General features: G+C 38.6%; 1 protein-coding gene, 1 long non-coding RNA gene and 1 pseudogene across 2 annotated transcripts; 1 reads left to right on the forward strand and 2 right to left on the reverse strand.

The window, feature by feature from the left end:
- Positions 1 to 2,515: 2,515 nt before the first annotated feature.
- On the reverse strand, positions 2,516 to 72,748 carry IPCEF1 (interaction protein for cytohesin exchange factors 1). Its single transcript, XM_090280002.1, has 9 exons — positions 72,698 to 72,748; positions 71,908 to 72,077; positions 48,887 to 48,960; positions 47,314 to 47,385; positions 42,330 to 42,388; positions 40,941 to 41,011; positions 28,073 to 28,442; positions 11,572 to 11,765; positions 2,516 to 3,602 (listed from the first exon to the last, which is right to left on the reverse strand). The coding sequence occupies exons 2-9, from the start codon at positions 72,064 to 72,066 to the stop codon at positions 3,396 to 3,398; spliced, it is 1,206 nt and encodes a 401-aa protein (XP_090136128.1). The 5' UTR covers positions 72,067 to 72,077; positions 72,698 to 72,748; the 3' UTR covers positions 2,516 to 3,395.
- LOC150007985 (small nucleolar RNA SNORA40) lies at positions 6,616 to 6,712 on the reverse strand (annotated as a pseudogene).
- Positions 72,749 to 80,990: 8,242 nt separating the features above from the next.
- On the forward strand, positions 80,991 to 106,925 carry LOC150007986 (uncharacterized). The gene is made up of 3 exons (XR_016511663.1): positions 80,991 to 81,103; positions 106,496 to 106,736; positions 106,869 to 106,925. It is a non-coding gene; the product is annotated as an uncharacterized LOC150007986 (long non-coding RNA).
- The last annotated feature ends 37,254 nt before the right edge of the window (positions 106,926 to 144,179 follow it).

The following is a 144,179-nucleotide window of genomic DNA, read 5'->3' on the forward strand; positions in this document are numbered from 1 at the left end:
AGCTCTGTTTCTGACATATTCTGACACTCTGTAAAAGGAAAACAAAATAAACACACTCCATTTCCTTAAGTATCTCTCCTTCCCCAAGGGCCTCACAGCACCTGACAGACAGTAGACTTTTCAGGAGGAAGGAAGGCCCGGAGGGATTAGGCTACACCCCAGTTCACAGTCAGCAGGTCAGGGCAGGGTGGACAATAACCTGTGGGGTCCTGACGAAGAGGCTGTGGCCCCCTCAGAGTTCAAATGGACGGCCTTGCAAAAGCCACCACGGCCATGCGCCCATTTCAGCATGACACGCACACTCCGAGTCAAACTGCTCAGTCCCAAGAGCGACTACACAGGGAAGGGGAGAGGGAGGGGAACAAGTCCTGGTGGTACCACCAGGGGCTCTCCCCAGCACCTCACTTCTCAAGAGTTGGTCTCCTTCTTCCATCAAAAGAAGTAGTAACAACCCACAATCAACCCACAAAGACGGGGTGTGCGAGGGGTAGCCCGAAACACAGTTCATAAACTGTAAGGTGCTACGTAAATAGAAGGCATTGGTTTCACATTGAAATCTGACCCCAAACGTACGTTCTTGCATAGGATTTCTGGAATCTTAGCAAAAGAATGCTTCATGGCTCTCCCAAGCCTTTGGTGCTGTGCTGTGACTGTAGTAGAACTAAGAATTATTTAGAGCAAACGATGGGATCCGATCAGCGTGTACTGCAATGTACCAACAAGTGAGGGTATCATACGAGGCACTAGTTTGGATCTACGGGCTGATAGTGAGTAGTGGTTCTCCCCGCAGCCCCAGAGAGGAGTCTGATCCTAATTCATAGGAGGTTCAAGTTTGGACCTGGTTATGCTCAGAGATTCTCCACTTCCTTCTGAAACAGCCATGGTTCTGGGTCATTCCACAGCCCTCAGGCCCTATGTCTCCAAGAGTGGGTAGAACAGTCTCCCCTTAAGGTGATTTTGGTCTTGGAGAGCAGGGTGCAAAAAGGGGCAGTTCCGTTTAACTTTCATTTGGGGCAATTCTGCAAAGTGCCTGTGTTAACTAACAAAGCAAACACTTCTAGGATAACTTGACTGAAAAATAACTGAAAAGCTTGATTAAGTAATCTCATGGACCGGCTTTGACTAGAGTGGTTCTGAAGAAATTTATAATAAAAGGTCACGGAAATATGTATTAAGGAAAAACCAAAGTAGAACACTGAAGTATATTCCAGGCCCTAGTCAAGTCTTGGAAGCCTTCAACTTAGGAAAACTCTTGAAATGTACAGGCTGGTGTTGGTGGAAGACCCGTATGTCACATGCCATTGTTATTTTGCTCATTCCTCCCATCCCACCTCCTTCCCTCAACACTTGGTTGACATTGTGAATCCTGTACTATCAGCCTTCTAAGAGCTGCGAGATGACCATTCCTAGAGACGAAAGCACTGGCCTCTCAAACCAGAGTCTGAGGGCATGAGTGGATCCTCCTCTCTGGAGTCAGCAGGAACTCACTGCAGGTCAGCTGTCCTCCTCTCTGCGGTCTGGGCCTCACCCAGCACATTTCACTTGGTGTGGGAGCCTTGGAGTGTCTGCCCTGCCAGACTGACTGACATGCCTCCTACTCATAGAAGCTTCTAGCACAACAAGTTGCTTCCTGTTTTCTGTGCTTTTTTTTCTTCTTTCCTATCATGAAGGTGGTTGTTGTTGCAAAGTTGAATACTTCTCAGTAAAGGTTGGGGAAATATTCAACTATTTCCATTTAGTTTGCAGATAAAATTCAGGGGGTTATATCCATTTGAATGTCAAGCCACCTTTGACTGTATACAGAAAAATGTTATGTTGATAAGGTGCTAGGGCTAGGGCCAAAGTGGGCTTTTGGTGGGTTGTGGTAATTTTTACGGTGAGAATTATTCATGATAATTAGTAAGAAAAGACTTTCATGTCGTTTCTCTCATTAAATTAGTTCTTTTAAACAACAGTCCCCTAAATTTTGATTAGTCTTTCAACAAAAGACTATGTTAGATGTGTTTCAATTGGCTGAGGGTTTGTGGACATAAATGGCATAAAACTTAGTTTATTTACCAAAAGGGATAACTTAAGATAAAGTCCATTTCTGGTTCAGGAAGTGACTTAAAACAGAGACCTGGAAGCCCTGTGTGGGGAGGGTGAGAGGGAGGAGGAAAGAGAGGGGGGTGGGGAGATCAGAAAATGAAAGATGATTATTGCCTGCCCCCCTACTTATCCCACAAGGTTTTCTGAGCATTCCTCCGACAGTATAGTACATAATAACGCCAGGGAAGCAGTCATCAATAGTATCCCTATTTTTCTCAAGCAAACTGTTTATCCTTTGAGACTATATACTGAGCAAAACATCGACTAGTATATCATCTTTTAAAACACTAGTAATTTGATCCTCTATAAATATACTTAAATAACAAACATTATAGATAGCTATTCACATAAGACACAAAATGACATAAACATACAAAAATAAAACAATCATGTTTTAACTCTTTTGTTTTTCTTGGTTGAATTTTTTTTTTTTTTTTTTTTTTGAGTAAAGATATTTAAACAATTCAGATCACAGAATCATCTCATTAAAATTTATCCTGGGGAAACTAGATATAAATTTTATACTGTGCATAGGCACCTCACCCAAGAACAAAAGGAGCAAACTTTCCTTGCTGGACTTGCTCCTACCTCCTACAGTGGTTCAGAAAAGCTGGGAGGGAGTGGAGGCCTCCCAGTTAAGAAGACATTTTCCTTAGCTGTTCTGTGGAAAGGAAACACAATCAGATCCCGCCCTACCCGCCCCCAGCTGGGTGGACTGTGAAACTTCCAAGCTGTCCTTTGGGTGAGGGGAATGAATATAGAACATGCCTCCTTCTTGGGTTGTCCCACACTCGACTCATGGAAAAGATACCACCATTCTGGACCATGGGCAGGGGATTTCAGTTCCATAGAAACATTTGTCCTGTTTCAGTTGCTGCGATAGAAAACATTACTTCAGTCAACAAAATGGTTCGGAGCACTCAGCTACTCAACCAGGTAGAATATGTGCAAGTATTTCTATGAATAATTATCCCTAGTAAAAGGCGATCTTTCGTCCACATACTGTTGTAATTGTCTTGAGAGCAAGGAACAGAAGATAAGAGTTCTCAAGTCCCAACTAAAGTCCGGCACAACTGGGGTCTCCCAGCAGGAACACAAGGGCTGCTCAACGGGACCCCATCACTCCTGTCTCCATGGGAACACCACACCCGGAAGGAGTCCTGCTGGTACCGGTCCTCACACAGAGTGCGTCTTTACAGGGAGCTGATGCTTGAGCAACTGGTCTTGGTTTTCCTTTTGAGGAAAAACGTAAGCTCTTCCAACATGAGCTGCTCGGGGAAACAAGGGGAGCGACTTCTGGCGTGTCCTCAAATAGAATTTTCAACAGAGGCAGAGGAAGGTGGTGTCCCGAGTTCCTGGGGGCTGCCTTCAGGGGCAGATGTAGGGTCCCGCTGCTGCTGATAGATGTCCTGAATCAGCAGGGTATTCACGACCTTCCACTCCCTGTATTTTCTGGCTGTCAGCTTCGGATCATCCAGCAACTGGTTAATCATGGCCAGGTCATGTTCTTTACACTGTCGAAGGAGAAAAAAAAAAGAGGGGGCATGTACTGAGTATGTTAATTTCAGTAAGCCATCTTCAGCCCTTTTACAAATAAATGCACATACACATTCATCAAAATTATCAAAGTGTTTGTACCCATAATATTCAGTATCCCTACAACAATCCTAGGAGTTATGCCAGGACATCTGTTCATGTACGCTAGCCACCAATAAGTTATGTACCCTACCCAACGAAGAACAAGACATATAGCCAAGGTTGCCTACACTGCTCTTCCCCGATCAGTCCATTTTTCCACACACCACAGTGATATTTCTTAGTGTGCGGATTATTCCTCCAGAAACTCATAACTGTATAATCATCTCATCAACCATCCAAACTTTGCTAAGTAAAATGGGGCACAGCACCTTCCCTAAGATACAAGACAATACAGAACATATCTTTGTTTTTTATTATCTTACATTTTATTTCATTTACTTAACACATGCAGAATAAATATATAGGCCATCTTTTTATTCAAAGAAAGGATTACTACCCTTTCATGAGAACAGCATATATTGCACTAATGGGAACAGAGCAGAGAATCTATTCACATTGTTTCACCCCGCCTCCTCCGTAACCAGTGACACACAGTTCTGAGATGTCATGCCTTGGTTAGGGGAGTTCGTGGTAGTCAAGAAATGAGGTAAAAATAAGACGCAACAGCCTTCACATTCAGAAAGTTCATTCAGTCCTACCAATTTTATCTCCAATCTTGTTTCCTGCATTCCTATGACCACCACTATCCTGATTTCGGCTATAAAGCCCAATATATTACACTTGGTCTGTTGCTACAGCTTCTTACGTGAGGCCTTGCCTCCCATCTCCACTTCAAATCCACCCTCTGCATGGCAGTTAGTGCAAGAATCCACCTGAAATGCTGAGTCCCTTTAATGGTTCCCCTTCATGTCCCAATTCCATGGGTCTGCGCTCCATTTGGTGCTCACCATGTTACGCTGAGATATTCATGGATCTGTCATACCGCCTCTTCTAAAGCTTCCTAAGGAAGGTGACAATACACATAATACTCTATTCACCCTTGTGTTCTTTATACCCAACACGATGCTAATGGCCAGGTAGACATTCAATGCATGTTTATTGTTGGGCTGGTCTGTCTGCTCACCCCACCACAGCATGTATGTAGCTAAAAACCTACAATATGCTCACTGGTTAGAGCTCAAATTCATGACCACTGCTGTTAAGCGGACTTTCACTGTTATCAGGTCATCATATTTTCTCATCCCTTTCCTCTCTCTCTCTCTCCCCATAATGACTATTTCAAAACTTCTTGTCTCCACTCATACTTTGCTCCCATATTCCCTTGCAGCTGATGACCTTGCTTTTATTCATTTTTTTAAAAAATGGAGACAATCAGAATATTTCTCCCAAGTTTCTATTGCCCACTGCCTACACTTGGCAAGTATATGGCTGCCTTCCCTCCTGCTCACTTGGATGAAACATCTGTGCTCCTAGAAAAGGCCAGTCTCTCCTCTCGCACGTTATTGCTCCTCCTCTCACCCTCAGAAAATCCACTCCGGCATTTCTCCCCCTTCCCGTGACTCACCCAGTCCCCTCTCCTTCTCACCCGCATGCACGTTATGTCTTCCTTCTTCAAAGCCCTCTCAACCTCATATCCCTGGCCCAGCTAATGTTCCACTTTACTTTTTTGTCTCCCTGGTCCCTGTGCCCATTCTTTCACGGACCCACCACCCCCTCCGACTTTTGCCCCCCGCACTCCGACCAAAACTGCTCTTCTTAAGGCCGTCAAGACCTCCATGTTGCTAAATACAATAAAGGATTATTCATTTTCAATTTCTTTACCAACAGCATTTAAATCGTTGACTACTCCTTGAATGTTTTCATCTTGCCACTTCTGCCACACATTCTCCGGGTGCTGCTCATCGGGGAGTGGCCGCATACTCTCAGTCTCCTGTGCTGGGGGCCCCAGAGCTCCAGCTGTCAGCCTCCTCTCTGCTCTGGCTACATTCATGCACTTGGTCATCTCACGTAATCTCCCCGCCCCCCTCTTGTTATACTGACGGCTGCGACTTTACCTGGCCAGCTTTTCCTTCCCCTTGAATTCCACAGTTGTCTAACTTCCTCTTCAGCAGCTTCGCTTAGACATCTACCAGGCATCTCAAATATAACATGTCTAAAGTGTCCAAAACTAAGTTTCCGTTATTTGCTGCATGCCCTCCTCTTCCCCAACTCCCAATACACGCTGAAACCTGCTCCTTGGTCTTCTTCAAAGCGACGAAGGGCACCGCATCTCTCCAGAGGCTCCAAATACTGGACTCACCCTTGACTCCTTCTCTCACTCCCAATCCACCACAGAATCCTGATGGTTCTACCTTCAAGGCACGTCAAACCACAGCGCGCCTCTGTTCAGAACCTGCCACAGGCTTCCCGACTCACTCTAGGCACAAGCCAAGGTGTCTGCGATGATGACAAGGCACTTATGACCCTCATTGCCCCTGTGACCCAATACTGCTTGCCCCACCCCCCAGGCCGTACTGCACTCCAGCCCCACTGACCCCCTTGCTTTTTCTTAAATCTGCTGGACACATGCCCGCCCCAAGGCATTTGCCTTTCTGTTCCTTTTGCCTGGGCCATTCTCCTTCAGATAGCCCCAAGGCTCACTTCCTTTCCTGTTTCAGATTTTACTCAAATTCCACCTTTCAGAGGTTTCCATGCCTATCCTAATTATAATCAATCCCTCAACATTCCTTATCCCCCTTCTCGTATCAAATCTCTCATTATTTTGAATACTATAAAATGACTTATTTTGCTTATTTCTTCCTCCACCTACATATAAGCTTCATGAGGGCAAGCAATTTTGTCTCATATACCCACTGCTATGTCCACAAGTACCTGAAGAAATGACTAACACATGGTAGACATTCAATAAATACTTGCTGAAAAAAAATTAATATATGAAATAAGAGACGAATGAATAAACTACTTTTCCATTTACTTTTTTTTTTTTATCATGTGCCTTCTTATATGTATCAAAACTCATACTGAACAGTGAATTCTGGGTTGCAAAAGAGGATTTATTTTTTGCACCTGTATGTTAGTCTTTGCCCACAATCTATTTACTTTTTAATTTCTTTTACATCATGAGCCCTATTTGGAGCTTGAGAAAACCCTTTCCATAAACAAGCATAATATCTTAATGATGTTATGTATATTATATTATATATGTACATTATATACCTATATATCTATACAGACATTTCCACGTTTTAGGGATTCTAGAATTGTCAGCCTTTACTTATCCAAATGAAATATCTGGTCCCAGATGGTTACAAATATTAGTGGCCCATCAATCCATTGTTTGTACTCTATAATTATTTTTAACTTATGTTTTGTTTGGGAGTGTTTTATTACATTTCTCTTGCATTCTTCTTTTCCTGTTTCTAACTTGGTCAGAAGAATATGGATTTCAAGGAAAGGACCACACAGATAGTACTGTGAGTGATGAGATTTATCACCTTCAATCAAGAAAAAGGATATGGTGATCGATGAAGATCAAAAGATATATTTAGGTTTAAGGAAGGAGGAAAAAATTGTTCAGTAGGAAAGTATTCAAAGGATAGTGAGCAGGGTGCCCAGGCCCCAGAAGCCAAGGAAAGGAGGTGAGGCAGGTGGGGAGCTGGGGAGGAAAGCTGGCGGCAAGTCAAGCAGGGCCAGGAGAGAGAGCCTCCTTTCCTCTCTGAGTTCTCAACGACTATGCTTCAAAAAACAGTATTTAAAAAAAAAGGAAAAAGATCCCCTTTCATCCTCTATCACCATAATGCTATTCATCTGAAATTATTTAAGGATTTTTTATTTTTGCTCTTAAGACATCTGTTCAGAGAAAAATCATAATATTTTATTGAAAAACTAAGTAAGATCTTGGAAGATGAACAGAATTTGGAAAATTAATTTTTCTTAAGGCAAAAATAAACTAACCACGCTCTAAATCTAATAAGAGGTTTTAGAAGAAGGTCCTTCAGCTTTTGACTCCCAATGCACACGGTTTAGAGCTCTAAACAACTCCAATTCCTGAACCATTTGGTTCAAGTCGGTGTTAAGTTTGTTTGTGGATAAAAGAAAACAAACGCAGACAAGAATACAGAAGGAGGGAATGAAAATGAATGAAACAGCAAAACCTCTGAGCTCCCTCCTGGACCCAGCACCCTGGGCTCAGCTGCATCAGGCCCGGCTCTCCCTGCCACGCGGGAAGCTCGTGGACACTGCAAACGACATTTGCATCCTCAGCCTTGCTTTCTGAAAGGCAGGCCAGGCTTGGAAAGGCTTCCCAAAAAATACCATAAAAGATGCTGTACTTTCATTTTTCCCTCCAAATATGCAGTAGGTGGCTTGATTCAAGACCTAAGCAGTGGAACTGTGTTCTACCAGAGCAGCTGGGAGAAAGAGGGGTCAGGCCAGGGGAACCCCGAGAGAAACCCCAAGAGAAACATTCAAGCAGACCCATTAATCATTCCAGCAATCATTCATTATAAAACAAAGGCAGATTTAGCCAAGAGTTAGTGGATGTGAGCTATCGGAAATTCCTAAAGATCTATATTAGAGTATGACATGATAGTTAGTTCAACTTCCTTGAAGACTTTCCATAAAGAGCGTTTGTTCCAATACAAATCCAGTGCAGGGAAGTTTCCTTATTTATGGAATGTGCCTATCACTAATGTAAACACTGTGGTCAGAACAGTTTCCTTTGGTTCTGCATGAAATTGTTGTCTCTGCTTATCCACACTCCAGCTTTGAAGTTTTTTTTTTTGTTGTTGTTTGTTTAATTAACATTGAGATGGCGATGTTACATGTACACAGAAAAGCACACATATATCTTAAGGCTTGTGCCTGATGAATAATCACAGAATGGACCCATCTCTGTATCCACCACCAAGGTCCAAAAAGAACCCTTCCCCAGCATCTCAGAGGCTATATTTGTGACCCCTCCCATCAGATCCTCCCCTCCTCGTCAAAGACAACCACCATTCTGACTGCTTGGAATTTTAAAGACAGTTAAAATTAAAGATAGTTAAAGTAAAATAATTCTTATAGCCTTCTGACATGAATAAATACATATGTACCAAATTGTCTTTCTCCAATGAAGAGTCTGATGTGCTTTATTTTCCACCAAGGTTAAGTCCCACAGAATCATGTTTCCTTCCCTCTTGATGAGGTGCATTGCACCATATAACATGGATGATGGTTCATCAGCCCCAGCATTACCCTCTAGTGAGAGGCCTAAGGGATCTGCAGAAAGGCTTCCCTTCCGGACATGTACAGGGGGAGCAGCCTTCAGCTGAGTGTGGTAGCCCAGGACATGCCCCACAGTGTTCTCTGCCCACTGCCATGCATGCCCTCGTACAATTCCCCTGTGAATACAGACTGACCTAGTGACTTGTTTCTCACGAGCAGAATCCACTCTATAGTGTAAATGTAATGCAATGTCACGACTGAGACTGGGATATGAGCCAACTTGCTCACTCGGTCTCCCTGTCTTCCTTGCTCTCAGGGAAGCTCGTTTTCATTTTGGGAACTGCCTTTGCCTCCAGAGCAAAGAACTCTGTAGCCTCCCACCAACACACAATGAACAACTGAGACCCTCAGGCCAGCAGTGGGTGAGGAAGTGAATTCTGCCAATAACCTCATGAGAGAGCCTGGAAGTGCTTGCCCTCCCCAACCCCCGCCCCCAAGTGGAAGAGTGAATTCAGCCCCAGCGGATGCTTCATCACAGGCCCAGACAGAAGCACCTCACCAAACCGCGCTCAGATTCCTGACCCACAGACACTAGGAAATAATTTGTTTCTTGTTTGTGGTTTCTAACTTTTGAGATATTTTGTTACCTAGCAATAGGTAACAGATGCATGAGGAGAAAAGAAAAAGATGGGCTGATCAACTGCATGGCCACAGTGCATGGAGATCAAGGGGTCATAGAGAACCACATGGGGCTGGTAACACCTTTGAATTCTTTGTACAAACCTGGCCTCCCAGTGGCCAGGCCAGGACATGGTCCTGGGATGGTCTAGAATCCTAAGGCTGATGTTCTATGAAAGGTGAGATCACAGTCCTCTTCCTCCTGGAAAGGACCTGCACCCGTCCACCCTCTCCTTAGCCTCTGTCTCCTATTTCTCCCAACATGGACTCATGCACATGATCCACTGGCATATATTGACCCAGGCCAGTTCCTCCTCCTTCCTTCTCATCTGGATATTCTTCACCTCTTACTCATTGGTCAGTTGTCAGCATCGTCCCTACAGGCCTCTGATAGGCAGTCATTTCCCTCCTCTGCACAATCAAAGCGCCCAAGCTTGTATCTACTACGACATTTATCACACTGCATCTACAGTCGTCCCTCTCTATATCACGGTTCCCGTATCGCGGCCTCACTGTATCGCGGGATTTTTAAAAATAATATATTTAATTATTTATCACGGATTTTTTGCTATATCGTGGGATTTTGCAGTACTGTATACATATGTTGTTAAAGTTACGTAGGTTTAAGAGTGTAGAATATGTTTAAGAACGTAAGTAGTGTTTATCAAAGTGTGGAAAAGGTTAATAAGGGAGTGGGAATGGTTTATAAGTGTGTGGGAAGGGTTTATAAAGCCTTAAAATATATATAAACACTAAAATAAATGTAAGGTTCCTACTTCGCGATTTTCACCTATCGTGGGGGCGGGGGGTCTAGAATGTAATACCTGCGTTAAGTGAGGAAATACTGTAACTGTTTCCTCTCTGTTTCCATTGTCCACTGGGGTCCATTCACTGGTCCCAGGCCTTAGCACAGTGTCCGGTACACAGTAAGATTCAGGAAATATTTGTTCAATGAAAAAAATGTATTCATGTATAGTACTTACCACAAATAACCAAACTTATCACCTCTCTACATATTGTGAAATATAACATGTTGGCCTTTGAAATGAACGCTAGTGACGTTTTTCCTCAATAAACATTAGGGAATTTCTCCTCTGCATTTGGTTTTTATTTGTATGATTAAAATATCCCTTTCACTTTTACTTTTCAGCCTCATTTCTGCAGCCCTGTACGGTGCTTAGTTCTTCTGTTGACTAACTGGGACATCTGACAGTCACTCAGCCATCTCTTTGTAGCCTCGTCCTTTGGTTCTTGATATTGCTTCCTGGAAAGAGACTCAAATTCTTGTTGCAAGAGGACATGTACAAACCAGAATTAAATCGCAAGATCTATCAAGGCTTTTCAGAATCTATAAGTCCTTTGCTAATTCAGGACCATTTGACAAAGTGTCCTGGCCTCCACCTGTTCATGTTATAATCTAAATGTGAAAGCAGGATGCTTTTGTTATGAAGAAACATTTTAGTTACAGGAGACCCCGAAAATAGCTTCAGTACATCCTGTACACGGTCCCTCATTCCCACTGTTTAAACATCTGCTGGTCTATATTTCCTTCTGCCAAGTTCTCATGGCATATGTTAGCTGCAGAGCCTATAGCTGAGAGTCACTTAAGTCTTTGCTGTATTTGAAATCTAGGAAATGTTTTCGGTATGTAGTACAGAACGATGGCACATCTTTGAACAATCAGGTGAAATGGCAAGATCTTATTAATATTACTGCTCATTCTCCCAAGATGACTGTCTTGCGCTCTTGTGCTAGGTACAAGGGTACACAAAACGAATGGCACATGGTCCTTGCCTTCTAGGAGCTTACCCTTGGAAATTTTATACCAGAGTGAAGGTAAAAATCAAGGCCTATGTAGAAAAATGGATTGGTGATACCCTCTGAATATTCTAGTGCTTTAAGAACGCCACGGGCCATCTCTCCCCACAGAGCCTGGATTGCTTTTACTGCTCCCCCCCCCCCCCCCACACACACACAGTGGCTGGCATGAATCTCTGCAGAACCAGCCATTCTTGGCTCCACATCCACGGAGTCCATCCACAATTTGAGACTGCTTACCTTTAATGTGCTATTCAAGGTTCGGATTTTGTGGAGTTTCTCATTTATGGATGGGTTTTTACACCGCTTAACAAAGGACTTTCTCAACTCCTTTCTGGTTGAAGGTCGTCGGTCCCCAAGAGGAGACAGACTGGCTTGCTCTAACGATTTGTATAGCTTCTCCATTTCATCATCTTCAGACACTTTGGTCTCTTCTATTAAAATAAAAAGCAATAGCAGTAAACGCAGTTAAAATCAAAGTGAGAACATTAGACACCGTGGTCCTAAAATAAGGTCTCACTGACACTATGATCATAGACCTCTAGCTTTCAGAACATTGAAACAATAAATTTTTGTTGACTAAGCCACTCAGGTTATGGTACTTCATTATGAAAGAGTCATGTTCCCTTTGAAGGCACCAGGGAAGGATCCATGCCAGGCCTCTCTCTGTGGTTCCTTGACCTATGGCAGGATAACTTCAAAATTCACAGGGTGTTCTCCCTGTGTGCATGTCTCGGAGTCTAAATGTCCCCCTTTTAATAAGGACACTGGTCATACTGATACTGGATTAGGGTTCACCCTACTGACCTCACCTTAACTAATTACATTTGCAACTACTCAACTTCTAATAGGGTAACATTTTGAGGTACTGAGGGTTAGGACTTCAACACAGGAATTTTGAGAAACACAGCTGAACCCATACTAGGCCACCACCTAGCCAGCCAAAATTCATGTCCTTCTGTTCATGCCATCCCAACATCTCCAAAGTCTTAACCCATTCTAAGATCAATGTAACGTTCAAAATCTAATCCAAATAGCACCTAATTCCTGTATTGGTGAGACCTAAGGAAAAATACTCATCCTGTGGCAAAATTCCTCTCTCTCTGTGAACCCATGAAACCAAAAGAGTTGCGTGCTTCTAAAATACAGCGATGGACAGGCAAACTGTAGCAAACAATACATACCCTAAGGCCTCAGAACCACTGCCGCAGATAACTTTTTCATGTCCTTCCTAGAACTGCCCTTTGAGAGAAGGAACCTGCCTATGGTATGTAGCTTTGAGCAAATAACGGCCATCTTTTGTGCTTCCTCCACTCACATTCCTAACCAGGCCTTTCCGGCCTCAGCCCAAATGCTTCTAGTGAAGGAACTCTACCCAAGATCCTGGGGGACCACATGTTCTAGGATAATCCAACAGCCGTTCCATCATGCTGGACACAGTCAGTGGTTTAGGAATGAGCATGGTTTCAGGTCAGGCCAGTTGGGGCCACGGACCTCAGTTCCAAACTTTGGTTTGGGGGGTATCAGAAAATCAATCTCTTTTTTTCCCCATAAACTGAGTGGTAAACTAGAAGATGCCAGGATTCATCCCAGGAATCATGAGACTGGAGCCTTCTATAGGACACAGCTGAGACACGAATCGCAGTGACATCAATGGAGCAGTCTCATCTTATGGCAGCCAACACTGCCTTTGTTAAAACAACTTGGGGTGTGATGTCAGTCACATACAACTGAAAGGACCTCAGATAACACAGAAGGTTACCCAGAAAACTTCCTATCTTGATGTTCCTTTAATTTCTTACTAAGAACTTCAGATCTTTACCCCTTCATTCCCAGGCTATAAATCTTGGGAAAGATACACAATGTGATTTCTTTTCCACTACATACTTCTTAGTGTCTATGCATTTCACTCCCGTCCTCAAGACAAGTTTGATAGAGGGTCACATACAAAGTATGGCATTTGGAAGAAATAAAAAGAGACCTCTCCAAAAGAGAGAACAAAAGCATACAATTGTAATCTAGGACCATCAAAATCAAGCACATTTCATTTACTTTACAGTTTATTCTCATAAGATTAGAGATCTTTGAGCATTAGTTTTCCTTCATTTACTACCAGAAAGTTATGACAAGTGTTCCCCATACTCTTTCATGAAATGGAAAGCAAAGATGTTGGACTTTGTAACTGAAGTTTTGGTCAGTAAACCTCTTCGTTCATTACCAAAACAGTTTCAAAAAAGTGGAAATATCCAAAACTACATTTGAATACAATTATATTTTTGGCTCAGGCTGTGTGCAGATACCAACAGTGAGTTTTTGTCAAGCACATGAAAAAATATTTACCATCATTAGTCATCAGCAAAGGGCAAACCAAAAACCACAATGAGATACTACTTCACACCCACTAGGATGGCTAAAATCAAAAAGACAATAATAAGTGTGGGTGAAGATGTGGAAATACTGGAACCTTTTATACATTGCTGGTGGGAATGTAAAATGAAGCCACCACTTTTACAAAACAGTTTGGCATTTAGAAGCAATTCCATTCCTAGATGTATATGCAAGAAAATTAAAAATATGGTAACATAAAACTTGTACATGACTGTTCATAGGAACATTATTCACATAGACAAAAGGTTGGAACAGCCTAAATATTCATTGACTGATGAACAGATAAACAAAACATGGCCTATACATACCATGGAATATTATTCAGTAATTAAAATAAATGAAGTACTAAACACACCACAGCATGAAAGAACCTTGAAAACATTCTGCTAAGTAAAAGAAGACAATGACAAAAGACCATATATTGTATCAGTCCGTTGACATAAAACACCCAGAATAGACAAACCCACAGTGACAGAAAGCAGATTAGTAGTTGTCTGGGGAGAAAAATGGGGAATGACAGCTACAGCGTACAGGTTTCTTTCTGTGGTACTAAAAATGTTCTCCAATTAGTTTGTGGTGATAGCTGCACAACTCTGTGAATTTTGTATGTGAACATAGCTCTCAATACCACAGTATTTTTGAAGTAATGTATATTTAATAAACTACAAGAAGCAAATCAAACAAGTATATAACAAAGAAGATAAATTAATGGTTTTTTTCAAGTTTCTTCTTGTTCACCAAACTGTTGTTATGCTACTAAAACTTGTGATAGATAATTACCCTTGACTTATACATTAGTTTGTAATCATATCAAGCAAAATGATTATGTTAATGTTATGTATCTAATTGAATAGATATTAAATTGGTAAAAATGAAAATAACTAGAATCTCAGAGTAATGTGGCATAAAGTACATTCCACAAATGAAAAGTAAACAGGACTGCTTTGGGGGTGATTTTATTTTTGTTTAATATACTTGCATGGGTATATATTATCTTTATGTTAAAAATATCAGCGGTATCTCTCTTCCACATACACATATCACTTTCCCTGACTTAAACTTTGGGACATTAGCAACGAGAGCATAGGTGTGTATGTAAGTGTGTGTGTGTGTATGTGTGTGTGTGTAATTTTAAAATTAATACAAAGGTAAAGTGGACCTATTAAGAGTACTGAAAGTTCATAGAAAATTCACCCAAGATATGAACAAATAATATTCAAAAACAGAACACTCTCTATCTGGATTCACTTAGAAATTGGAGATAAGAGTAAGATAAGGTTAAAGCTATTGGAGAAATAAGAAAAAAAAAAAAGGCAGATCACTATTGTGTTCTTGCTTCTCAGCCATTCATTGTCTCTCCTTAGAGGAAACCTTAAACTGAAAGACTATGTGTTTATCTACTAATAACCTGACTCCAGAATTGCCCACAAATGTAAGGACAGTAAAATAACAAGTGGTGATGTGAGTAGTCAATAAAAATACTTTTATTGGCTCTTTTTTGTCATAATCTGAGAGATGTACAATGCATTGCTAATACTCAAAGGGCATACCTGTGATCTAACCATGTCCATACCTAGCCAAGGACTTTATATTATTTTTACTGCTGCTAATGGCTGGTGCTTGGCTCTTCACAGGACCATAAAATGAGTGTTCAATAATAATGGAAACAGATGACAAATGGAATCATACAGGAGGGAAAAAGGACCCAAAGGGTATTAGCACAAAACAAAAGACAGCTTGCACCTGAGCCCGAAGTAGAGGTGAGTCCTTTCACGGTTGCTATGTGAAAGACCTGTCTGCCCACAGGACTCTCCCTGTACCTAAGAGGGGCTTCTCCATAAAGTGATATTGTAAAAAGCTTCATTTGATATTTTTATGTAAATATTTATCTAAATTATAATTACATATTAGAAAGCACTAGATTATTTCTATTTTACCAGATTGTAAGGAAAAAAGAGCTAGAAAAACATTGGCAGAAAAGACCACTGATCTCTCTCTCCCACTGAAACAGAAGCCAAGTTCATTATTTCCACTTGCCTTGTCTTCTGATACGAATTAAATGAATTTTGTCAGACAGTCAAGTGTTTCCAATGCAATTGTTATCCTTCCTCTCAAGAGTATATTTTAGTCTTCCATAAAATAGCAAGACTGTAATCCCCTTCTCTATGTAGGATACTTTATAGTCTATCTCATCTAGCCTCACAAATGCTTTGCCAAAAAAGGTGAAAACTATTTCTTATTTTATGGATGAAAAAAATGGGAGATGCTTGAAAAATAATAGTAATCTTTCCCCCGTGTAAATCAGTGATAGAATTAAGAATAAAAGTTCAATCCCATGCTGTGTAGGTCTATGTGCTTCTAGACCAGTCTTTTCAAATTTTCATGGGCAAAACTCATCTAGGGAGCTTGTTAAAATGCAGATTCTGATGTAGTCAGTCTGGGACGGCACTGGGAGTCTAAATTTTTAGCAAGCTCCTGGGTAATACTGTAAGTGCTGGTCCACAGACCATACTTGAGTTGCAAGGCTAGACTGCATCGATACGTCATGAAACACTGGCCTCAACTCACTGGAAGAGAAAGGGACTGGAGTCAAATGAAAAAGAGGAGACGTGTTCTCTGAGCCACATCCTAATTTAAAAACACATATATTTACAGCTTTGTTCAAAGGAGTATGTCCAGAATCCCTGCTGTAAAGCATCGGTATCCCATATGTTGAATTGGCACGATTTTGAGGCAAATGTTGGTGACACTTTACATCTGTTAGATGAGTTCAGAACATTTCAAGAGGCCAGACTTGTAAACTTTCTACAAACTTAGGTCAGCAATCTAACAATTTAGACTCAAGAAAGACATGGTATTTTTTTTTAACAGGCTCTTTCGGTGATATTAGCAAATGAGACAAAACAAACTTTCTAATTAATGGTTAGAAGTTCACTCCTTTCCAACATTTCGTCAAATGAATGTGCTCCTCGCTCCACTTCCTCCTACTTATTTCAGCCTGTTGTCTGCGTCTGCTGAGGCGGGCGTACCCCTGGAGGCCCAGAATTCAGCTGTCAGGAACAGTGCCTGCAGATTCCCTCTTTGAATGCTGCATTCTCAGCTTTGCCTCCCCCACTGTTTTATTTTTAGTGTTTTCCTGTGCTTTCTAGAATGTGGTTTTCACTTTTTCTTTAGAACATAAGTGCTGGCTTCAAGAAACAAGGGGAATTCATACGCCGTATTTCATATTAAAATTTGAAAGGAGACCTTTTAGAGACTGGAAAATTATAAATGATGCTCTGAAGAAGAGAATGTTACTTCCTAAACATGAAGTACTTGGAAAGACTTGAGTAAAAACAGCATTCCCTGTCTCATGTGCAGTGTTTGTCTGAGAAAATAAAAACCAGAGAAGGCACTGGTTACAGAGAGAAGAAATAACTGGGGTCACTGGGACAGTCTGTGTAGCTTTTAAGACTTCACAAAAGTTACGTGATGCCAGTAGATCAAAAACAATTTACAGGCTTTCTCTAATTAGTGCTTCTGGCAACTGTGAAATGTAACAAAAGAGTAGATCATAATGATGAACAAATTTAAATTATACAACTAAGATAAATCTGGATAACTCATTTTAACAGTAAGGATGCTACTGACCAAGAACATTAGCATAGCATAATTTTGAGGGAGAGACTGCCTGTTTCTGCTGCTGTTAATACTGTGGAGATAGTTACCAGATACGAAGTTTAGACTATGTGTGAAGCACTGTGTTAACTGCGCTGCCAATATTATCTCATTATCTTTGTAACAACCCTATGAGGAAATTATTATTAACCCTGATATAAAGGAGAGAATGTCCACACTTAGAAAGATTAAAAACCTTGACCAAGATCACAAAGAGACAAACCTAGGTTTTGACCCAAAGCTTACCGTCTTAAACACTATGCTACACTATGAATATCATTTGATATACTTTCTTTTCAATAAATTTCCGTGGTGATTATTTCAAATCAGATAATACGTAGTCACTGAGACAGGCCAAATTCAGATCCCTGCTCCAACTATTCTGTCTTCCATGGGAAAAATCCCTACCCAGAGCCTCTGCTTCCAAGGTACCCAGGTATTATTCCTCAGATTCTGTTCTCACAGGACCACAGGGCACCCAATCTTAGAACACGAAATTCACAGCATGGGCGCCAATCAGATAATCAGATTCTCTGCTCAGGCATTTAAACTGGACACCTAGAGATAAAGAACCTGTTTAAATTGGGAGCAGAAGGCGAGACTCAAGGTCATGGTAAATTGTAGCTCTCAATACAACAAAGGTATAAGTGCTTAGAAACAGAGACGGCAAAGTTGGAAGGAAGTTGGGAATGTGGTGATATTTTTTTTTAATGGCAGGTAATGCCCTGGCTGCTGTGGCTCAGTGGATTGAGTGTCGGCCTGTAAACCAAAGGGTCACCGGTTCGATTCCCAGTCAGGGCACAGGCGTGGATTGCGGGCCAGATCCCCAGTTGGGGGTGTGAGAGGCAACCAACCACGCATTGATGTTTCTCTCCCTCTCTTTCTCCATCCCTTCCCCTCTCTCTAAAATAAATATATAAAATCTTTTTTAAAAATGGCAGGTAAAAGAAATTCTACAAGAGAGAAAACTAATTGAAAGTCAGAGAAAGAATTCAAGTATAAAGCTAGTATTTTTACTCATGTTCTTTAAGTCTGAGAGAAAAGTAGTTTAATTTTCCTCATTTTTCTTTCTTTGTTTTACCACCTCTGCTAAGTCATGTACCTATTTGCTCTTGGGTTTTTGATGTTTCTGTTAAGTAAGACAACTCACTCCTCTACTGCTGTTACTGATAAGAACAAACCTAGTCTAGTGGACAGTCTTTAATGTTGTTTTTGTTTTGTTTTGCTTTATTACTATTGACTATTGTGGCGGTAATTTTTGGAAATACTCTAAGGTTCAGTCCATTGCCCAAGCATCTGATATATAGCTTTAAATTCTCAAAACAGATATCCCATTTGTTTTTAAAATATGTTCTTTCAATCAGATGAGTACCCAGGATCTGCTAAAATATGTAATGTAGACATAAAATTTCTGTATTTATCCACGTCTAAGAAAACAAAAAAACAGTGGCACATATATTAAAAGGCATATGGTCAGGTTTTCCTTTTTTAAAAAATATATATATTTATGAGGTAGAATTGAATGGGAAATAAATGGGGGGGGGGGAGCAGAGCTGGAAAATTGCCTAAAACAAGGACACAAATTCAATGCACTGTAGAGACATATGTCAATGTTGGCCCCATAACATGCCAGACCCATCAACCCAGCGGCTCCATGATGGGGACAACTGAGAACAGCAGACAGAAATGGGAGATGCAGGAGGGAAGCGGACAGGGCCGGTGAGGCGAGAGCAAGGAAGAAGTTACCCTGTTTCAGTCTCACAGAGCAGAAACGAAGTCTGCAACATAAAAATGCCCTTCCCATTTTCAGATGTAGCTCTCGTTTTCTTGTTTCTATTATTATAGCCTAGTGTGATCTATAAGTATGTGCATAATATCCTTATTTTTGCCTTATAGAAAATCCTTCATGTACAGTAAGTCCTTACTTACCCTCGCCAATAGGTTCATGAACCACGGTAATACAACGTACACTAAAACCTATTTTACCATAGACTAATTGACATGAACAAGAGCTAAGTTCCTACAATATCTCATCAACATTATAATGAAATAACACTGAATGAAATGACGTCATTCAAGGACCTGCTGTACGTATTTGGAGTTATGTATTTAAATACGACCATTAAATTCCTATTAGGAAACATTTTTCCCAGGAAACAATAACAATTCTACAGAGTTGCTGGAAAACATATGACCCATCCCCGATTCCTCTCCTTTCTCCACACATTTGAGTCATTCATTTATTCAACTCATCCATCAAATATTCTGTGAATGTCCACTGTGTGCTAGGGCAGTATATTTGAGAGCTTAGGGTTGGACTAAAACAGACAAGAATCATTTATAAATCTTACATTCTTACATTTTATCTTTATAAGTCCCAAATGTTTGTAGTTTTCCTTTCCCCACCCCCACTGCTACTACCAGCTTAATCCAACCACCATTATTTCAATGTTGGCCTATTTCAACAATGGCCTATTTCAACAGCTATGTAACGGTCTACATTAGCATCCTAATACCCATTTTCTGTATAATGAAGTGATCTTTTAAAAACATAAATTACACCATAATGCTTTCCAGCTTCAATTTCTCCAAAAAGATCTCATTGCACTTGGAATAAAATCCAAACATCTTACATGACCCAACTAATGCCATATAAGCCAGCTGTTATTGAGATCTCCAATCTCTTCCCATGCCTCCCCTGCCCACTCTGCCTCAGCCTGTACAATTACTCATGTGTTTGTGGTGATGCTAGTGTGAAGAAACCTACAGGGATGCCAGCTGTATAAAAGTACAGCACACACAATTACAGTAGTAGGCTATACCATCTAGGTTTGTGTGAATGCACACTATGGTATACGCACAATAAAATCACTGAATGGCGCGATTCTCAGAGCGAGTCCCCATCGGTAAGTGGTGCATGTCTGTATTTTGATGCTTCTGTTTCTATGAAGTGACATGTACTGCCTCACTGTTAGTTATAAAACAACGTGTAACATAATGATTGTTTCAGGAAGGAAATTTTTCTCGTTATACTTTGCGGTTTGGCTCACATGACATCTAACCCAAACCTGTGTCTTGCTGATTGTTTATGCAAAGTTGTTCTTAATCAGATGGTTAAAATCTCAAGCTCTGTAGTCAAACAGAACTGCAATCCAAACACAACTTTCACTCATACTAGGTGCATGACCACTTCCAGCAATTTACTTAACCATTTTAAGCTCCAGTTTCTTCATCCATAAAATAGAAGTGGCAATAAGTACCTACTTCTAAGTTTGTTGTAGTGAAGAAACAATAAAGGCTTTCCCTTTGAGATCGGGCACACCACAAAAGTGCCTGTAGTCAACTATTTCTATCAGCCTTGTGCTGCAGGGCCAACTCAATGCAAGAAATAAAATACTAGACATGATGAATGGAAAGGAAAAAGCAAGACTGTCATCATTTATGAAGATATGATTGTGCTTGTAAAATAAATTATTAGAATTAAAATGAAAACTTAGCACATTTGCCAATTTTTTAAGTAATACATTTAAAAAATCAATTGCAGTTATTTACACCAGCAATAGTTATAAAATAAAAAGATTTCTACAGAAAAAATACAAATTATATAACTTTACTATGAGATGTAAAAAAGGCAAATAAATACAGAATGGTAAAGAAATCAATTTTATAAATTGGAAGATTTTTTATTGTAACTTTTTACTTTCCCCAGATTAAATCTAAAAATGTAATGCAATCCATGCCAAATCCCACCATGTAATACAACTTGATTCTAAAATGTGTATGGAAATTAAAATGGCCAAGAATATCCCAAACACTCTTTACAAGAACAAGACTGGTCCTATCAGATATTAAGACTCGTTTTCAGAAAGAACGGTATGAGTCAAGGTAGGAAAAAAGTAGACCAATGAGCAGACAGAAATCTAAGGCCCAAACTTACAACAAAGATGGCACTGAACGTCACGTGGACAACTGGGAGAAAGATGATTTTTACAGAAATGATACTAGAAAAATCACACGTGCATGTGGAATAAGATGATATTGTATCTTGTCATGACACATATAAAATCATTCCAATTGGATTAAGGTTTATAAAATTATGGCAGATTATTTTCATGGTATTGGTATAGGGAGAAATTATTTAAAGAAAACACAAAAGCATTAACCATAGTGAAAAAGACTGATATATTTAATCACATTAAGATTGAGTTCTACTCATTAAAAGACACCATTACAAATGAAAAGAGAAATGAAAAGTAGAGAAGATACTAGCAATACATACAACCGACAATGAAAGTGTATCCAATATTAGTTCCAGAATATATAAAATCCATTGGAAAAACAAAAAACTGAAGAAGTATGGGTAAGAGTGAAAATGAACATAAAAATATGCTAATTCATAATCAAGGTTGCCAATTTTGTAAAAAGCTGTCATCCATGTTGGAGAGATAGAACTTAGTGCAACCAGTTTAGAAAACAATTATTGCCCTGGCTGGTGTGGCTCAGTGGACTGAGCACCAGACCGCAAACTGAAGGGTCGCCAGTTTGATTCCTACCCAGGGCACATGCCTGGGTCAAAGGCCAGGTCCCCAGTTGAGGGGGTGGGGAGGGCATGTGAGAGGCAATCAATCTATGTTTCTCTCACACATCGATGTTTCCCTCTTTTTGCCTTCCTTCCCCTCTCTCTAAGAATAAATGAAATCTGAAAAAAGTAAATAATTGTTATCACCTAGTAAAGATGAAGATAGGCATAAATCTTAGCCATTATAGCTAGTAATCCCCTTCCTAGGTATATACCCCTCGAGAAATACAGGCATATGTAGGCCCGGATATATGCATCCAAATTCCCATTTAGAGAATGAAAAGAAAGGCCACAGACTCAGAGAAAATATTTGTAATCACATACCTGATAAAGGTCTTATTTTCAAATATACAAAGAACTCAATGAGAAAACAAAAATCCAAATGAAAAGTGGGTAAGAGATTTCAACAGAAATCTCACCAAAAAAAAAAAAAAAAAAAAAAAAAAACCATAGAGAGAGCAAATAAGCCCATGAAAAAATGCTCAAAATTATATATCATTGGGGAATTATAAATTAAAATGAGATTACCATGAGCCCATCTACTAGCATGGCAAAAATCCAAAACACGGAAAACACCAAATGCTGGTAAGGATGTGAAGCAACAGACACTCTCATTCACTGTTGATGGGAATGCAAAATGGTGCAGACAATTTGGCATTTCTTAAAAAACTCAAATAGTCTTACCATATAATCCAGAAATTGCACTTCTAGGTATTTACCCAAATGAGTTGAAACCGTTACATCCACACTCAAATCTGTACACGCGTGTGTATAGCAGCCTTATTGGTAATTTCAAAAACTTAGAAGCAACTAAGACGTCCTTCAATAATGAATGAATAACAAGGTGTCACACATAAAATGCAATGAGCTATTAACCCACGAAATGGATGGAGAAAATGGAAATGCATGTTGCTACGGGAAGCGAGGCAATCTGAAACTCAGGCCAACTGCACGATTCCAACTAGATTACGTTCGGGAAAAGGTCAAACTAAAGAGTAAAAAGATCAGTGGTTGTCAGGGGCTTGGGAAAAGGGTGGAAGAGATAACAAGATTTTTTGGGCAGTGACACTATTCTGTAGTGGTGGATAGATGACATTATGCACCTGTCAAAACCCACAGAATTATGCAGGACAGAGTGAGTCCTAATGGAAACTATGGGCTTCAGTTAATAAAATATGTCAATATTAGTTGTCCATTGTATCAGGTAAACCACACTAATGCAAGATATTAATAAGAGAGGCAATTGTATGTAGGAAAAGAGCAATTAAATGGAAATTCTCTATAATTTCTGCTCAATTTTTCTGTAAATCTAAAACTGCTCTAAAAAGTTAAATCTATTAATAAAAAAAAGAAAGAAAGAAAAAAGAATGTCACATCAGCATTTTATATAAGAGCCCAAAGCTGGAAAAACATAATGTTCATCAACAGTAGATCAATTTCCTGTGATATATTAAAATTGAGTGCTCTAAAGGAACGAAAATAAACTAATTCCACTTACACAGGGAGAATTCCCTGAAAGCTTGTCATGGAGCAGAGAAAGCAGGTGGCAGGTCTTATGTGCCCTAGACCAATGCCACTGAGGTCAATAACTAGAGATTCAAGTTTTTCCCAATAATCAATATTTATGCCTATTTTAAAATCATAGTTCAAAAAAATACGATCACTAGGAAATTTTCTAGGAACTAAAACAAGTAATAGAGATACAAGGACCAAGGTCAATCTTCACCTTGATAGGCATGCTGTACCTAGGAATCTTTGCTTTCTCTGTTTCCACGGCCACCCCAGCTATTACATTACAGAAGCTTCCCAACTCTTCTAATTTCCTTATTCTTAAGAGAATAAGCTTCCTCTTATTCTCATCTACTCCGTGGTTTAAAGCTGACATAATATTTTATAAAATATAGCTTACTCATATGACTACCCTGGTTAGAAATGGTCATCCATTATCTATTGAAATAAACTAATGATTAGCTCTGTACTCAACATCATCCAAGTTTCTTCTCCACCTCTCTTTCCCAGGTCTTCTACCTCCACTTAGATACATCTCAGACCTTCCATATTTTGAGTCCTCGCTCTCTTTTAAATCCCTCAGGTACTTTGTATCTCTCTGTGGCACTTATTTTACTCTGTTTTCTTTGGTTAAGTGCGTTTTATTCCTCCCTCTCTACCTATTAGATGTTAAAATGTATTAAACCACAAATTGTATCTTGCTCATCTTTGTATTCCCCTTAGCATGAAGTGCTTGGAGAGACAGATGTTAGGTACTCAAAAAAATAATGCTAAAGTGAATGGGGTTCAGTATTCAACTTTTTTCCTTATTATCTTCTTGCTGCCTAAAGAGGCATGCCACAAAATTCCTACAGCAATAACTGAAGCAGTTGGCTAAAATAATGTATCTTCTGTACTGTTCATACTCAAATTGTATAAAATTTTATAGTAAAATCTGCTACATTCTAAAATCTGGCGTATTTATGTCACTTTCCTGTGATGTCATATATGCTCTAGTGTGCTTGTCTTTTCATTAAAAACGCTTTTGATTCAACATGATTCCCAGACAAATTCTGGCTGTACTTGTGCCTGGGAAATGCATTTGCATAAACTGGGTATTAGTCTTATTAGTGACTAATAGCTTTTCAGCATTCACAGTATGGTCACTCTATCCATAGAGGGTAATGAAACCGTCTCCACATTGTTAACATAATGTAAGTAGGGACATGCAACGTGAATCATCATCACCCAAGCAACAGTCATGGGTCAAATAACCTCTCCCAAAATAAAGGTACGGCACAGAATAAAACGGAGCTGAGATGAACATTCCATTAACCCCATCCCCTCCTCTCCCCTAGGCTTTGTAGAAACACTCAGGGAAGAAACTAGAGAGCTCTAGAACCCCGCAGCTCCCAGTGTGGAAAGGCAACAGGATGCAATTAACATCCTGCATTTTTTAATAGCTTACACAGCAGGGGAGAAATGTCCAAAGAGGTATTTAAATTCAGCATAAAATTCTAGCAACGACGATTTTAACTGCATACTAACTGCAAAATATTTCTCTCACTGTCTAAATAAAAAGAAGGCTCTAATACATGCTGTCGGCTTGTTTCAGGACTCAGTTATTGACCTTTAAGAATCTTTTTGTCTAGGGTAAAAAGTGTTTCTCCAACAAATGCCTCTTGAGACTGAGAATTTTAAATTCTAACTTCTATTTTGGATGATGTTGAAACTTCAATCCCTGCCATGAAAATACCCTGAACAATGTTTCAGACACAGGAATTTCAGGGCTTTTATTTTTTAATTGGAAGATAAAAATACATTTTAAAAGTCACAAAAATGGAAAGCTACATTCTCCAACATACAATATACATGTTTTAAAAAATGCAAAATATACAATCCGATTTTTCCATAGCAGGTCCTAGGAAACACAAGCCAAGGCTCGGTTGCTGTTTCCATAGCATGACTTTATGTTGTTTAACTCTTCTGGGAATTTAGCCAAATCCCCAGTAGCAGGAGAAAATCATCAAAAAAAAATTTGAAACATTCTGCATCTGCCAAAAAAATCAGTGAGAGAATACTTTTATCTTCTCTTCCTTTCTATTGATTGGAACACTTTCATGTCAAGCTGTTTGAGGAAGCAGAGACATTTTGTTGGTCACTCTGCGTTTAACTGAAAATTTAAAAATAGAAGGCTTCTGCCCTGGCTGGTGTGGCTCAGTGGATTGAGCACCGGCCTGTAAAACAAAGGGTCACCGGTTCGATTCCCAGTCAGGGCACAGGCCTGGGTTGCGGGTCAGATCCCTTACTGGGAGCACACAAGAGGCAACCACACACTGATGTATCTCTCCCTCTCTTTCTCCATTACTACCCCCTCTCTTAAAATAAATAAATAAAATCTTTTTTAAAAATACAAGGTTTCTTCCTTCTTAGAATAAAAGAGCTGTTGGTAGGTACCCAGCCAGGCTCTGCAGTGTGTGCATTCCAAGAGTGACATTCAGACATGAGTAAAAAACTCACACGTCTTCCCATGACTCTCAGGCTATTATTCACCCTAATGACAATGAATCTGCAGGGTTATCTCTGGGGAAAGAATGCGAATGGAATTTTATCATCTGTTTTGTTTTTGAAACCATCCTCACGCTGCAGTTGTGTGTATGTGTGTAACATTTTAGTTCTACCTTATGGCCCAGTGATTAAAGAAAGAATTTTTAGCAGGAAAAGAATAGATGTGGTACTTTTCATTATTTTCTTTAGTTTTACCACTCCTAATATTTGGAAGGATCTTCTCAGTATCAAGTTAGAGGCCATCGACTTGGAGATACTTAAATTCTCTGTTCAGAACATATTAGTAAAAACAATCACAATGGACAATATGCAATTAATACTTAATGAAAATGGTTATCTGAGAATGAGAGAACACCTCCAATGAGAAAGAATGCGTTCTTTTCCCAGGAGCACATTCTATTTTGAACCTTTTCAATGTTAAAAAAAAGTTTCTTATGCTGAACCTAAAACTGCCTCTTTTTCCCGTGCGCTGCCGACCTCCACTGTGGGCCCCCAAGAAGATAACACACGAAGCCCGCTCTTCTACACGACAGCACCTCACAAACCTGAGGCCAGCCTGGGTCTATGTTTTCCATTCTTCACAGCCCGAACTTGACCTCCCTTTATCTGTCAGTGGCATTACTTTCATTGTCCTCCCTACCCCACTTAATTCACCTCTAGAAGGTTATATTGCCAGTAAATTCACTCACTCTGCCTTTTTGGATGTAAAGTAGACCATTGGCCTAAGTTGAGGGTATCAATTGAAAATGCCAGCAGTGGCCAGGCAGGTAACTCATCTTTGTGAAACATCATAAGAAATGGTAACAATTGTGGTGACTGAAGAATGAGTTCACATTCTCTAAAACACTGCATGCGCGCGCGCACACATGCACACACATACACACACAACTAGGTCTGCAGGTGTGATCCTTGGCCTAAATTACTCTGATAACAAATACGAAATTAATAAGATATATCCGAACATTTGACAACTTCAACTTCCCCTGATTAGGCTAGGGGACAGGAAAGAACAGTCATCTTTGCCATTGGGCCAATCTGGCTAAATATCATGGGAATGGAGCCAGTCAACATCCTCTCAACAGCACTGAAAAAATACAAACAAAACTCATCACTGTGTCATTGTTCAGTATCTTATAGCAGGTAGGCTTGTTCTATGCCCCAATGAATACAGTACAGACCATCAGAAAAGACACATGATGACTGCACCTAATAATAAAAATAGTCTGAATAAAAGGTAAGGACCAACTGTCACAGAGTATCGAGAATGCTCACATTAATTTCTACATTCCATGTACTCTTTCCTTTGCTACGACAAATTTCTTTTCAATTATAACCTGTGTTCTTTTGTGTTTAAAAGTTCTAGTGCTGCCTTCCAAAAAGTATGAAAATTGTCTGTCAGTCTGAATAAAAGGTAAGGACCAACTGTCACAGAGTATCGAGAATGCTCACATTAATTTCTACATTCCATGTACTCTTTCCTTTGCTACGACAAATTTCTTTTCAATTATAACCTGTGTTCTTTTGTGTTTAAAAGTTCTAGTGCTGCCTTCCAAAAAGTATGAAAATTGTCTGTCTTCCTGTTAACCACCTGGGCATCTTCAGGAACCTATTAGCTAGCCCAAATTTTGTCTGCAGTCGTGGCCCAGGAAAGGTGGTTGCTCTGAGTTTGCTTGGATTCATGGAGGTGATGTGATAAATATGAGTCTACCGAACGCTGATCTAATTCCTACAATGTTCAGAATATAGATCATGGGGGGAAAAAAGAGTCAAGCCTTTTCTCCAATTGGTGAAAAAAAATATTATTTTATGATCACCTGCCTCACAGGTGACTGTAAGCTTTTGGTTAGTGACACTAACAGCAGGTAATGAATGTCCCAAAAGCTGAAGTTTTCCACTTGTAAAACTCCTCTACAGCAACAGCCCCTGGGCTTAGCCCCATAAAACTAATTACTGAATCACCATTCATGACTGTAAACATTCTTTTTACAAATTAACATTAGAGTTCCACATCCACACCCAAATATTCATTCTCTAAACATGAGAAATAATTTATTGGTTTACCTCTGTCCATCATCTTTGATCCAGTAGGCTTGTCTGGGACAGTAAGATGGTCCAGGTTGCTATTCAATGAAGACGTGTCATCACTAGATAAAGAGTTCAAAAATTCACTTTCTGACATGGCAGAGCTGGTCTCCAGGGTCTGGTGACTGTTTGCCTCTGAGGGCGCAGGTGAGAGAAATTGCACAGCAAATGCTCTAGATTGTCCCGCATCCTCAGCAGAAGATGAACTGTTTATGTCAATCCAGGACTGTCTTTCTTTAGATAAGGGGGAGGACAAAGTGCTGGTTGTCTTTATGGTATTTTCCAGGGAAGAGAAAGAGCATGATGCTTCATTCAATGAGGGTAACGATGAAGAGGACTTCTGGGCTGCCTATTTTGCACACATAAAATCCAAAAGAATAAAATAAATTATTATTAAACCAGCATTCTCTACTTTTCACATTCAATAAAGGTACCCCAGTGTTTCAAAAAGTGGCCAATAATAAATAATCAAAAGAAAAAAAGTATGATATTTATGTCCATATGACAGGCATTATGATGCCATTTTGCAAAAATTGATCTGTATAATTTTGAATTCACTGTTTTAGGATCTGAAAAAAATCTTCATATCATGATCAACCCCATTCTTCAATATTCTCCAGAAACTTAAAAGGCCTCTTTCGAAAATTCTTTAGAATACTGAAGTACTCTTTGAGGGAAGAAGAAGATTGAAATCTATCACTGAATTCTAACTGATTGAGCAAAAGAAATCTTGAGAAATGTGCTTAAGTAAAAGAAAGCAAAAGCAGGAGCCAGAGGGGAAGCAAAATAATATTAACTGAGTAATGACCAGCAAATGTGGGCAAGCATGTATATTTCAACCTTGAGATATCTTCTACATATTCCTTAGCACATGACTAGTATCAACTCATAACTACAGAGCTAGATGAAATAACTTTAATAATTAACTTACACCAAAGAAGACAAGGATATATTTTCAGGGTCCCAATTCATTCAATAGACAGCAAAAACTGCACCACAGACCGTGAAGTGCATTGATGGCGTAGGATCTCCTGAAAGCTCCTAACATATGTACAATCCAAGGCTGAGTGACAATCTTTGGTAAAACTGTCACCAGTCCATGGAGAAAATATCAATGTAATATTACCAATTGTCCTTTCTTGGGGAAGACTTCATTTATTCTGAGATGTTATCCTTGTTACATTTTGATATTAAAATATATTTGGAAAATGGTGATGGTAGATATTAATTTTTTTTCTTTTTGAAGTGATTTTTTAATATTTTACATAGAAAAATAAATATTTGGCAACTGAATGTTTTTAATTTTATTGGCCAGTAAAGTCCAAAAATCTAGACTATAGTGCTCTACGGATCACCCCACATCACCAATGACAGATAAGACAAAGAAGGCATGTTATGGTTCATTTCATTACATCATCCTCTGGAATACTCCCATCAATTTTAAGCATTCAAAACTCTAAGGAAGTGGGCAGGAGGAAACTGTTAGAAGGAGGAAGCTAAAGAGTAAATTAGGACCTTTACCCCAAAACCTCAGAATCCCTGCAACTAACTCAGAATGGCTGACTTTGTTACAAGCCAATATTCTCCCCCAAAATTTGCAAGTTGTAAGCTCTGCATTATGATGGGAAAAGCCAGTTTTACCCAATGTATTCCCAGTTGGCTGCATACTAGACATGGATCATCAAATAATTAATAAATCCACTTTTCAGGAGCATGACATTAAACTATCTAGTTAAGATATTAATTCATTACACACATCTTCTTAATAATAAATTTTTGAAGACATGAAAATTTTCTATTCAGGAATGTGTCAATAAGCTTGGGAACCAATTGCCTTAAATCACTCCACTCATTTAACAATTAAGAGACCAAAGAGACTTTCAGTCAAGATGGAGGCATAGGGAGACACCCTTTGCCACCCTCCTCTGCAATAAGAAGTACAACAAAGATATAAAAAATCAATAGTCATCTAGACAGGTAGGAGGGGCAGAGAGGACATGATGTGGCGTGGCAGTGGCAGCGGCAGCAACGTAGTGGCTGTGGCTGGCCAGAGGAAAGCAGTCACATTATAAAAGTCGGGAGGGACATCTGGGGAGGGATTCCAGCCCCAGACCAGACTGTGCCACTCATGATTCCAGTGTGGGGAAAAATAAAGCCTCATTGCTCCTGGCTATGAAAACTAGTCAGGGCTGGGGTGGTAAAAGAAACTGCCAATCTCTCAGCAGGGTGCATTTGTTTGGAGGGACCCCACAGTCCTAGAATATCTGCAAATCTACCCACTCTGGGAATCACCACCAAGGCAATAGCTAGAGAGGCACCAGTCCCATATGAGAAGAGGGAGAAGTGCCTGGAAAATCAGTGGGTGCTGAGCAAGTGGCACTGTTCCCTCTCAGACCCCTCCCCACATACAATGCCAAAATGTGGTGAAAGTGGTCACCCTGCTCTGATGAATACCTAAGGCTCTGCCCGTTATAACTTAACAGGTGTGATAGCTCTACCTAGGACACTGGAAAACATAGGAGGCAGTCAAGTTGAGGATGGAGAGAAGCATGGCCCAAAAGAGGGAGCAGATCAAGGTTCCAGTGGGAGAACTAAGTGATGAGGAGATAGCCAGTCTAACAGATACAATGTTCAAAACACTGATGATAATGATGTTCACAGACTTGACAGACAAGATTAAATATGACAAATACATAAGGGAAGAAATGAAGGCTATGCTAAGTTAAATGAAGGAAAATCCACATGAAACCAATGGTGAAGCAAAGGAAGCCAGGGTTCAAATCAATGACTTGGGCCCTGGCTAGTGTGGCTCAGTGGATTGAGTGTCGGCTTGCAAACCAAAGGGTTGCTGGTTTGATTCCCATGCCTGGGTTGCAGGCCAGATCCCCAGTTTGGAGCATTCGAGAGGCAACGCACATTGATGTTTTTGTCCCTCTCTTTCTCCCTCCCTTCCTTTCTCTCTCTAAAAATAAATAGATAAAAATAAATTTTTAAAAATCAATGATTTGGAACATAAGGAAGAAATAAACAGTCAACCAGTGCAGAATAAAGAAATAAGAATTCACAAAAATGAGGAGGTGCTTAGGAACCTCTGGGACAACCTCAAAGGTACCAACCTCCAAATGATAGGGGTTCCAAGAGGAGAAAAGGAAGAGCAAGAAATTGAAAACTTATGTGAAAATATAATGAAGGAAAATTTTCCTAATTTGGCAAAAGAAATAAATATACAAGTCCAGGAAGCACAGAGAGTCCCAAACAAAGTGGACCCAAAGAAGACCACGCCGAGATATATCAAAATTTAAGTGCCAAAGGTTAAAGATAAAGAGAGAATCTTAAAAACAGCCAAAAAGAAGAAGAAGAAGAAGAAGAAGAAGAAGAAGAAGAAGAAGAAGAAGAAGAAGAAGAAGAAGAAGAAGAAGAAGAAGAAGAAGAAGGAGAAGAAGAAGAAGGAGAAGAAGAAGAAGAAGAAGAAGAAGAAGAAGAAGAAGAAGAAGAAGAAGAAGAAGAAGAAGAAGAAGAAGAAGAAGAAGAAGAAGAAGAAGAAGAAGAAGAAGAAGAAGAAGGAGAAGAAGAAGAAGAAGGGAGTTACCTACAAACGGGTTCTTATAAAACAATCAGCTCATTTCTCAAAAGAAACTGTACAGCCAAGAAGGGATTGGCAAGAAGTATTCAAAGTGAAGAAAATCAAGAACCTGCACCCAAAATTACTTAATCCATCAAAGCTATCATTTAAAATGGAAGGGCAGAGAAATTGTTTTCCAGACAAGGTAAAGCTAAAGGAGTTCATCATCACCAAGCCATTATTATATGAAATGTTAAAGGGACTTATTTAAGAAAAAGATCAAAACTATGAACGCTAAAATGACAACAAACTCACAACTATCAACAACTGAATCTAAAAAATAAAAACAAAATCCACCTAAGCAAACCAGAATAGGAACAGAAGCATAGGTATGGGGATCATTTGGAGGGTTATCAGTTGGGAGGTGGAAGGGGAAGAAATGGGGAAATGGTGCAGGGATTAAGAAGCATAACTGGTAGGTACAAAATAGACAGGGGGATGTTAAGAATAATATAGGAAAGAAAGAAGCCAAAGAACATCCAGGCACGACCCATGGATGTGAACAAAGAGGGTGGAACTGCTGGAAGAAAGAAGGGTACTGGCCAAAGAGGAGCAAAGAGAAAAAATGGGATAACTGTAAAAGCATAATCAATAAAATATACTTACTATATAAAATAAAATGCAAAAAAATATAAATTAATTTCTAAAAAAATAAAAAAAGAAAGATCAAAGACAGACCTGTAATTACTAAATAAGACCCCAGTTACCTAGGAGAGCTAATACCTACCCACCAAATTATCCAAATAAATGCCATAAATAATTTACTCATTAGCAGGATTTATAAAATAAATATTAACAAAAATACCAACTCAGGTCCAGTCCTGACGTGTTCCCCTATTGTGAGCTATTTCAGTAAAACTTGGCTTCCATATGAGCAGCTTCCTTTGTGCAGAGACTAAGCTCAAGCATTTCCTATTGCTCCTGCTGACACTACTCTAATTAGACGATAGCAAAAGGGATGTTTGAGCAAAAAAACTGCACACATGCAATTGCTGCAGCACATTCCATAAGCCTCTCTGAACCTCAAAACTCTGTTTAAAGGACGAAGAAAAGATCCATTAAGCAAACAGTATTCCTGTTTGCGGTACTACCCGAACATGGTGCAAATGTTTTCCACCCATTTCCTCTAGCGCCATGTAATGCATATAAATGTGGTTTTAAAATGGAGACAAGAATAAATCAAAGAAGAAGGAAGAGAAGGAGGAGGAAGGACAGAAGAAGGAATAGGAGGGAGGGGGAGGATGAGGAGGAATGAGGAGAAAAAACAGAGATGGAAAGAGAAAATGAGAAAAAGATTGCATGTATTGAGTCAGAAGGAGTTTTCATTAGAAGAACGACTGAAAAAATACAAATCAAAGTGAACCTGGAGCACCATTACAGAGGATTCCATATGGAAATGGATTTTATAGACAGTGTGGTGCTATGCTAAATCATGGGTCATTATTTCTACCATTCCGTTGCTACTAATCGCTGTAAATACATGTCAAACAAAGAACTTATAGCTGCGTCTCTTCTGTAAACAATCAATGTAATATGTTCACAAACTCCCCATTGCAAATCAGAAGAAGGTAGAAAGGAATGACAATTGCACCTCAGTTTTGCCAACAGGAGCCCATCCTACTAGTATCAGTTTAGGAGTCAGATCCTCCGGGTAGCCTTCTCTGGGGACCTCAGGGCAAGGCTGGTATCTCTTCCTGGGGCTCCCAGGCTTACTTCTGTCATACCAGGTAGAACATCATTTTATTGGTCAACTGAAACTGTAATGCTAGTTGACTTGTTAATCTTTGCTGGTGAGGTACTCGAGAGCAGGCTGTTTTTAATCATTTTTGTATCTCAATCTGTTGCATCTGTGCTGACACATAGTTGGTCAAAGACTAATGCTGACAAAGAGCAGACTAGAGAGCCAGCTGTATGAGGAAAAACAGCCCTGAGGCATTTAACCTCTTATTGGAGAGACCCTGAAATTCTGTTATATGGCTAGGATGCTTTATCCTAATCCTCAGATCTAAGCATGACTGGAGTGCAAATACTCTCACAAAATGTTCTCAACAATCTCGGAAAAAATTATTATTTTATTTATTACATTTTAACAATTTCAGAATATTTAGTATTTATAAACATTTTATTTTTAATGAGAGAAAAAGATTTTAACGATTAGACTGTTAATGAAGAGGCTATGTATATGATTAAATTAAAAATTAAATATTACTCTCCCCGATTTTCTGTGTAAGATTGTTTTATTCATTGAAGTAGCATAGTTCACATGTCGATTAGCTCTAAAATCTTTTTCTTTGAACTGTTTTAAAAACACAAGTTTGTCACGGAGAAAAATAGTTTTCAATGGCCACCAAAAGCCTGTGATTAGGAAGTAAGTCAGCATATAAATTTGAAGTAATGTTAGTCAAAGCATATTTTCAAAAGGAAGATACAGGAATAACTTAAAACTAAACATAATACAATCAAATGAGAATAAAAGGAATATATACAGATCTTTTTTACTTTTATTAGCTGTATTAATTAAAAAAAAAAACAGTCAATTGCTGTTTGGCCCTAGAGAGGACTGTTTGCCTTTCTACCATATGCTAGTACATCACCTTAAAACCCAAAGACCTTGGTATAGTACACTCCTTACCCTCTCGCTGACCTTCTGCGTCACCATGGGAAATGAAGTGGCCAAAGACTCCCCCCTCAATCCAACCCTTAGTGTTCACGACCTTGAAGAAGCTACTTGACCTTCGAGTCTTGTTCTACTGCCTTAATGCCTCCACTATCGCTCATACACTCTTCACTTCAGTCCATCCTCTGAACAAGAACTAGAGTATGTTTAAAATAGAACAAATCACAATTATTTCCCTGCTGAAAATCCTCTAGTAACTGCTCATACAGGTGAAAAAATAAAAATAAAAATAGCCCTAGTCTTCATTATAGCTGAAAAGGCCAACATGAAGCCCTACCAGCCCCTCCAGCACCACCTGCTTCCACCTCCCCTCCTCTCTCCTTTCCACCCACCTTGGACTTCTTTCTGCTCCTTGAGAAAATCTCTGGTTCCTTGTACCAGAAAGGCTCTTTCTGTGCTTGTTCATTGGCTGACTCCTTTCCCTGATTTTGGTCACAATTCAAATGCCACTCCCTTGGCAGGCTATTCCCTAGCAGTCATGGACAAAGCAATATCCTCCATTCCCAACCCCGGCCGCTCCCTAGCACCTCGCCCTATTTTTTTCTTCTTCATAGTATTTATCAGCATTTGAAATTATTTTGTTTGAATTACAACTATGTCGTGCTTCCTTCTCAACGTAGAACTCAAGATGCTCAAGGGAAGAGTTACTATTTCAATTCGGCATCCCTTATCTGCAACAGTAGCTGGTGCACGGTCCATACACAAAAATGTTTCTTAGATGCCTGATGGACTGACTCGGATTTATCAAGAAGGACAAGTGAGATAACAGAAAAGAAGACCCTTAATAAAATGTAAGTTTAAGATCGCAAATGATACTTAGGGAAGTTATATTTACGTCTCTGGAACATGGTTTCCTTGCTTGTAAAACTAGTACAGGACTTTTGTGAGAGTCAGCAGGAACCATCCATCTCAAAGCCATATGAAAGCACTAGACAAGTATAAAGTAGTAACTTTCTAATTCTCACAAGGAAATGTCTATAGGGCAACAAATCTGTGGAGGGTGTGGATGAAGTCACAAAAATCACCCACTCATTTATCAGTCCATTAATAAGTATTTATTAGTTTCAAGTATGTGTTAGGCACAGTCAATGTTATGTGTAAAAAAAAAAAAATATATATATATATATATATATTGAACACTGGCTCTGACTTGAAGAACATAATAATTAGAGAAATATACTAGACACACAAAATCTATAATACAAGGCAGATGAAAATATGGAAAGGTGTCAAAAACAATGCACTGAAGGAACAGAAAGAATTCAGAAGGGAGAATGACTATTCTGACTTAAAGGACTAAGGAAGCTTTACTGAAGAAAGTCACATTTGAACTGGTCTTGAAAGATGTTTATTAAGAAGGTGGAATTAGGGTGGGGTGAGCGGTTCATGAAAGTGGAGAAACATTATAGTTCCAGGTACGAGACAGGAAAGTCGGGAAAGGTTTTATAGAAACAGGGGGCAGTTGATTAACAAGACTGTAATGTCAGTTTAAAGTCAACTCCAGTGCCTGAAATATCAAGCCACTGAGTCCAGAATTAATTTGACAAGCAATGAGGATTTACTGAAAGGCCTTGCCAGGTGAATCAATATTATCATACTGCACTTTAGGAAGACTTATTTTGATGTGGTTTTTAAGAGGAGAAAGAGATTAGAGCCTGAGAAAGACAGGTAACCTGCTATTTCAACAACCCAGGCAACAGTGAATGTGGTCTCCAACAGGGCAAGTGGCAGTGGAAATAGAAGATATGGGATGGTTTGAGGGACAGCCAACACATCCTTTGATCGACTGCCAGAGAGCAAGAAACAAAAATATAAGAGCCAATTTTAGCGTAATCTTAAAATCAGTTGAATGTTCAACCACAGAGCTTATAAGACTTTGCATCTTGAGGAGACAGCGTGAAATTTTCTTTCCACGTTTTCCTTCAATGTGTAGTGACTGATCATTTTTCTTACAACTATCTTACTAGCAAGCATTTCTATTATTTTATAGGGTGCACACATCAAAAAATCAAGTGAACTTTAGTAGCTAGCTTGCAAGATTCATCCTTCTAGGATTAAATTTCAATTTTTTAAATTAATTTTACCACTTCCTGTGTTTAAGGACTTCCTCCTCTGCCACTGCCCAGTGGACCACAGTTTACAAGGTTTGATTTTTACTTATCTCTTCTTTGGTTTGCTTTAGCTCATTTTTTTCACCAGTTGGATATAAAAGAATGGTACTCCTGAAAAGCAGCAACATATGTGACTCTTTTGTTAAAATGACCTGCACAAGCTTCTTAGAGCTGGAATTATAGATACTTTCTTCTCATTTCCTCTCGTGTGCACCTATTAGGTGGTCTACTTTCTAACTATATTCAAAATTCAAGCATTCCGTTTCTCAAGCATGCCCTGCTCTGAATCACCACACTCTCTCACTAGACTGCTGCCTACCTTCCCTTAGGTGTCTTTGCTTCTATCTTGGGCACCACACCTCCCCAGGTCTCTCCCACACAGCAGCCTGAATGGTCCTCTCACGATGGAAATTGATCACACCACCTCTCTGCTCAAATTTTACGAAGGTCTCCTGAAGTATCGCAAAGCGGCACAGGCCCCACACGGCATGGCCACTACGACTCCATTCTCGCTTCCGGCAGCTCTCGTCCTTATTCACCCTGTCTGTGCCATGCTGGCGTCCTCACTCAATGGGCCAAGTTGATCTTGGCTTTAACGGCTCCCTATGCTTGGAAAATTCCTTCCTCAACTATCCAGCTGGCTGACTCTCACCTTGCCTCCCAAAACTTTTGCTCAAATCTCAGCTCTCACTCAGGCCTGTCCTGGCTTCCCGAGTCATTACTGACACCTGACCCCAGCACTCCTGCCCCCCCTCACTCACCCTGTTCTACCTTTTCTACGGACCGAGCAGAGAGTTTACTTATTATGTTGACTGTTTATTATCAGTTTCCCTTAACTAAGAAGTTTGGATCCACAAAAAGATCTGTGATTTTTTAATTCACTGATGTGGCCCAAGTATTTAGAACAGTGGCTTTCAGCAAATATTTGTTAAATGAATTAATAAGCATATAAGCATAGATCAAGTTTTCAGACAATGATTTTTAAAAATCACATTTAGAGGAAAAAGACAAAGTAGGGCAAAAGTAAGTTTACAGTTGTAAGTATATGAAAGTTTATTCCTGTAAGATTATTCATTAATTATTGTATTATTTGCCATACGAAGAACTATAAACCTATTTTTGCCACCCACCCTGTATGTAGGACAGCTTTTTAATGATTTTTATACATTTTAAGCCACTCTGTAACTTATAATATTGGGTTTAAAATGTAAATAAAGCTGGTTCCTTTTTTGCTCATTTGTGATTGCAAGGAATCATGGATATTCATTTCTACAAATGATCTTCCAAAGTGAAACCTACTGACACTATTTTGAGCTTTTTACTGGGCTTGTCCAAAAGCTCCCACTTCTAATTTTTCTGCAAATAAATGATTCCTGCCCACTAGCCATCCTGTGAAGCCTTCTCAACAAGAGAGAACAAAACAAAAACCTCTTGCTCACTCATGGGAGACCCTGAAACGTGGAGTGTGATTCTGCTAGTAGAAGCAAAGGTCCGAACTGGTCTGGTGCTGAAGTCTTACTGCTTATCTTTACTCGATAGCCATTGGTAGGACTAGATATTGCATTAAAACTGGAAGTCAAGATTTTTCAAATTTTTGAGAAAAAAATGTCAGAACAGTATGATTTTATACTTTTTGAGTTCATCCTTCCAAAATAAAAGCTTTTTACCTATTTTCTTAAAGCAGGAACTGGGGGTGGGGTGGATTTTTTTCACTTAGGCTTGTATAGTTCAGTCACGGCTGGACTATGCTAAATTGAGCCAAAACAACAACTTAATTCACCCTCTGGATAAAAAGTTGCTATTATTTTTTAAATTTCATGTTGAAATACAAATTTAAATGTTATTTTAACTAAGTGTCTTACATGTCTGTTTTTCAGAAACAAGAAGAAACAAAAACAGCATCTGCCTGGGAAATATGTAAGGAGGAACATAGTCTGTTTCTAAGAAAAATAAAATCTAGCTCTTCAATATCTATCCATTCCTAATATATTGCTTCAGAAAAAAAATGTTAGCCTTAGTGGCTTTCTATAAAATGGTCAGCCTAGAACTTGAAGAAATAACATTTGACTGATAACTCCAAAATTCTGAAGAATCTTCCCACTCCAATGACCTAACTTGCTGGTCTCATAAGCACCCTTTCAAGTATTTGTTTTACAAAAGCATTCCCTGTAAGATCATGTAAGAATGTTACACAATGCAGTTCAGCCATGATGCTTCATCTAAGAAGAAAACTGGTTGCTTTTACTTTCACCAAATAAAGTCTTAGGTACCTGACAATACTTTTAGGAAAGTAATCCATGATACTAATTTGACATCATGAAAATGAAAATTACAGAATTTTAGCACTAAAATAAATCATAAAAAGGTCAGGAGAGGGAAGGACTTTCAGGAAGAGAAGGAGGGAGAACCAACCAAATCCTTGTATGTTACAGGTTAAATAGGAGAGAGAAACACAGAGAAAAGACAGAGAGAGAGAGAGAAAGAGAGAAAGAGGGAGGGAGAGAGAGAAATAAACCGGGAGACAGACACACACACACACAGAAATTAAACTCAAACATATGCTTCTCTATTAAATCAGCAAGGAGCATCTACTGAAGACCTACTGAACCCAACTTGATGAGCAATAAAGGGTAATCCAATAAGAACATTGTTCAAAGCTGGGAGACACATTATGGTCGAGAGATATCACTAAGTTTGATCAACAGAAAAAGAAAGATTTTTCTAAATTCAGGAAGTGATTTTAGAAGAGAAAGACTACATCGATGAAAAGCTATGAATGTGTGAAGAAAAGACAGATCACAAATCTTGTTCAAAAATAGGTCTAAAATGTACCATATTCAAAATTTTATTTTATTTATATCTTGCTTACTTTTGGCTAATCCTATTTCATCAAGATTTAAAAAAACATATTCATTCAAGAAATATTTATTTCTGGTCTTTGCTGCTAGCCAAGTAAATTAGAAAAGTGACCATAATTCTTCACTGACAGAGGGTAAAAACATTAGAGGTCATTATTTAAATTATAGTTAATGTTAAATCCAGGAGCTGGCAAAGCACAAAAATAGATGAAAACTTTATCGCACAAGGTAGAAAATTCTAGCAGAAGTCTGGTATGTGAAGGAGCCCTTCTAACCTACAAGAACTCATAATTATTTAGGTTCATGGACGAGCAGGTGTCATGCTAAAGTGGAGAGAATATATTTTAAAGCTAGATAGCCCGGGCTTCCCCGCTCAGGTGCTCCATTTACTGGGTATGTGACCAGGCCATTCCACCTCTCTGAACTTCAGTTTCTTTATCCATGAAATGAGGAAAGTGATCTCTACTTCCTCTTGTCCTGGGGGTAGGGCACAATTTTATAAACTGGGAACAAAGGCACTTATCACAATGGAAGTGATGGGCAAATTGGGCACATAGATATTATGACTATCTGTTTACAAAAAGAAACCATGTAGTACAGTTTTAAAAAAGTAAAAGCCATGGAGTGGTAAAGATTTGCCTCACTTTTAACTGGCAAAGACCAACGTATAGAATAATAAATAAATAAATTCTATAAGTTCAAAACAACAATAAGACAACTAAGAAATGTACAGAAGACTTAACAGACACTTCACAAAACAGAAAACCCAAATAGCCAATATCCATGGAAAGATGCTGGGCCTCATTAGCAATTCATGAAATGCAGGTTGCTAATATTACTTCTCAGAGTTACATGGGGCGGGGGGGGGGGTCAATGGTTACATAATTAAAGCACCTCCATAAGTCCTGAATACACAGTATGTATAAAAAATCATAAGTCAACTTCCACAAAGTTCTTTGCTGGACTCATTCTAGGGGCCATCACTATAATGCCCGCGAGCATCCCAATATAAAGCAACGCTCCACGGTCTTAGCATCCATTCATAGCCTGAAATTACACTGGATGCTGTCAAAGATTAGAATCAAACTTGGATTTTTTTTATGAGTGGACAGAATCCTTCCATGTGCAGATTTCCTGCATGGATCCTGCTCCGGGTCCCCTGCCATCTTTGACTCTAGTTTTCCCTGTATGCTGTCATCCCCATCCCCTTTATATTCATATTACTTACAGCTGGTATATGCACGATGTAAAATGAGGAAGCAGGGTATAAATAAACATTATAAAACAAGTCTGTGCAAGCACTGGTCTATCACTGAGAAGCCCTTGGTATTAACACGGATCCTCGCAGAACGACACCATCTGCGATCATGCACAAACACTCTTGAGTTTGTCATACCAGAGGGTTGCTATGGAGAAGGCTCAAAATCAGCACCCTGAGAATTGCACTTGCTCTTTGCTAAGTACCTTGATTTAGCCTGTTCTAAAGTTTTATCCGTCAAGGTCATTTCTACCCAATTGAAAAGAATGACACCCATGCCTTTGATCAGTGAACAAATGACGTCATTACGGCGTTACGTACCAGAAGAGACAGAGAAGGTGCTGTCTCCACAGCTACTTCAGGATCATCCTGCTCACTCTCACTGTAGCATTCTATAACAAAAATGAACATGCTTAATGTGCCAACGCCATCCTCACTTATTCCATAATGCATGAGCAGAGGTTTCTCCATCTGGCTATTGCAATTCCACTTCAATTCATAAAGGACTTATCTAGTGAGCTACCAGGTGCAAGGGGATTAGTGAAGAGGGGAAAACGGATGTCCACATCACGGTTTCTGCCCTTGAGGAGCATCCAATACACAGGAAAAGGACTAACTATAACTCCAGCAAAATAAAATAATTCCTCAAGAGGTGTGGGTCATATACTAAGGGAGCATAAAATCAACGGTGATTAATTCTGATCACAGGAATCATAATGCACTGAAATTGGGAGGATAAGGAAAACCATTAATGGCGTCAAGTGACTGTGAGTACCAGGCCGACAGTGCAGGCTAAGCCAAGCATGTGGAGTCTCCTAACAGTGATGGTGGGAAAAGGAACTGCAAGGGTCCTGGAGGCCATAACATGGAAGGCCTTGGACGCCAGGATAAGGAGAGGCTGTATATAGCTACTTCTTTTCTTCACAATCTATAAATGTACCTTCAAACTAGAACAAGTTATTTTATGGAAAATAAGACTAAGGAGACACGGCATTGATTTTCACCGTATTGTAACATAACTCTTAATTGTTTTAAACCAAGTTGCTGTTTTTCTCTTTTTAAATTAAGGGTGTTTTATTTTGTTATCTAAAGTTCCAATTCCCAGATTTTATGTGGTTGGAGCATGTCAGAATAGGATCAGCTCTGGGACCCCGGAGCCTAATGCCTCTTTCTGTTTCATGTTAAAGCGTACTTGTACCATTAAAAAGAATTAGACACCAGTCGCTGTGGACCCTGAAAACTACAGAAGGAGCTAAAAAATTGAGACTGGGCCTGTGTCCCAACCTGACCTTCAGGTTCAATCATACAAACTTACGGAAATTATTCTCAGCACCACATCTGGTGAAAGGAAACAGTGGGATGAAAGTTATCTGTCTAAGGTACTGATGAGATGATGCCTATGAGTAAGACTCCAGTAAGTGGGGCAATGAGACATTTGCATTGGCAATTGTTTGAGACGTCACTGAAGCCCGCAGCTGCTAACGGGTGGGTGAGTGTGAAAAGCTTTCACAGCCAGTATAGGAAGCTCTGCTCCACGCTGGGAAATCTGTGTGATAATGTCTCTACATATTTTCAGAGCATTTTAAATGCCAAGCTCTGTGTGTTTCATTAGGACCGCATTATGCATAGGACTTGACATCGTTTTTTCATTTCATTTCATCCTATTCTGATATTCTTGCTAAATTTTCAGAAGTTTAAAATAGAACATACCTTCATCCTTTGTAGTGGATTCATGATGGATTACAGATAACCCAAGCTTGTTTAACCACCTAAAATTTAAATAAAAAATAAATGTTGGACCACTTAAAATTTAAAGAGAAAATAAATCTTGGACCAAGAGATGAGTCACCTACTTATTGACCTTTCCCTTAGACACCAAAGGAAGGTTTTGTACCAGACATTATAAAAAGTTAAGTCATAATTCTATAGCGAGTCTAAACATTTCCAGAAATAGCATAAGTCTGTGATATCAAAACCTAAGATCTCTGGTTTTACAATATTTCCTTACTCAGGGCATTCTTTGCAAGGAGAAAAAAAAGAAATGACACATGACAAATATACCTTTTGCAATTGTACATTTGAAATATTTTAACAACCACCAAAATATGTCATTAAGTTTATCAACTTGACTATTAAAATTTTACCTCTATAATCCTTAAAATGTCTGTTTATTAAGAAAAAGTGATACATTTTTAAACCAGGGTTTTTATATTAATCAGGAAAAGATCTGACTGCAGCTGGACAGGTATTCCTAACTGAAAAAATTTTTAATTCCTTGAAGACTTTTATGTAAAGTAAAAATTGTCAATGTCATCTCTTCTATTGATTTACCATTTTGTGTATTATTTTTGAGAAACGAGAGCATTAATAGTGGCCTGAGTCTACCAATACCAACAAACCAACAATAACAATGCCGTACATGTAAAGATTCACTTATACTTTTCATCTCCTTTAGTCCTGCAAGGCCTCATGCAGTATTCAGCATGCTGCACTCCCACCGTGGTGAGCTCCAGCCTCATTCTGAAATCCCCTTCAGCACCATGTACTCTCTAATGGTAACTTAAAGTGAGAACAATACCTGGGCCCATATCATGCTATAGGAGCTGGGAAATGTCCATCAAGACCCAACAAAATAATAAACAAAAGAAACAGGAAGTCACAAAAAAATACAAATGGCTAATAAATATCTGGAAAAAGTTCTCAGCTTCAACTGTATTTTGGGTAATGCATATTCCAACACAAGAAAAGATTTTCCACCACTAGATGGGCAAAAGATTTTAAATATTTCTGATTTCTAGCATTTAGGAGAAAACACATTAATCCTTTCTTGAGTTGAACATGAAAACTGATACATCCAATTTTAAGTAGGCAACTCAATGATACTATTCAAAATTTAAATATTCATCCCTTTTGCCCAACAATTCTAATTACAAATATCTAACCTACAAAAACAAAACTTCATTTACACAAATGAAGGTAGAAGAATGTCAATTCAACAAGCCTTGCAATGGCAAGAAGGAAAGAAGAAAAAACATGAATACGATATAACCATCCATCCCTAGGAAAACAGAGAAAAAAAGTGTGGCAGTGATTCCATCAGTAGCATGTCATAATGGAACGAAGAGAAAGACAGGCAGGGTGCCTTCTAACGACCTGGGAAAATCCTACCATAGTGTTAAGTGAGAAAAGCAAATAAAAACAACCTGATTGGCCTGATTGAATGTACTTTTAAAACTCCGTATCTGCATACACAGGAGAATTGGTACACAAAGACAGCATCAGGAAGGACACACAGCATACTGTTAAAAGTGGTTAATCCCAGGGCGAAATTGGAGATACGGGAAGGTTTTCGCTTTACATACTTCTGTATTATATGATTTTTTACAAGAATATGTTTTATGTGTTACTTCACTAAAAGAAGTATTTAAAAGTTCACTCTAAGCATTGACCAGGCAAAACACCATGAATTCAATCGTTCACTTTTAAAATACCAAAATACACCAATTCTTAGTTTCTACCTAATTTCATAGTTATGTAAACTGAATCTCCCCTACGAAAGCAACTAAAAATAAAATAGACAGAAAACATTTTAACATATCAAAACAAAAATAGTTTTAAATGGAGAATGCCTGAAACAAGCAAAGGCATTTCTAAGGTCCTTCCAGAACATGAAAATCCAAAAACATAGCAAAATGGAAGAGTACTGACAATAAAAAAATAACGATTCCTCTCAGCCCTTATCTAAAAACCATGCTCTTTTAATTGCCACTACTAGTGACTTGCTGTGAAAAACTGGTAACTGATTAGAATCTTGTTTGTTTCCTTTCTAGAACCCACTGGATTAGAGTACCTCCTTGGCTAAGAAAAAAAGAGAAAACTTTCTATTTGTGGCTAAATAGATGGATGTACAAAAGACTTATATTTACATAAAAGATGACAGATGTTTCCTGGGAGTTTGTTGCATGTAGACTTAATGTAAATATGTGTGTTAGGGAAACACAAATGTTAAGAAATTGATGTACAAACAAGAACATTCTTCCCACAGACACTGGGAGAAAGAGCCACCACCAAGTCTTTGTCTAGAAACTAGCTCTTTCATTACCTGAGGGACTTACCCCATCCTTGCAAATTAAGGGCCCCTTCAGAATGCACAGCATTTCTATTAAACTTAATTGCCTTTCCCTTCATTGTCCCTGAGAGGAAAGTCACCATCCAAAAATGCAGTTTTCTCAAGGAGAACTTCTAAAACAGGACACAGCTCTCTGAACACCACTCCCTCTCTCCACCCCCAGCATCTCTGCATCTTACTAAGAAACCCCCAGATACGTTATGTGCTGGCTTACAAGGCCCCACCGGTACGACAGGCAGCTCTTCAGCTGCTCCAGCAGAACAGATCCTTCAACGTCACTTGCACAGCCTTGTGGGAGAGAGAGAGAAGTTCCCCTGAAGGCCCAAAGAGATTCTGTGTTGTTGGCTACTAGAAAAAAAAAATCTTCAGAATAATAAAACTTAATAGAAATCATCATACACTGGGCATAGATAGACAAAATGGGCCATTAATCTATGAGCAGCCAGATGGACAATTTTCAACTATAAAGGGCATTCACAACTCGGGTTAGGACACCTTACATTCCAACTTCAATTTACATCTTGTTTGTAAGCTGGGAAGATAAAGGCTAACATAATTTCAAGGAAAATTAACAGATCTTCACAGCACAGACAGGCAATGAGGTCTTGGCTTTGGGAGCTATGAAAGGCTTTGGTTTTGCAGCCGACTAAGCAGACTGTGTATATCATAAGTTCCGCTAATACTCATGCAACTCTACTTGCTCTCCGATCTCACTCAGCAAAAGGAAAACGTGAAAATTGAAGATAAATGGACTAGAAATGTAAATATAAACTGGAGAAGAAGGCAAGCAGGGAGTGAAATAACGCCGATGCGTGATTTTTGAGAACAAAGCTGTCTGAAATATAACCGGTTTCATAACCTCGCAAAGGTCTCACTCTTGGACTGGTTTACAAATGTATTCTGCTCTGCCAGAAGAGAAATTCACTAGGCAACAAAACACTTAGCACTAACTGTTTCTCGGATAAATTCAGTCTCATTCTTCCCTTGTCAGAGAGAACAGAACGACTTTGAAAGAACCAGCCTCAGGATGGGTAGGAAGGATGTAGGCAGGAAGGAAGCTGGAGATACAAGATGCTGTTTGAGAGAAGCCAGGGACAGCGGGGGGTTATAGGGAGGGGGAACGGGGAAGTGGCAGAGACCATTTGGGGTCACTTGGTGGCTCAGCTCCAAACGATCTCAGGGCTCCCAGTACGGCTGGGCAAGACCTTAAACTTTCCACACACCCCTTCCAAACCTAGGGCTTGCTAATCAATAGGATTTAGAGTTACCAATGCAAATAAAAAGTAAAACAGAAAGAGTTTTGACTGTGACATTTTTTTAAATCTTCTCCTTTTGTGTATCTGTTCTTATTTTTTTCAGACGATTGAGAAAGCCAGGCAGGAAAAGCTAAAGCAGAAAAAGGAAGAAACAACCTCTCTCTTTGTCCAAGGAAATAAAAGACGTGTCTGAAAAGACTCAGCCGTCAATTCCTTGCCCTGTTGTTTCCAATACTGGGTTTCTCAATAAGAAGCCATTCTGCCCTCTTAGGAAGGGTTGTGGCAGGAAGATAAGTGTAGGGGACCGATGAGAATGTCCCTCGTCAGACCAGGCTTGCAGAGGAATACCCTGTAAGTTGTGGGTATGTGTGTGCACGTGTGTGCACATGTGTGCTCATGCATATTTGGTGAAAAGCAGCTTCTCTGCTTTTTATGTTTCCAGAGCAAGAAGACAAAGAGAAGTTATATAGGGCAGATAGATAAGAAAATCATTATATATAATAAAAATACATTAAGCCATAAATTCTGTGAGTGGAGGAATTATGTCTGTATGCTTTATTTCTATTGCTTAGGACCTGCTGCCATGGGACATATAGTAGGTGTCCCACAGACATTTTAATTAATTATATACATTAATAAGAGACAGTAAGAATACTGAAAACAGAGCTTAAGTTAAATAGAATGCCCTCTGACACCTCAAATATATACATGTGTACACACACACGTGTGTGTGCGCACACAGCCTCATTCAAATAACAGCCATTGTGACCACATCATGATCTAAGCCAGCAGGGGATGAAGTGGGGCAGGCAGTACTCGATACATATATTCCACTTATTTAAACAGAGTAAAATTTTATATTTGATATATTTTGAGAAAGAATCTTCTGCAAAATATTTGGGACTGAACAAAGAGGTGAATAACACATGAATCATCATGATAATCACTCAGCACATATGAAGTGCTGTAAAGATCAGAATTCTGAAGCAGCGAGGTCAGTTACATAACACTTGCAAGCCTTTCTTTTAACATTTTCTTATAACGACTTTTGTCTTTTTTCTCAATGTAATGGTTCCCTCAGAAGAATCTCATTATTTGTTTCTAAAATAGCCATTTTGATACAGTTTTCCAAATTGCTTCCAAATGCTAAAGAAGCAAGAAGACGTTATAGTTGCTAAAGGGATTAATACTTAAAGCAGCAGAAAGAAATAAAACAATCATTGCTATGAACATGCGCTTAAAATTCAAACTCCTGACCACAGTAGGTCTATTCCCATAAAGACTGGATTTCGTGATTTCCTCTACTTACACGTTCATTTCCTGCATATTCTCAGCTGCAAAATAGAAGGTCTTGATCTGTGGATGGCTGATCTTAAAAGCACTTTAACAGAAAAAAGCAAAGACATGTAAGAGATTAGTGTTTGTAATCATCACTGGGTGTGAAAATAAATCAGTCAAATATAAGTGTGATAAGTTCACCCACTTTCTCTGTAAATTGACAAAAAATAATTTACTCACATTAAATACCTATTGTCTAATATCTCTTTCACTTAAAAAACAGAGGGTTAATTTATTATGTCAGAACATCCAGAACGGGACTGAGTCTTGGCTGATCAACAGTTTCTATTTAAAACATATGAGCATATTCCTTTATTTCCATTTACTACCTATGTTTCTATAAGAGACAATAAATTAAAATTTAGTGATAGAGGTGTCACTTCAACATACTTAGGTTAAACTCCTTCAGGAAAATTAACTTAGATATGTACAGAATTTATTTACAGGAAATACAGAACTTCCACACTGTGATAAGCCACCTAAAATCTTATCCAACCACCCTCTAGTAAAGAAAAAATATAAGGCAGACCTTTAGTATAAAATCAAAGTATAAAACATTAAAGAGAGCAAATAATAAAGTGTTTGCTCCTTTACCATTTAGACCGGAAGTCCTACAGTATGGGCAAAGGTATTTAGAAATAATTTGGTCAAAACCACCAGAATCATCACAAACTCATTTATCACTGGATATGCGCAACCACAGCAGAGTGGCAAAGACTTGAAATTTCCAGTAGCTTATTCATTGTTTTAGAAATGAACTAATCGATTTCTGCTACTAGTAACATAGATGAATCGGAAATGCCCTTTTCTAACAAATCAGGAAAAGATGTCAAAGGAATAAGGAAGAACAAGAGAAAGGTGAAGAGGACACATAGGCAAAACGCAGCTGGACGCTCTCCAGAGCACGTGACCGGGCGTCTGGCTAGCTGATCCAGAGGCAGCCCCCACCCCGCCCCCATGAGTTCTAGCAAGTCCAAACTCTCTGCGCTGTTCCCTTCTCAGTAGAATGAGGACCATGGCTAGTGACTTTTTTGGTTCCTGCTCATTCTCAAATCTTTCGAACTTAAACTATATCAGGGTATAATCCCCAAGTCTAAGACATCTCAAGAGAATTTAATTTCAACGGTGCTACCGACAATTTTATAAACTAAGAAAAAGTAACTGGTCCTGCCATCTTATAGGCAGCTCTGGAGAATTCTGCTTGACTACTTATTCTCTTCAGATAGACACGACATTGACATCTGACCTCCCTGCCAATTCTGGAAGGAGCCTGTTGTTAACTCTATGCCGGGCACAGTTGTCAGCAGCATGCCATGCCAAGACTCCACAGGGTTCTGTAACCCTTCTGCCCCACAAAATGACATTCCTGCAAACAAGAGGTTACAAGCTTCTGTTATTGTTCAGGATGCCAATGCACAAGGCTCAAAGTTCTCAGACACTGAGTGACACCGTCAGTAACTTCCAAACCACCACAGCACATAAGGAACTTTATGAAGGGAGATCGTCCTGGCTCAGAGTTTTGTGAAAAATGATAGACAACTTACTGCTTTTTTTTGCATTCAGATGCTTTCTCCACAGTGAACTCGGACAGTTTGACAAATCCATCAGCTTTTTCTGCCTGAAACACATGCATACAACATATATGAATAAATGCGTTAGCCTGGTAGTTAAGTTTATTGAGATTACATACATTGAATAAAATAGCATAAATGGAATGAAGGGGAATTAAAAGCTCTCTCTCTGCATCAGCATTGGACTTATCCTCGATACACATTTTATTAAGGGATTTAATAGTCACCTCTAAAGTCATCTAGAATCTTTCTGTGAGTAGTGACATGACATGGGTTAGGGATGGCCAGTGAATAGCACCCAAAGGACCTGCCCTTCCCCTTCCTCTCTTCCTAACCCATCGGAGCTCTGCTTCCTGCTGAGCCTATAGGCACCTCCAGCATCATTCACACCCTACTTCTCTAGTAAGCCATGGGACACAAGATGGGACCTAATTAGCACTCTTATATGTGGTGGAGAGAGGCTTGACTTTGGAGTTAGTAAATCAAGGTTCATATCAAGGATCAACCACTAACTGGAGGTTATGAGACTTCAATGAGTTCAGGTAAATAAAACACTTAACAGATACCGAATAAACATTATTTCCTCTCCCAAGACTGTAGGGAGTTCCTTGGGGAATAAATCACATAGTCATATCTGGGAAAATCTCAGTGCCATAACTGAGTCCCAGGAGTTCGTTCTACAAAGGAAAATCTGCAGAAGAAAATGCCACTTTTGAGACATCATATAAATGCCACTTTAAAACATGAATATTTTTATAAGAAATGTAATCATTTTTCCATCCTCTAAAAGTTTGTTAACCTTTACTATGTGGATAAAATTTAACTGAACCACAGGGAGGCTAGATTGCTTATCACAAATAAAACTTAAATCTTCTTTCATCTACACTGGTGTCTGGGTGGAAAAGTGGACCACAAGATTAAACATAAATCAGACAGTGGTTACTGGGAGATAAGCAAAAAATTATTTTAAAAATACAATCTTAATTTTAAAAATCAGCTATATATTAAATTAGCAACATGGATGCTCTTAGTTCACTTCATCGTCTGTCTCTTTCCCTTATTGCCAACTAGAGCACAATTAGCACTCTTTTCTTAAGAAAAATGAAATCGAAGCATCCAACCTTATGCTTGTCTTATATTTCCTCTCCTATATGAGTCAATTTATCCAAAGCATTTCACTTGAAATACTTTGTTCTTATAGGACTCAATTTTAAAGGGCACTTCCTAGATGAGTACTAGACTTATCAGAGCGATCACATCGTTAAGCTATATAAATTTGAATCACTATGTCATACACCTGAAACTAATATAATATTGTATGTCAGCTGTAACTGTAATTGAAAAGTAAATTTCAAAAAATAGATAAAAATAAAGGGTACCTCCTTCTTAAAAATCACGTACATGTACTTTTATAATATATATGTATATTCAATTCAACTTCTCTATTTTCTGATGAACTCTTTATTAATGCGCAATGGTAATTTCACCTATCCTATCTCAAAATGATTGAGAATTACTTAAAAGAACAAAGACTGTATAAACTAATGTTTTCTACAGTTCACAGTGCTTCCTGTGGATTATCAGTTAGTGTTATATAAAAATATAGCTTTGAAAAACTGTGTTAGGCTCCAGCAATTCCACTCTTATACCCAAGAAAGTGAAAAGCAAGTAGTTAAATAAATACAGGTACTGTATGTTCACAGCAGCATTATCTGCAACAGCCAAAAGGTGGAAACACTCCAAATGTTCATCAACATAGAAAGGAAGAGGTAAACAAATTATGGTGTATCCATACAATAGAATATCATTCAGCCATTAAAACAAATGAAGAACTGATACAGGTGACAATGTGGATAAACCTGGAGAGCATTATGCAAAGTGAAAGAAGCCAGAAATAAAATATCACACATTGTATGATTTCATTGATATGAAATATTGAGAATAGGTAAATCCACAGGGAGAGAACACAGATTAGCGGTTGGCAGTCACTTGGGGGCATGGGGGGTGGGGAGGTTCTGCTTCGTGCATACAGGTTTTCCTTTTCGTGTGATGAAAATATTTTGGGACTGGATCGCGGTGATGGCTGCACAACATTGAGAGTGCACTGAACAGCACTGAACTGCTCGCTTCAAAATCATTTATCTTATGTAATGTAAATATCATCTCAAAAAAAAAAAAATACCAAAAACCCATGTCAGGCTAAGGTATTTTTATATAAATTCCTATCATTGTATTAGAATAAAAAACAAAATAATTTGCAGTCACTATTTGTTTCTACTCCCTCCACCCATTCGCCCCTGTGCCACATCCCACAGAAGTGGGGGTTACCATGAGCCCCACTGCCAGCCATGTTGCTCCATCTCATCTGGCTTCATGGGCCCTCACTTAGTTGGACTCTATAACTGATACTATATATAGCCTGCCCTCTCCCCCTTGAAACACCTCGTGCCTTGCTTTTCTGACGACACATTTCTGCTGCTCCCCCTCCCCTCCAAGTCCTCTTCGGTCTCCTTCTATGGCTCTTTTCCTGTCTGTTTTTTTAACGTCAATGTTTCCAGCTTTCAGACCACAGAGCCCTTCTCTTCTCCTTCCAACACTCTCTGTGGCAGATCATACGCACTACCGTGGCTGCGTGTATCACCCTTGTATGCACACATTCGAAAGCTGTACTTCAAACTGGGATTGAACCCAGAGATCCCATCCTCTCAAGGGTCCAGCTGCCTCATGTACCCGGCCACGTGGGTATTCCATGGTCTCCCTGTTATGAACTGAATGTAAACACCCCCCCCACACACACATACAAATTCATATGCTGAAGCCCTAATCCCTAGTAGGATGGTATTTGGAGGTATAGCCTTTGGGAAGTAATTAAGTTTAGATGAGGTCATGAGGATTGAACCCCATGATGAGATTAGTTTTTAAAGATCTTATTCACTTATTTACTTATTTTAAAGAAGGGGGGGCATTGATGTGAGAGAGAAACATTGCATGCCTCCGACCAGGGACCCATCCCACAATGCAGGCATGTGCCCTGGCTGGGAATCAAACCAGCAACCATTCAGTTTACAAGATGATACCCAACCCACTGAAGTCACACCAGTCAAGGCAAGATTAGTACCTTTGTAAGAGAAGTCCAGACCGCCCCCCCCCCCTTGCCTCTATGTGAAGATACAGCAGAAAGGCAACTGTTGGCAAATCAGAAAGGGAGCCCTCACCAGACACAGAATCTGCCAGCACTTAGATCTTGGACTTGCCCATCTCCAGAACAATGAGGAATAAATGCTTGTTGATATTTTGTTATAGCAGCCTGAGCTGACTGAGATATTCCCTAAGAATGACAAACCCCAAACCAAACTCATCATCTTACTCCATAAAATGCCTGTTCCTCTTTCTCCTGAGTTCTCTACTTTAATGAGTAATACCACTTTCTATGCAGTTATCCGAAGAGATACAAGAGACACCTTTGCCTCCTCCATCTCCTTCCCAGCACCCGTGCAAGGTGCATCATTGCTGCCTGTGTCTCAGCTTTTATGCACTTATCCCCTCCCACTTCCTTCAGGTCACCATTAACTTTACCTGAATTAATGAAAAAGTCTCCTACACTGTTCTCCCTCTCCCTAGTTCTGTCCTTCCCTCCAGGTTAGGGTCGAAATCACGCCAATAGCAAATCTTCATGAACATTCTTCATGTCACTTTTTTCATTAAAATCCCGCATGGTTCCCAATTGCCCTTGGATAAAGCCTACATGCCTTAGCAGAGTATAGAAGACCATTCATTATCAAGTACTGCTGAACTGTGCAATTTCATCTTCTCCAGTGTCCCTGCTCCATACTCAACCCAAATAAACAAAGGAAATAAAACACTGAAAATACTAGCCTCTAGATAATTTATTTTCAGTTCAAAAAGCTCACCTCAAACAATAACAATACAAAAACAATCAATCAACAAAAAATGAAACAAATATATGCATTTACTAATATTTTTATCTATTAAAAATAAATCAACATAAAAGATAAATTGCAAATCTTCATCTGGGTGGATTCATTTTCTGCATTACTGAAATGGCTGAGATCCCTTCAACGAAGCCCCTAAATTAATCTGAGCGAAAGATGCCTTTGTGTGTTTTTCCAGTAAATCTTTCCTTTATGAGCAAAGGCATTTTTACACTGTTCTGAAGACATTCAAGATATGCTCAGAATAAGATAACTGTGTCAAAAAATGGTCCTTGCTTATTTGACTTGCAAAAAAAGTGCCTCAAAAACCATCATCACAACAGGCACATCCTAAGGGAATGACAGTTTTCTCCTTTCCCTCCTCCTTCCCCTCCTCCTACCCCTCTCAGATCCTTTGTTCCTTGTTACATTAACCAAAAGAGTGTTCTTGAATGATAGCCCTCCTCTTCAAAAATTAAGTTTCTGAAACATTATTGAAAGTCTGCATTGGTACCTGCAAACTTCCCTCTGTACCCTAATGTCGTAAAAAGTTTGTTTCCTCGTCAGAGTATCACACCGTCCACTGGCCACTGAGGAAACTCGTCTTACCAAGTCTAGTCTGACACTGGGAAACGAGATGGCCTTTCATTTTGTCGTATGACGTTCTACAATCCTCAAAGGTGTTCTTCCTCACCAACCAGTTCATCCACTTCTCCCAGCAACACTGATTTTGTTTATCTCAGGGAAATCTCACCTGCACTTCCTATCAACAGACAGCGTTAAATACACATTTTTATCAAAACTGTTAGGGTTATACATTCACTTATTCAACATACATATTTGAGTAGCCTCTCTGTGGCAGGCACTGTGTGAGATATTTGGAATAGATTAGTGAACAAAACAGACAGAGATCTTTACTCTCAAGGGGAAAAGAGAAAATAATTCAACACATAAGCACATAAATTACATAGTTACAGGCAATAACTGCTACAGAAAACAGTGAAGTGGATCAGGGAAAGGGATCCTTTAAGAGCAGGTTGCCTTCCGCGCCTAGGCTTATAATACCCTTCCTACCTCACTCCCCTGGGTACATCTCTAACAATCAACTTAGGTGTGACCTTCTTTAAAACATGTCTCCTCTTGCTCTGGCTGGTGGCTCAGTTGCTGGGAGTGTCATCCCACACAGCAAAAGGTGACAGGTTTGATCCCTGGTCAAGGCACATACCTAAAGCTACAAGTTCGATCCCTGGTCAGGACAGGTACAAGAAACAACCAATGGATGTTTCTTTCTCACATCAATTGACTGTCTGTCTGTCTGTCTCTCTGTCTCTCTCTCAGGTGAGGATAAAAAAAAAAAAACAAAAAAACACACGTCCTGTCTCTCTGAGCTTGGAATAGGAGCTCTCCTGTTGGCACCCAGCGCCAAAAGTGGGCTTCAGTTACATACTTCTCTTATTATATTTGGTTATATGGTTGTCTATTTCTCCAAGAGACTGTAATACTTGAAGGAAATACTTCTCTCATTTATATTACATCATTACTTGGGACAAGGTAAGTGTTCAATGCCTGTGAAATAAAGAAATGAGTTTTATGACTGAGTGAATGATAAGCAACATTGCCTTTTTCCTCTGATGATAAAGTGCTCAGTGACAACAAATGCTAAAAGGAGATGCAGAAGCCACTTTGGAAAAACAGTTTGGCACAGTTTCTAAAACATATAAACATATCACTATCATACAACCCAGCAATGTTACTCATAGGTATCTACCCAAGAGATAGGCAAGCATGTACCCACACAAAGAAATTATTATGTATTTCATGGTTAAAAATAAAAGTATAATCATCTCTCTACTCTCTGTGAAACAATATGTCCTTGATGCAAAGAAACCTGATTTTTTATATTTCAATAACTCTGAAATCAAGAGGCACCTTACACTCAACGTGGATTTTCATTGTAGCATTTCCCCCTCAAAACCCCTGATTAAACAAATTACAGGTCTTTAAATAAAACCTTCAATTTGAGGGAAAATGGTTATAAAAACAAAATATAAAATTTTAGACTATGCTTTGGTCGTCGACGAATTTAACGTTCTTGGAATTACATTAAATAAAACCTAAGTAAGGTGACCTAATGACTATCAGAATCAGGAGAAGCTGCAAACTCCGTTTCTCCAAACAGATCTGCGGTTTGCTCTGTTCTGCCCGGAAACCCCAGCATGTTGGAAACAGGTCAAGTCTAAACGAAGTAAAACTGCCCACTCTTGCGTCACCTGAAAACAGTTGTCACTAAATTCTAATGGTACACGCAGACTTACAACCACTGGAGAAATCTGAATTACAGTCGCTAAGATACAAGCCTAAAATAAACTGAGATGGAAGAAAAGAAAACGTAAAATGAACTGTGGAAATTCTAGTTGTACCAAGAAGCCGTCTCAGACACTGCTGGTGCTGGTGACGACACAGATGGAACGCAGTGGAAGGAACCTGGGCACGAACTGGCAAAAATGCAGGGCCCCTTCGACCCAGGAATCCCACTTCGGGGATGCGCCTTAAATCTAATGATGTGTAATGGCATGTACATTGCAACATCATCTGCAGCAAAAAAAAGACTGTAAAGAATCCAAATGCCTATCATCAAGGGGTTGGTAAATAAGCTGCGGCATCCACGTGCAAGGAATAACTATTAAAAATGGCATTTTACACACAGAGTAACCTCTAGGACATGGTAAAAGAAAGGGTACAGTGCGGTACAACAGATAGAGCGCTGCTCTTTGTGTAAGAGAAGCGAGCTAGGATATGCCTCCGCATACATCCTTGCCTGTATATACAAAAATAATCAAGGGAAAAATAGAGCAAAAACAGAAAAGCAAGAAGAAAAGAGGGTAGAGGAGTAAGAATGAAAGCAAGACGTATCTGGTTATAACTTGTTATATGGTGTTGACGTTGGGATTGGGGTACATGATATATATTAAAACAAAAACCAACAAAAGAAGCAATTCCTAAAATTTAAAAAACAAATAGAAACCATTGACCCAAAGTGAACATAAGCCTGCTGACATAACCCCATACAAATAATAATGACTCCAAGGCACCACAGAGCACAGAATTTTGACTATGCATAGTTAGTGGAATAGGGCTTAAGGACTTCTAGAGGTGACATTGTTATTATTTTTCACATTACTTTACTTTGGCAGTTCTACCCCACTTCCTCCCCCCAAAAAAATTTCATTTAATCTAAATGTTTCCTGCTCCTCTCCATGTGAGAGGGTCCACAACATTGCTTTGCTCTGATGAGTCCTCTTCCTTTCAGAAAAGAGAAAAGGGAGATTCCACACCAAGGCCACCTACGTTCTGCAAGTGCTGCTGGGCCTGCAGGCGGAGAGCTGAGCCCACGAGTACTGGGCAGGGATAAGCACTGCAAAGGAACCCCCCCAAAAAATGATTTTTTTGTTTTGTTTTTTCTTCTAGGTCACAGAAGCAGTCTTAACTCCTTTCAAGAAATATAATCATCTTGACTAGCACCTTATAACAGTTAACGTTTACTGAGAGCTAAGCACAGTCCACGGTGGCACTAATATCTTAGCCATTAGAGGAAAATTAACCTTATCCACGTGCCAGAATTTGCAAAATGATTGACTTCTAACCTAAGACCAAAGTAGACCAGCATATGGTATTATGGAAGTGACAGAACTCAGCCCAGAACCCAGAAATCAGTTAAATAATTCTAAACATGAGATTGAAAAACTGATGATGTGGCTCAGTTGATTGGGCATCATCCAGCAACATTGTAACAGAACCCTGGGTTGCTCCGATTGAAACAGAACCCACGGGCTGTTTAGTTAGGGGCCCGATTGCCCGCCGCCAGAATCATAACTCTCAATACCAGAGTTTGGTGAAAAGAAAAAGAATTGTTTATTTACACATAGTACTGCCTCCCCCTCCCAGACCTGGCCAGTCTTAGGAAAGTCAGAAACACCGTTTCCCTACTTCCTAGGCACAGTTCAGCTTTACCAGTAGCTGCCAATCACTCAGTTCTGATTGGGGAGGTCCTTTCTGTGCTGTGGTGCCCACCAGCTCTCAATGCAGGATCGCCTGGATTCTCAGCCTCCTTGGAAACCGCCTTCTTCCTGCAAACCGCATGGATCTCCTCTCCTTCTCAAAACCGAATGGCAAGAGCCTCTTCTTAAAGCCGCCTAGAGACCCCTGCTCCAAGCCAGATGGAGGGAGCCCACAAGAGCCAGAGAGTGAGGGCGTGAGGGCCAGAGAGAGCCTGAGAGAGAGAGAGCCTCCTAGAGCCAGAGCCAGCCCAAAATGTCCGCAGCTGCTTCTCTCTTCCTCCCTGCCTCCTCTCTCCCCCTGCGTCCTCTCACGCAGTGGGTGTTGCAAACAGTTCTGACCATTCACACAACCCTCGGTAGGCTCTGTCTGCTTCTTCCGTACCAGCCCACAGTCCAAGATCCCTCACATCTTCCTGAGTTTCAGAAGTAAAGCGGATCTTTGCAACAATGTTTCCAGCCACTAGCTCCAGGCATGCAAGGGCATCCTGAAAGCTGCTTCCTGCTCCCTATTTCCCAGCCGCAAACTCTGGGGTTTGTTTTTGGACTCCCCTGTTTCTGTAACAACATGAGGGGTCGCCAGTTCGATTTCGGTCGGGGCACAAGCTGAGGTTGCAGGTTCGGTCCCCGTCAGGGCACATGCGAGAGGCAACTGGTCAATATTTCTCTCTCACATCCATGACTCTCTCCCTTTCCTTCTCCCTCCCTTCCCCATGCTCTAAAAACAAATTTTAAATTTTTAAATAAAAAGAAAACAAAACTTCAAGCCCTGGCTGCTGTGGCTCAGTGGATTGAGCGTCGGCCTGCAAGCCAAGTGTCGCTGGTTCGATTCCCGGTCAGGGCACATGACTAGGTTGCACATCATGTCCCCAGCTGGGGGCGCGAGTGAGAGGCAACCACACAGTGATGTTTCTCTCCCTCTCTTTCTCCTTTCCCCTCTCTCTGAAAATAAATACATAAACAAACAAACAAGTAAATTATTTTTTTTAAAAGAAAGCAAAACTTCTTCAGTCACAACTAGAAGCTAAAACAGACAAGAATTCACAGTCCTCGATGGATGGTACAAAGAAAGGACCCTGGAGACACACAGCAGGTGACCTGCACTGAGATACTCAATATCAGACCCACACAGCGGAACAGCAGATACAGCCAGCATCTCAACACGAACTAGATTTAACATGGATGCATTGTATGTAACACTGTTACATTGGTACAACTATTAAAAAAATAAGATTTTATTATTTCATTATCTGATAAGAACTGGAAAAAGGAACAAAAAGAAAAGAGAAGGAATATTCCAGAAAGACAGAAGTGAAATAGTATGTGTTTTACTCCGTCCATTGTGAGCTGAGGTCCCTGAAGAGCCGCCTCCACGTCTCAGCCTTGCCTGTCCTTTTTCTATCAGACTAGTCACCGGAAGAAATATTTTAAATTCTTAGGAGAACAAAAATGCTAGCAAACTTACTATACCCTTCATACATTACTTAGGGGGTGTTTTTGTTAAAATATTGTTGCCTTTGGTTTTATCTAACACTACCCTATGACTAGAATGAGGTTTTGATCAAAAGATACTCATATTTTATTCTCACAAATGCCTAGAAACAGAAATTCAACAAAGAAAACGCGTCGTACATGTTTTTGACAAATAAACAGAAAGGCCCAATTTCCTACAGGACCCACAGATTCCTGGCATTAATTATAAAAATGGAATGAAAATGCCAATGGTGATAACTATGCTGGCGCTAAGGATGCTGAGGCCCCAACCAGGGGGAAAGACAAAAGGCCCTGAGGGATTCAGACCCCTCGTAGCAGGTGACCCCACTACATCACTCCGACCTGACCACCCAGGGCCCACTGATGGAACCTGCATCTCTGGGGTTGGGGGTGGGCAGCTGCCCTGGCTGCCACATTCCTTCCCTCCACCTGGTCGGAGTTGCTGAAGAGTCCCTGCTCCCAGGACGAGTCCTCAAGCAATGACCATGGGACGTGCTGTACATGTTCCCCCAGGGCCCCTGCCCTGTGGGATGAAAACTCTGAGGTGCATGTACCTCGCAGGCTCTTATCACCCAGCAGAATTAAGCTCCATTGACCCGCAGTCATCATTCGTTTGGTCAGGAGAGATTTCTCTACTAATTTTCTACAGTTTTTCACTTCCCTTTCCCTTCCCAAGTATTTCTGGTATCACTTCCCAAATCAACTACTGGAACCCAAATTCTCTTTTCGGGGCCTGCTTCTGGGAAACCTGAACCAAAATGCCATTCCTCTCAAAGAAAATCCCTCCCCTCATGGTTCCTACTCCTGAATAGCCCAGCTGCTTGGCACTGTAAGTTCTCTTCATTATTTCCTCCTAAAAATATCCCTCAATGATGACTACCTCATTGGCACATAAGTCATATCTGAGTGGTGGCTGAGTGGTGACTGGCACCCTGTTCTATGATTTGTAAACCAGTTCTCCTAGCTCGCCATTCTTATTTCCATTCTTCCGTTCTCTCCCTATGGAATTATATTTTAAATGAAATTAAGTGAGTCGTGAACTTTCTGGGAGTCTGATAAACAAAGGTTGTCACTGCCTTCTGAAATAGCATTTTCAAAAAAAGTGAAGAGGACCCCAAGGTGTAAAAGAATCTTGTGTTACTGTTGTCTGTAATGTAAAATCCTTAGCATGCAGGCCATTCAGGATCTGACCCTGTCCAACTTTATCTGCCACCTGTCCCTTTAGAAGCCTTAAAACCCTATAGATAATTTTCACCTACATAGGATTGGTCTCTTCAGCAGCATGGTCAAAAAATAAAAATAAAAAAGGAAGAAAGCACTAAATAGAAAGGAAAGTTTTCACTGAAGAAGAAGGAAGTTGGCTGAATTTCACTATTACAGAACAAATGACATCTCTTTCTATCTGATAAATTTACTCTGTCATCCATGGTTAGAGCAGAAATGGAGAAGAGGAAATAAAGGAACCCCGCTTAAGGAAAGTAAAAATCTGGTCCATTCACTTTCACTACTAAAAATTTAGGCGATATGAAGAATAAAGTTGGTTCTCTTACAAATCACATATAAGCTTGCCGTCACACAATATATATTAAACCTTCCCATACTTCAGGAGGGTCCCAATGTCTTTAAACTGTTTTCATGAGTTTCCTATGTGTTATTAAAGTACTGTTCAATCACAACAAAACAAACAGCTTTATTCAAAAATGAAAAAAAGACATTTCTCCAAGGAAGATATGTACATGACAAAAACACACATGAAAAGATGCTCAAGCTCAATAATCATTAAGGAAAGGCACATCAAAACCACAATGAGATACCACTTCACACCCATTAGAATTGCTACTATCAGGGGAAATAAAAAGTAGCAAGTGTTAGTGAGAATGCAGAAGTCAGAACCCCTGTGCAGAGCTGATGGAAAGATAAAATGGAGCAGCCACTGCGGAAAAGAATTAAAAATAGAATTATCATATGATCTGGTGATTCTACTTCTAAATACAGAACCAAAAAAGAAAAATTGAAAGCAGGGGATCAAAGGGATCCCCAGATTCACAGCAGCATTATTCATAACAGCCAAAAGGTGGGCGCAACTCAACAGGTGGGAATGGATAAACAGAATGCAGTGTGTACATACACTGGAATACTATTCAGCATTAAAAAGGAAGGAAATTCTGACACATGCTACAGCATGAATGAAACCTAAAGGCATTATGCTAAGTGAAATAAGTCAGGCACAAAAGGATAAAGACTGTGTGATTCCACTTATATAAACTATCTGGAACCGTCAAATTCATAATACAAAAAGTGGAATGGTAGTTGCCAGGGGCTGAAGGAAGGGAAAATGGAAAGTTCCTGAATGCAGAGTTTTAGTAAGACGAAGAATTCTAGATATGTTTGCACAATAATGTAAATTTATTTAATGCCACCGAACTGCACCCTTAAAAAAGGAATTAACATGGGAAATTTCACAGTATGTGTATTTCACCACAACGTTTTTAAAATAAATTTTAAGAAACGTAAAGCCACTACTCCAAAAATCATTATTTTCCAGTAAAAGCTGAAAATGCATTTGCCACTCTAAGTTTCATGAGCTTCGAAGTATGAAGACAGCGGTTAACGTGCTGTTAATGAGCACCCTCTCGTATGCGTCGCTCTGTTTAGCAAGGAAGGCGGGAGCCCAGAGGGTGTGTGGTTTGCCAAAGGTGTAACGTGGCCACAGCAGCAGCATCATGGTAGAAGCTGTCCTCCTGATTCTGAACCCAGAATCATGCCATTTCCTTGCGTCTTTTTTGAAGACAGTGTTTCAAACAGATTCTCCTAAATTCTGACTCCTTTAAAAATAAATCTTTTTTTTTTTTTTAGAATTTCTACTGCATCGCTTCCTTCTGAAATGTTCCTGAAAAATACACTCTCTGGGAGACTAGACACAGCAGCACAGTGGCAGATGAGTTGATCAGTCAGCTTGTCTGTCGAAGCAGCGGGGCCTTTGGCCCTTCAAGGAGCTCGCTCCAGAGGGACAATAAATCTTCATATAATGACTTTTCAGGGAAATCCTCAAATCTAACCAAAAGCTCAACTCATCCCATGGGCCACTTCTCAGGCTATTGCTTGAGAAACATACAGACAGTCCTCACCACCCAATCATGAATTACCTGAACTCTTGCCCTGGGTTACCCACTACTGTGCTGAAGAACCCCCAGGGCCTTCTAGGGTACTGTCCTGTTTTATGCCTTAAAATCATCCTTTCCTTAGGGTCAGTAGGCATATTTTTAGAATTTCAAGCACAGGATAAGCCAGCGTTGTGAAGAGAAACTATTTCTGGTGTCTGAAAACCATTACCGCAATTCTTCTGTATCCTAAAATCACAATATTATATAAGCACATTTTATCTAAGACATATTCAAACTTGCCTTTCTCTGGAGGTATTCCTTTAATTTGTTCATTTTGTTTTAAGAAGCATGTGATCTTCTCATAGTCACTCTGAATTTTGTGGAATTTTCTTGTCACAGTATACTTGTAAGAAAACGGATGCAGAGTGAGTTATAGTCCTGACCTAGGAATACACAGCCTCATAGGATAATGCAGAACTAGAATCCAGGGAACATTTCTCCCTTATACCATGCTGGCAAAATCTACCTTCCTGCCTGCTAGCTTAAAAGAATGACTAACTTATAAACGCACACACATAATAATCATTATACAAACACAATTATATTTACATGTAACTTAAATGTGTATTGCTTTATGTTTAAGTTAGTATATATGTGCTTGTATATGCTATCTGCTGTCAGCTATTTTTTTTTTAAATTTCAGAATAAAAGGTATTTCTGATTTTACATTCTATGGATTGACAAACTATAATATATCCATATGTAATACAGCCACTAGAAATAATATTATGAATGCACAGTTACTAAGATGGAAATATGTTGATAATGTATTGCTTAGTGAGAAAATCAAGGTACAACATTATGTATACTGTCATTGTATTTTTGGAAAACATAAAAATAAGTTTGGAAATATAATAAAATGTTTACAGTGATCACACCATCATGGGAAGATCGTGATTCATTGAAACAAATAAACGGTTTTAATTCATTTATTTCTTTGTCTGCCTGCCTGTCTTTTTATTTTGCCTAATTATATATTCTAGTTTTTCTAAATGAACACATGTTATTGTATCATGTTTTTAAATATTTTTTAATTAATTTACATTTTCAAGAAGCAAGAAGATGGATTCGACCACAGGAAGATAAAACGGAAACCGAGGCAACGCCACGGAAGGCGCCACGCACCGCCCACCAGAGAAGCGAGGGTAGCGTGGCCTGCCTCGAAGGGGCATTTCGGTCACTGCTGCGCACCAGGAGCTCTGGCCCGCGAAAGAGCCACGCCCACGTCACTAATTCTGGCATCCTGTCCAGAGCAGCAATGTCACTGCCTCCCGAGGACAAGACAGAAGGCATGACGAATTTCTCAACAGCTTTTGAAAAGTTTGGAAAGAATATAAAGGAAAACAATATTGGCAACATAAGCGATAGTTCCCACACTGTATGAATTGTGCAAGTGGAAGTGATTAAAAACTGCCGGCCCCAACTACAGACGGGGCTGATCATAAATCTATGGTGTGAAACCACGATTTTTGGAAGAATGTTAGGAACCTACCAAGGAAAATAAATATTAGGACACAGTGATAGCGTCATAGACAATATATACAGATTAAACCAAATGTCCGTTTTAAAGCTCCTCTCCACATACTTGAAGTTATAAAGAGGGAAGTAACAGAATTGTGAAAGTCCTGAATCACTCCTGTGTCCAGTTTGGAAGCAGTACCTAAAACTCACGTCTGCCCCTTCTATCCATCAGGCAAACTCTCCGAGATAGCTGCAGAAACGTCATATTTTGCCGTCTTTACTGTGTCTTCTCATCCTCCTTTCCAATACAAACTCGAGGGACAGATGGTGATACAGAGTTCAGTAATTTTACCTAATTGGTTAGAATTGTCTTTTCAGAAAAAAATGTAAATATTGGAATTTTGTTTGGGATACACGCACAGGTTTTTTGACTAAAAGGATGACAGAAAAGAAAAAAACTGAAGGAGTTGATCACCAAACCAGTATTACAAGAAATGTTAAAGGGACTTTCTTTAAGAAGAAAAAGAAAATATTTGAATAAGAAAATATAGCAAAGAAAAAAACTGTCACTGATGAAGGTAAACATATAATAAAAACAATGAATCAACCAAAACTAGTACAAAGGTTGAAAGGTAAAATTAGAAAGACCGTGTATAATTATAACAGTAAATAAGGGATACACACAAACATACACACACAAAAGAAATAAAAAATGAGAAACACATAAACGTGGAGAGAGCAAGTAAAAATGACAGCGGTTTTAGAATGTTTCAACTTCAGTGACCATGAACCTGAAACAGACTGCTATAAACACAGATTGGTATATATAAAGGACATGAGAACCACAAATCAAAAATCTGTAAGAGACTGTAAGAAATAAAGAGAAAGGAATCCAGACACAACACAACAGAAAGTCATTAACATACAAGGTAAGAAAGTTAGAGAATAAGAAACAGAGAAGAAACGTAAAACCAGAAAGCAATAGAAATGGCAAAAACTACATACTTGTAAATAATCACTTGAAATGTAAATGAATTAAATACTACAATCAAAAGACAAATGGATAAAGAAATGGTCGTCGGCAGCCGTCCATCTCGAGAGGCGATGGTGTAGCTTCTTAAGAGTCTATCTGCACCGCCGAGAATGGCTGTGCAGTCGACTCAGGAGTGACACGGTATCTGTCTCCTCCCGTGTTGAATCGACATCTTGCGATGACGCTGGAGTGTCCTCTCCAGTGAAGCTGAAGCTACAGAGCCTGGGCAGGGTGATATGGAGGGTCTGCTGTTGCCCATGCAGCAGACCCCCCCCTCTCTTCGCAGCTGAAGGGTCCAAGGGAAAGACGGAGTCAATACAGCTTGGCTTCAGGTGCGCCGCAGGAGTTGCCGGTGTTGACTACAACGTCAAACCGCCTTAGGAACGCCGGCTCCGGATTTTCTGTCGGGGTTTACTCCCTTAGCCTTTCCCCTGAAGAGGTATGCCGCAAGGCAGCGGAGGTTTTTTGGAATCAGAGTTTTCCTTCTCTGATGTGCCCTGACTGGAAGATCGAACCAACGACACTTAGTTCGCAGGCCGACGCTCAATCCACTGAGCCAAACCAGTCAGGGTACAAAGAAATGGTATATTACTTGGCCATAAAAAAAAAAAAAAATGAAATCTTACCTTTTGCAACAACAGAGATGGACCTAGAGGGTACTGTGTTAAGTGAAATAAGTCAGATAGGGAAAGACAAATACCATATAATTTCATTTTCATGTGGAATCTAAAAACATAAAAATAAACAACACAGGAACAGACTCGCATAACAAACTGATGGTTTCCAGATGGGAGAGGGGCTAGGGGAGAGGTGAAAAATATGAAGGGATTGAGAAGTACAAACTGGCAGCCACAAAACAGTCACTGGAAAGTACAGTACAGTTTAGGGAATATAATCAGTGACATCGTAATAACTAAATGTGGTGTCAGCTGGGTGCAAGGCTTATGGGGTGAGACTTTGTTAAGTTATATGAACGTCTAGCCATTCTGCTGTACCCCTGAAGTTAATATAATAGTGAATGTCAACTGTAATTGAAAAATAAGAAATGTTTTTAAATACAGAGTTCAAGCTCATAATTCATAAAGCATCTCAGTTTAGCAGAACTCTGGGAACATGTCAGGTGCTCAATAATGCTTTGATTAATTGATTTATATCGTCGGCAGCCGTCCGTCTCGAGAGGCGATGGTGTAGCTTCTTAAGAGTCTATCTGCACCGCCGAGAATGGTTGTGCAGTCCGACTCGGGAGTGACACGGTATCTGTCTCCTCCCGTGTTGAATCGACATCTTGCGATGATGCTGGAGTGTCCTCTCCAGTGAAGCTGAAGCTACAGAGCCTGGGCAGGGTGATATGGAGGGTCTGCTGTTGCCCATGCAGCAGACCCCCCCTCTCTTCGCAGCTGAAGGGTCCAAGGGAAAGACGGAGTCAATACAGCTTGGCTTCAGGTGCGCCGCAGGAGTTGCCGGTGTTGACTACAACGTCGAACCGCCTTAGGGACTCCGGCTCCGGATTTTCTGTCAGGGTTTACTCCCTTAGCCTTTCCCCTGAAGAGGTATGCCGCAAGGCAGCGGAGGTTTTTTGGAGTCAGAGTTTTCCTTCTCTGATGTGCCCTGACTGGAAGATCGAACCAGCGACACTTAGCTCGCAGGCCGACGCTCAATCCACTGAGCCAAACCAGCCAGGGCGTTTATAATTGATTTATATAACTACTTGATAAGTAATATAATAAGTTAGCTCAAAAAGATTGGTGCCTACTCTATGCCTACTAGTTCTAAACTCTAGAGACACAGTCGAAACCAGAGAATTAAAGAATATTCCCTCAAGTGTAGTGGGTTAAAAAAAAAAAAAAAAAAAGAATTTAATGAGCTCTCATAAATTCCTACAGAAATTTTCTTCTCATCAAACGCTAACCTCACTCAGACATTTTTCAAAATCTATGCTAATAGGGATCACTAATGAAAAGTACAGAAGACAAACACCTCTTTCCAAAGAAGAATTAACCCATCCTTTATTTTTTTTATACCGAAACCTTCAGAACAGTCATCTCATAAAAAGAGAAATTCTGGCTTTCACATATCATTTTCTACAAAGGTAAATTCTGCCTAACCTAAAAACTGATTAGATCTTGGCTGTAGAGCTTCTCAAAAAACTTATTCCAAGAAAAATCCCCGTCAAATCTATAATCTTCTGAAATGCACGTGTAGTGCACAGGCAGCTGAAGGCTGAAAACATGATTGAGGCAGTTACTTTTATCCATATCCACAGATTCATGGAACCATTCAGACAGTGAGAGAGAAATATCACATTTGGGCAGGCAGATTAGATTCTCAGAAAACTGAAGTCTCCATAGTATGTATTAAACCAGGTATTATCCTACAAAACTCATCAGTTGATCAAAAGTTTTTTTATGAAATGAAGAGTTGGGTGATTCACCTTTCCTATACGAAGCCCAGGGTCCCAGGACTTGTTCATACAGCAGCAATTAAGGGTTTACAAAAACAACACAAGTTTCTAGTAATTTTATACACAACTAAAATAAACCAAAAAAAAAAAATAATAATGAATTTAAATGAAATTCCATATTTTTAGCCATAAATTTGTTCCCTCCACTTTCATATTATTTTTCCAGTCTCTCCAGGCTCCAAAACATGGGCTCACTCTTACTTTACCCGCAAAGGCATTGTGACCTCCATTCGAGCTCTCAACACACCTTGCCTTGCCTTTCACGTAATATGCCCCCAATTTCCAGTTGCCACCGTAGAGTCGAGGAGTTTATGGCTCAATACCTGCCTTTTATCACCCTTCCCCAAACGGCCATCAGAAAGCTCCTTCATTCTCCAATACATTCCATTAATCGCTGCAAGGTTAACATTTTCATAGGTCAGTTTCATTAGAACATGCAGCGGGTCCCCGCTCCATGCTGGATCAAACCCACATTCCTGCGCTGTACACATGAGGGCCCCGCCTACTGGCCCTGGCGCCGCTCTACATGGGCACACCTTGCAGCCCTAGGACAGGGTCTGGCTTTGGCATAAGTAGGTGATATTTTTAATCCCAGCTCTGCCATGTTACTTATGGGACCTGAGCAAATTATTTAAATTCCCTGAGCTTTAGTAAACTCCCTTCAAAAATGGGAATAATAAAACCCATCATGTTATGAGAATTCAATATAGTGCCCAGCACCATGGGTTGGCATGGCTCAATAGATTTTCATTCCTTTTTTCACATTTCTCCCCAGACCGGAATGCCCATCCCCCTACTCTCTGCCCCTCCCCCCGCAAAAAAAAAAAAAAAAAGCCTTCCAAGGCTGGTTTAAAGGGAATGTTCTTCCTGAAGCCTTTCTATGGTCACTTCAAAACACAGAAAAACAGCTGTTTGGATAGGTTAAAACTATGGTTATCTAGCAAAGAAGCTTGGCCTCTTTGACCAAGGAAATTGCGCATCTTTGGAAATGACGAAACGGAATCACACACCTTCCGAGGTAGAAAGCAAAGAGAGCCTTCGAGGAATAGAAACTCCTGCGGCAGAACTCCCTCACATTCTACCCAAAATGTTGCTCTTACCCGCAGCACTTACAGAATTCATCGGTGTTACTCAAACTCAGTGCCACTCTTTTCATGAATTTTTCACTGATAATGACATTTACTTAGATTTGTTTTCCCCCTCCACCAGTTCTTAATAGAGAGAAGAAATGTCTTCTCTTATTTTTAAACCTATAATAGTGTTTACCATAGGTACCAAATTATTCTTAATCCTTAATAAATACTGGTGGAAGGACATGGAGGTGTCTGGTGGTGGGTGGATGAATAAATGGATGGATGATAAACTTCTCATTGTGGGCTCACTTAAAAAGAGATTTTTAAAAATCTATAACTAATATTAAACTGCACTTTGTAATTAAAGCCCAAATTGTTTTGGCACTGCCTCCAAGTTGTATACCGGCATGATATGTATGTTCTCATAATGACAGTCCCCACATGCCCCTGGACAATGTAAGAAAACCCACCAGTAAAATGAGTGCATGCTAAGAACCTCACTAATTTTAACTGGGTTATATAATGCACATTTACTTTATGGTCTGTCTTAGATATAAATAAAATCCTCAATATAGTTCCCAAGGAACTAAGCAAGATTTGAATTAAGAATTCTTAGAAAAGAAAAATAAGTTATAGAAAAAGTGGGAAACCTGAAAAATTTTAAGTATCAGCTAGTTTTGATGACTAACTAAAATCTTAAGGACTTACCTTGCCACTATTTCATAGTGACATGCCTGAAGGAAAACAATCATTCGGAACTTTGCTTCTCCTTCACTAGAGAGAAGATACCCACCCCAAACTTGGGTCTCCAGCTATGCCTGGTATCCAGGTGAAATGCTACTGTGGATGGAGTTTCCCTGGGAAACCTTCCATCTCTCTCTCAACATGTCTACCCCAGCCTGGTGGTCAGTTAGAAAGAATCTAATAAAATAGCCCGTGACTAGATGTTAGTAAAATGGGAGTAGTTGTATGGAACCTATTTGAGACCATGGAGTCCTTCTAGCAAACCTCAAATTACACCCCTTCTGTATCTATTTTAAAGAATAGAACTGGAAATCTCTTCACTGGAAAATTATTTTTCATCAAAAGCAGTCCTTATTTCCCATGCCATTTTTCAAAACTCCCAGGGGTAATATAAATGCTGATGATTCCCAAATCTCATTTTTTTATGAAATCAAAAGAGATTCACTTGAAATCAAAAGAGAGTCACTGAGTACCCAGTGAGTGTCAGACTCTGTTCAAGTTGTTAAAGATATGCTTGTGATCCTGTCCCAAAGAGATATCATCCAATGTGGAAAGGAGAAAGTCTAACAAACATGTACAAACGAAGACGATGAGGATAATAATTAAAAAATTACAGAATGCTATGGGAACAGACAAGAGGCAACTTAATTTAGGTCACAGGATATAACGTCAGAGCACCCAGAAGGGCTATGTGGACTCACATTTGACCTACGAAGAGAAGACGCTTGAGGGGATTGGGAGGAAGACAGACCTTAGGACCTGGAAGACAAGAGTCGCCGAGCTGATAATGCAAAGGCTTAAAGAGACAGCCAGCATGTATGATGTTAACAAGGAATTGAAAGAAGTTCTATAGTTGAAGCCTGAGTAAGGAGGGCGGGGAAGTGAGGGAAGCACAGGTCAGGAGATTCTCACAAGCCAGAAAATGACTTTGTACTTTATCCTAGGGGTTAGGAAGAACAACTGTGTGGATTTCAAACCAATGGCGTTAAACAACCTGAATGTTTATGGCTGGTGAACTTTAACCTGCTTTTGTAAGACCTGGCCTGCCTTCCTGTGTGCTGTATCACATTCTTAGCACATAATACGAGGTGTGAAAAAAGGCAGATGAGTGTCTGGACTTGACCTTTCTCAAGGAAGGATGGGTAGTACTCTTTGAAGCAGCAAAGCATCATGAAAGAAGAAGGTACGTTATGAGTCAGTTAGCGGGTAACAGCAATAACAGCAAAAAGTAGCAAAGAGAGGAGAGAAAGAGGTGGTCTCCCCAGCTGCTGTCAGTGACCAACAGCGACCAGCAAAGGGGTCCCATGAGAACACCTGCCTTTCCTCATGAGAATTGCTCTAGATTTCATTGCTAGCGTTGTTCCCTCAGAGCCCTACTGAAGGCAGAGAACAAGGTGATCTAATCATGTCATTTATCCAGGTCCCTGCACACAGTCAGGTCGGTGCACGGGAACCATCCTGGGCCCACGATCCTCCTCTATAACACACTCACAGAATTAAGGAGTTGGAAGCGTCCTTCTGTCAGCTACCACTAGTTAGGTGGCCAGGTAACAGCAAATTTAGTCTCCATTTTGGGGGGAGTGTTTTGGTCTTGTTTCGTTGTATTCACTACGTGGCTAAAGCAACTCCATCCAAGTACATGATTTGCTCCCTGAATATTGCTTCATGCAATTGCGAGAGGAAAGGGGAGCTTGAGAGTGTCTCTTTTTCCTTTTTCTAGTCTAGTCTCAATCAACCCTGCTGCTCCCTGTGGAAGCATGAGATTCCCATCGCCCCAAATAGTAATTCATTGCTCCTCTAAGAGAAGCTTAAGCCAAATGAGTCGACGAAGCTGAACAAACCAAATCTGTAACTATGTGCTGTTCAGAGGGGGCTTCTTTTAAATTCTGCAACAAGGGCAGCACCCAGAACATGCCAGCTGAATGATTTGATGGAATGAGAAAATGAATGCCAACAGCCTCAGAAATTCCCAGGGAGCTATTAAAAGGTAAATCAGTAAGTCCTCCTCTCATTTTATAAAAGATACAGACTCTCACTTGCTACAACTACCCAAAAGCAAGAGCCTAAAATATTATAAAACGAGAGGTTGAAATGTATACTAATCTTAATTCTTCTTAAGAAGGAAGCTGTATTTGTTTAGGAAAATTCCCTGCAGAGAGAAGGTGAGACCCCAGCAGCAGGTTGCCTGAAATTTGGGTAAAACCATTCCATGCTAGGCCAGATGATGAGTGTCCAGGAGGGCAGCAGGAAGAGAGAAAAAGGGGACAGTGGGAGGCTGCATGTTCTTCATGGTGATTCTTTTTCACGAACCTCCCAAATCTTTGATGAAGCTGTTAAAACGCACAAAAGGCTTGATGAAATATATTTTTACTGAACTTGATAAAAGAATTTCATAGCTTGTTTTGCATGGGGTGTAACTAAAGTGGTAAGCTTGGGGACCAGGGTGGGGGAGGGGTGCAGAGCGAGGCACAGGGGAATTGGGTTCGATTTAGTCCGATCTTTACAGGACAGGTGTCAGTGAACTGGTGACCAGCTAAGGTATATTTATCAACTGAAAATTTTGCTCGCAAACTATACCCAACACTTATTTTACAGTTATAAAATTATATTCTCTAATACTCTGTTGCTTGAGCTATGGGCACACACAGCTTACTTTAGAAGGATAGTGCCATATAAAAAAAATTTCCCTGGCTTATTGAATAATTCTTAACCTTCCCTTAATTGATCAAAAACTATCCATTGCTAATCTTCACCCCGCAAACTCAAGTTCTGCTGAGATCAGCAAATTGGCTGCTTGTTCCTATGTGAAAAGTCTCTACTCATTCAATATTCAACAATATCATTATCTGCAAAATGTCTCCAGCCAGGAAAGATCAGTACACCTTCTCACAGTATCTTTATTCCTAGCCCTTTCCAACAGAAAACTAGCCTGTGGAGCAGACCACAAAAGTGACTGCCTCTAAATGACAGATTAGACAGCTCTCTTGTCAAGTGCTCTCCAAGTATCAGTAGTTCAACGCTATCACGGAACACACTAAGGAGCAAGATACAAGAGTCAACAGCACAACACCGGCTCACACATCAGTGATTCCAAAGCCAACCCATCTAATAAAGAAGGATAAAGAAAAGATAATAAAGGAGGAGAAACTGAAATAGCGCCTATGGACCGAATCAACTGACTCCCCTCATAGCTGAGTTCCCTTTACTGTAGAAACCTTAACATGTAAATTTCCCATATCCAGTGCTGTCTACGTAAATCCTGAGATGGTTAGAATCCCTCCTGCAACAGTAACATTAAAAGACACTGAAAGCCTCCATTAGTAAGGTCATACATGTCGGCACTCTTCCCCAACCAAAGATTAGTCAGTCAAGCAGGGTGGTTTTCTCCTCCACAAAATACAGTGGAATAACCTACTTATGTATTAGACCAGAAATGGTTTCCAGAACTTGCCTATTTGCTCTGTTTCAAGTCCCAGAAATAAAAATGAACTTTCCCATAGGGATCGTCTGCTTGACAAGGATCTTTAATCCACCCTTGGTTTGAGAGGCTGGGGTGGGAGGGGGAGAGTGGACTCACCATTTGATTGCTGTACCAGTATAGTGACGATGCCTTCAGTACCACCCAGAACTTTTTCCATTTGTTGCCTAGGAAAGTTCCTTTCTCCTTTTTCTTATACAGCCACCCTTGACAGTCAGCGTGCCCCAGGTCCTTGCATGATATCCTTCTCCGGCTCATTGTGAAAACACCTGCAACAAGGGCATGCAACGGTGGTCACATATGACCCCAATCTATGGGACAGGTAACTTCATTATTTACCTCCTGGGAGTTGGGCTTTTTACCAAGATTTATGTAAACTAAATGCAAAAAAAAAGTAAATTATCTATTTTATTTTTAAACATTTATTTAGTGCTTAGAAGGTATAAGACATGACCAAAAGAAATAGGGAGACTAACAGGCAAGCGTTAGTCTAAGAATATTATTCAACAAGAATTAAGTTGAAAAATTAAAATCCTGAGGCTGTCGGGCACTTTGTTGTACTAGCAAAGCTGTCAGCAATAACAGCAGTAGTTATGCAATAGATGGAGAAAGGGTTAATGTCCACCTAAAACACGGCCCCTTTCCAACCCAGTGGCAGGGATTCCTAAACTCTACTGACATACCACCAGGGATTAATCCAAATGAACGGCACGTCGTCATTTCTTAAAATCCATCCAAAAATAAGCAAAACTTAATCTGCCATCCACCTCCTGATATTAGCAGCAAGACAGACAAAAAGCTGCTCCCGCAGAAGGCATGCGAGAGAAAAACCACACTCCACACCGCACATACAAAAATGGGGATAAACAAACAAAAGAGATCTAATTACCTTGAGTTTTCTTTCTGGGCTTCTCCCGCCAGGGAACCTGCTGAAAACGCAGGAAGGAAAGAAAAGAGGAAATTTCTGATTGTGTTCTAACATTTGTAAAGAGAGCAGGAGGGAGGAGGTGGCGGTGTTTATGAGCAGGATGAAGCTAAAAAAAAACTCTCCAAGCAGAGAGAGCGGAGGGGGAACGATAGCTGAGGCACAAAATGTGCTAATTAAAATCAATAGACGCTGAGCTGAACCTGGGAAAAAAAAAAAAGTCACACAATTTATCACTGATGTTTCCTGTTTCCACCCACAAGCAGCCTTCTCACTACCCCTGTAGTTAGAACACGGTTCCCTGAAGTTCTTTAACAAAAATAAAACATTCTCTTTATCCTTTTGTGAGAGAAGGAAAAGATACATATCCTGCTTCTTTTCTTGTGATATCTAAATGATGATTATTTCAATAAACCTGGAAAGTAATCACTCCAGTCTCACAATACTACAGGTTCACATTGGACTGGTAAGTTCGTGTCCCTGTTACCACATAGGGTTACACCTCAACCACAGGAGTTAAATATCCCAGAAAAAGAAATTACAGTCTCTTTAGGGGAGATCACAGTAGCCATCAAGACTCCTTATCAAGAAATTTTTATTTAAGTTTGAATTGCTTATTCTGTCTTTTAACTATCTGTAAATATTTCTCCCATGTTTTATAAAAGAAATTATTGACTTCTATTGACTTCTTTGAATATTCAAATCAGAGAAGACAAAATATCTGAAATACACATTTTTCATTATACATTTTAAACAATTTGTGTAAAATCAGACTATCAGCAAAAACAGAAAACAAAAAAAAAATGCTTTCACATGGCCCTTTTTGTATATGTGTGGGTGGGTGTGTAGGTGTGAAGGAGAGACATTTTAGGTTAAAGAAGTTTCCATTTTTCTTCCACAACATCTAAGTTGAATTTTACTCAGGTTTAAATGACATATGTTTATGCTAACAAGTAGAGAATCTGAAGAAAATTGTACATCATTGAAGAGCAGTTCTAAAAGTTGGTAGACAATCTTACTACAATGTTTTGTTTTTGCAGATGCACCCGGCTAGTATTCTACATATCTATTTATCCAATAGCTATTGTATATGGTTCTCGTAAATATTTAACAAGTTAGAATCCCTCCTGCAATAGTAACAATAGTGAAAATATTCCAAAAACTAAAAAACATTATTTTACGTAATTACACGACATATTATTAGATATAAACACATACTTCATATATAATAAACAGAAATTTCATAATAACTTTTTCAGCAACAATAATGGCGTTAAAGTGCTTAAATTATATTTTCTGGGAAATCCCAAACTGATTTTTTATTTATACATGTTAGAATAAAATTTGTCACCAAAGAAACTAATCATCTTTGTGAAAAAAGGGCATAACAAAGGCAACAATTGTCCTAAATTTTAGGCAAAAATAAGACATGTTGCAGTCATGACACTTGACTAAAATTTAGGCCTGTCACCACAGCAAGGAACTAGGCTCAGTTCCACTTTACAGAATATGTCCCACACTGACCTGCATCTTGGTCCCAAATCCCCACTATTCTCTCAAAATGGTCTCCTGGGCATTTTTTTATATGCAGTTATCTGAGATCAGTAAAACCAACAGTACCAATTAACAAAATATTTTAGCCTAAATATGTGTGTTATTTGGAGAGCTAAAATTTATCCTAAAGCTAGGACTAAAGACAAAGGAAGAAAGTTCAGTAAATTTAGACAGTGGGAATGCCGCGAGAAGAGCGGCGTCCAGAGGACTCCAGGGGCTGTGCAAGGCAAACTAAAAAGCCGAGCAATAAGGAGAAAAAGGAGTTAGCTGTAGAGACGCATCCCTAGAGCGTTCTGGCTGGAGCCTGAGAAGGTGAAATCACATTACAAATAGTGCTGAAGCTCACAGAAGGCGAGCAGCTGGAGAGACAGAGGGCGGGAGGGAAGGAGTAGGGTACGCGAGGACCCCTCTGGACCTGTGAAGCCCACCCACGATTCTCCTTCACCCACCCACCCCTTATGAACTCCTTAGGGTTGGTTCTCGGAAAAGCCCCAAATCAAATCGGAGTCTTCGTCTCAATTTTGCCCCAGACCAGTCGCTAGTCTACACGGCATTCTTGTGTGTGGGCTGGGTAAGAAGAGGGAGCTTGAAGCAGAAGAACAATACCTCCAACAGGGCGATCATCCAACATCAAGAAAGGATTTTTATTCAGACTTCTTAAAAGAGAGTTAGGGGAGGTTAGTCACTGAGTCATTTCCCCTCCGGTAGCACTTCTTTGAAGGCAAATTATTTTGAAATCTGTTTAACTGTTCAAACTGTTTCCCTGGCCAGAAACAGACGGCATATTGGAGAAACAACAAATGACAGCGTTTATATGAGTTTGAAACCTTCATTCGCAGACATCAGAGAATGAAAACAATCTTGAGAACTTCAGTGAGCTTAAGATACATCTTACTCCTCACAACAGGAAGTGGAACTGGCGAACTAGTCAGTTTCAGAAAGATCTTACATGTGGTTTTTTCACTGAGTATTAAAAAAAAAAGCCAAGTACCTAGCTGAGAATTTTATGAGTTTTTCAAAAGGGGAATTATAACTCTTTCTCATAACAATAATCCAGAACCTAGTCAGATATTTTTCTCATACTATTTTCTTCGCATTGGGATATTATTGGTAAAACTGAAAAATTAGTATAAATTATGATTTTGCCCCACTGATTTCTAAAAGTGGGGGCAAATTTTTCTTTTAACATATATATTTTTCTTTTGATGGTAAAGAGTACTTTTTTTAAAAGTTTTTAAGATGGTTAAAATAATCATTTGGTCACTAAGCACCCTAAAATACATACGAACATAAAAAGAAACGAGTACAAAATACACAGAGGGACCTCCTCTGATGTTGAGTGACAGCACCGACACCTGGGTCCGCATAGTCATTGTTGAAACTTGCAGGCACGATTTACCCTCAGGCTGTATTAAAATTTGCAGTGAGAAAGACTGTCATGACATCAAACTTCATAATGATCCTGGTCTTTAGAAATATTATACATTGATATGTTGCTAAATGGGCTCTGATTTGTAGCATTTACCTAATTTCCATGATATAAAGCCTCACTATGTTGTTGATTTCAAGCTACCAATACTTTGGCCAAGCCCCCAAATTTTCTAAATATTTTAGATCCAGACCAACGGCAGTTGATACAGCTGTTAGGGATGTTCCTCCACAAATATCTTTCCCCAACAAACATCTTTACTCCTTCCTTGAAAATTAAAGGGAATTTTAAAGCTTTTAATTATCAAAATTTCACCTGTGAAAATACATGAAAAACTTCCCTGATTTTTTTTTGAAAACTGCCTACCTTAAATTTACTTAATGAAGTAATACTTTAAAAAACCTCTAGTAGTGAAAAATGGAAATATGTAACAGAATTCTAATAACAGTATACAGTAATAGAAAACAATGACAGCTAAGAAATATATATAAAGCTTATACTCGATAATGTTTGCCCTGTGCCAGGCACTGTTCTGATTCTTTTCTCACAAATTCTGGGACTGAATTTTCACACTGGTGTCTTCAGTGATATTTGTATTCCCATTTTACAGAGGAGGAAATTGAAGGCAATGGAGTTTTAGTATTTAGCCCAGAGTCAAAAAGTCAATGGCAAAATGTAAATATTTATTTTGAGACTAAAAGTCACAAAGTGGTAGCCTGTTAAGGCATTTGCTCTCGCCGTTGATGCTACGTAAAGGAGCAGAACAGAGAAGCAAGGTCTGGAGTTCGAGGGGAAGCTGAGCGCAATGGCACTTCCTACAAAAAAGAGAAATGGAAGAAATATAGAAGGAGGACTGGAAAGAAGAAAGAGAAAGGAGAGAAGGAGCTGTAGGAGAGGAGCAAAGGAACGGAATGGGCACAGGGAGAGGAAGGTGAGGATGAAGAGGAAGAAGTTAGAACGTGGACAGAGAGGGAGAGTCAAGTGCAGAGAAAATCTTGGAGTTGATAGCTTAAACAACTAAATAAATGACAGCCGTACAGAAAGCCTAGTTTTATGCATACACTCAGTAGTAAGCATATGAGTTTGGTGTATGTACATACGAGGCAAACAAGTGGAAATGTTATGTATAGTATTTAAGGGTCTACGGAGAGTAGAAGCCTTGATTTGGATAAGATCACCCAGCTGTGTAGAATGACAAAGGATGGAAGTCAGAATCCAGAGCAAGATCATCGTGTTACACGGAGCAGTAGAAGAGGAAACTACCAAGGAAACTAAGCAGAACAGCCAGTGAGAAAACAAAGAAAATTCAGAAAGTGGCTGTGTCATGGAAGTGAGGGAGAGACTCAAGAGAAAGGTGGGTCCAAACCACCAAATGCTGCCAGGATGAGAGAAAGGAAAAGTTCATTAGAGATCTTGGCAAAAATAGCTTCATAGTCAAGTGAAGACCAATTTCAGTGGGTTGGGAATTAATAGGAACTGAAGAAATAAAAGGAGTATTGAAGACTGTTCTGTCAATAATCTTAATGGTCAGGCTTTTAAAAACTGATTTCACATGCAGTAGTTATCTCTGAATGATTTATTCTATATTCTGTCTTTCTTGGCATTTTGTAAATGTGTTGGAATTTAAAGTTACAGGATTGTGAATGGAAGGGCTCTATCACTGGCGCACTTGCTCTACCCCCTCCCCATCCCCCTCCCTCCATTTCCCTGGCTTCCTCTTTATCAGTTTGGCAGTTCGGAGGCTGCTTCCACTTGGTGTGTTCTCACATCTACAACCACGTCCTGAAGCTGTCATCTGGCATCCGCAGTCCCTGATCTAGCTGGTGACTAGGTTCAGTTCCTGATTTTGAGGCTCTCTATCTTCTCCCTCCCTTGGCCCTCAGGAGGCTAAGTGCGTTACCCTAGGCCGTGGTTGGATAACTCTTTTCCCCTTTAGCCCTTCCACAAGGCAGGGAGCCCCCCTTTACCACTGTCACCAAGAAGTAGCTCTCCTCACATTAGTGGAGCATTTTTTTCCCCCTTACCTTGGGCCAGGAGATAAACGACGTTTTGCCTCTAGTCATGGGCTCATCAAGGCTCACAACTTTGGTCATGTCTGAGTCATTTCTCATTCACAGAGATGATCGCTCTGTTGTTGAGCCTAATTGTGCTTTTTTTGGTTTTCTCTTTCCTTTTGTCTGTCATTACTTTGTGTTTGCAACAGAGTGGGGTATGAAAATGTGAATTCACTGGACCATTACAGAATGGAAGCCAGTCATTCCATTGATAAGGTTCCTTCTTGAACTCAAAATCCCTGCCCAGGATAGCCTCCATGTACCACCAAGATATGAGTTCATTTCCCCCGCTGGCACCTTCAACTTTTTTCTATTCTGAAGAAATGTGAGACTCTTTAACAACTTCATGCTTTTGAATACTTTATTCCTTTCCCCTAGTTCCCCTATTTTGTTTCAGATTAATGCTTACTCATCCTTTTAGACTCAGGTCAAATGCCACCTCAACCATGTGGTCTTCTTGGCCTTTAGAAGGCAGTCAGCTCTTATAATATTCTTACATTCATTCAGTGTTATTTACTTGTAGTCACTGTAATAATTGATTTATATTATCTCCCAAAGATTTTCATGATAGGTACTATTTTTATCCTCCTTTTCACAAATGAGGAACTTCATCTTGGTGTGGTTAGTAACTTCCCCTTGGATCACACATAACTAGTAGCAGAGCCAAGACTGGGACTCAGGCCAATAGACTTCCAGGCTGATTGTTTAACTGTATGTTACTCTGCTTCTTCTGATGTCTGTATTCCCACAAATGCTTTGCTGATATCTCTGAAATGGGTATTATAATTTATTTGTTTATATCTGTGTGGAACATACATGGTAGTACTATTATCCACACAATGGCCCAACCCAGACCTGTGAATGGCCCTTTCCCCAATCTCACACATTTATTCAACCATGTTGCTTCTTAAAGTTTATCAAATATCTTTTATCAACTCTGTAGTTTAGTGATGATAAGTGTTTAGATTCACTAACTGGCCAAGACTTCAAGATAGAATTAATGGTCTTGAATATGTCATTACTTTAAAATCTAGCACCCAGACCAATGCCTGATACACAGGGATCACTCAGTGAATATTTACCCAAGATTAACTTTGTCCTACATTAATTTTTACTTTCTATGATATCTTACTTGTCGTGCATGAGTTGAGATGTAACAAATATCCGAAAAGCCATCTACTACTTGACGATTCAGAGCTGAGAAATGCCTTCACTAGTAAGTAAGATCAGCAGAATTAAGCAACATAAAAGTTAGTCCGACACCTTTTTCATCTCCGAAGTGGCACATACATAGAGAAAAGCCCCTGGGACAGACTGACACTAAATTTGAACCCACCTGGAGAGTCGAACCTTGGTATTTCCTTGAAGGTGAAATGAACTTGTGCTAAACAAATCTCTACTTCTATCTAAAATACTGTTTCCTCAAAAACCACAGTAGCTTACTCCAGCATCCTGTTTTAACCATATCCTCCAACTACGAAGAATCTGGAACCTAAAAATAGGAATGCCTGAGGTGGAGGAGGGGGACTTGGAGGAGGGACAGCAGTTTTCCAGTGGCGGCTAACAAGCCCCTACCCAGTAATCTATTCCCCAGACAGCTGCCATGCACTTCTTTACTTGAAGTCCTACTAGGAACAGTAAGTATGTTCAGTAACCTCCCCGGGTTTGAGTCGTGTGACAAGCTTAGGCAAAGCAATATTGGCTCGGCCATTTCAGCACAAGCATGTGGTGATGTAGCCTAAAAAAAAAAAAAAAAAAAAAAAAAATCAAGCTGCCAAAATTTCAGCTGTTTTGGTTGATCAAAAATGTGAAAATGTATGTTCCTCACTTCACCTCTGAATAGCGCCACATCCCGGAGACACACACCATAGGTGGGGAGATGGAGTGGGGGACAGAGCAGCGCCCCCCTGAGGTGGAAATCGTGTCTGGGCTGCGCACTGCGCACAGTACAAACACCAGGCAATATCCGTTCTGTGAGCACTGAAGGCAGAACTTGCGTGTTAGACTGATCATCCCAGAGACGACAGTCCAGGTACCAGCAGATAACCCAGCCGCGGGGCGAGAAGGAAATGGCCATCCACAGCCAAGGAGCTGGCCCATCTCAGCATGAAAACCGAGCCACCTAACCGTGACTGACGTGCAGAGACTTGTTTCAGGAAAAAGTTTTCCCTAGCCACTTTACTCTCAAGCTGTATTTAATGAAGGAATTGTATTGAAAAGAATTCTTGAGCAAACACTGTCATCAAGTTTTGATCTAAGATAATTCTGACATTTCTTCCCCACAAGAGCCATTTATGAAAGTAAGGTATCTCAAAAGCTTTAGGTAAAAGAACTATGTACAATGGTAAAAGAGATAATGTATCACATTCCTTTTGAGACTTGTCGTCTTTAAATTAAGGCTGTTTTCCTAAATTAAAACACTGTTGCTAAAATCTGAGACTAGAGAACTTTCCTAATCAAGCTTTTATATATGCTAGTTGCTGTTTATTTTTCTCTATTTGTTTGTTTGTTTATTCATTTATGTGAGAAATCATAAAAGAAAACTAAGCAATACTGATTCAGTTTATAATACTTTGTCATCACCAGAGTGCGATATACATAAATCCTTATACATTTCAAGGACTACACAAATGGGTTTTTAGAGATGCTTAGGGATTTTACCAAATCTAACTATGTTTAAGATTTTCCAACAAGCTATGACCAGTTTCTATAGGCAATTATGTTAATTCTTTTTTTCAGGCCACAGCTTGGTAAATTATGCCTTTTGTTTATTCAACCACCAGTTATTGCAAAAATTACTCAGTGTCAAGGATTAGAGATTCAATGGCAAGTAATCGCCCACACAGCTTCCATTCAAACACAGAAGATGCAGAATTAAAGGATAATAAGTTCTGTACTAAGTGCTGTAATATACCTCATTATAGAATTTATCCAAGATTGGGGAGCCAGGAAAGGTACCCCATGAGTTGATAAAAAGCAAAGACCTGAAAGATAAAAACCTGAGCATAACAGGATCTGATAAAGGATGCAGGTACAATCCAGTAGACACCAACCACAGAGTGCGGGGGGTTAACCACATTCAGAGCAGCGAAGTCACATGTTGGAAAGTATAAAGTTTACCCAAAGGCCAATGGGAAGCCATCGACCAAAGGTCTGCAGGGTAGTGGCACACTCGTATTTAGATTTGCATTTAGGAAAATTCACTCTGGCTGTTGTGTGACAAGGGGACTGGAGTGGAGCAGGTGAGAGGCAGAGCCCAGTGGGAAGAGAGGAGGACAAGTGTTGTGTCTGTGAAGATGGAGAAATATATAGGAGGTAAAACCAACAAAGTTGGTGAGTGAATACCTTTGATTCTATTTGAAGTTTTAGCTTTGAAAATTCTGCTGTTTCCCTTCAGAGGAGAGAAAAGAATACTATCAAACAGACAACAGCTCAGTGTAACAAAAAATAGCAGTGCTATTCTACCACACACATAATGACATTTCAAATGCTTAGCATCTAGTTTCTTGAGCAGTTTTATTAGCACTATTTACTATGCCATTCTCAATGATAGCTATTGGATTAAAATCAATGAAAGTGCCTTAAGTGTATTGCCCTTCCCCACTAAGTGGTAAGCTCCTCATCTTCATACCTTAGCACCAAGCAATGCTCAGCATATATAGCTCAATAAATGTAAGTTTGGTGGAAATGAAGTGTAATTTGGGATATGATTAGACAAGCTTACCAAAACTACCTAGCATAAAAATGCATCTCCTGTGCTATATTTTATTTAGGGAACAAACAACAGCAGAAAATTGAACTAATTTTCAGAATGGGAAGATAAAGTAGGATAACCAATGAAAAGCAGCTGTAAGAAATGCTTAAGAGAGACATTAGCAGTAACTCCCAGATGCATCGGCTATGAGACAAAAAGAACAGGTAAATATGCACACAGGGAGAGCTGAGCAGATTGAATCTTGGAGTGAAGGTTGGCTCATGAAATGAGAATGATCCGTAAATAGGCAGAGTTCCCACCAATAAAATCAATCCACTTGGGCCCAGGTTCAAGGGGAAGCAAGTTACATATCACAGTGGTAACAGTTCTAGATTGGGAATTACATGGATGATATGTTAGTTCTTAGGTAAAATCACATCTGCAGTCTCTGTTTCAATACCCAGCATTATGCCTGTTGTTTAAGATGTGGAGATTTTAATTTCACTCTCAATTAAATCCTACCTCGTACAGTGGCTGATACATGATAGAGTCAGGAGAGGTCATCATTGAACATTAAAAGAATGTTTTGATGGATAGGTGGATGAATTTTTTAATTGGAAGTGCTTAGGTGTTCTTTTATTTTCTTTATTTCTATTCCTTCTTAAACATTCTTTCAGTGGAAAAGGAGAAGAAAGGTAAGAACAGAACACTGTATTATCTTTCTCAAGGGTCCAGCAGTCCTAATTCTTCCTTTTCATTTTTTCCCATATAACACACATGCACTTGTAATCATATGCATTTTTTCTTTTTAAAAATTTTTATAAACTTTGAATATACTCTGAACTTTAGTCTTCGTGCCTCTATTTTTTACCGATCTGGGATATTTAGTTGCTCTTGCCCTTAGCCATGGGAGCCTCCTTTAACATCCTGGATGTATGTTTTTATATCTAATTTTAGCAAGTCTCCCATTGCAGCCACATTTATTCTCCTTGTTGTACTTCTCTCTCTTCATTGTGATCATTCACATTTCTATTATCAAACAACATGACCCCTAGGTGTCCAATGGATCACATTTCCTTGCTGCAAGTTTTAGATGGTGCATTTCCTAGGGTACATATCTGACTATAATTCACGTTTTCATTCTTAGTTTTCTGCAATCCTGTCTCCTAAAGTTTCCACCATTGTTGTTTATCACTAGCAAACTATTTCTCCTCATTTAAAATTAGCTTCAGAGTTCAAGGATCCTCATTTCCTTCTCTATTTCTGGGATATGAAATTGTTAAAGTAAGCAGAGAATTTATCTTCTGTCCTGCTTTTCAGGAAGGTATCCCTTGCAGGAGATGTCGAATTCAATTTCCCCGTCACTGTGACCGCAACCTTCCTTGACATCCATTTTCTAGTTTGCAGCAGGAAACCATTGTCCATGTTCTCTATTTGACAGGAAGACGAGGCTATATTCTCTCAACACCCTATTTCTGACTCTGCTTTTGGCTCTGTTCCAAACCCTCTAACCTATGGATCCATCCTGAGGTCGTTAGATTTGCCAGAAGATGCACACATAAAATTCCGCACCTCCCCGAATCCCCTTTCATTAGAAACATCATGTTGCTCGTGTCAAATTTTTTATTTTCCCTGCCCAAGTCGTCTCATCTATTAGAAATAATGTACTTGCTCAGTTGACCTACCTAATTTAGGAAAGTTTATGGTTATAAAATTATTTTAAAGGAAATCTACAATTTCAGTGTCATCATTAACAGGATTATTCCCATAGAGGCTGCATGAGAGGTTGCACCAGTACCATAGTTAACTCAAAACAGAAATAATTCATGTACAGTTCGTTAAAACTATGGTTATGTGTCTTGATCTTTAACAGAAAATAACTAAAAGTCTTAAACAAATGTTTGGTGATCATAAGAAAATCTTGAAACCTAACAAAGGATCATTTAATTCCATTATGGTTAGTGAAGTGGAGAACAATAAATACCTAGCCAAGTTAAAATTGGCCCGTATAGTTTTTTTACCAAGCTAATGATTAGTATCTAAAGTCCAGGGCATTCCAAAGGATACTTACAAGAAAATTGCCATCTGAAGCCATGGATGATACTAAACTGGTAGAAACAAAAGCTAGAAGAGAAAAAAGATTTCAGATAAATATAAGGTTAAAGTATTCATAAAAGTCTGTTATCTCTTGACCTGGGGAAGGGAGTGGGGGGCATTTCTATTTCAATTGATGAATTTCACAGTAAAAGCAATTCATTAAATAGCCTTTCAATGCAGAACTCTACAAACCAACTGTTTAAAACTGAGTTTATAAAATAAACAAGAATTTCATCTGTACATTTGTCAGTATTCCTTCAAGTCTACAAGACATGAATATTATTTATATACTTATTATTGTATTATATATAAACATATACCTTTGAAAAGTAAACATATTTTTCTCTTCATGATAACACAATGTAAGATGTGGAACTATTGGATCCACTACTATTATTCTGATGATATTAACTAGACGATTTCAAAAACACCACTCATTCCTCTACCTCTGAAGTCTCAATTTTAATATGAAGATGAGCCCTTTTTGATGTTCTGCACTTTGTAGTGGATCGCCTGAAAAACAAGACACTCTGTGGTTTCAAGGAAAGCAGATGAAAACAAAAAGAAAAAATATCTCATATTTTCAGATGTTGACAAGCAAGAAACTTGTTAAATACCCTCAAGCCACTGAAACGCCCTCAAAACAGAAAACCTTTCAATTTCTTCCCAGTAACATCACAAATACAGTTCCACAGCCCGTGTCGTGGTTCCCAACTTTTGAAGAATAGCTACGCCCATTTTTAATGTCAAAGATGCCATAGTTATATTACATGACTATGAATAAAAAATTTATTTGTAAAATGCCAAAGAGAAAAACCATAAGTTAAACAAATGATAAATTTAATTATTTAATTAGTTTTACTTAATTTAATTTGTCTGTTTAAAAAATACACTAAAACCTAAATAAAAAATTAAATCACCAATTAGTGAAAATAGCTGCATATATATTTAATATATAGAAATCATAATATAAAGAGTTCTTTCACATCAATAAGAAAATAACAGGCAAATTAATAGACTAAGTAAGGGATAATCCCAAAAATAAAATACATATGGCTAATGTTTAACTTCATTAGTAATAAAATGAGAGCTATATAAAACATCATGATTCCATTTTCAGTCTTCAAGATTGACATACACGCAAAATTAAGTGATGGATGCCACATTTGGTGCAGGTGCATTGTAAAGAATAATTTCTTGTTGACATGTCAAATTATTATAGCTTTGCTAGAGAGCAATTTGTCAAGATGATGACGACAGTCACAATGGCTGTTCTTTGCTATGTGCCATCAACTATGCTAATCACTGCCATATCAGATATGCGAAGAGTTCTACAGTATACCCTTAATGAAAAAGTAGTGTGACACCACTGATTTGTTTATCATAAAAATATAGGTTTATATACATACAGCTCATACATCAATGCACTGGAAGAAAAAGTCTGAAGGTATTTACGGCAAAATGTGTACGGTAATTATCTACAAAAGTTGGAACAAAAACTGATTTATTTTTATTCCCCTATGTATTTATTGTTTTAAATAAGTATTTATTTATAAAATTAATATGTTTTGATAAAATGATATAAATATTTTGACTTTATAGCAATGTACTTTTAGTATAGTATTTCCTCACTTATCGTGGGTATTACGTTCCAGACCCCCCAGCGAAGTAGGAACCTTACATTTATTCTACACTTTTTAATCTACATAATTTTAACAACATACGTATACAGTCAGAGAAGGAAAACTCTGACTCCAAAAAACCTCCGCTGCCTTGCGGCATACCTCTTTAGGGGAAAGGCTAAGGGAGTAAACCCCGACAGAAAATCCGGAGCCGGAGTCCCTAAGGCGGTTTGATGTTGTGGTCAACACCGGCAACTCCTGCGGCGCACCTGAACCCAAGCTGTATCGACTCCGTCTTTCCCTTGGACCCTTCAGCTGCGAAGAGAGGGGGGGTCTGCTGCATGGGCAACAGCAGACCCTCCATATCACCCTGCCCAGGCTCTGTAGCTTCAGCTTCACTGGAGAGGACACTCCAGCGTCATCGCAAGATGTCGATTCAACACGGGAGGAGACAGATACCGTGTCACTCCCGAGTCGGACTGCACAGCCATTCTCGGCGGTGCAGATGGACTCTTGAGAAGCTACACCATTGTCTCTCGAGACGGACGGCTGCCGACGACGACGACGACGTATACAGTACCACAAAATCCCATGATATAGCAAAAATCCATGATAAATAATTAAAATATAATATTTTTAAAAATCCCACAATACAGTGAGGCCGCAATAAGTGAACTGCGATATAGAGAGGGACTACTATACATTGAATGAGCAAAAACAGTAAAAGTCAGTGTGAATTCAGCAGCACTTTTAGGTAAAGAAGCCTAGAGAACACATAGAAGTTAAGAGTAAAGCATTGGATTGGTCTGGGCTGGATTTAAATCCCAGCTTGGAAATTATTTTGTTATCTTGAGTAAGTATCTGATATTTTGGAGCCTCAGGACTCCTATCTAAAAAGTGGGGATAATAATAGTATTTCCTTCTTAGTGTCAGATGAGAATTAAGTGAGAAAATATCTTTAGAATGCTCATGGAAGGGCTTAACATGTAATAAGTGCTCACTAAATTATTTTATTTTTATAAAACATATTTATTCCTTAAGCAAGCATTTATTAGAGGTCAACTATCTATGCACTTTTAAATAAACTGCCACTATGTAACTTTTCCTGACTCTACCCAGATGGCTGATCAGCCTCTCCCCTGTAATAATATAATAGCTCAATTTACTACATTTTTAAAGGAGTTACTAAGTGCCCAGCCAATCAATGATTTTTATGTATCAGGCCATATGTTTGTTAGGAGCACATTACGAGTAATTACTATATTAATCCTATATCTTAGATGAGACAATTTAGGCAATTTAGAGCAGGAAGTTAGTAAATGAATATTTCCAAATTCAAACCTAGACTCTTGAGCCTATTCTCCTAGCCATCACAGTACCATCCTGGCTCCCTTGAAATCTCCCACAGAACATTGTCCATAACTAACTCCTCAATGTCTCCAGTATTGCACCATGATGCTGTGGACAGGTGTCCCTGGTTAGACAATGAGAATGTCAAAGGTAGAAGTCAAGACCTAGTCTTTGTGCCCCAGGGCCAAGCCCAGTGAAGGCCACATCTTAGGCAAGAGTTGTCCAAATGACTTTTTAAACTAATAGATTGCACCTTCAGACAACTGTATTAATAGTAAAACAAGCACAGAATTCACAGGAGGTAATGAAAGAGAAAGGTAAAAAAATTATCTTTAAGTCTGCCTGTACGCATTGGGATTTGTTGACAATATGCTGCTTTGGTCATCGATATTAGCCTTCATTGGATGTTGAAGAATATTCCTCTTGTGTATATTCTATCTCTTTACCTCCTTATCTCTTAAGTGTGTCCATTCTGTCTACACCCATTGCTACCATCCTAGTCCAATGCCCCAGCACCTCCCTCTTGGACCAACCACTCTGTGAACGTTCTATCTGATGCCCCAGCTTTCAGAGTGGTGTTTTTTTCAATGCACGTGACTATTCTTCTCTGTCTTTTAATCTCTACAATGGCCATTGAGTCTTGAGATAAAAAACAAAAACATTAAAATCCACAAGAAAGGCTTTGTCCTGCCTGGACTGTCTCCTCTCCAGACCCATCTTGGGTCATTTCCATGTTTCTGTCTATTTCCCTGATTCACTGGCTTTTAAAAAAATTCCTTAAACATGGTTCTACCCATCTTAGAGCCTCTGTGCATACTCTTCTTCAACAGCCCTCACCCAAGATAGCTTATATCCTCTAATCTTTCAGCCCTCACACCAAATATCATTTAGTCAAGAAAGTGCTTCTTGATCCTATCAGCAATCCCCTTTTATATGCACTATTAGCATCTTATTTTTTATTCATAAATGTTCTCACTATTGTATTGAGTTATTAATTTTGCAATTGCTTTTTTTAACATATGACTCCCCACTATAGTATGACTTACCTAAGGGCAGTCACTATGCCTTGTCTTTATTATTGTTGTATCCCCATTTTATACACAGAATAATTCAATAGATTCTTGTTGAGTAAATGAGTTCAAAATACAAATAATAAAAGCATTAACCTTTAGATAAGTTTGCATACAGAAAAACTATGAATTTTGTTTGTTCGTTTAGTGGAATATTGCTACCATTAATATCCCATTAGAAATCTTTTCCAGGAAACGGAAATGAAACTGTGTTTACCATAGACTGTCCTCAACGAGCAAATGGGTAGAAATAAGATGCAATTAGTGGTACAGGGCAAGGAGAAATAATGACCTAAGGATGGATGTGCCCTTGGGGAGGCTATCTATGAGTGTTTACTCATAGATACTTATTTCTTGTAGTTGGCATACATGAAATCTAAAATATCACCAAAATGATTCATAGATAATTGGGGTTGAAGAATTATCAAAACAATTTAAGCTCAATTCTCACTTCTCCTCTTCAGTACAAAGCATATAGCCATTATCCAGAAGAATTAGGAAGTGAAATGGTGATCATAGAGATTCATGTAAATACATTTACTTATTGTTTGGAAAATAAGAATCAGCTCAACTAACCATGTTATTAGGCACATGGTATCAACTAAATATGTAGTTCTAAGATTTTGACCAAAATATGTATAAAGCACACAATAAAAGCAATTTATGAAAAATAATAAAGCTAAAAAAAGGTGTTTTGAAAGTAATAATTTTTCCATAGTCCCAACCCTTTCTGAGAATATCAGTTTAAGCAAGGTGCCTATAAGTGGAAGACTTATAGGAAGAAATATTTATTTGATATGTCTTGATAAAAAAGAAATCTGTATAATTCCCAGAAAATAAAAATGTATGAAAGTCTAATGAAAGGATAACAAATAACTTTTGTAAATTAAAAGGTTTGTGGTTCTTTGTTTTCAACAAAAGAAGGATCTATTTTAAATATTTGTTAGTCATTAAAAGTAGTTGTGATAGATCACCATGTGGTATTTGGCATATATTTAGAAGAATTCAAAAAATGCTTCGTTCCCATCTATTTGTTTATGTGAAAAATAGTTTTAGGTACTTACATATATAAAAGTCAATAGTAGGAATAGAATTGGTTCTCAACTCCTCATTCTAGCAATAGATAATATTCACCCATGGGTATGTTCCAAAACTAGGGAAAAGCCTCAACTATCTTATTACACAATGCAATATTGAAAAACAATATATACCTCTGTATTAATCATTATTGTCAAAATGTGTAACATGTTCACATTGTTTGTTAAATTATATACCAATAATATTTGTAATGATAACTCACTCCAAATAAAATCTTTTATGGCTCAAAGAATCATGTAACCAAAAAAAAATTAAAATTTAAATATGCATTCATTCGCTGGAATATAAGATAGAATTATCAGTAAAATATTTTCAAGCATAAAGATATTATATAATTGGATAAAAACCCATGGGATAGTGAAATGGAAATATGAGTTCCTAGGGGAAAAAGAAACAGAGCAATGTAGAATTATAAACTCCAAAGATTACTTTTTTAAAAAAGTAATGGGACATATCAAAGTTCTGTGATGGTTTTATTGTATAGGTTATAATTAAAGAGAATTATAAACTTTTTTACTACAAAGATTTATAATATGTGAGAAATTACATCTTTTGAAACTATGTAAACATATGATAAAAACTCTAAATGACAATTTAATCTTCACCAAGGATCTGTTTTATTAATTTTAGGGAGAGGGGGAGGGGCATTGATAGAGACGTCGATGTGAGTGTGAAACATTGATTGGTTGCCTCCTTCATGCTCCTCAAGCAAGAATCAAACCCGCAACCTAGGTCTGCGCCTTTGACTGGGAATCAAATCCACAACCTTTTGGTGTGCAGGATAACACTCCAACCAGCTGAGCCACCCAGCCAGGGCTTCAGATGACAATTTAAAGTATAATTGTGTACACAGTATTTACAACTTATTTTATGGCTACACAACCAAAAAAAAAAAATTTAACACTGTTCTACACACATCTTTGTCAAACAGATTTCACTCTGCCACTTGTTAAATGTGGAAACTTACAAAAACCAATTTCTCTGAACAGCAGATGCCTCATCTGTTCAACAGAAATAATAATAACTGATTCCTAGGATTTTTTTGTTAAAATTAAAGTAACTATGATATGGGAAACATGTAGGGCACAGATCAAGCTCAGTGAGTGGTAGCAATTACCTTCAATGGAAACAATTACTTGGAAATAGCTTTGTTTTAGAAAACTATTCTTCCTAATGGAATTAGCACACAACTAAAGGATTTGAGCAAGTGTGATAACAAGTTTCATCAAATAAAATAGCTTCTGCACTTCAAAGTTGATTAAACTCCTTAACTATTCTCCCAGCAACATTTCTTGAGCCCTGTTTCCGAGTTTAAGGGAATAATAGCTTTCTCAGTGATATTTCAGTCATTTATGTTCCTTAAAGGACAATTTAACATACTGCACCATGAGACTTAGCCAAAACAAAGCGGTCATTAATTTTTTTAAAGTTGTGATATGAAATAAAATGTATTCTGATAAACTCTGTAACTGAAGAGTGGAAAACACATGTTATTATCAAATGATTTATAAAGTTAATTTAAAAATAAAAGATTTTCCCTAATATATACTGGTTGTTTAGGACTAAATGTTTATGTCCTCCACCAAAATTCATATGTTAAAATCTAATCCCCAATGTGATAGTATTTAGAGATTTAGAGGTTGGGCTTTGGGAGGGAATTAGGTCATGAGGGTGGAGCCCTCATCAATGGGATTAGTGCCCTTAGAAGAAGAGGTCAGAGAGCTCTCACAGTCTTTCTGTGAGGACACAATGAGAAGATCGCACACAGTCTGCAGCCCAGACGAAGGCTCTCTCCGGAACTGACTGGGCTGGCTCCATGATGCCCCGACATCCAGCCTTCAAGACCGTGAGCAATAAATTTCTGTTGTTGAGAAGGTGCCCAGTTTATAGTATTTTGTTACAGCATCCCAAACTGCCTAAGACACTGGTGAAGAACCATTTCCTTTTGTGGTAGGCACAAACAAAAGGCAAGCTTATTCTTGCAATGATTTTAGAAACTGTCTTGTCAGTTAAGTCAGAAATAGGGACTTTAGTCCTATATAAGTTGAAAATGAGAGAACAAACCAAGACCATCAATATGTGACAAATGCTCTATTGATAAAGAAAGCCTTTGCAAGTATAATTAGTTGTGTGGTACTTTTTTTGTTTTTGTTTTTGTTTTTTTTTTTTTGAGAACTAAAAAAAAGAATTCGTTAAAGGGAATTATAGGTTCAGCCGATCCAAAATTAACTAACTGCCTTGATTAGTCCACAATAAACACTCTAATCTTTCGGATGATGTGGGAAAAGAAGCATGATGGCTAACGTTTTCATGGTTTTTTAAAGAAGACAATTTCTTGTGACTTAGAGATAATTTTTCCAATTGAAATAAACCATGGGCTAGGTTTATTCTCTTTTTTACAGAGCCTTAAGTGAAAAAGGACATAACTCTGAACTAAAAATTTTAAAACCCACAGATTAATTCATAACATGTTTATCCTTTAACATTGCAATGCTAGCATTTGACAAGACATTCTTAGAGCAATACGTGGATTTATAGAAAGCAAGTCCACAAACACAGTCAAATAATGTGAGTTATTCTTAATCCAGAAAGCAGAGCTGAAGAGGAAACAGAAACTGCCGGTCATTCTTGAGGCAGAAGTCTCAGTCATCAAAAAGTGTGTAATGCATGTGGCAATGAAGGGCACACTTAACTAACAATGAGAGTCTGGAGAATCGTCTGTAAGCAAGCGTGTCCTGTAAAATGACAGTCCAGCGAGCGATGCCATGGGAAGCAGGAGAGGAAACTCATCCTGACTCATCTAGATACACAAAGGCAGTGGAATAATCCATTCGTTTTGCCAGTTGACAGGAGATTTCTCTTGTCAGGGTAGAGCAGGAGAGATGAAATAAAACGCAAGGTGACCTGCTGGTGAGCTCAGGCGCAGGAATGTACTGGGGGGGGGGGGGGCGGCGTGGCGGGGGAAGGGGGGGGCGGGTCTGGGGTTGTTACTTTTTCCAGGACTTTTATGAAAAGAAAATAATGGGTTAATCCAAATTATTTCAAAAATTTGTATTTTAAATTTAAGCTCTATTGTCACCGTGATTCCAGTTCATTTATTACATGCTTTAAAATATTCTTGGTCTTTCTTTTTAATTTATTTTCTCTTTCTTACTGTTAATTTTCCACTCATTTTGCTGCATTGCCTTTCCGCTGTCTCTTTACTTTGAGGATGAGCTGACAGAGGGCTGTGAGGGCCACAGCTTTTTAAAAAATTTATCGGGTGACATTAGTTAATAAAATCATACAGGACTCAGGTGTACAGTTCTATAATATATCATCTGTGTATTGTATTGTATTACGTGTTCATCAGCCCAAGTCAGGTCCTCTTCAATCACCATTTATCTGCCCCTTTACTTTCTTCTACCTCCTTCTCCTCATAATAACCATACTCTTGTCTGTATCTATGAGTTTGTGAGGTTTTTTTGTTTAATCCTTCAACTCTTTTACTGAGTACCCCAACCCCCTCCCCGCTGACAGCCGTCAGTCTATTCTCTGTAACTATGGGTCTATTTCGATTTTGTTTGTTAGTTTGTTTTGTTCATTAGATTCCCCATACAAGTGAAATTATATGATACTTGTCTTTCTTTGACTGGCTTATCTCACCTAGCATAATGCTCTCTGGGTCCATCCCACAGCTTTTTTTTTAAAAAAGAAGGAAAGTAGGATGGTTAGAATTATTTGCAACACCACCAAATACTGTGCTACATCATCCGAGGAGATTGGCAGGCTTCATCCTTGCTCTTTTTTCATGCATTCCCACATAAGCTGTCAGTCCTGACAATCAAGGCTTAGACATAAAAATGCACAAATCTACGAGGGAAAAAAAAAAAACCTTCTTTCAGCCAGCGTCAATCTCTGCTCCAAAAGGACGATTTTGCCATAGTAACAAATAGGTGGCAAACTACAGGAGACCTCCAACAACCTGCCTCTTTTTCTTGGAAGACGCTGCACCAAGCACAAATGGTTGTTGTTGGCCATGCATCTCAGGGGGGCATGAAGCACCCTGGCAACTATGGGGTGGAGGGGTCGCTGGCCCTCCTGCTGACACCCAGAACCTGAAACTTCAAAGATTTTGGTCTGCACCCACAGCATGCCCTTGGTCTTGGGCAAGCAGGGCCCTGCTGATCTGCTCTGAGGCCATAGCTGTGTGCCACCCATGTGTGCTCTGTGCTCATTGTTCCCAGTTGAGGCATTTCTCCTTGACCAAAGCATGGAGTCGACCAGATGCTTCAAGAGCATCGACCCTCATTTCTATGGGATTAATTCCGTTCTCATGATTGTTGTACTTTCATGACGCCAGTCCCCGGATTGTTCCCACCAGCCCTCCAGATTCAGGCTAACACTGACTTTTAGGTATTTGAATTATTTATATAAGCAGGGGCCCCACAAAACATACTTGCGCATAGCCCAAATACAACCGAACACACGCACACACCCTAGCTGCAGCCTTTGTGCACCAGTGCAGATAAAACCTGCCTCCTCTCCTTGGCCAGTGACAGAGACCCAAGGAATGTCCAGGAAGGAGCCAGTCACTCTAAGGTGCCAACTAGCTTCATGATTAGGTCCCACGTAAGGGTTTTGTTATCAGAACCCAGGGAGCCTCCTCTGGTTAGTACGAGCCCCAAGGCATTACATTATGTAGTGAAAGGATCACCAGGCCGATGATGAGGTCACAAGGAGCATTGGTAGCCCCTAGTCAAAGTATCAATCGTTAGATCTCCTTGCATACCAACTCCTAAGTTCTCTTCACTCCAGCCTGTGGGGAGAGAGCAGACACCATGCGCTAAACTGGGCCAGACAAGAATAGCAACTCAGTTAGCCCTTACCTTTTGCAAACTCTAAGTTCGTCCACATGAATAATGATTATATTGTCTCTCAGTAGAAGATGGTATATTTTTCTGCTGTGAGGTCTGGACTGTTGTGCACACGGCTATGAGGCAGCCAGTCACTTAGTGCAGCTGTGATAAACAACCTTCCACTGAAGGCTCTTTGCATCGATGTGAATAGGGCTACCCCATGTGGAAGTGACCTCTGCCTCAGGGCCACTGCTGGCGGGAAGGAAGCCAGAAGGAAACTCATATAAAAGCAGACCCCTGCTTGGACCCGTTGCCCTGGAGCTGAAACTAAAATTCCTCTTTTGTCTGATTAGCTCTTTCATTGGGAAATATTACTTTAATGGGGCCTATGATATGCAACGGTAGTGCCCAAGGCCTATTCAGACAGGAGAGAGAGAGAGACCATAAGGAACTAAACTGCTGTGCCTAGTAATGGGAGAGGCTGTCTTTACGGAGAATAGGGTGCCTGCTCTTGGAGGCTCTTATAATGGCATTGGGCAGAATGATTGCACTCTGCTTTCCATCCTCACATCAACTCTGTAAAGTAATACTACCTGTAGTTTTACAAATAAGGAAGCTAACATCCAGAGCAGATGGAGTCACTACTTTACAGAGCTTGAAAGTTATAAGGTCGGAATCTGAATTTAGACTTTCAGTCTCCAAGCTCAGGCCTGTCAGAGAGTAGCACAGCTGTCTCTTACAATAACCTTTGCCTTTTTGACTTCTCCTTAGCAGAATGCAGAATTTTTCTGGAAACAGTAAATCCTATTACATTCTTACAGAAGGAATGAGTCCAATAATTCTTGCAGACGTTCCAGGCCAGGCATACTAATAAGTGTCTATTAAACTTACACATTGACCTTGCCTCTACTTTAAGCCAACTGAGAGTGGGTTAACTATTTACCAAATTTGGACACTTTAGAGGGGTCTAATGTGACCCTCAGTAATTTATAGCTTGTGCACAAAGGGCAACACGTGGGACCACAGATTAGCTGCCAGTGGATATTTTAATGGGTCTGATTGTCAAGGCATATAGCTCCTGGAAAGAGACATGGGAGAGCCAAAGGCACTTTGTTTTGGAATTAAGCATTATTGCCAAGGCTCCATTCAGAAATAATGTGGGGCTGACTTCCTGGTCAGAATCCTAAATGGGCAGGCTATTGACTCTGAGGCTTCTATCCATCTCAGCCTGCCAACAACTCTGGTACCAGTACCTGAATTTTGCATCTGCTGACAATTTGGGGTTGATGTCTCCAAAATTTGTAAAGCAAGAGTGAGAGATGTAGCCAAGACATGTCTACTTATTCTTTAGGAGGCACTATTAAATAAAGCCATTCTTAAATAGACCAAAATTGAGACATTTGTTGACACAATCCACGTGAACTATTGCCTTCAGGAATACATTAGTTCTCTCTGGAATCAAAATATGTAAGCAAAGAGCCACCTAGTGGACAAGGTATTAAGTACACTATTTAGCTTGAGACCTAAGACAACATAATTCTAACTCCCTAATTTAATGCTCTTTTTATTTCAATAGAGCTTTTTTATTAAACAACAAGAATTATATACCCAGAAATATAAGTTTTACAAAAGAATTGTTTTGTGTTTATTTCTAAAGGAAGTTTGTTTCTCTTGTATTTGTTTTTCAATTAGACTATATTACTGCATAAGGTTCTGAGAATACAAAAGTTGGAGCAGATTGTAAATGGCCAGTCACTTCAGTTCACCTTTCCCAGAACACATGTGCTTATTTTTTTTTTTGTTACCATCCCTTTATAGACTTTATGTGTGAGATTTTCCATTTGTCTTTGGTTGGTTTTATTCTTGCTTTTAATTAAGTGAAACCAATGAGTTTTTTTTTTTCCCAGCCAGCTTCCTGTGGTCTGCCCAGCTTCCTGTGGCCAACCTACTCTCTTCATTTCATAATCATTTTTTCACTTACATCTCACCTACACGGAACACGGTTTAACTATCTTATATGCACTTGCCCCCCTCCCACTGTCCTAGATAACTTCATCTAACCTTAAAACTAAAAGTCTGTCATCAAGATAACAAATCATCTTTTTATTCTTTACTCAATATTACTGAACTTTGATCATGTTAAAATTTTATATTAGAAGTTGTTTTTTAAGTAAATAGATGTTTATGTGTAATTATATGAGCCCAGGGACTCAAACTTACAGAAATTTAGATGTGAAAGAGGAAATTGTTCTAGGGGAAGCCAGGTGACATTTACAAAACCCAGTGATTCTGAGGTTACCATGTGGTAAAAGCCAAGCCATGAGGATAGTCCTAAAAGAATGAAGTGTCAGGGGAGAAGGAGAAGCTGAGGAGCACCAAGGCTCCAGACATGTGGATAGAATAGAGATCTTGGAACTAAATCCTCCTGTTTCATAGCTTCATCTGAAACCATGGGGATCAGAAATAAACTGCCAAGCCAAGCCTTTCCCAAATTCCACTCATAAACAAAACAAAGGGGTCCTTACTCCTCTATTTTCAGAAAGTAAGATGGTCCTTACTTTCTTTATCATGTATTTGATGGTGAAATGTTGAACCTTTTTCTTTGATATTAGGGATAAACCAAAGATGCTCATTACATTCAACAATATTGCATCATAAATGCTCATAAAAAGTAGCAGTAAGTATTATAATGATTAAAAATACTCAAACCTTTCAGATGATATGACTTACATGTGAAAAATAATCTATACACGAGGTATTAAAACTAAAAACTGGACATCAAAGAGTTGCTAGATACGAGACCAATAGGTGAAAAATTAATAACATTTCTACATATCAGCAACAAATAGCATGAAAATGAAAATTTTAAGAAGATACAGGTAGAGCAACATCATTAAATTCCAAACACATTAGAGTGAATCCAGCAAAAGGTGCCCAATATTTTCATGAGGATATCTATAAAACATTATTGAAAGAAATGAAAGAAGACCTAAATAAATGGTGAAGATGACTTTGGTGCTTTTTCTTTGCTGTTAATTTTATTATCCTGTGGTCATAGGATACTACCTACCTTTCCTTCTAGAATGTTCAGGATTTTTTGCTTTTCATATTCAATCTACGATATACTTACAATTGATTTTTGATTATGTTTTTAAATAATAAAAATCAAGTTTTAGTTTTTAAATTAATAACCAATTGTCTCAGTAAATGTTTTTGAAAATGTTGTGTTTTCCCCATTGGCTCTCACCATAAAGGGAAACTTTGGTAAGTTAGAACACAATAAAATTAAGAGTTTCTATTCACCACACTGACTGTTGAGGTTCAGTAGATTAGGTGTCACCCTGCAAACCAAAAGTTTGCTGCTTAGATTACCAGTAAGGGCACATGCCTGGGTTGCAGGCCAGATTCTTGGCTGGAGGCATGTGAATGACAGTTAATCCATGTTTCTCTTGCACATTGATGTTTCTCTCCCTATCTCCCTTCCTTCCTCTCTCTCTCAAAATAAATAAATAAAATCTTAAAAAAGAATTTCTATTCACCAAACGACAAGATTAGGGAATGTAAAAGCAAGAAAATGAATGAGAAAAAATATGTGCAGTACATATAACTTATATAAAATTTATACCGGAATGTATAAAAAACTACTATAAATCAATAAAAAACAGGCAGGAAATCCAAGAGAAAAATGAGAAAAGACTTAATATTGACTTCACGAAGGAGAATATCAATTAGCCAACATACATACGAAAAGGTGCTTACTCGGGGAAATGCAAGGCAAATTGCAAAAAACAAAAAAAAAAACAAAAAACTTCCATTAAAAACCCACCCAAATCCTGAAACTTAGAAGACTGACAATTCCAAGTGCCAGCCCTTGTAGAGCTAATGGTGAATGCATAAATTAGGCCAACCGTTCCGGAAAACGGGCAATATCTATGAAAGCTGTAGTGACCAGTTTAATATCCAAAAATGTAAAATACGTGGTAAATATATATATATATATATATATATATATATATATATATATATATGTAATGAGAGAAAAGGATGTGATAGACTGATAACAAAAAATAAATCCAGACAATATAACCTCCAGAAGCATGTAAATATATTACCTCAAAATATCTCAAGCGGCCACAACACACAAAACTGGAAAGAGATATTGACAGCAGAAAACCAAAGAACCCAATTAAAAATTGGGCAGAACAGTTAAATAGACACTTCTCCAAGGAAAACATTCAGATGGTCAATGAACAACAAAAGCTGCTAATCATCAGAGAGATGCAAATCAAAACCACAGTGAGATACCACCTCACACTGGTCAGAATGCTATCATCAATAAATCACCAAACAACAAACGCTGGTGATGAATTAGAGCAAAGTAAATCCTCATGCATTGTTGGTGGGAATGCAGACTGGTGCAACTGCTATAGAAAATAGTGTGGAGTTTCCTCGAAAACATTAAAAATGGCATTGCTGTAAGACCCAGCATTTCCATTTCTAGGAACATATCCAAAGAAACTGGAACACTGATCAAAACAATATACGTTCCCCTATGTTCATTGCAGCATTATTTACAATTGCCAAGATCCGGAAGCAGCCCCAGTGCCCCTCAGTAGATGAGTGGAGAGAAAAGCTGTGATACTTTACACAATGGAATACTACTCTGTCATTAAAAAAGAAGAAGAAGAAGGAAATCTTAGCTTTTGCAACAGCATGAGTGGACCTAGAGGGTATTGTGCTCAGTGAAATAAACCAGAGAAAGACAAATACCGTATGATTTTACTTATATGTGGAATCTAATAAACAACACAAAATAGAAACAGAGCCGTAGACACAGAGAACAGACTGACAGGTGTCAGAGGGGAAGAGGAGTTGGGGCGCTGCGTGAAAAAGATGAAGGGATCAAGCAGTACAAATTTGTAGCTGCCGAATAGCCACAGAGATGCGAAGTGCAGCATGGGAAATAGTCAATAACGCTGAGATAACTGCGTATGGGACCAGGTGGGGGCTTGGCGCACCAGGGGGCCTCTCTGTAGCGTGTTTGGTTTTCTGGCCACTTTGCTGTACATCTGAAAGTGCTGTGGGATGGAACTGAATGTAAACTGATTGAAAAATAAAGAAGAAACTCAAATGGGAAATATTTATAATTTATGATCATTAAAGACAGTACATGAAAAAATTTAGGGGACAGGACTATAGCAATTCTTAGAGGGAAATTTATACCTTAAATATATTTATCAAAAAATAAGAAGTAGTGAAAACACATAAACTAAGGGCTCATCCTGGGAAACTTATAAAGTAGCAAAATAGCAAACCCGGGAAGGAATAGTAAAAATAAAGGCAGAACAAGAAAATAGAAAAATATGAAGATTAATGAAACCCAAAGCTACTACTTTGAACAAAAATTAACAAAACAGAGCTCTAGCAGGACTAATTAAAGGGGGAAAATAGATACAAATAAAAACTTCCAATATACATCTCTTAACCTGCCAACTATTCAGCCTGAAATTAACTTCAAGAATTTTGTTTGCATGCACAAAAATAGTTAAGAAGCAATCTAATATGGAGACTGTCTGATAATCCACATTGCAACCTGCTGTCCTGAATGAAATAAAATATTCTTTCCCAAGTCTAACTTATTTTTTCATATATTGGTCAGTGTGAGTGAAAATCTCATTGAATTAGAAACAAATTATTTGGGAAAGGAGAGAAAATTATTTTCCTCATAATGTTTTCAGGCAAAATTGCCAAACCCTTAAAGTCTATTATAACATATAAGGACAATTCTATAAACTCAAAATTCAAAATTAAACAAATTGGAAAATAACTGTCAGGTTTCAAAATCTGCTGCTTTCTTCCACCTGCTAATCTTATCCCTTTTTAATATGGACCCACATTTCTCAAGCTCACTAGAAGGATCTTTTATTGAACATTTAAAATTTTTTGTGTGACCAGCTCCCTTTCTTTAAGAAATTTTTTCTACCCCTCCTTATCGCACTGTCAAATATATGACCCTACTGCCCCCAAACAGGAGCAAGCCTATGGCTTAGGTTGGCTAATCATTCATTCATTCATCAAATCTGTATTGGCTGAAGATACAACATTGAACACAATAGATAAAACCTCTCTCCCTCATGGGGTTTACATTTCATGCGAGTAGACAAGGAGATAAATAAAATAAATAGCGTTTTATGGTGGAGGTGAACAAAGAAAAGTAAGATAGGGAAGAATACTACAGAGGGTTATAATTTTAAATGGGTGGGTAGGAAGGGTCTCCATAAATAGCTGACATTTGACTGAAAGAGCCTGGGGATATATCTAAGGTTAGAGAACAACCAATGCAAAGGCCCCGACTTAGAACTGGGAATGTGTCTGGCATGTGTAAGGCCTAGCAAGGAGGCCAGCATGGAGGAGGATGGGTGAGCAGTGGGAGGAGAGTGGTAGGAGATGAGGTCAGAGGGGTTTGGGGAGGCCAGATCATGTACATCATGGGTGGTCTTTTCAATTATTGCTGTCAACGTTAGCTTTCCTTGAAGTGAAACAGACAAACATTGTAGGGTTTGATCTGACAAATTCACGTTAAGAGTTCTGGCTCCAGGATTGCGAGGAAATTCAAGGAGCAAGACATAAACCAAGACCCCAAGTAAGAGGCTCCTGCAGTAATCCAGAGAAGGCATGAGAGTGTCTTAAACCAGAGTGATGACAGTGGGCGTGGTGAGAAGGAAATGAACCAATGTGCTTGTTACCTTTGCCACAATGGCTGATTTAGAAAAGAGTATATGGACCAAGTGAGGCTAATCAGACCGTTCTGTTGGAAGTGCTGAAAAAGAGACTTGTCTTTTTTTCTAGGATTTTGGCCATGAGTGCAATGCACACCTGGGATTCGCAGTGGCTGCCTCGGCTACCTGCTAGAGAGAAGAGAATGAAACGTAACAGTGGGAAGCACAGCACAGAGAGAAAGGGATTTCCCCATCCCACCAAAGGCTGAACCAGACAGGCTTAAAAAGATGTATACTTTAATAGGTCTTGTGAAATGTCAGAATTTCAAATGAATACAGAGACTTCTAAAAGCTCACAACAGGATGGAAAGGTGTTATCTGCAAAGAAACAAGAAAGACGTCAGATTTCTCATATGCAACATAGGATATGAAAGGATATTGGACCAATGCCTTCAAAGTTCTGAGTGAAAATTTATTTGTATGTAGAATTCTCTGTCCTGTCAGACAGACACTCATGAGGGCAAAATAAATATTTTTTCAGAGGTGTTTATTTCTCATGTCTCATATATGAAACTATTGCTTGATAAAATAATTCAATAAACTGAAAGAGAAATTTAAGGAGAAAAACATGAGGTACATGAAGGAAAAAAAACATGAAATTAAGATTCAAGGAAGACTGTGCACAAAATAGTGGGAAAAGAAGTACAAAATAAATGAATGACAATCTATTAAAACTGTTCTAAATATGGTTTTGTATTTCTAATTCAATATCCCATGAATTTATTTTACAGTCAACTTTACTGTGTTTGAAGTTACATTTATTTTCAAGAGATGGTCTTATTGCAAAGAAAAAGAAATAATAAAATATTATTAATAATACAAATACAGTCTATGGATACATAGACATATAATGGCTCTTTTTTCAATAGACATTTTTTTCTATTGTTGATTATATCTATATCGTCAATAATCCTTGTTTTATTTATTTCTACCTAAAGTTAGAAAGTAAAAAACATGAAATTGATTTTAAAATATTAAAATAACTAACCTTCATAGAAAAACATAAGGGATTATAAATGTGACTGATTTAGGAAGGAACGCTATTTTATAGAGATGCCTACCCACTGCAAGAATTTCCAGTGAAGTTCATCAAAGAAGAAATGACCAATGTCCTCTATATCTAGTTTTCCTCTCTTACCCCGAAGAAGACCTCTGGCCCCATATGGTTAGGAGAGGCCATGGGACCAGTGCTAACCTGCGGGCTCTGCGTGGAGATAAGACGTGACACTTCCCGTTTAGAGAAGAGTACGAATGCTCTGCTCTCTCTCTTCCCGTCATGGCAAACCCTGAAGCCACCACCGACTGCCATGACGGTGCCAGGGCGGTGGAGCTTCAGTCAGCCGGCACCCCTGAGTGACTAAGTAGAGTAGAGATGCCTTCTCTCTCTTCTCAGCCAACACTGAGTGTATAGTATGAATAAGAAATTAAAGTTTATTGTGTTAAGCCGCTGCGATTTCAGGGCTAATTTGCTTTCACGGCACAGCAAACCTAGACTGACAAGCATTTCTTGTGCTTCACCAAACCATTAACAAAAGTCTTTTCTAAATTTTTAAAGTTATGTTTAATATTTTTTTTCTGTGTCAGCTGACATATACACAAGTTAGTCTCTTTTCTGAACACTTTAGTTGGAAGGTAGTTTTATTAGGGAAGGCCCTGTTATTTCTGTGGAGTATACGAAACTAAGGAAAAGTGAAATGTCTGTCAAGAAGAAACCATCTGCTCCCAGAGTAAGTTTATCCCTCCCTGTGCCTCCCACTGGTTTTCTATAAACAGTAGATGAAAAAAACTTTCTGGAAAAGGATCACATTGATTTGTGAAAGTAACCTCAAAAGATGGTGTGATTTTTCAGCTAATACTATTGGTTTTGGAGTTGGATTCTGTTCCTTAGAAAGCTATTTTCATATTTTTAAACAAAATTTTTTAAAGCACAGAAATTAAAAACCAGGAAAAATAATAGCAGAAATATGAACCTGCCTTCTCAATAATCTGAAAAGCTTGCAAATTTTGTTTCAAAGAATAACCTCTATATAGTTATTTCTTCAGCCAGCCAGTTCTCTGTTTGTAATCCAATTGTCCTCATTCCTGTTCACAATGGTATAATTTGTGCAAAAAAATTACAAGCCTCCAAGAAGAAAACATATGTGGTCATTCACTCCTTTACTGCCAGAACACAGGATTTTAACATAGAGCTTATTTTTAAAATAAGCCAGGAAACCTTGGAGTTCAAATGGTTTTTCCGTTAGAGGTATGAGAATTGGCATCACGTGTTTCTGTTCTGGAAAAAGTCCACTGACACTCTGAATCACCTGGTAACTTAAATTAACATTAAGGAGGTCTTAGAACATAACTCTCATAGGCACAGCAAGAAGAAAAGGACAAATATTTTTTTCAAAATGTATTTACATAAAACTTCACAACAGTCACTGCCCAGTATGTCAAAATAATTAAGCAAGCCATCTATACTTAAGAATTCTGTGAACACTGTCGATGAGAATGTAAAAAGTACAGCCACTGTGGAAAACAGGATGCTGGTTCTACAAAAATAGAACTACCATACGATCCATCGATTCCACTCCTGGGTGTCATGCAGTCGTACTGAAAGCAGTGTCTCAGATATTCGTACATTCATATTGATAGCAGCATTCTTCACAAGAGCTACAATGGGGAAGCAACCCAAGTGTCCATCCGTGGGTAAACAGGTAACATGCGGTACATACACACACACGGGAGAACATTATTCAGCTTTAAAGAGGAAGGGAATTCTGCAGTGTGCTACCACATGGGTGAGCCTTGTTATGCTAAGTCAAACACACCAGTCACAAAAAGACAAATACTATATGATTCCACTTATATGAAACACTTAGAATAGTCAAAATCATAAAGACAGAAGGATAATGATGTTTTCAGGGGCCGAGGGAAGGGGCTAATGAAGAGTTAATACAATTTCAGTTCTCAAGGATGAGTTATGGAAATGGATAGGGGTGTGGTCGTGCATCAACATGAATGCGTTTAATACCACTGGACCATACACTGTAAAAGGTTCAGATTGTAAATTTTATGGTATGTGTACTTTACCACAACTTTTTAAAGTGAAAATAAAAAAATAAAAAATAAAAAACAGAATTCTGTGCAGAACTCAAAATCATCACGAGGTCATGAATTTAGAGGCACATGAATGAGAACTAAACATATACTGTTTGCTCCCACAGCATTTCCTTGGACCAAGAACTATGCTTATATCAGAATGACTCTATGAGCAACAGCCCTTTACTATGAATAGTTCAGTCACATAGTAAAAATGAAAAATATTTATATGCTTTTGCCTCAAGTTGGAGGACATTTATTGTCCTACTAGCTGGTTGCTGGCCCTGGCTGGTTTGGCTCAGTGGATTGAGCGTCGGCCTGCGAGCTAAGTGTCGCTGCTGGTTCGATCTTCCAGTCAGGGTACATCAGAGAAGGAAAACTCTGACTCCAAAAAACCTCCGCTGCCTTGCGGCATACCTCTTCAGGGGAAAGGCTAAGGGAGTAAACCCCGACAGAAAATCCGGAGCCGGAGTCCCTAAGGCGGTTTGACGTTGTAGTCAACACCGGCAACTCCTGCGGCGCACCTGAAGCCAAGCTGTATTGTCCGTCTTTCCCTTGGACCCTTCAGCTGCGAAGAGAGGGGGGGTCTGCTGCATGGGCAACAGCAGACCCTCCATATCACCCTGCCCAGGCTCTGTAGCTTCGGCTTCACTGGAGAGGACACTCCAGCGTCATCGCAAGATGTCGATTCAACACGGGAGGAGACAGATACCGTGTCACTCCCGAGTAGGACTGCACAGCCATTCTCGGCGGTGCAGATAGACTCTTAAGAAGCTACACCATCGTCTCTCGAGACGGACGGCTGCCGACGACTAGCTGGTTGAAGACTTTCTCTTAAGGAAACATCTAGCATGGCTAAAAAAAAAAGGACCAGTATAAGCCCTTTGTTGTAAAATCTGGAACCCAGCGTGCGGGAGACACTGAGAGGAAGGCGGGAGGAGGAGCTTGGAAACAGGAGGAAAGCAATGTGATAGAAGGGCCACTGCACTGCTGGTACACGTAGCGAGCAGTGAAGAGTCAAGCTTTGCCCTCGTGATGTCTTCAGGTGGAACCCAGGCAGCAAATACCTAAGGATACCTGAAGAAAGACGTTGTTAGGAATTTGTACAAAGCATTTCCAGATGTGCTTTATTTTTAAAGGCCATGCATTTTGCAGATTAGTGCCAAATGCATAAAGTCTCCAAGATGCATAGGTGCTTCAGCTGATGACAGTAGTGTTTATGCATCGCCATCATAATTAACATTCATTGGGTGCCTAACTGCATACTGAGTGTTCTTCTAGGGGTTATATTCCTATTAATTAATTAGATCCTCACACAAGCTGTATGAGCTACCATTATTATCTCCATTTAACAAGTGAGCAAACTGAGGCACATGAGGGTTAAGTCATGTGACCGAAGTCACTCAGCTAGTCAGTATGAGACACAAAATTCACACCCAGGCCACCTGAGTTCAGACCCTGCCCTCTTCACCATTATGTTATATCCCTGCTTTTGTTCAAGGATACTGCTAAACAAGGCTCTAGTCCTATAATTTGGTCATGGGTGACATAGTTGGTTATTATCTTTCATAAGAAATATTAAGCTTTATATTACAAGAGACCATAGAGTTGATCTAACCCAGGCTTTCAACCAGTTCAGCGTTTCCTGATAACACACCTTTTTCTGATGACAAGCCAGTCTTTTCTAGATACCTTTCATGATGGGGAGGCCCCTACCCTGAGGATCAGAAAAATGTTTTACTAGAAATAATACCTGACAGCTTTTGAAGATGGTAAAATCTACCCATTTTTGTCAACATCTTAGGGTAACCAGTTTTATAAACCATCAGTGAAAAGTATAAGTATGAAAAGGATCACTCAAAATTGCTCCGTGGAACATCAGCTGTTATGGCGAATAACGAATTCTTTACTAGAGTAGGCAGCATAGGAATCCTATTCACTGCCTTATACAATCTGTGTCATCAATAAATGTTTATCTTAGTACACACATATGGAAACAATGCGAGTGTATATATTGAAGAGACCCGAACAGCTAAGATGAGCATCATAACTATTGTTTTTTACAATGAGTTAGACAACCGGGATGGATTTTAACAACTACCCGAAGGGCAATAGTCACCAGGAAGAATGATGGTGACTATTTGAAACAGTAATAATGTTTCAAAGACAATTGAAAGAAAACTAAAAGTGATAAGGAGTATATACTAGGGAAAATGGTGATTATTATTACTGTTGTTTGGTTCGTAGAGAAAAAGAGCACAAGTTATGTACTAATATTTTCAGAAAGTCTACCAGAATGTCAGTTATATCCATAGTCACAAAAGGATGTGCCCTTCATACATAGCTGTGGAAAGAATGCTTCCCTTGCATTCCCCAGCAACTTTAGGATTGTATTGCATCTTAAAAGGCGGCTAAACAAAACAAGAAATGTATTTCCAAGTCAGGAGCTAAAACATACAATTCTTATCAAATCCTTTTACAAACAGAAAATCAAAGAAATAATGAAAAAAATTACACACATTCAAAGAACTCCCAGATCATTAGTTTCGAACATTAAAAGCAGGAACATCTTAAGATTATTTTATTTTTATACTATAATATTAAATGTAAATATTTTATTTAATTATCAGTAAGTTTAGATCAGTAAATGCCTTATGTCTACAGTATTCAATTTACTATTGGGCATCTAAACACATAGATTCTTCATGATACTTTGATAATTACGGTATATTCATCATCACTGAGGGGGGTCAAAAAAAGATATTCCATAAATAAGTGGCTTTGCTAAACAACTCTCCTACTGAAGAGTAATGACCACCACAAATCCATTTTCAGAGGAAATCCAGACGATCAAATAGGACTTGTTATTTATCAATACTATTATCTTCTGTCTCCATTAATCCTAACCTAGTGATAAATATACCTAGGCTATTATAATTCGGGTTACAAGTTAGAATATTAGAATAACAAAGTAGAGTACAGGCCCTTCACATCATAAATATCACTAGCAAATTAATTTTGAAGTATTTTTAATTACCTACCAAAAAGCTACAGGCTTCTTCGTTCCAGCTATGTTGCCTCTGATCTGTACAGGAAAAAGACAAGAAAGGCGGTCATGAGATTTCTACTGGGACTCAATGCCTGGGAGGCAGTCACACTCCTACCAACCCCAAAAGAGGCAACACAATAGAACCTCGGTCATCATAATAGCTACCCAGCGTGCCTCCTGCAGAATGAGACAGAACGTTCTAGCTCATAGAAAAGAAGACCTGGGTAGTGAACCAGCAAGAAACTATTCAAGTGAGATCCCCCAGAATTAAATGTTTTCTAAAAAGTAAGTGGAAATAATGTTGTAATCCTTTTGAACACTCCTCAAGATACATTTTTAGCTGGCTTTTAATACAGGCATACCTTGCATTATTGGGCTTCACTATATTGCACCTCACAGATTTCTTTTTTTTTACAGATTGAATGTTTGTGGAAACCCTGAGCAGATCAAGTTTACTGGTGCCATTTTTCCAACAGGCTCAGATGATGACTAACGTTTTTAGCAATAAAGTATTTTTTAATTAAAGTAGGCACAGTGTTGTTTTATACATGATGCTATTGCTCACGTAATGCAAACATAACTTTTATGTTCACTGGGAAGCCAAAAAATTCATCAGGCTTGCTTTATTGAGATATTCACTTTATTATAGTGGTTTGGAACCGAACCACCAATATCTCTGAGGTACACCCAGTACCTTGAAAGGCATGCACATGAATTTAGAACTTCCATCTGTTTTCCTGGAATTTTGCCATGGGAAAATGTTTCATGTTAGTTATAATAATTCCACTTTTGGCCTAAACCATATGTTTAAAAAATACAGATTAAAAAAGTTCTTTATTTTCAAAAGCAGTTTTAGGCTTAAAGTAAAATTGAGAGGAAGGTGCAGATATATCCCATATACTCCCTTCCCTCACACATGCATAGCCTCCCTTATTATCAACATTGCTCACCAGCATGGTACATTTTTTTTTTTTTACCAAGGATGGACCTACAATAATGTAATAATTACCCAAAGTCCATAGGATGTTCGGTGATTATCACATTTTTGTTTTAATTTACATTTACCTGGTGGCATACAATGTGGAGCATCTTTTCACTTGCAATTTGCCTGCATATATCTCCTTTGGTGATGTGTCTGCTAAGGTATTTTCCCCATATTTTAATTGGATTATTATTTTTATTATTTATTATTAAGAGTTCCTTGTATATTTAGGGTAACAGTCCTTTAGAAGATATGTCTTCTGCAAGTATTTTACCTCAGTCTATGGCTTCTCTTCTAATTGTCTTTATATTATTTTTCACAGAGCAGAAGATTTTAATTTTAATGAAGTCCAGCTTATCATTTATTTCTTTCACAGATTGTGTCTTTGGTGTTATATCTAAAAAAGTATCACCATATTCAAGTTCATCTTGGTGTTCTTCTATGTTATCTTCTTGGGATTTTACAGTTTTGTATTTTACACTTAGGTCTATGATCTGTTTTGAGTTAATTTTTTGAACAACGTAAAGTATGTGTCTAAATTTATTTTTTCACATGGACGTCCAGTTGTTCCAGCATCACTTGTTGAAGACACTATTTTTGTTCCATGGTATTGTCTTTGCTCCTTTGCCAAAGATCAGTTGATTATATTTATGGGGCACTATCTCTGGGCCCTCTATCCTGTTCCATTGAACTCTTTGTCTATTCTTTTGCCAATACCCCATGGTGCTGACTCCTGGAGCTTTGCTGTAAGTCTTCAAATTGGGTAGCATCAGCCCTCCAACTCTGATCTTCTGTCTTAACAGTGTGTTGGCTCTTCTGCATCTTCTCTCTCTTCATATGAACTTTATAACCAATTTCTCAATATCCATAGAATAAATTGCTCACTTTTAATTGTGATTGCATTCAATCTATAGGTCACATTGGAGAGAACTGACATTTTGACAATATTGAGTCTTTCTGTCCATAAACATGGAATATCTCTCCGTTTGTTTAGTTCTGTCTTGATTTTATTCATTAGAGTTCTGTAGTTTATCTCATTTAGACCTTGTGTATATTTTGTTAAACTTATACCTAAGTACTTCATCTTGGGTGGAATTAATGTGAATGGTATTGTACTTTTAATTCTACCTGTTTATTGCTAGTATATAGGAAAGCAATCAATTTTTATATATTCGCTTTGTATCCTGAAATCTTGCTATAATTGTTTATTTGTTCTGGGAAGGTTTTGTTTTTCTGTTATTGATATTTTGTATTTTCTACATAGATGATTTTGTCATCTTTAAACAAAGGCAGTTTTAGGTCTTCCTTCCCAATCTGTATACCTTATATTTTCTTTCCTTTCCTTATTGCATTACCTAGAACTTCTCATATGATGTTGCAAAGGAGTAGTGAAGAGACATCCTGGCCTGTACTTGATCTTAATGAAAAAATTTCAAGTTCTTATCATTAAGTATGATACTATCTATAGATTTTGTGTAGATTGCATTTATCAGTTGGAGAAAGTTTCCCTCTCTTCATAGTTTACTGAGAGTTTTTATCATGAATGGATGTTGGTTTTGTCAAATGTTTTTTCTATATCTATTGATATAATCATGTAATTTTTCTTTTGTAGTCTGTTGATATGATTGGTTAAATGAATTTATTTTCAAATGTTGAACCAGTCATGTGTACCTAAGATTAATCTCACTTGGTCATGGTATAATAATTATTTTTATACTTTTTTGGATTCAATTTTCTAATATTTTGTTGAGGATTTTTGCCTCTATGTTCACGAGAAATACTAGGCTTTAGTTTTATTTTTTTGTAATGTCTCTAATTGGTTTTGGTATTAGAGCAATGCTGGCCTCATTCCTCTGAAAGGGATTATAGAGCATGGCATCATTTCTTCCTTAAACCTTCAATAGAGTTCACCGTTGCATTCACCTGGACCTGATTCTTTCTGTTTTAGAAGTTTATTGATTACTGATTCAATTTCTTTAATTGAATTTAGACTTATTCAGGTTATCCATTTCTTCTCATGTAAAGTTTGGCTGATCGTGCCTTTCCAAGAATTGTTTATTTCGACTAGGTTATTGAATTTGTGGGAATAATTATTCACGGTAGTCCCTTATTATCCTTTTAATTCCAGTGGTTTCTATAGTGATGTCCCCTCTTTCATTTCTGATATTAGTAATTTGTGTCCTCTCTCTCTCTCTCTCTGTTTTTTTTTTAAGTCTGGCTAGAGACATTGATTTTATTGCTCTTTTTTGGTTTTGTTGCTTTTCTCTATTGACTCTGTTTTTTATTTCATTGATTTCTTCTCTAATTCTTATCATTTCTTTTCTTCTGCTTACTCCGTATTTTATTTGCTGTTTATTTTCTTGTTTCCTAAAATGGAAACCTGGATGATTGGTTTTAGATCTTTCTTCTTTTCTAATTTATGTATTCAATATTGTAAATTCCTAAAGCACTGCTTTTGCTGCAAGATTCTTTTCTTTTAAACATATATATATATATATATATATATATAAAATGTAATGAAATGATTGAAAAACATGATCTGTAAAGGACATTTTTCAAGAAGGTCTGTTTTTTTTAATAATGTAACTTTTCTGAGTAGTTGGTTTTTATAACTTTTAAAATATTTCTCCGACTTTTTATTTTGAAAATGTTCAAAACTATAGAAGAGCTACAGAAACAGTTAAAAATAAACACCTAGACAGCCATTAACTAGATTCCCAAATTATTACCAGTTTGCTACATTTGCTTCATTTCTCTGTCTGTGTATGTATATATTTTGCCAAACAATTTGAGAATCACTTGTAGACATAAAGATGCTTCACCCCTAAATGCTTTAGTATGTACATCCTAACAACAAATATCCTCCCATAATTACACAATGATCACAATTGGGAAATTTTAAATGGTGCAATACAATTATCTAATATGCAGTTCAAATTTCCCCAGCTGCCTCAGTAAAGTCCTTTTCAGTTTGGGGAATTTATATTTTATTTCAAATCCAGGATTCAGTCAGGATCATTAATGCATACAGGGTGGGGCAAAAGTGTATTTACAATTGTTCATATGGAAAATAATATAATAATAAGTAATGATACAAGAATTAACCCTGTTTTGCATACTTACCAGGATAAACCTACTTTGTCTTACCCTGTGTATCAGTGTGTGTATATAGTTCCTTTTGTCTTTGATGACTGACAGTTTTACAGAGTCCAGGCTGGCTGCTTTGCATAATGTTTCTCGAATTGGACATTTGTCTAATTGTTCCCTCACTAGACTAGGTTAAACATTTTTGGGCAGAGGTACACAATGTGAAATTGGCATGTTTCCCTTCCTTTTATATGTTAGAAAAAGCACAAAATAGGTTGGATTAACATTTCCTTTCAATCACTCAATAACACTTAGTGATTGTCTCTTATAAAGTAAATTTAATGTTACAATTTGCAATTTATAAAATGCTTTGACCTGGATTAATTTATTCAATTTGTACAACAACCCCATTAATTATTTTTAATCATTTTTAATCTTTTCTTTTTTAATGGAAATTTATCTAAGTTTATCTAACCAGTAAGACTACTTCTTAGCCAAAATTTAAGTATAGAAATACTGTAAATATTATAGAGTAAGAAGCCCTCTATTTTCATGTAAAATAAATCTAGACATTTTTTTCTCTTCTACCATCTGCACTTGATCTTGTCCAAAGTTTGTGCCTTACAGTTCTAGTCTTCCTATGTTAAATTACAAGGCAATGTGGTATGACCCTTTATTTAAACATTTTCCAGCTATAATTATTTGAAGTTATAATAGTCAAACCCGAAACAGTGTAAATTGAGTGCCAAGTCACTGGCTTTTGTTCATGTTGATCTCTTCACGTTTGTTGTCCCTGGTAATACACTAGCTTATTCTTTCTTCCCAGAGAGATTTTATGTCGCTTTCTTCTACTTTCCAAAGCAATGAAAACAACATTGTTTCATGATGCAGTAATCAGCGTTTGTATAAGACTTTCTTAGCGTATTAAATTCATTAGTTTTACTTCTTTTTTGTTACACTTGGTCCTCAATATCTCAGTAGTGTTTAACTTAGGGTCAAGAAAAGTTTGAGTATTAGTGCATGTAATTGATTTATAACCCATACCGTGAATATCTGAGCAGACATTCCAGCCAGAATGTGCACAAACAGGTTTTCCCATTCTATCTGTCAAGGGCACTGATGGGGATAAGAACCAGATCACTTTTATAATAATACTGAAATTTGAAAAGTAAGACCACCCATGTGCATGCAAGGGTGACTGCAGAGGCTTCTCTGGTATTCAGACTTAGATATACTATCTACACCATTTAGAGGAAAAGAGTGCTACTTCCCACTGATAAAAACCCCTTTATCACCTCCAGAAAGCCTCAAGCCGAGATGACAGATCAAAACCCACCGACTCTTTCATCCACACACCACTCTCCTAACACTCAGTGATTTGAATATTTTGTTTTACAGTAAGCGTAATTTCAAATGCCTGAATAATGAATGGAATATCATTTTCCTTGTCCCGTGTTCAATTTCATAATGAAACAGAGACATAATCCTGAAACCCAATAAGGAACAAAACTCTTTTTTTAAACTTTCATAGATTTCTCTAAGTGTAGTATAATTCTCTTTTAAACTATCATATTATGCAACTTCTTAAAGAAAGGAAATCTATATTTTTCTCCTAGGAAATGCATCATTCTCATTTTTCATGGGAATTAGTTTTCTAGGCCAAATAGAGTAAAGGAAGATGCATTTGATGATTATACCTTGACTATATAAATTATAGCCAGACAGAAAGAGTGATGAAAAATGTTACAGCTATGAAGTCTTTAATAGAACATGTACCCTTCATTTTTTTCCTTGCCAACCTCAACAGACTTCTATAGTCTTCAAATAACAATAAGGCTGCCTGCAGTTAATCACTGTGATTTCCTAAGAAATAAAGACTGATGTCTATTAAATTATTCCAATTATGTCTTTGAAAATTAGTTCAAAACTGTTAAAATTACTACTTTCAATATTGTATTAACCTCCACCAGGTGTTATTAGTTATTGTCACAATTTTTCTAGAGCAAAAAATGACAATGGTGTCCAATTTTTTTATTCAGTAAAAATTCAACTTTGAGATGTAACAATTATTTTTAAAACTTTGCTCATATTAATCTACTTGAGGTTTACTCTACCCGTTTTGTCGTACATCATGAGAAGCAACTTCTCAGCTTAAAAGCAAAAACATGGCCAAAATTTATTTTATTGAATCACATAAAATCAATCTAACCACTTGAAAATAATTAGACAGTAAGTAGAGAGAAGGCTCTCACAAAAATAACAATGAGAAAACTAACAGTGGCCAACACTTATTCAGCTCTGATTATGATTTAATTTATACCAGTGTGTTTGAAATGCTGTGCACGCGTTAATCACTCAGTTTTCCCAACATCCTTACAATGTCAGCCATATTTATTTTCATTTAACACATGAATGACTGCCCCGAAATCTGCTCTCGCTAACATCCCCTACTCGGTCGAATCTGCCACCTCACTGTTCTTACGAGGATGCCTATGCTGCCCCCAGCCTTCTCTAGACACCCCCATATAAACATCTGTTTCCGGCTACTACTTGGATGAGGACTCTCCACAACTGATACATGCTTTCCTTTGACCATAGCTTCCCTCTGGAACCCACAGACACTCCAGAAGAGGGACTGGGTGGGAAAGGCACAGAGAAGGGAGGGTCTGTGTCCGCAACCTCTGCACCCACAGCCATGACTCCTTCAACCCTGCCAGACTCCTTTGTTCCTCGTAACTTCCCCTAAAACTATCCCTCCAGTCCAGCTTTCTTGGTGGTCTTCAGTCCATCAGTCAAGTCTATATAATGTCTCAACCACAACTGCAGAAAAGCTTAGCGCCTCTTCCCCAGAGCTCTTGGACCCCCTGCAATGCACTTGGCCTTGCCTGTGTGTCCCCAGACATCCTGAGGGGCTCTGCAGTTCACTGAACACTCTGCCAGACAGGAGGCGGCCCCGCTCTCAGGGCCACGAGCACATTGGTGGCTGGTTGGCTGCAGCCTTCCACTGCAGATTGTGTGTCACCCTGACACAGTTCCAAATCCCCTGCTCCAAATGATCAACCCCAGGAAGGAGGCAAAGTTCTTGCCTCTCCACCTTCTCTGTGCTTTGATTCCTTGATATGTTGTGGATGCCACATACATTTGATGAAGAAGAAGGGAAGCACAAGGTGAAAGAAAAGAAAGGGGAAAAGGAGGAAGGAAGAAAGGGGGCCCTGATGTGAGCAATTTTGAGGGTGTGTTATTGAAGGGAGTTGGAGCAGCCAGGCCGGGCAGTGGGAAGCAGGGCGAGGGACCTGCCTGGAGGAGAACGTGAAGAAGACAGGAGAACACCCAGTACAGAATTCACTTCTCAGCTTTCCACTCACTGCTTTTCTTCTCCCGAGACCCCTATCACCTTTAACCTCATTAGCTCACCTTAAAGCTCCACTCCACACCCTAGAAACATCCATGAGCAGAGATTTGTTGGTGTCAACTACCTATACCTAGGAAAACTGTCCCACTGGACCTCTCTTTGACCAAAATGTGTACTCCGCGTAAAATACTGTTTACCTAAATATCAGCGTCAGTGGTTTGGGGTAAAGGCAAAGGACCATTAAAGAGGTTGACAGCTCCCCTCCCCCCACCTCCTGATGGTAAAAGGGAGGGGTGGGAGGGGTGCAGATCCTAAATGTATATTATGCCACAGAGCTTCCGCCTTCTCTATTGGTGTGAAGTCACATTTCTAGTTGTATATTTTTTCTGGGAGAGAGCAGCCTCCTGATTCACCACTCCTACCGTGGACATATTTTTACACCCAGAGCTGACGTGCATGCCTGACAATGGTGCCGACTATTGAGCAATGGGAGGGACAGGGTATGTTCAGGACCCATGTTCACCACATTCTTACTCCAAGGTTGGCTCTGCCAAGACAACAGCATCTATTACACTTTTTAAGAAAGAAAATTGTTTTTGATATTAAAAAGCACACATTTTCATTACTATAAACTTAAACATGCAAGAGAAAAAAGTTAGTAAAAGAAAACAAAAATCACCCATAATCCTGAAACCCAGTGATAGTCCCTCTTAACGTGTATATTTCAGGCTCCATTTTCTTCCATTCATTTGGAAAATTTGTAATGTAACAAGGGTATTGTATACAAGTCTACAGCTTTGTGTCTAGAAGGCCTAATCTTGTGGCTCTGCACAGATGGGGATTAGCGCTAATATTTGATCTACTTGACAAGTCACACTGAGGTCCTTTAATCACAGCAAAGGCCCTGACATTCCACTAACCTTATCAGGCATGTAGGAGATTTTGGACAGCACCCTAATGAGCCATTATGCTCTGAAGAGCATTCTTTTCTTATCTCAGTTGTTGAGCATAAATCCTAGGGTGCAGATTAATGTGAAAGTTCATGTTCAGCGTTTGAAAACCAGCACATCAAGCATGGAAGTGATTTGGGGACAAGACCAGTAATACTTTTAAGGTTCAATGACCGGGGCCATCTCAAATATGTCATTGGCTGACATTTCTTTGCCTTAGGGAAAGAGCTACATAAATGACAGAATGCAATGATTGTTCAAGTCAGAATTCCCTGCTAACAGGAAAACGTAGGATTCGGGATCATCTGACTGAATTTACAGAACTGTAAACATTTCTTTTTCTTAGAAAAAATTTAAGGACATATTAAAAAATGCAATTTAATGATATTTTATATACTTACCATTTAGATTTAACAATTTCTCCAGTTGTTCCCAAAACATCTTTGAGAACTTTTTATTAATAACTTAAACTCGGTTTAAGCCAGCAGCTTAACTTTCGCTTCCCAAACACTTCGTGAGTTATTACAGTCAGTTATATAATCTCAAATCAGGAGCACATTTTCTGGTGTTCATATAAGAAACAGACTGTGCCCAGTTAATTCAACTGAAAAATGTTGCAAACCCAAAGAAAGCAAACGGAATGGAGAGCAAACCTTCCTTTAAAGAATAAAGGACTGTTGAGTCTCTTCTCCTTTTGACGGAGAATGAGTAATTCCTACAGAAGCTACCAGCATTAGCCGCTCACACACACACACACACACACACACACACACGTGTGTGTGTGCGCACACATGAGCAGTTGAAGGAAGAAAGCACACCAGTATGTCTGTTTGTCTCAGTACTTTGTCTCGGAAGCCCTTGGAAAATACTGCTGTTACTTTCACAGAAGGGGTGTGAACCGTCGTGCCTTGAAACACTCTCGGCAGCCCCGGGTGTAGGCTGAGAGAGAGCAAAGCACATAGCAGGCTTGCTTTGTAGTTCACGGAGAGAATTTCAGTCACCACCGGTCTCCTCCTTGTATAGTTAAGTTACTGCTAGATGGTCAAGCATAGTAATAACTGCCAGGAACATGTTTCCTCCTACTGGCCGATTCACCTGGCATGAAGATGCAATCGGCTCAGCGCCAGAGGTCGTATGACAATATGAACTGGCCGTGTGTCTCCTTGTGTCTACGGGTAGCAGAGGGAAAGAAAACTTCTGATGAACAGACCCAAACTAAATTGGAAGATCCTTCCTAATTTTAAAGCTCATAGTTGAAAGAAACAGGAGAAATTTTAAAAATTTGCATTACCAGTAAAAATCTGTCAAGCCAAAAAAAAAGTTTTTCTAAACTATCAATAAAAGTGAAAAAACAGTTCTGATCAACTTACGCTAGAGGACTGGCTGGATTATACTTCTATGTTCTCTAGAGAAAATGACCTTACAAAATCATTACCCTACAAAGAGGAAACCAAATACACAGCTAAATATGAAGGGGAATAATACTTTAAAGATATGTCGGGCCATTCATTTTAAAGGCATCTTATTTGTATAAGTAATGGCTGTTTCTGGTACTTTGTCAGTTTTTTAAAGATTGAAATTTATTGTGATTTCTGTCATGCCTTTTAAACATTAAGTTGCTTATAACTATCTTTATATTTTTGTATTATTTTTCCTAAAAATAAGAAAAGACCCACCAAATTGTATAAGCTTTGGGTGCCACAAATTCTGGATCCACCCTGGATGTCTTCCTTATTTCTCACGTTGCAGCTTGGCCTCAGCATGGCTTTGGCCAATGATGGGGTGGGTGTGTACAGTGCTGTGTTCACATTTGGGCCACAGTCTCCTGACCCCGGGCAAGGGTGGTAGCCAGAAATGTCTGAGGTCCTCCCAGGGACATGAGGATCCTGAGCACAAGAGTAGGAGCTCTATGACCCCAGCACCCCTCCAATCTTGAAACATTAGTGTTGTATTTTGTTAAACATGCCTGTAGGTGCCCTTTTCTCCAAGCTAAGAAAGTACCATTTAATCTGCAGCATAGAAGAGCTGCATTGCCATGCTTGCCAGGAGATTTAAATCCAACTGACTGGTTCTCAATCCAAGTCAGATGCTCAGTTGCCATAAACAATATTTATATGTTTAAAGGCATATCTGTTACTATAGCTCTCAGAGTTATTTACTACTCAGAGTGCTGAGACTTCAGGACCCCTATGATTCCCTAAAATTGTATGCAGAATGTAATGTGTGCTTGCATTTACAGCTTTAATCAGTCTCAAATCGGTCCATGATATATAAAAATTAATAATCACTAATACACACTTCTAGAATAAGTGCCTCCAAGGATATGGTAATAAAAAATAAAAATAAATAATATTTTATACCTCTAAAGGATAAAATTTTACCCTAGATATTTTAAAATCTATTTATTTATTAAAGTAGGCCAGCAGAAACATATTTCATTGAGTTACAGTGAGAAATTATGAAAAATGGCCCAGTGAAACAAAGAATGTTTTAAAAAGCACTGTTAATTTCATTATACAGTGTATCATTTCTAAGGACTGAATTGTGCAGCCCCTAAATTCATATGTTGAAGCCCTAACCCCCAATGTGAAGGTATTTGGAGATGGGCCTTTCAGAAGTGACTCGGTCATAAGGGTGGAGACCTTGTGATGGGATTAGTGCCCTTAGAGTAGAGAGGAGAGATATCACTCTTTCTCTGCCCTCGGAGGTCACAGCAAGAAGATGGCCGTCTGCAAGCCAGGAAGAGAGTCCTCAATAAAACCCAACCATTCTGGGCCCTGATCTGGAACTTCCCAAAACTGTGAGGAGAAACTGCCGGTTGTTGGAGCCCCCCATTCTGCGGTGTTTTCCTATAGCAGCTTGACCTGATTGAGGCAGGCAGAGTGAGTCGAGGCCTATGGGAGAGATTTCTCTCTACTTTTAGTAGAGATAGACCTGGGGCATCTCGTTTTATTTTACAGAAGATGTGATCATGAGTCTAAAATTATTTCCTACTTTTTGCATTGAATGTCATAAACTTAAGAGTCAAATTTGTCATTGAACTCTAGTAAAGGCGTAGAACCTTCCCACATATACTTTGTATGTTAACTTTGCTCCAAGATGCCTGTCTTTTCATACTAATTCTTTCTTTTGTTCCTTTTTTCTCCTCCATTTGCTTATAATTTTATTATAATTTGCTGTACACATATATTGCAAGTTGCCTCGAGTCCTTTCAAAAAATAAGGCAGGTAAAAAGTAAATATAAATGAATAATGAATGAATAAGTGAATGCAATTTCCATCTGATAATTAAAAATATAGCCCTGGCTGGTGTGGCTCAGGGGATTGAGTGCCAGCCCATGAACCAAAGGGTCGCTGGTTCGATTCCCAGTCAGAGCACATGCCTGGGTTGTGGGCCAGGTCTCTAGTTGGGGGCGTGCAAGAGGCAACCACACATTGATGTTTCTGTCTTCCTCCTTTCCTTCTTCTCTTTCTAAAAATAAATAAATAAAATCTAAATATATGTATATATGTGTATATGTATATATAAATGTTCATAGCTGCATTTGGAATTATATACAAGTATTTATTTGAAGAAACTTAATTTATTGCAGCCATATTCATAATCCTACAAAAACATCTTTCCTACTGCAGAGGTCTTAACTTAGGGCTCATGAACCCATGAAGGGGCCTGTGGGCAGAAATCAGGGAGTCTCAATACTTGAATGGGGAAAATATATTTTCATTTTCACTGGTCTCTGACTAAAATTTATCATTTCCTTCAAATATAAGTATTGGTAACAAACCATTGAAATATTAGCAGTATCTGTGATTTTTGTTTCCCATAGAAATCATAGGGTTCTCAATTCCCATATGGTTGTCGCAAGTAGACTCAAACCTCAGTTCCCAAACACTTTCTCAAACAATTTGGTTCTTGACTACATTGTTCACAGAAAAAAGAAAACACCTTGGTTGTCTAACAAAACTCCGGGTCTTGATTCTCTACCCAGCCATCCTTTCATGCTGATACCTGTATGATCAGTCACGCATCTCCTGGGCTACAAACAAAGAAGATTTGGTTTTCAAACAAATCACTTCTCGAACAGTTTTCTTGAATGAATTAAGTTCAAATCAAGGTTCCACTGTGTTTTCAAATGTTACTTATGCTCATCATCACCATTTAAATGCCATTAGATTTGCTGCTACATTGTTATTTATTACACTAATAAAAAAGCATATATATTACTATATCACAAATTTTTATTATATTTGTATATGTTTCATTTCTTTAAAATACTTTATATTTTGTCTTAGACTGCTGCAAAGGTGTCCATAGGCTTTCTCAGACTGCCAAGGGTGTCCAGGGCATAAAAGAAGGTAAAACAATGACAAACACAGACTGTGTAGGTACCATTTTACAGAATGTTTACAAGTGACTTCCTTAGACTTACACTTGGGAATGGTGGTTTCTCTTGACTGGCATTCTCTTTTAAATAAAGGGACTATAAGGAGTTGCATGAATCTTCTAGTCCCTTTGACAATCTAAGGTCACAAAGAGCTCACACACAAGAGGTCTATTTCCTAAGTCTGCATTTGTCCTTCCAGTGAGGCACTTAACAGTTTTGTGAAACTTTGGGTCTATGAGGGACTTTTTGTTTGCTTACTCCCTTCACATTTTCACCCAATCCCCTAACCCATGTTCTCTCTGACAGCTGTCAGTCTGTTCTCTATGAGTTTGTCTCTATTGTTTTTTAGTTTGTTTTGTTCATTAGATGCCACATGTAAGTGAAATCATATGGTGTCTACCAGAGGGAAGGTGGAGGGAGATATTGCAGAAGAGGGTATGGGGGAACCACGGTGACAGAAGGAGGATTGACCTGGGGTGGCGAACACACAATACAATATGCAGATGAGGTGCTGTAGACTTGTGCACCTGAAACCTATAGAATTTTCTTAACCAATGTCAATCCAACACATCCAAAAAAATAATTTAAAAAATCTTTGGGTCAGATGTTTCTATCACTAAGAGGGAAAAAATCTGCTTAGCACTTAAAATTATTTAAAGTGTTTATTAAGAAGCGGCAGATTCAACTCAATTATGTAAAGACTCATTCCCTGTTTTGGAAATTATCCAAGCCCTTTTTTATCTTTTTTTTTTTTTTTTTCTCCTTTGTGTGTTAGGCTTATAACATTTTTTGTCAGACACTTAGGCACTCTTAGCACAATTGGAATTGGGCAAGAATAAGGAAATAAAACAAAAGGCTGCCGGTGTGCTTACTTCCCACACATTGAAGATTATTTTTAGTACTGCTGTGACATTTGCCATCAAGACCTGGTACAAAGGAGTGTGTGTGTTTGTGTGGGTGTGTTGGGGGAAACACCATGCACATGAGGAAACTGCCCCAAGAAGGCCACGGGTCAGGGCCTCTGTCCCTGTTTCCCAAGTTCCAGGAGAGGGAGTTAAGACTGACTGGGGTGATTCTCACTACCTGACCCAACCTACAACCAGAGTGGGAAGTGGGGAGTCAGCAGGCCTGGTGGATCCCTGGGCGGTAGAGTTTCTCCTCTACCTCCTTCAGGTCAGCAGGAGGATGTTATCCTTGGGGCATCTGCCCCTATTCCCATGAAAGTTTTCATTGAAAATTGGTGTTCATGATGAAACGTAAGGCACCAGGTTATCTACAATCCCTGAATGTATGCTACTTTGTATAACTAGTAGGTTTTCCAGGTGACTGAGTTCTTATCCTTTAAAGCAATGACACTCCTTTCATGTAGTGATTTTAGACAACTGAATGTATTGTAAATACATTGCATACCTCCTACATACCCTGAAATTAGTTTAATATTATATTGATAACTGGGTCAACATTGAAAACATCTGTTTTCTTACCTGGGTGTATTATAAGGGTAAGGGACAGGATCCACTAAGGGTCTTTGGCCGTGATGTAAATTGATGCTGATATCTTTGAGTTCCTACAGCTGCATTTTCTAATTTTTTGTCTGTTTGTTTAATCCTTTCTCATCAGTCATCATTTCTCACTGTTTTCAGTAATCTTAATGAAGAATTTCTTTCATGCTCCAATAGATTTGGAAGCCAGTTATACCACAATGAATAGATGGAGGACTTGGAAACATTTTAAATGGGAGAAAAGGTACAATGCATGAGGTTTCCTATTTGTTGTTTATGACATCTATCTGAGTGTTCACAGAGCTTTTATCTGCTGATTCTATGCTTTGTGCTAACTGTGAGTGTATAGTATAGATAACTTTCAAATAAATGAGATCCAACTGTAGCGTTTCTGAGGCCTCCTGGCTCTCATAGGTAGTCTATATATCAACTCAAAGAAATGCTTATCTCCGTTTTCGGCCAACAACAAGCTTTGTTGTTGAGTTAGAATCTCCTGAATCTAGTAACTAACATATTTACAGACCTGACTACACAGACCACTAGGTCCCGCTGTCAGAAATCTCTGAGTCATACACTTATTTTCACGGAGGCAGCAAAACCAAGTTTCCCCACTTCCTCTTTTACTCGTGTTTTATTTGTCTCATTGAGTTGTAACCACATGGTGTGGTGGAAGGACTGTGGATACCGCATATTGAAATCCTGGTTCAGCCCCCCGCTACCTATTGTTCTTGCAAGTCTCAGCTCTTCCGTCTGTAAAGGGAATGTAACTTAGGACCCAGGGTGTTGGTAAGGATTAAATGATATAATTTCCATGTCAAGCAATTTCCATGCTTAATATTTATTTGTTTCCCATCTTTTTTCCAGCTTCCTTATTTTCCTGTTTATTGATTCAACCACACTCAAATATATAAATCACCTTCAAAATATGGAGTTCACTTTAGTGAGGCATTGTTGATCAGCAGCCAACAGTTTTAGTATTAAACAACTCTAAGTCCCCGTAAGACTTTGAATGCAGCCATATGAGATCACAGTCACACTGTCTTATGAACATGTTCACGTTCATGTCTGTCAGCCTTTGGATCAGTAGTTTCTTGAAGGGAGGATTAGCATCTCATTTATCTTTGCATTACCAACTCTTAGAACATTAGCAAACATTTCATAAGTGAATAAAAGAATGAGTTGTTATTTAGATATCTAAATGAAAGTTTGCTTATATTAGAAGAGTCCTAATCTGGTACAGTAAAAGCTTGGATCAGAAGCCAGAGATCCTGAAAAACAAGGGACCAAGGTGACCAAACCCATAGACAGTTACCTCCCAATGGCTCTCTGCTGACCACTGAGAGACACGCTCAGCTGATAATATTAACTTGGGAAATCCCCCACTGATCTTCAATTCAGACAAGAAAAATCCCCTCATCTGCATTTCTAGACAGTCAGTCTGTCTATGTCTAAAATAGTCTGAGTATTTTAAATCATAAGAGAATAAATGAGGCTGATGGCCCCTGGCTCTCCACACAGCCTCCCCATCTCAACCTTGACTCAATCAGATGGCTTTCTTAGGAGGGAAAAAAAAAAGAAGACAAAAACTAGTTGGAACTAAGTAGCCGGGTTCACCACACTTGCCTGTCAGTTACTTGAGCTCCATCTTCTCACCCGCGATACCTACCTCTTAGTAATGTCTGCGGCACCTTCTCCATGAGGCATTTTGCATCTCTGTGACCATCAGCCTTCCCCCTTCACTTCTTTATGCTTCTCTCTTCATTTCTGGCCCTGTCTCTTTTTGCATTTATGCATCCATGTGTAGGATAACATCCATGTAGTATGTGTAACTTATCAGAATACTCTTCCACAAATTACATCTCACTGGTTTAAAAAAGTTAACAATCATTCTCTACCTCTAGCTTTCCTGTTCAACCAGTGACACCATCCCCAACTTTCTTCTTCTCCTCCCTTCCCACCTGGCTCCTGTCCTCCAATTTTAGAAAACTCTCCACGGTGGTCTAATTTACCTTATTAGTGATTGTTTTCTCATTATTTTATAATACTTCAGTATACACTGTGCCTTTTATCAGAATCTCCCTTCTCACCTTTTCATCCAAACTTTCTTCCTTAAACTTCTTAAAACCATAAAATTTTAGAGTAAAAAGAAGAAAAAAAAAAGATCTTGGGTTTGAGTCCAAGAATACAATACAATCCCCTCATACTTTTGTAGTCACAAAACTAAAACCCAGATCCGGCTTGTGCCATCCTCTCTCAGAAAGCTCTCAGATACCTAACTCTGTCAACTCCACTCAGGAAAGCACAGATTTGGGCAAGGAGGAGGCAGGAGGACTAACACTATGGAGTAAGGACCGTACATACCATAGCATGTGCTGGGCATACTATAAAATACGTACCACATACTAAGCACTACAGTAATACTAATAGCAGACTCTATTCTAGGCACTTTCACATGTGCTCAAGTGATCCTCACACTGAATCCATTTTATGAAAGACAAATCTGACCCTGAGAGAGGTCAAATAATTTATGTGCTTGAAGTCATCCGTCTAGTCAATGTCAGGCTCAGTTTTTAGAACCAGGTTTGTTTAAGCCCTCAAAGCTTACTGATTTCTACATCTCGCCTCCCTCCCCACATGAAATCCACACTTGGGTGAGGGTCAGGGCCGCCACAACAGAATACCACTCACTGGGTGGCTTAAACAACAGAAGCTTATGGTCCCACAGTTCTAGAGGCGAAAGTCTAAAATCAGGGTATTGCAGGCTTGGCTGAAGGCCCATCCTAACATCCCCATTTTAACTTAGTGCCCTCTTTAAAGGCTCTATATTTCAATGTAGTCACATTCTGAGGTACTAGGGGTTAGGTCTTCAACACATAAATTTTGTGGGGGACACAGTTCAGCCCATAGCAATTGTCCAGAATTATATCTTCTACTTGTTATCCTTAATCTCACTCCTTTCCCAAGTAATCTCTTCCACCAAATTATAACAAACTTCACACAAATTAGTATGTAGATCTTTTGGAGGTATGCATTTAATAAAATAATAATATTATTATTGTATTAACATTATTAATAATACAATTTATTAACATTAATAATGTAATAATGGGAAAAGAATCTAGATGTTCATTTATCGTGCCTTGATTGCTCTTTGATTCACTCTTCAAAAACAGTGAGTAAAAATTCATGTCTGCTAACAGCATTAAGCTCCATCTATGTCCTAAGTACTACACTGTTAAACTCTTAGACATTGAGTTCCTCTTCCAAACTCACCGCCCTCACACCAACCCATGGACAAATATGACCATAAGCAAACAAACAAAAAACTTCTCATAAAGATCTCACCATTTAGAAAAAAATAAAAAGAAAGGCACCAGGGGTCCTCAAAAATCTCCAGAAGCTTTAGCAATTTTTAGGGGAGTGGAATGAAAAGAAAGCATAGTGAATTGTGGAAAGATATAAGAACAGAATACAAATGGGCCAAAGGTATGACAAACGTGATTAATAATCCTTTCTCAAATATTATAATGAGGGCCACAAATTTAAAATTTTACCACTGATCATACCTTTTTAACAGAACTCTTCCAGAAGTCAGCTTTCCTTTCCAAATCAGTGGCTTTTATACACAACAAAGAATAAGTCATACTTTATCTTAATTTCAGACATTCTGAGAAAAAGACGTTACTAAACGAACTGTAAATATACCAAACCCTAGTGTAATACAATAAGAAGATAATATGCACATGTAATTTCTAGATTATCCATAAGGTAGTAACATGTTTGAATGCTCTAACTTGTCAGTTTTCCAGGATGAGAATATTTCCAGTTAAGGTTAGTTGTGATATCTGAAACCCAGGAACACAAGGACGGCCCGTTAGAAATGGGTTACATGGTTGTTCATAGTTCTCGTTTTAAAAGGGTAAACATGTACATTTTTTTTTTTTAAATAAGGAACTGCCTTACAAGTATGTCAAGACATCTTAGATGAGGAAAGTTTTGTAAAGGGACATATGGGGAAGGTTAATATTTGCTACAACACACTGTCTCTTCCAAATACAATAGTCCCTCGGTACTCATCATTAATTTGTTCCAGAACTCATGATGAGTACCGGAACCAACGAGTACCAAATGAATTGTTTCCAGAAGAATCTTTCTCTTGTGTGGTTGCGTCGTGACTCATGCAAGTGCAATTGAGGCCTGAGCAAGGGCCACTACGCGCTGAAACATTTTTTTCTCTCCTCAAAATGCAGTGAGTTCTGGGTTTGACAAGGTCTGAAGCCAACAAGGTGTGACTGTAATGTGATTTGCAAAAAAAGAGAGAGAGAAAACTAACACGTTAAATATTACGTATTTCTTTCTACTCTTTCCTCCCAGTGCATAGCCATTCTTAAATCCCGCTGCTAAAGCCACGCTTAGTCACTGCTTGCGTTTACCTTTCCCTCCAGTCAAGCTTCTGGAAAGAAATATGCTCTTAAGATTTGTTCCAGTTCTCACCCCACATTTGTTTCTGAAAGACCTGGAAGTGGACGTGAGGCTCACAGCTGCATCAGGGTCTCACGTCAAAGCTGGCAAGCATTCTCTTCCTGCTGAATTTCATGGGTGCTTTCAGTCCCTTTCATGCTAACCACCACCCCCTGCCCCCAACACACACACACACACACACACACACACTCACGCCTGACTTAATACAGTGATCCCTCACTTACCGCGGGTATTACGTTCTAGACCTGCCACCCCGCCCGCGATAGGTGAAAATCCGCGAGGTAGGAACCTTATATTTATTTTAGTATTTACTGTACAGTATCGCAAAATCCCGCGATATAGTGAAAAATCCGCGATAAATAATTAAATATAATATTTTAAAAAACCCCGCGACACAGTGAGGCCGCGATAAGTGAACCGCGATATGGAGAGGGAATCCTGTCTTGGCTTTCCAGCTCCACTTTCTCCCAGTCTTCTTCTCACCTTCCTATCATCTCTCCTCAGACGCCCTGCTCCTTTTTGTCTCCTTTAATCTCTTAAATAGTCGTGTTCTCTGGGATCCTCGTCATGTTCTTACGTTATCATACTATATTTTATTTAATTTTGTTTAACTATCACCAATTTCAATGAGTCTCACAACTGTATTTTAAGCCAGAATTACATTCTAAGCTCAAAGGTATCTATCAAATTGCCCACTGACCATCCCCCATTTCCATGAAACACAATTTCCTAAACATGTAAAAAAAAAAAAACAAAACAAAAACTCATTATCATTCCTTAAAAATGTTTTCTTCATCCTCATCCTGATGATTGGTATCACCACCTACCTTGTCCCCTAATCCAATATCTCCTTACTTTCTTTATTTCATATTATCAATCAATTGATATATTAAATTCTAAATAACTTATTTTTCAATTAAATTGTGAAAATCTCATTTCAATTGCTTTTAAGTATATATTTTTACTTACCTTATAACAAAACATCGATGCCACAAAAATGTCTCAAAAAATCTAAGAAATAGATGGTATGTTAAATTAACACTATATAAATTATGCCTTCAAAATGTTTTAAGCGGCTAGAAAAGTCTGTTCTGCTTAATAGTGGAAACATTTCCCTTTATTATTTGTCTATATTATTGTATCTATTAAGAAAAGATATTTTGAGTTAAACCCAGTCCCTGTGAAGCCCAATCCTTGCTCCAGTTAATAAAGTTTTTATATATTGTTATGTAAGCAAACACGTTCTGAAACTGGGAAAGTCAGAGTTCACATCACCTGTCACTACCAGAAGCAGTAAGTAGAGACAAGGATTCAATCTTTCTGTGCACTTTATTCAGATGTCGTTGATCTGAGAAGATGGAGGGTTATGTATCCTCCAAAACCATCTTACTACCTCATCTCAAGCCAGCCTTTTTATAAGGAGAAGAAAAGATAGGAAGGGTTTGAAAAAAAAGTTAATTGGATAACAGTTGAAGTCTGGGGGTGACTTTCCTAGCACTTCTTTATCTGCTGATCAACAATTCCTTTTCTCTGCCATAGAATCACAGAGGTTCGCTCCCTGGAACACAATGGCTCAGATAGCAGGGACTTACAGATCCCCTGGGGCACAAAGGTTGAATTGCTTATCACCTTCTGGGGTCTCACAGGCCATGCATTCCAGTTCCTGGAATGTATGTGGAACAACAGCTTTCCACATACACTAGTCACTTAAGCTATGACTGAAGCTGAAATGTTTAACTCTTGGGTTCCCCTATCAGTTCCAAGAGGATGTGTGATTGTAAGCCTTACAGAGCTGAAACTTCATATTCTGTTCCTGTTTCTGTCACTACTCCACAAGACAGCCTCTGCTACGTCACTGTGATCTTTCCTCTGACATACAAAAGGGAATTAACCCTGCTCCTGTACGAATACTCACATCACTTACATTTGTATACTCTATACAAAGTTAATATGATTTTATTTTTTATCTTAAAACCAAATCCTTGGAGGCGTATCAGCTCATTTTAGGGATGGAAAAACTGAGCAGAATGTGGGGAACTTCCCTACGTAAATGACAGTGGAAGAATCAAAGCAGGTATTATCATCTAGCGTCGAACAGTTCTTCCAAAAGAATGCCCAGCATATCACAAAGGTGAATGAAGTGTGTGTGTATATATATATATTTGATCCAATAAATAGAAATACACACACACACACACATTATCAACAGAGAAAATAAGGACAAACTGATCAAAGATCAGATCTGTCTATGTGGAAAACATTAAAACATCTGCTTGCTTTTTAAACCCCTCCTCTCCTGTTTCTTTTCCTAGTCTAACTATCCTAAGAATTTTTTTGCACCTTGATACCAAAGGAAATGCTCTTTTCCTTTAATAAATATTAAGGAAGTATCAGTAATATGTTAATTACTATGGTTATAACTTATATGTGCTGATCATCTCCCCAGTTGATCGGAAGACTTTACATGAAAAATACATTGTGAAAAGCTGCTCTCAGTTTTCTAAAAGATAAAATGAGATAAGATCAAGCTCATAAAAGAAATCCTTGAAAATATCTTTTCCCTTTAATAGTCTTAGGGAGAAGGTCTCATACAACTGGCTTCCTTCAACTTCAGAGCCCCACCTACGTTATACTTAGGCCTTTAACAGTTATTTGGTTATCTGATTAACATCTGTCACATCAGACTGAAAGCCTCTGGGGAACAGAAGCGGTGAATGTTTTTGCTTTTACCCTAAGCACTTAATGGTCGGTGTTCAGTAAATAGTCCTAGGACACTTCTATGGGACATGGGACAAAGCATTCCTGTACTTGTGACCTTTCTATAAGGAAAGAGGGGCCATAAAAAATACAAAGATAAAGTCTTAAGAATGGGTATCCTTAGAAATCTAAAGATCTTCTAAATACTGAAAATCAAGGGTTTTCTCTAATAACAGCTTTTTTATTAATATAAATAAAGTGAGTTACAAGTAGCTCAGGTGCCCAGTGTGAAGTTCAATGACAAGATCTTTATTTCAAACATAATTATTATATAAAGCATAAGGCAAAGTGAAAAGCAATGGAGAGAGGCTTCAATCAACCTCCTTTGTGGCAAGGAGCACAGGTGGGAATGGCCCAGTGTCCATCACTGATGATGACAGTGCCCCAAGTCCCAGGCTTTATGACTCAGTCTTGTATATCTACAGCAAGCCCGGGAGCTGAGAGTCCAGACCCAGTACGCCCCTGTGTTTGACCATAGGATACTGATTTCCCTATACATCTTCAGGTAGGGGAGACAGTAACAATTTCAAGTTTTTAAACATTTATTGGGAAGTTAGTGAAAACCAAAATACAGAAACAAAGGATCAAGATAAATATGTGGAAATTCTTGACTTTTCCTGTAGGCGGCACTCAATAAAATACTGGCTAGGCTGCCCTAATATTGTCCCTGCCCTGCAATGAAGGGAAGGTCCCTTTATTTTGACAGGTGCCTTTCTTCTCCTTCTTGCACCTCCACTCTGGACAAGAATTGTGACCTTAGATGAGAAAACAGATTGTTAACTGATTCAAAGCTGTCTCTAGATGAAAAAAGAAATCATTTCAGAGTAATAAACATATGTTTGCATTTCAGATGCTGGGGGTAAACACAATCCTTTCCTCCTCCATCACCCCCTGTGAAAATCACTCCACACTTGCTAACCAAATGGTTTTTATTTTATTGGGATGACAGAGGGTTGCAAGTCAAAACTGATAGGTATGTTGATTTTCAAGTAAAGTTTTACTTTAAGCATCGTCTTCTTGAAAGAGTAAGTATGGTTCTAGAATGTTTTATGAAGATGTACATATAATCAAGTATGTATGTCCTAGCCATACAGCTAGTATGAACTCTACTTTCCACTGAGGGAAGGAAGGCATATAAGGCAGTATGATACTGTGTTGGTGAATAATTACCATAATCACTTCCTGCATGGACACCAGTTTGAAGAATTAGAATACATTTAAACATTAATTCAAAACCGTATTAGAGATGCATTTGATATTTCAGAATGAACTTTACATGTTCCTACTTGTAATTATGAAAAAGCTCTACAAAGAGTAGACCACATCTGATTTAATTTTTTATTACCCTGAGCTAAATATGCTGTCTTCCAATTAAGTATGTCAAATAAATAAATAAGTAATGTTGACACAGGTTAGAAATGTCAGTTTATAGGATTTCACTTAATAGAATTCTTAAGTGGTATACTAATATAATATTAACGAAAATGATAAAATAATGCTTTATTTGTATATAGTATATCACATGTTTTTAAGATGTTAATATATGGTACATTCACTCAATTGATTCGCCAAATAATGCTGTGATAAAGGGAAGGTTACTAACTCTATTTTCTAGAAAAGGATAGAGGAAACACTCTTAAACTATTTTTATGAGGCTAGTATAATCCTGTTACCAAAACAGAGAAGGAAGTTATGAGAAAAGAAAGTTACACACAAATATCCTACATGAACTCAAAAACAAAAGTCTGTTTAAAATATTAGCAAATAAAATTCAGCAATATATAAAAGTACAATATATCCCAGCAATGCATTTACTTTTGCTTTTGAAAACTAATCAATTTAATTCTGCACATTGACAAAATAAAATAATCATATAATCACCATAGTTAATTCAGAAAAAGTATTTGGAAAAACTCAATGGCTATTTATGATATAACTTTAAAAACCATTAGCAAATTTCACTAGAAGAAATTTCTTCAATCCAAAAACTGACATGTACAAAAGCTACAGCTAACATCATATTTCACGGTGGAAGACTGACCACTTGTCAAGTAAGGTCAGAAACAACACCAGAATGTTCACCCTTACCAGCTCCATTCAAAATTTTCTGGTAGATTTAGCTAGTGTGATAATGCAAGAATAAGTAGAAAGTATAAATCTTAAAAAAGAAAAACAACTATCTTTATTCACTGACAGCATGGTTACGTACATAGAAAAATCCAAAGAAATCTACAAAACAACCATGCAACTAAAAGTGAATTTATCAAGGCCTCAGGAAACAGTGTCAATATACAAAAACAATAGTAGTTCTGTATAACAGTAATGCACAAAATAAAAAATTACATTAAAAAAATAATGCCCTTTATAATAGCATCAAAAAGTACAAACTACATATGGATAAATCTAGCAAAGGATATCTAAAATATCTACACTAAAAACTATAAAACATAGATAAGAACTATTAAGAGATATGCAATAAAGCTGTGACAAGAGAGTATGACATTTGTATAAAATTATACAACCTGACAATGGGAGAAAAGAGAGTTAAGAAATCAATACACACTTTAATAGTCCATTGATTTTTTGATAAAGCACCAAAGCAAATTAATGCAAAAAAAATTTTTTTTCAATAATTCTTCTGAGACAAGTAGCTATCCATTTGAGAAGATACTAACTTCAATTCCTACCTCATAAACCTAAACACAAAAGTCAAAACTATAAAGATTCCAGAATATAAAATAAATATAGAGGAATATTTTCAAAATCTTGAGGTAAGCAAAGATTTCTTACCCAGCATACAGAAAGCACTGAGTAAAAAAGAAAAATAATTAAACATTTCTGCTCATCAAAAATGACATTAAAAATAATAAACAAACCACAAACTTGAGAAAGTGTTCACAAAACATATATCTGGCAAAGGACCTATATCCAGAATATATAAAGAATTCTTCCAATTGAAAACTAAAACAACAAATACGCAAATTAAAAATGGGCAAATGATCTGAGCAGACACTTCACAAAAGATGCACAAATGGCCAGAAAGCACATGAAACAGTGTGTAACACGGTGAATCGCTAGGAAACGCAACAAAACCACAATGCAATACTACAACACTAGCAAACATTACAGACTGTAGGTGAGATGAGGAACAGCCAGAGCTCTCATCCATTACTGACGGCAGTGTAAAAGGCTACGACAAGTTTTTCAAATGTTTGTCAGTTTCTTATAAAGTTAAACATAAATATCCTATGACCACCAGTTCTACGCGACGGTACCTACCGAAGAGAAAGGAAAAAATACCCACACGGAGACTCATCCATGAACATCCAGAGTGCTGTGTAATAGTCTCAAACTGGAAACAACCCAAATATGTATCAACAGGAAAAGAGGTCAACAAATTGTGACATAGTCACGTGATGGAAGAGACAGTAATAAACAGAAGTAAACTACCACTGGTACCTGCAACAGCATAAAGGAATCTCACACACATTATGCTGAACAAAAGAAGCCAAATTCACAATAGTTCATGCTGTGTGATGCCATCGATATGGAGTCCTGGAACACGAACTAACTTATGGAGAAAGAAATCAGAATAATGCTTGCCTCGGAGAGGGTGGCAGGATTGACTATAATGGGGCATGAAGGAAAACAATTTTTATCTTGATAACTGTGGGTTATATGAATACACGGATTGGTCAGAACTCAGAATTATAGCGCTTACGGTCTATGCACTTCACTATATGGAGAATAAAATAGTTTTAAGCATAGCAGATAATGAGACAATATTATTTTGATGACATGAAAATTAGACCTGAAAGCATATAAAGCAATAAAATAGCGTAAATTTGTTTCATGCTTCTCTTCAAGGGATGTAAACCGCTAAAATGGGGAAGATGGAAGACGCAAATTTGTTTTCATTTGCACCTGACTAGTGTACTTCTAGTTTTAAAGATACATATTTTCTACAACATGCTCCTATGTCCATAATTACTTTTTCCCCCCACTTGGCCTATAAACTAAAGCTAACCTCATTCATTATCCAGAACCTACAGAATCTGTCCCCAACACCAGCTGAGTTAGAACAATATGAATGTCTTTAGCAAATGCCTTCCAGGGAGAGGTCCAAGGAAATTTCTAAACAAACACACACACACACACACACACACACACGTGTATATATATATATATATATATATATATGTTAAATTTAATCAAAGTCATAAGGACCTTTGATTTCAGTCATTCCTAAAATTATCTACAGTTTTAGCTATTTCTCCTGGACTCGGGTCATGGATATTAGAGTAATCTATTTTAACACAATACTTATTCCAAATCATACTCTACAACTTTCTTAGTGTGTTGTGGTTTCTCCCCAGCTCTAGGTTCTTCCTAGAGAAATGAAAACATACTTAAAAGTTATAATTATACAATATTATTATCAGAGAAGGAAAACTCTGACTCCAAAAAACCTCCACTGCCTTGCGGCATACCTCTTCAGGGGAAAGGCTAAGGGAGTAAACCCCGACAGAAAATCCGGAGCCGGAGTCCCTAAGGCGGTTCGACGTTGTAGTCAACACCGGCAACTCCTGCGGCGCACCTGAAGCCAAGCTGTATTGACTCCGTCTTTCCCTTGGACCCTTCAGCTGCGAAGAGAGGGGGGGTCTGCTGCATGGGCAACAGCAGACCCTCCATATCACCCTGCCCAGGCTCTGTAGCTTCAGCTTCACTGGAGAGGACACTCCAGCGTCATCGCAAGATGTCGATTCAACACGGGAGGAGACAGATACCGTGTCACTCCCGAGTCGGACTGCATAGCCATTCTCGGCGGTGCAGATAGACTCTTAAGAAGCTACACCATCGTCTCTCGAGACGGACGGCTGCCAATGACGATATATGATGTTTGCTGTATATACTGACTTGAGAATCTAATTACGGATAAGCTATGACTCCCCAGTAATTTTTCCCATTTAAGTGAATAACATATTCTAGATTCAAATGTATAACTAAATGTCTGTCCTGTGGTTCTTAGTGCTCTGGTTATAATTAAATACACTCTTTGTAGTTAAAGTATGTTAAAATTCTCCCTAATCCTTCCTCTTTCCTCCCCTGCTAACAAAAACATATGAACTATTTATAAAACTTTCATTGTCTCTTCATTTGGTTTTACTTATCTGGACTCAAGCCATGTATGGTAAATTTCAGACCTGTAATTTGTGGTTTCCTGCTTCCAAGAGTTCTCCATAGTTCTCATGTGACTGTTTTCCTAGTTAAATATTTACACACATACACAGGGTACACAGGCAGTTCATTTTGACATGATTTAACAGCATCTACATCTGTTTCTCATCATAACGTGACTGGAAAATGTGCCTACTAAACATTTTTTTAATATATTTGTTCCAAACATTGCTTTTACTCTTGCCTTGAGACATTTCTATGTAAAGAAAACAAGATAAGATGCCCCTCTCAGGCCGTTTCCTTCTCTGGCTTCAGGATTCTCTCTTCCTATCAATCATTACTTTCCAAGCCAAACCAAAGCATGGGTCATCTCTTCTTTTTTTGTGTGACAAGCACAAAATTAAATTGAGATATAAAGGGGAAAATATCCCATTTAAATTAAAAAAAGCCTCCAAAAGCAACAACTGCCATTGGGCGTGGTATTCCAAGGTTAGCCAGACTGCATCTGAAGAACGTGCCCACTGATACAAACATGTCTGGACTCTGTTTCAGGCTCTCAGTGCACACCTTCAAGCCTGGGTCTTCCAAAAACAAAACTAGAAAATTCTCGGCTTTCAAGATGTCATCAAGCCTAGGTCCCCAAAATTTCAAACCACAACACAAACATCTGTTCTCACACTCCCTCACTAACGAAGTCAATCATATTTTAAATTCAGACTTTTTTTCTAGAAATACAAAGCATGATCAAATCATAAGAATATTCTCTTCAAAGTACTGATTTAGGATAAATTAATCCTGTCTGGCTTTCATTCTTTTGTTTTGGGGTATCAATCCACAGATCTGCTTTCTCATTTTTGTGTGTGTGTTGTTATCATAAAAATAACAAAGCAAAATTTAGAAGAATGAAAACAAAAATGCCTGAGTAATTATAAATTCTAGAAGCTAATAATAGTTTATATGTATAAAAAAGCAAAAATAAAAGGAATAATTCTTTTTAACAATTTTGAGACTTATTTTTCCAATTTGCGTCTAATTCAATACTTCCATTTTTTTCCTTTTCTCTTCTTGATTACCTTTCGGCCATTCATAACTCATTACACTCTGGAGAAAAAGTGGTTGGATAAAATGAAAGGAGAGAGACTAAAATGGGTGCAATGGCTGCAGCAGCTCTCAGGGAAAGTTTCATTCTCAAGAAGCCTAGAACTCCTGGCTCTAATAAACCACTTGGAGCATATGCAAATTTAAATAATGCTTAATATTTTTAACTCCTGTCACATTGATTAAAAGTATAACAATAGATTTTTAGACATACTATTTTCAAACCTTCAATTTTATGAAATAATAGGAAAAGTTGCTAAAATCCAGCTATTATTTTCTATACTTAGAGAAGCACCTCCTAGGATACTATGTATATTAAAATATATATATATATGTAGATATATATATATAGTTTTAATCATAAGTCAGACAAAAAATATTATATAGAATCCTAGAAAACATAAAAGAATCTATAGTAATACAAGGCAATCAGAGGGTGCCTGAGGTTGTGGAATATAGAGAAAGATGGGAGAGAAGGGTTACATTTTCTTGTTTGTAATGATAGCTATATGATTGTGGACCTGTTGAAACTTATCAAACTATATACTTTTAAATGTTTTATTAGTAACATCAATTATATCTCAATAAAACTGAGTTTTGGAGGGGTAACATCTTAATATGAGATTAGTCTCCATAAACTTGAGAAACAGAAGGAAGGCCAGAAATGTAAAAAATTTGCATATCAAGTCATCTTCCTCACTGGTATTCACTATCTACTTTTATAAGTTTGAAATTTTCCATACTAACGAAGTTCAATTTTTTTAAATGAATGCTTAAATACATTGAAATTTAGAACGTGAAACAGCATTTCAAATCAGTAGGAGCAATGTGGCTTATTCAACTGACTAGCCATATGGAAAATGTCTAATAAAGCTATCTTTCATTAAAATAAATTTCAGGTTAATCAAAGATTTTAATATATAAAATAAAATAATAAAACTATTATTAATAAATACAGGAAAATCTATTTCTTTGAGAGGATGAAAGGCTCTTTAAAACAATATACTAAACACAAATTCCAAAAAGATTAGTCAACATGAATACCTTAAAAAACTTTTTTTCTGCACACACACACAAAATAAAAACCATACAAAGCCAAAAAACAAAATGATCAACTGGGGAAAACATTTCAAAACATATGACAATGAGTCATTTCATTAATATATAAAGACCTCTTACAAATCAGTTATAAAAGACCATTAAACTAATAGAAAAGTCAGCAAGAACTTAGAGGCAGTTCATAGAAAAGAAAGTCAAATGGTTTAGAACATATGAAAAGTCAGCCTCAGTCCTAAAGAGATGGAAAGTAAAATGTCAATGAGATATCAAAAGGCAATTCTTAAAATATATGTCATTAAGATAAATAAGTGGGAAAAAATCAAGATGTTGAACGATCTACTTTGTATGTCTCTACCTCTGTAAAAAATAACTATGTATGTATATACATGCATATCTATATATACAGAGATATATATCATGCTTAAATATGCATAGAACATTCTAGAAGAACATTGTACAAATTGGCTACAATGGTTACTCCTATGATGGGAACTTGAATGTCTTGAATGAAGAATAAACATAACTTTCCATTGTGTGTTCTTCTACAATGTTGAAAATTTTAAATGTACATCTGTATTACCTTTTCAATTAAAAATAACTACTTGATAAAATAAATTAGTTTAGTCAAAAAACATTGACTGAAAATCTACTTTGTGCCAACCACTGTTGTAAGTGGTGGGACTACAGCTTGGGTGACCAAGGTGAATCTCTGTCCTCACAGCTCTAACATGCTTCTGGGGGAGGAATAATAAAAGTCTCAGATGAATTCTATTCAGTCTGTACACTCTTGATCATAACAACGACGTTTTCTTTGGATGTGGTGTTTTTTAATATAAGTGAATATATTTAGTTTTACATAAAATCATAACTATAGAAACAAGTTCTTTGGAACTGACATGAATTGTCATCATCACAGTTTCAATAGGCCTTGTTGAGTGAGGAGAAGCAAAAAGAGGTTTATGGTTCATGCCTCCATATGTATTCATATAATTTAAGAATTTTTTCTGCTTGAAACAAAATATTTTTAATCTCTCTGCCTTCATTTTATGGTTTACCTATTGAACATTAAGTCTCTCGTTCCCTTATCACTTACTTCATTATTTTAGGATTCAAATCTAAGTTATGTCCTGATGATTCAGGACCAAAACAATCCCAAAAACTTTTATTGTCATCCATATGCATATGGTTTTTATCAGTGTCTTAAGTTCTCATTTCTGTTGTATCTCCAAAACAACTATGCCAACAAAACATAAAATTATAGTTTGATTTTACTTATAAAAATACAATATGTTGGTTAAGAGATTGGGTAACCTAAAGAACAATATTTCTAAAGTATGACTGATGAAGACTTAGCTTGCTCAATGTTCTGTTAAAAAGAGGGTACTTGACCAATGAATTGAGAAATGCTGTTTATTAAATTTTTCCACAATGAAAATTTTCCCCACGTTTGAGATTTACAGAACACATTTGCATTGTAATATTGCAGCACTACATCATATTAACACGTTAGATGAAGAAGTCTGCTCAACTTTTGAATGTCTTTTTCTTTCTTCCCTCTACCGCAAGTTAGCCCTGTGATGTCATTTAAGACTTAGACTCTCTTCAGTCTTAACATTCTCACATCTAAAATCTAAGAGTTGAGACCAGATGATGTTTTAGAGTCCCAGTCTATTTATTATTCTAGATTCTTGGTCTCACTTTAGAAAAATTAAGCAATTTCAGCATTCAACGCCACTGTTTTGAAACACAGCCAAATAAATAACCAGCAATTACCAAATTCCAATGCATGCTCTATTTAATGTCATGAGAAGTGCTACCAACCTAAAACACTGACCGATGCCTTCTGAATAGAAAGAAATAATATTTAAATTTTTTTTTCAAGGGCAATAAGCATAAGTCTCACAAGACGACACGAAGAAATAATCCTAGACACCAGACTGCACACACACAAAAACGTGAGTTTAGGTTCTAATTTTTCTGGGAAACAGGAGGAAAAGGTTAAAAATTACTATTTCAAAAATCAACTAGGAGTCATAGTCTTAAGTCACTCTTCACATTAACAGCTCTGTCATGACTTCCTATATCAGTCATGCAAAAAAGAAAAGAGATTACATTTTCCGGAAGCCCCTCTTCATTTGACTGTCAAAGAGATTCGTATCAGACTGTGTTAAGAAAGTTCATAACCAGTCTTGTGTAAAGGAAGACTGAGGGAGCAAGTGGCGAAAAACAATAAATCTCTTGACATCGGGGGAAATTATAATCGAAGCTCAAATCAAGATGTCTCGGTTTTGAATCTTTGTTTTCCTCTCAATAAACTCCAGAGGACTTCCTGGCCCCACCCTGGTGTTTGCCCTGTAAAAACGTCTCATTCACTCCCAGCTAACATGAAGCATGCAAGAACACAGCACAGCATACCTCTCTCACAAGGAGCGCACTCTTGGTCCCCTGGCACGAAGACAGTGAAAAGACTTTCTTCGTGTGTGAGTTTGGAACAAAGGAAATTCAATATTACCCACTAGATTCCTTTCTCATAAGGATAATCCTGTGTGACAGAACACAGAGATACCCAACAACACCAAAAGCAAAATCCAGCTTTTTAAAAAGTAAGGCACAAAAGAGATTCGATTCAAACCACGCCCCGAAATCAAAATATGGGCGGAAACAACCTTCCTTTTAACAGAATACCAACAGGGCTCTTAAGATTATAGCCTCTCTTTCAACTAACGCTCTGCCCAAGGAGCTTTGGTTGGAGGCCACTTTGAAACCAATCCAAGAATCCCTCTTCCAGTGCCCCTCATGAGTATGTTCATCCATGGAACTGGGTCTTCCTAAGTTCTGATTACCTGTTGACCTTGATCGCTATACCTGACTTCCAAGGCCTCCAGGGTCACGAACAGTCTAGTTTAGTCCTGAAGTTTGACACAGCAATTTCTGTTGCCCACTAGCTAAAAGTGAAACCTTAATAAAGGAATCATTTGTTTCCATATTTAAAAGACACAGAGCCTACCAAGAAAACTCTGCTACAATTTCATTAATTCATATGGAAGTCAAATGCAAATTAAAAATCAATGTTTTCATACTTTATATCCTGGAAGACTCTTGACCTATTGGAAATAGAACACTCCAAAGGGAGAAAGCCTTCTGTAAGAGACACTAAAGCAGAGTGAAGCCTCAGCTCAGCCATTCACCAGTAGTACGGCTTAGGTCAAGCCACTTAACCATTCTGAGCCTCAGTTTCCCCCACGGCTGAAACACTGCCCCACAGACGGCACAACATCTTTGTATCAATATAAGAAAATGTGTACCCATGCACTTACAGCTTGTGAAGGAGTCGTAGCTCATTGGTTCCACATGAAGGGATTTAGAAGGAGGCAACCTTCTCAAAGAATAGAACAAAAACACACAAAACAAAAAGCCTAAAAAAAAAACACTTTTGAGAAACGGCCTCCTACTTGCCCATGCCTAAGATACAGACACCAAAATGCTAATATGTGAAACTTCTCTCTGCAGCCTGTTTGAGAATCTAGAATCAGAAACAAGAGCTGTGGAACCGTTTTCTGCCTTCACTTGAGGGCTTGCCCAGAAAGTTCCCAGCATCGTTGAGCATACCGCATCAGCCAGGGGCCTTCCTCGATTGACAAAGGCTCCCATCCACCTGGCAAGAATCCTGAGCCCACGGGGAGCAGCCAGTAGTGCTCGATGCCTAAGCTCAGTCCAGGATTGAGAGGGGAGTCCCTTTCACTTGCGCCTGATGCAAAGCACACAGGAGTAAGTGCTTCATGCAAAGTGAAAATGACTAGACACAGTGTCTAGGACGCTGCGACTCCCAGGAACACCGAAACTTGAAAGCAAAGTCACTTTGGAGGGATTTGCCGAGCCTTAATGCTCTGCTCACTTACCCTGCTTTGATGAATGCTCTGGGGTCTATTGTCTTGTGCTGGCGTCTGGGCTCAGAGTAGCTGGCATTCCCATCAAGTCAACTGATTTGTATATAACCTTGAAATGTTTGTGAGTGTTCACAAAATAAAACTAACAGTACTCCAGTGCCTTGCTCGAACCTGGCCCGACAATTCCCTCTTAAGTCCTCGTTATCTACACAAAAGCAGCTCTAGTTGGTTAGTCAAGTTGAAAATCCAAGTGCAGGAAATCTTAATAGCTTGTGTTCTAGGGTGAAATCCAACTCTAGCTGGAAAACCTTGGCTGTATGTGACAAAGATTTCAAGTTCAGATCCTTTACTTTGAGAGTATGGCTGTAACCGAATCTAACCAAGAAAGGGTGTTATTATTATAATTCACATGATTATAAGGGACCTTAAGAGGATGATCGTATCTGTTCTCCTACAATGAAATACATGGAAATATTTGGTATTCAGTAGGCATTTGTTGAATGTTAAGTATTCAAAAATGTGGATTTGTCATATTATATGATTAACATTCATACTCCCAACTAAGAACAATTCTTTGCTTTTTCTGTTAGGATGGTAAGAGAGGTAAGGAGGCATGGTCCAACAAGGAACCAGAAAACAAGACCTTTAGCATATTTTGCTTCAGGCTTTTAACAGGTGGAAAGAACAAGGTTGCTATAACTGATCTACCCTTTAAGTAAATGATTAACACGTTCCTGATGCAACCATTAATTTACTAAAATAGCCGTCTTCCAATGTGTTCAAGAAAGTGATAGATTCCACATGGCCAGTAGACCATAAAAACTACCGCAGTCTTTCCCCATGTGGAACTGTCCTCTAAGATATCCAAACAGTACTTATAAACTAAAAGCCTAAAAAGTATGATTGACATGTTCATAGCCATTTGCTCAGTTTTGAAAATTAAAAGTTTCTTCCTTAAAACGCGACCGTGGAAGTATAGCCCAATGTCTTCTGGGTGAGTTTGACACCTTCCACCAAGCTGCATTTTATAGGAGTAACTGCTGTTAAATTGTGGCTCCTGGTGACAATTTGAGTCAGGTCCACTTCTTTCCTTTCTGAGAGGTTCAATATCAACCTGTAAATTTGCCTATAAATGGTTACATGTTCCATTCTCTCTGGCATTAAAGAGCAGTGTGTGCAAGACTCCTAAGAAAGCATTTTTCTTCATGGTAGGGAAAGAAAGAAATTCTACTCTGTTCAAATTTGAAAGAATCTATCCAGTCGCAAATTTCTATTGTGATTTTTAAAGAGATTATATAAAATTAATAACAACTCTAAAGAAAATTAAAGTTAGAGAGGGAGCAAAGAGATGCTTTTAAGTTTGAACAGATTAAATGAACTGCCTTTGCTACAGTGATGTTTTCCTGCTAAAAGAATGTTGTTCTGCTAGGGATAATTATGGTAATAGGAATTAGGGTAATTTAAACTCTACTGAAAAGAGAATTAAAGAGATTCTTATGTTTCAGAGAAACCTAAGAATATGCTTAAAATTCTGGTTGTTTATGCTGTTGTTAAAATAGCTATGCAGGTACCAGACTAACTTTGTACATCAAAGAAATCAACAATTATGAATAAAACCTCTAAAATAACCCAAGTTTCCATTAACTAGGGAGTTTCCATTTGTTATATGCGTTTTTTTTAAAGATTTTATTTATTTTTAGAGACAGGGGAAGGTAGGGAGAAAAGCATCAGTGTATGGTTTTTCCTTATGCACCCCTGACTGGGGACTTGGCCTGCAACCCAAGCATGTGCCCTGACTGGGAATCAAACTGGTGACCTTTTGGTTCATAGGCCAGCACTCAGTACACTGAGCCGCACCAGCGAGGGCCATTTGCTATATGCTTTGATTAGAGTGTTAGGTTTTATATGTGAACCAAAATGCCATCCCACTGCATCACTTTCCAGTTCAGAATATTTAAGCTTTTCTTTCAATATACAATTTAAGGACGTAAATGTCCTCCCCAAAAGACACTAATATTCCATATCTAGCAAATGACCACATTAGTATAATAATCTGAAATCCCTAGTTACACTCAATTTATGAAAAGATGCCCTTTTTCAGACTTCACAATAGCCTAATTTTCATTTTGTAAATGTGTTTCATTGTTTAGTGTCATTAGTCATTCCCATTCAACGATGAAGTGCCTCTACTGTTTGAGGCCCAATGCCACAGGTTAAAGTCGGCCTAATGAGTCATGTTGGATTTGGTCCCTCGAAGTGCTTGCCAGCAATATAGATGAGTCTGTCACTAGCATTTTAAAGTGACTTATTTTGTGGCCCCTGTACAAGTTTCCTAGGGCTGTAGTAACAAAATACCAACTTAGTGGCTTTGAGCCACAGAAATCTGTTCTCTCACAGTCCTGAAGACTCATCGTCGTCGTCGTCGGCAGCCGTCCGTCTCGAGAGACGATGGTGTAGCTTCTTAAGAGTCTATCTGCACCACCGAGAATGGCTGTGCAGTCCGACTCGGGAGTGACACGGTATCTGTCTCCTCCCGTGTTGAATCGACATCTTGCGATGACGCTGAAGCTACAGAGCCTGGGCAGGGTGATATGGAGGGTCTGCTGTTGCCCATGCAGCAGACCCCCCCTCTCTTCGCAGCTGAAGGGTCCAAGGGAAAGACGGAGTCAATACAGCTTGGGTTCAGGTGCGCCGCAGGAGTTGCCGGTGTTGACTACAACGTCAAACCGCCTTAGGGACTCCGGCTCCGGATTTTCTGTCGGGGTTTACTCCCTTAGCCTTTCCCCTGAAGAGGTATGCCGCAAGGCAGCGGAGGTTTTTTGGAGTCAGAGTTTTCCTTCTCTGAAGTCCTGAAGACTAGAGGTCTGGAATCAGGGTGTTGGCAGACAGGCCCTGCTCCCTTTGAAACCTGTAGGGGAGAATCCTTCCTTGTCCTTCCCTAGGCTTCTGGTGATCGTTGGCGGTTCCTTGGCACTTGTTGGCCTCTAGATGCCTAACTGCAATCTCTGCCTTCATCATCATGCGGCATTCTCCCACCGTGTTTCTGTCTGCACAGGGCTGACGTCTTATAAGGACATCATCAGTCATTGGTTTAGAGGACCACTCTGTGAAGACTTCATCTTAATTTAACTAACTATATCCACAAATACTCTATTTTTAAATAAGGTCACTTTCCAAAGTACTGGGTGTTAGGACTTCACCATTTGGGGTGTAGGGAGAAAAGGCAAACCCATAACACCCCTCACTACCTTGAATCTAATCCTCTTCTGCCAGTAAAGCTCTTATATGCCAATTGAGTCTCTACCTGGTAAGAAAGTGGAATATGTGCAAAGACAGAATTTCCCATTATTTTGCATTGTTTTTAATTTCTTCAGAGCACTTCCACTTAATCTCAGTTATAAATCATCCAGAGGATATAACCTGTTTTCATGTGATTCCAGGAACTAATTTGATCAGTCAGCCCCAGATTGGACCTTGTTCATATCTTCTTACTTTAGAGCTATTACATGAGTTTGCACCAGTCTTAATTCCAAAGGGGATCCCCTACAATGATTAATTAATATAAGTCATACTTGTCATTGCCTCACCTAGATCTATGCTGCTCCCTCTGATAACTAGAGCCTATTATAAAGACCACCATTGTGGGTGCATTGACACTCAACATAGAAACTGGATGCTCTCAAATTTAATAGGACGTCGTTATAAAAGGGTACCAGGAGGGATCCCTGTGGTGCTACAACTGGTACGTATCTTGACTGAGGTGTGGACTAGCCAGGATGGTTCTAGTGGACATGAACGCCACTGTCCTTCCAAACCCCTTTGTTCCTGCTGGTTCAGAAGCACTTCCTACATTCTACCACGGAGCGGCCTAAGAATGAGGCTACATTGACAACCACTTATGTGCAATCATGTTGGGACACAGGTAGTTGCCTGAAAATAAGGAAAAATTCCTTCCCACTACCTCCTCAATAAGAAAATAGAAAGACTTTTCACTTAACATTTCCAAGTAGAAAGCGTATCTGCTCATGCTTACCCTTTGTCTCTCAATTCTTGGCCACAAGTCACTATTTTATGTAAATAAATCTTTAACATAAATGAAAACAACGTAGTGTCCTGTAGGATGGTAGTTAAGGTCACAGACTGGGAGACACACAAGGATCTAGTGTTGAGTCCCGTCTCTGCCTCTGCCTAGCAGGTTGGTTTCAGACAAGTTACGTGATCTCCCTTAGCGTTAACTTCATGGAAATAACAATAGTGTTATTTCCCATGACTGTTTTGAGAGGTGACTGTTTTGAGAACTGTTCATGTAAAAATAAAAGTGCTGATTACAGTGCCTGGAACATAACAAGTATTCGGTAATATCATTGGTTTTCATTCAATGCTCCACACATGAAATATTCAGGAAATGCTATGGACGGTCTATTCAAATGTCTACTGTGCTGCTATTTTTAATTTAATTCATATTCCTCATTGGGTTATTTGGAATTAATTCTTTCATTTCTAACCTTAACTAATTTTCACTGAAGATCTGGTCAATTTTTTTTTTAATGAGACTTTTTTGAAAGTGTTCATCCACACTCTAGTAATTTTGGGTGAATTTAAACTGGCTAATTTTCCACTTTTGACTCCTTCTATGTTAACACCTGAGTGGGTTTGGGAGTCCTGTCTTTTGCTCACATCTGTTCATCTTTTTGCCTCTTTGTCTGCGAAGTATCTCTCACTTGATCATATCTGAGATAAAGGCAGGAGGTTCATTTTAATACCTATAAGCCAAAATAGTTTACTATAATTAAGTGACAAGGGACTCTCTCACAGTGGCAGGCTGCATTGGGGGGGTGGGATGCCCAACTTCCTAACAACAGTTATTTCTAGAAAAATGGTTTTCTGATCTCTCCTCATGTAGACCCAAGATGATAAAGATAAGTCAACATTCCCTAAAACAAATCATCACTCTTATGCTGACAAATCTAAATTTAATTTAGAACTCTTAACTATTTAATTGACAATTGA

The sequence above is a fragment of the Furipterus horrens genome, unplaced genomic scaffold, assembly GCF_987537825.1.
Source record: "Furipterus horrens unplaced genomic scaffold, mFurHor1.1.pri manual_scaffold_6, whole genome shotgun sequence".
NCBI lineage: Eukaryota > Metazoa > Chordata > Mammalia > Chiroptera > Furipteridae > Furipterus > Furipterus horrens.

What these genes read in the sequence shown, in the direction of transcription:
- IPCEF1 (XM_090280002.1), bottom strand. Translation starts at nt 72,066, where the DNA reads ATGAGCCGGAGAAGGATATCATGCAAGGACCTGGGGCACGCTGACTGT. An exon ending in AATATGCAGGAAATGAACGT is followed by an intron (nt 42,389 to 47,313) that starts GTAAGTAGAGGA and finishes TTTAAATTTTAG; the next exon opens with GTGGTTAAACAAGCTTGGGT. An exon ending in CCTTGAATAGCACATTAAAG is followed by an intron (nt 3,603 to 11,571) that starts GTAAGCAGTCTC and finishes CTCCTTCGACAG; the next exon opens with TGTAAAGAACATGACCTGGC.